The 144,179-nt window shown below is 40.5% G+C and overlaps 6 protein-coding genes across 7 annotated transcripts; 2 read left to right on the top strand and 4 right to left on the bottom strand.

Annotated features, from left to right (window-relative positions):
* Positions 1–36,808: 36,808 nt before the first annotated feature.
* LOC120478352 (E3 ubiquitin-protein ligase TRIM16) lies at positions 36,809–51,728 on the bottom strand. 2 transcript variants are annotated; one of them, XM_039670215.2, is made up of 6 exons: positions 50,865–51,728; positions 49,980–50,075; positions 49,672–49,905; positions 43,875–44,034; positions 42,408–42,455; positions 36,809–38,186 (listed from the first exon to the last, which is right to left on the bottom strand). In XM_039670215.2, the coding sequence occupies exons 1-6, from the start codon at positions 51,435–51,437 to the stop codon at positions 37,648–37,650; spliced, it is 1,650 nt and encodes a 549-aa protein (XP_039526149.2). In that variant the 5' UTR covers positions 51,438–51,728; the 3' UTR covers positions 36,809–37,647. The 2 variants fall into 2 exon arrangements, with proteins under 2 accessions (XP_039526149.2, XP_088983036.1); XM_089126910.1 differs by lacking the exon at positions 36,809–38,186 and adding an exon at positions 38,424–39,376.
* Positions 51,729–56,907: 5,179 nt separating this feature from the next.
* Positions 56,908–72,997, bottom strand: LOC120478351 (E3 ubiquitin-protein ligase TRIM16). Its single transcript, XM_039670214.2, has 6 exons — positions 72,070–72,997; positions 71,273–71,368; positions 70,953–71,186; positions 65,996–66,155; positions 65,818–65,865; positions 56,908–58,302 (listed from the first exon to the last, which is right to left on the bottom strand). The coding sequence occupies exons 1-6, from the start codon at positions 72,640–72,642 to the stop codon at positions 57,725–57,727; spliced, it is 1,689 nt and encodes a 562-aa protein (XP_039526148.2). The 5' UTR covers positions 72,643–72,997; the 3' UTR covers positions 56,908–57,724.
* An 847-nt stretch (positions 72,998–73,844) lies between these two features.
* LOC148969319 (zinc finger BED domain-containing protein 4-like) lies at positions 73,845–74,966 on the top strand. The gene is made up of 2 exons (XM_089126786.1): positions 73,845–74,313; positions 74,620–74,966. The coding sequence occupies exons 1-2, from the start codon at positions 73,845–73,847 to the stop codon at positions 74,964–74,966; spliced, it is 816 nt and encodes a 271-aa protein (XP_088982912.1).
* Positions 74,967–81,032: 6,066 nt separating this feature from the next.
* Positions 81,033–138,369, top strand: LOC148969318 (NACHT, LRR and PYD domains-containing protein 3-like). The gene is made up of 9 exons (XM_089126979.1): positions 81,033–81,340; positions 81,907–82,185; positions 86,159–86,350; positions 90,511–92,341; positions 93,797–93,970; positions 94,224–94,400; positions 106,472–106,645; positions 111,651–111,697; positions 137,003–138,369. The coding sequence occupies exons 2-9, from the start codon at positions 81,921–81,923 to the stop codon at positions 137,527–137,529; spliced, it is 3,387 nt and encodes a 1,128-aa protein (XP_088983105.1). The 5' UTR covers positions 81,033–81,340; positions 81,907–81,920; the 3' UTR covers positions 137,530–138,369.
* On the bottom strand, positions 111,749–123,778 carry LOC120485810 (uncharacterized). Its single transcript, XM_089126875.1, has 8 exons — positions 123,657–123,778; positions 122,873–122,965; positions 122,322–122,453; positions 122,069–122,158; positions 119,783–121,946; positions 115,532–115,570; positions 113,910–114,047; positions 111,749–113,761 (listed from the first exon to the last, which is right to left on the bottom strand). The coding sequence occupies exons 3-8, from the start codon at positions 122,421–122,423 to the stop codon at positions 113,547–113,549; spliced, it is 2,748 nt and encodes a 915-aa protein (XP_088983001.1). The 5' UTR covers positions 122,424–122,453; positions 122,873–122,965; positions 123,657–123,778; the 3' UTR covers positions 111,749–113,546.
* LOC120468560 (N-lysine methyltransferase KMT5A) lies at positions 125,827–128,228 on the bottom strand. The gene is made up of 5 exons (XM_089127303.1): positions 127,812–128,228; positions 127,472–127,664; positions 126,777–126,869; positions 125,992–126,084; positions 125,827–125,844 (listed from the first exon to the last, which is right to left on the bottom strand). The coding sequence occupies exons 1-5, from the start codon at positions 127,844–127,846 to the stop codon at positions 125,827–125,829; spliced, it is 432 nt and encodes a 143-aa protein (XP_088983429.1). The 5' UTR covers positions 127,847–128,228.
* Positions 138,370–144,179: the final 5,810 nt, after the last annotated feature.

Genomic DNA, 144,179 nt, shown 5'->3' with positions numbered 1-144,179 from the left:
AAAATACGGCCCGAAAAAAAAACGACAGTGGTACCCCTTACGTTTATTTTTTTTCGGGGGAAAAATCAAGTTTCTCCAATCTTCCCAAAACTCTGGATTCTGATAGAGGGCCATGAGACTTAGACCTGAGTGCAAAAATGGAGGCTCTAGCTCCTTCCAGAGCTGAGATATCGAAACTCAAAAATTCGGCCCGAAAAAAAAAACGACAGTGGTACCCCTTACGTTTTTTTTTTGGGCGAAAAATTAAGTTTCTCCAATCTTCCCAAAACTCTGGATTCTGATAGAGGGCCATGAGACTTAGACCTGAGTGCAAAAATGGAGGCTCTAGCCCCTTCCAGAGCTGAGATATCGAAACTCAAAAATTCGGCCCGAAAAAAAAACGACAGTGGTACCCCTTACGTTTTTTTTTTCGGGCAAAAAATTAAGTTTCTCCAATCTTCCCAAAACTATGGATTCTGATAGAGGGCCATGAGACTTAGACATGAGTGCAAAAATGGAGGCTCTAGCACCTTCCAGAGCTGAGATATCGAAACTCAAAAATTCGGCCCGAAAAAAAAAACGACAGTGGTATACGTTTTTTTTTTTTTGGCGAAAAATTAAGTTTCTCCAATCTTCCCAAAACTCTGGATTCTGATAGAGGGCCATGAGACTTAGATCTGGTTGCAAAAATGGAGGCTCTAGCCCCTTCCAGACCTGAGATATCGAAACTCAAAAATTCGGCCCGAAAAAAAAACGACAGTGGTACCCCTTACGTTTTTTTTTTTTGGGCGAAAAATTAAGTTTCTCCAATCTTCCCAAAACTCTGGATTCTGATAGAGGGCCATGAGACTTAGACCTGAGTGCAAAAATGGAGGCTCTAGCCCCTTCCAGAGCTGAGATATCGAAACTCAAAAATTCGGCCCGAAAAAAAAAACGACAGTGGTACCCCTTACGTTTTTTTTTTTGGGCGAAAAATTAAGTTTCTCCAATCTTCCCAAAACTCTGGATTCTGATAGAGGGCCATGAGACTTAGACCTGAGTGCAAAAATGGAGGCTCTAGCCCCTTCCAGAGCTGAGATATCGAAACTCAAAAATTCGGCCCGAAAAAAAAACCGACAGTGGTACCCCTTACGTTTTTTTTTTTTCAGGTGAAAAATTAAGTTTCTCCAATCTTCCCAAAATTCTGGATTCTGATAGAGGGCCATGAGACTTAGACCTGAGTGCAAAAATGGAGGCTCTAGCCCCTTCCAGAGCTGAGATATCGAAACTCAAAAATTCGGCCCGAAAAAAAAAACGACAGTGGTACCCCTTACTTTTTTTTTTTTGGGGCGAAAAATTAAGTTTCTCCAATCTTCCCAAAACTCTGGATTCTGATAGAGGGCCATGAGACTTAGACCTGAGTGCAAAAATGGAGGCTCTAGCCCCTTCCAGAGCTGAGATATCGAAACTCAAAAATTCGGCCCGAAAAAAAAACGACAGTGGTACCCCTTACGTTTTTTTTTTTGGGCGAAAAATTAAGTTTCTCCAATTTTCCCAAAACTCTGGATTCTGATAGAGGGCCATGAAACTTAGACCTGAGTGCAAAAATGGAGGCTCTAGCCCCTTCCAGAGCTGAGATATCGAAACTCAAAAATTCGGCCCGAAAAAAAAAACGACAGTGGTACCCCTTACGTTTTTTTTTTTTTGGGCGAAAAATTAAGTTTCTCCAATCTTCCCAAAACTCTGGATTCTGATAGAGGGCTATGAGACTTAGATCTGAGTGCAAAAATGGAGGCTCTAGCCCCTTCCAGAGCTGAGATATCGAAACTCAAAAATACGGCCCGAAAAAAAAACGACAGTGGTACCCCTTACGTTTATTTTTTTTCGGGGGAAAAATCAAGTTTCTCCAATCTTCCCAAAACTCTGGATTCTGATAGAGGGCCATGAGACTTAGACCTGAGTGCAAAAATGGAGGCTCTAGCTCCTTCCAGAGCTGAGATATCGAAACTCAAAAATTCGGCCCGAAAAAAAAAACGACAGTGGTACCCCTTACGTTTTTTTTTTGGGCGAAAAATTAAGTTTCTCCAATCTTCCCAAAACTCTGGATTCTGATAGAGGGCCATGAGACTTAGACCTGAGTGCAAAAATGGAGGCTCTAGCCCCTTCCAGAGCTGAGATATCGAAACTCAAAAATTCGGCCCGAAAAAAAAACGACAGTGGTACCCCTTACGTTTTTTTTTTCGGGCAAAAAATTAAGTTTCTCCAATCTTCCCAAAACTATGGATTCTGATAGAGGGCCATGAGACTTAGACATGAGTGCAAAAATGGAGGCTCTAGCACCTTCCAGAGCTGAGATATCGAAACTCAAAAATTCGGCCCGAAAAAAAAAACGACAGTGGTATACGTTTTTTTTTTTTTGGCGAAAAATTAAGTTTCTCCAATCTTCCCAAAACTCTGGATTCTGATAGAGGGCCATGAGACTTAGATCTGGTTGCAAAAATGGAGGCTCTAGCCCCTTCCAGACCTGAGATATCGAAACTCAAAAATTCGGCCCGAAAAAAAAACGACAGTGGTACCCCTTACGTTTTTTTTTTTGGGCGAAAAATTAAGTTTCTCCAATCTTCCCAAAACTCTGGATTCTGATAGAGGGCCATGAGACTTAGACCTGAGTGCAAAAATGGAGGCTCTAGCCCCTTCCAGAGCTGAGATATCGAAACTCAAAAATTCGGCCCGAAAAAAAAAACGACAGTGGTACCCCTTACGTTTTTTTTTTTGGGCGAAAAATTAAGTTTCTCCAATCTTCCCAAAACTCTGGATTCTGATAGAGGGCCATGAGACTTAGACCTGAGTGCAAAAATGGAGGCTCTAGCCCCTTCCAGAGCTGAGATATCGAAACTCAAAAATTCGGCCTGAAAAAAAAACGACAGTGGTACCCCTTACGTTTTTTTTTTTTGGGCGAAAAATTAAGTTTCTCCAATTTTCCCAAAACTCTGGATTCTGATAGAGGGCCATGAAACTTAGACCTGAGTGCAAAAATGGAGGCTCTAGCCCCTTCCAGAGCTGAGATATCGAAACTCAAAAATTCGGCCTGAAAAAAAAACGACAGTGGTACCCCTTACGTTTTTTTTTTTCGGGCGAAAAATTAAGTTTCTCCAATCTTCCCAAAACTATGGATTCTGATAGAGGGCCATGAGACTTAGACCTGAGTGCAAAAATGGAGGCTCTAGCCCCTTCCAGAGCTGAGATATCGAAACTCAAAAATTCGGCCCGAAAAAAAAACGACAGTGGTACCCCTTACGTTTTTTTTTTGGGCGAAAAATTAAGTTTCTCCAATCTTCCCAAAATTCTGAATTCTGATAGAGGGCCATGAGACTTAGACCTGAGTGCAAAAATGGAGGCTCTAGCCCCTTCCAGAGCTGAGATATCGAAACTCAAAAATTCGGCCCGAAAAAAAAACGACAGTGGTACCCCTTACGGTTTTTTTTTTCGGGCGAAAAATTAAGTTTCTCCAATCTTCCCAAAACTATGGATTCTGATAGAGGGCCATGAGACTTAGACCTGAGTGCAAAAATGGAGGCTCTAGCACCTTCCAGAGCTGAGATATCGAAACTCAAAAATTCGGCCCGAAAAAAAAAACGACAGTGGTACCCCTTACGTTTTTTTTTTTGGGCGAAAAATTAAGTTTCTCCAATCTTCCCAAAACTCTGGATTCTGATAGAGGGCCATGAGACTTAGACCTGAGTGCAAAAATGGAGGCTCTAGCCCCTTCCAGAGCTGAGATATCGAAACTCAAAAATTCGGCCCGAAAAAAAAACGACAGTGGTACCCCTTACGTTTTTTTTTTTGTGCGAAAAATTAAGTTTCTCCAATTTTCCCAAAACTCTGGATTCTGATAGAGGGCCATGAAACTTAGACCTGAGTGCAAAAATGGAGGCTCTAGCCCCTTCCAGAGCTGAGATATCGAAACTCCAAAATTCGGCCCGAAAAAAAAACGACAGTGGTACCCCTTACGTTTTTTTTTCCGGGCGAAAAATTAAGTTTCTCCAATCTTCCCAAAATTCTGGATTCTGATAGAGGGCTATGAGACTTAGATCTGAGTGCAAAAATGGAGGCTCTAGCCCCTTCCAGAGCTGAGATATCGAAACTCAAAAATACGGCCTGAAAAAAAAACGACAGTGGTACCCCTTACGTTTTTTTTTTTTGGGCGAAAAATTAAGTTTCTCCAATCTTCCCAAAACTCTGGATTCTGATAGAGGGCTATGAGACTTAGATCTGAGTGCAAAAATGGAGGCTCTAGCCCCTTCCAGAGCTGAGATATCGAAACTCAAAAATACGGCCCGAAAAAAAAACGACAGTGGTACCCCTTACGTTTATTTTTTTTCGGGGGAAAAATCAAGTTTCTCCAATCTTCCCAAAACTCTGGATTCTGATAGAGGGCCATGAGACTTAGACCTGAGTGCAAAAATGGAGGCTCTAGCTCCTTCCAGAGCTGAGATATCGAAACTCAAAAATTCGGCCCGAAAAAAAAAACGACAGTGGTACCCCTTACGTTTTTTTTTTTCAGGTGAAAAATTAAGTTTCTCCAATCTTCCCAAAATTCTGGATTCTGATAGAGGGCCATGAGACTTAGACCTGAGTGCAAAAATGGAGGCTCTAGCCCCTTCCAGAGCTGAGATATCGAAACTCAAAAATTCGGCCCGAAAAAAAAACGACAGTGGTACCCCTTACGTTTTTTTTTGGGGCGAAAAATTAAGTTTCTCCAATCTTCCCAAAACTATGGATTCTGATAGAGGGCCATGAGACTTAGACCTGAGTGCAAAAATGGAGGCTCTAGCACCTTCCAGAGCTGAGATATCGAAACTCAAAAATTCGGCCCGAAAAAAAAAACGACAGTGGTACCCCTTACGTTTTTTTTTTTGGGCGAAAAATTAAGTTTCTCCAATCTTCCCAAAACTCTGGATTCTGATAGAGGGCCATGAGACTTAGACCTGAGTGCAAAAATGGAGGCTCTAGCCCCTTCCAGAGCTGAGATATCGAAACTCAAAAATTCGGCCTGAAAAAAAAACGACAGTGGTACCCCTTACGTTTTTTTTTTTCGGGCGAAAAATTAAGTTTCTCCAATCTTCCCAAAACTATGGATTCTGATAGAGGGCCATGAGACTTAGACCTGAGTGCAAAAATGGAGGCTCTAGCCCCTTCCAGAGCTGAGATATCGAAACTCAAAAATTCGGCCCGAAAAAAAAACGACAGTGGTACCCCTTACGTTTTTTTTTTGGGCGAAAAATTAAGTTTCTCCAATCTTCCCAAAATTCTGAATTCTGATAGAGGGCCATGAGACTTAGACCTGAGTGCAAAAATGGAGGCTCTAGCCCCTTCCAGAGCTGAGATATCGAAACTCAAAAATTCGGCCCGAAAAAAAAACGACAGTGGTACCCCTTACGTTTTTTTTTTTCGGGCGAAAAATTAAGTTTCTCCAATCTTCCCAAAACTATGGATTCTGATAGAGGGCCATGAGACTTAGACCTGAGTGCAAAAATGGAGGCTCTAGCACCTTCCAGAGCTGAGATATCGAAACTCAAAAATTCGGCCCGAAAAAAAAAACGACAGTGGTACCCCTTACGTTTTTTTTTTTGGGCGAAAAATTAAGTTTCTCCAATCTTCCCAAAACTCTGGATTCTGATAGAGGGCCATGAGACTTAGACCTGAGTGCAAAAATGGAGGCTCTAGCCCCTTCCAGAGCTGAGATATCGAAACTCAAAAATTCGGCCCGAAAAAAAAACGACAGTGGTACCCCTTACGTTTTTTTTTTTTGGGCGAAAAATTAAGTTTCTCCAATTTTCCCAAAACTCTGGATTCTGATAGAGGGCCATGAAACTTAGATCTGAGTGCAAAAATGGAGGCTCTAGCCCCTTCCAGAGCTGAGATATCGAAACTCCAAAATTCGGCCCGAAAAAAAAACGACAGTGGTACCCCTTACGTTTTTTTTTCCGGGCGAAAAATTAAGTTTCTCCAATCTTCCCAAAATTCTGGATTCTGATAGAGGGCTATGAGACTTAGATCTGAGTGCAAAAATGGAGGCTCTAGCCCCTTCCAGAGCTGAGATATCGAAACTCAAAAATACGGCCTGAAAAAAAAACGACAGTGGTACCCCTTACGTTTTTTTTTTTTGGGCGAAAAATTAAGTTTCTCCAATCTTCCCAAAACTCTGGATTCTGATAGAGGGCTATGAGACTTAGATCTGAGTGCAAAAATGGAGGCTCTAGCCCCTTCCAGAGCTGAGATATCGAAACTCAAAAATACGGCCCGAAAAAAAAACGACAGTGGTACCCCTTACGTTTATTTTTTTTCGGGGGAAAAATCAAGTTTCTCCAATCTTCCCAAAACTCTGGATTCTGATAGAGGGCCATGAGACTTAGACCTGAGTGCAAAAATGGAGGCTCTAGCTCCTTCCAGAGCTGAGATATCGAAACTCAAAAATTCGGCCCGAAAAAAAAAACGACAGTGGTACCCCTTACGTTTTTTTTTTACAGTTGAAAAATTAAGTTTCTCCAATCTTCCCAAAATTCTGGATTCTGATAGAGGGCCATGAGACTTAGACCTGAGTGCAAAAATGGAGGCTCTAGCCCCTTCCAGAGCTGAGATATCGAAACTCAAAAATTCGGCCCGAAAAAAAAACGACAGTGGTACCCCTTACGTTTTTTTTTTGGGCGAAAAATTAAGTTTCTCCAATCTTCCCAAAATTCTGAATTCTGATAGAGGGCCATGAGACTTAGACCTGAGTGCAAAAATGGAGGCTCTAGCCCCTTCCAGAGCTGAGATATCGAAACTCAAAAATTCGGCCCGAAAAAAAAACGACAGTGGTACCCCTTACGTTTTTTTTTTTCGGGCGAAAAATTAAGTTTCTCCAATCTTCCCAAAACTATGGATTCTGATAGAGGGCCATGAGACTTAGACCTGAGTGCAAAAATGGAGGCTCTAGCACCTTCCAGAGCTGAGATATCGAAACTCAAAAATTCGGCCCGAAAAAAAAAACGACAGTGGTACCCCTTACGTTTTTTTTTTTGGGCGAAAAATTAAGTTTCTCCAATCTTCCCAAAACTCTGGATTCTGATAGAGGGCCATGAGACTTAGACCTGAGTGCAAAAATGGAGGCTCTAGCCCCTTCCAGAGCTGAGATATCGAAACTCAAAAATTCGGCCTGAAAAAAAAACGACAGTGGTACCCCTTACGTTTTTTTTTTTTGGGCGAAAAATTAAGTTTCTCCAATTTTCCCAAAACTCTGGATTCTGATAGAGGGCCATGAAACTTAGACCTGAGTGCAAAAATGGAGGCTCTAGCCCCTTCCAGAGCTGAGATATCGAAACTCCAAAATTCGGCCCGAAAAAAAAACGACAGTGGTACCCCTTACGTTTTTTTTTCCTGGCGAAAAATTAAGTTTCTCCAATCTTCCCAAAATTCTGGATTCTGATAGAGGGCTATGAGACTTAGATCTGAGTGCAAAAATGGAGGCTCTAGCCCCTTCCAGAGCTGAGATATCGAAACTCAAAAATACGGCCTGAAAAAAAAACGACAGTGGTACCCCTTACGTTTTTTTTTTTGGGCGAAAAATTAAGTTTCTCCAATTTTCCCAAAACTCTGGATTCTGATAGAGGGCCATGAAACTTAGACCTGAGTGCAAAAATGGAGGCTCTAGCCCCTTCCAGAGCTGAGATATCGAAACTCAAAAATTCGGCCCGAAAAAAAAACGACAGTGGTACCCCTTACGTTTTTTTTTTTGGGCGAAAAATTAAGTTTCTCCAATCTTCCCAAAACTCTGGATTCTGATAGAGGGCCATGAGACTTAGACCTGAGTGCAAAAATGGAGGCTCTAGCCCCTTCCAGAGCTGAGATATCGAAACTCAAAAATTCGGCCTGAAAAAAAAACGACAGTGGTACCCCTTACGTTTTTTTTTTTGGGGCGAAAAATTAAGTTTCTCCAATTTTCCCAAAACTCTGGATTCTGATAGAGGGCTATGAGACTTAGACCTGAGTGCAAAAATGGAGGCTCTAGCCCCTTCCAGAGCTGAGATATCGAAACTCAAAAATTCGGCCCGAAAAAAAAACGACAGTGGTACCCCTTACGTTTTTTTTTCCGGGCGAAAAATTAAGTTTCTCCAATCTTCCCAAAACTCTGGATTCTGATAGAGGGCTATGAGACTTAGATCTGAGTGCAAAAAAGGAGGCTCTAGCCCCTTCCAGAGCTGAGATATCGAAACTCAAAAATACGGCCTGAAAAAAAAACGACAGTGGTACCCCTTACGTTTATTTTTTTTCGGGGGAAAAATCAAGTTTCTCCAATCTTCCCAAAACTCTGGATTCTGATAGAGGGCCATGAGACTTAGACCTGAGTGCAAAAATGGAGGCTCTAGCTCCTTCCAGAGCTGAGATATCGAAACTCAAAAATTCGGCCCGAAAAAAAAAACGACAGTGGTACCCCTTACGTTTTTTTTTTTCAGGTGAAAAATTAAGTTTCTCCAATCTTCCCAAAATTCTGGATTCTGATAGAGGGCCATGAGACTTAGACCTGAGTGCAAAAATGGAGGCTCTAGCCCCTTCCAGAGCTGAGATATCGAAACTCAAAAATTCGGCCCGAAAAAAAAACGACAGTGGTACCCCTTACGTTTTTTTTTTGGGCGAAAAATTAAGTTTCTCCAATCTTCCCAAAATTCTGGATTCTGATAGAGGGCCATGAGACTTAGACCTGAGTGCAAAAATGGAGGCTCTAGCCCCTTCCAGAGCTGAGATATCGAAACTCAAAAATTCGGCCCGAAAAAAAAAACGACAGTGTTACCCCTGTCATTTTTTTTTTTTTGGGCGAAAAAATAAGTTTCTGCAATCTTCTTGAGACTCTGGATTCTGATAGAGGGCCATGGGACTTAGACCTGAGTGCAAAAATGGAGGCTCTAGCCCCTTCCAGAGCTGAGATATCGAAACTCAAAAATTCGGCCCGAAAAAAAAACGACAGTGGTACCCCTTACGTTTTTTTTTTTCGGGCGAAAAATTAAGTTTCTCCAATCTTCCCAAAACTATGGATTCTGATAGAGGGCCATGAGACTTAGACCTGAGTGCAAAAATGGAGGCTCTAGCCCCTTCCAGAGCTGAGATATCGAAACTCAAAAATTCGGCCCGAAAAAAAACCGACAGTGGTACCCCTGACGTTTTTTTTTTCGGGCGAAAAATTAAGTTTCTCCAATCTTCCCAAAACTATGGATTCTGATAGAGGGCCATGAGACTTAGACATGAGTGCAAAAATGGAGGCTCTAGCCCCTTCCAGAGCTGAGATATCGAAACTCAAAAATTCGGCCCGAAAAAAAAACGACAGTGGTACCCCTTACGGTTTTTTTTTTCGGGCGAAAAATTAAGTTTCTCCAATCTTCCCAAAACTATGGATTCTGATAGAGGGCCATGAGACTTAGACCTGAGTGCAAAAATGGAGGCTCTAGCACCTTCCAGAGCTGAGATATCGAAACTCAAAAATTCGGCCCGAAAAAAAAAACGACAGTGGTACCCCTTACGTTTTTTTTTTTGGGCGAAAAATTAAGTTTCTCCAATCTTCCCAAAACTCTGGATTCTGATAGAGGGCCATGAGACTTAGACCTGAGTGCAAAAATGGAGGCTCTAGCCCCTTCCAGAGCTGAGATATCGAAACTCAAAAATTCGGCCCGAAAAAAAAACGACAGTGGTACCCCTTACGTTTTTTTTTTTGTGCGAAAAATTAAGTTTCTCCAATTTTCCCAAAACTCTGGATTCTGATAGAGGGCCATGAAACTTAGACCTGAGTGCAAAAATGGAGGCTCTAGCCCCTTCCAGAGCTGAGATATCGAAACTCCAAAATTCGGCCCGAAAAAAAAACGACAGTGGTACCCCTTACGTTTTTTTTTCCGGGCGAAAAATTAAGTTTCTCCAATCTTCCCAAAATTCTGGATTCTGATAGAGGGCTATGAGACTTAGATCTGAGTGCAAAAATGGAGGCTCTAGCCCCTTCCAGAGCTGAGATATCGAAACTCAAAAATACGGCCTGAAAAAAAAACGACAGTGGTACCCCTTACGTTTTTTTTTTTTGGGCGAAAAATTAAGTTTCTCCAATCTTCCCAAAACTCTGGATTCTGATAGAGGGCTATGAGACTTAGATCTGAGTGCAAAAATGGAGGCTCTAGCCCCTTCCAGAGCTGAGATATCGAAACTCAAAAATACGGCCCGAAAAAAAAACGACAGTGGTACCCCTTACGTTTATTTTTTTTCGGGGGAAAAATCAAGTTTCTCCAATCTTCCCAAAACTCTGGATTCTGATAGAGGGCCATGAGACTTAGACCTGAGTGCAAAAATGGAGGCTCTAGCTCCTTCCAGAGCTGAGATATCGAAACTCAAAAATTCGGCCCGAAAAAAAAAACGACAGTGGTACCCCTTACGTTTTTTTTTTTTCAGGTGAAAAATTAAGTTTCTCCAATCTTCCCAAAATTCTGGATTCTGATAGAGGGCCATGAGACTTAGACCTGAGTGCAAAAATGGAGGCTCTAGCCCCTTCCAGAGCTGAGATATCGAAACTCAAAAATTCGGCCCGAAAAAAAAACGACAGTGGTACCCCTTACGTTTTTTTTTGGGGCGAAAAATTAAGTTTCTCCAATCTTCCCAAAATTCTGAATTCTGATAGAGGGCCATGAGACTTAGACCTGAGTGCAAAAATGGAGGCTCTAGCCCCTTCCAGAGCTGAGATATCGAAACTCAAAAATTCGGCCCGAAAAAAAAACGACAGTGGTACCCCTTACGTTTTTTTTTTTCGGGCGAAAAATTAAGTTTCTCCAATCTTCCCAAAACTATGGATTCTGATAGAGGGCCATGAGACTTAGACCTGAGTGCAAAAATGGAGGCTCTAGCACCTTCCAGAGCTGAGATATCGAAACTCAAAAATTCGGCCCGAAAAAAAAAACGACAGTGGTACCCCTTACGTTTTTTTTTTTGGGCGAAAAATTAAGTTTCTCCAATCTTCCCAAAACTCTGGATTCTGATAGAGGGCCATGAGACTTAGACCTGAGTGCAAAAATGGAGGCTCTAGCCCCTTCCAGAGCTGAGATATCGAAACTCAAAAATTCGGCCTGAAAAAAAAACGACAGTGGTACCCCTTACGTTTTTTTTTTTCGGGCGAAAAATTAAGTTTCTCCAATCTTCCCAAAACTATGGATTCTGATAGAGGGCCATGAGACTTAGACCTGAGTGCAAAAATGGAGGCTCTAGCCCCTTCCAGAGCTGAGATATCGAAACTCAAAAATTCGGCCCGAAAAAAAAACGACAGTGGTACCCCTTACGTTTTTTTTTTGGGCGAAAAATTAAGTTTCTCCAATCTTCCCAAAATTCTGAATTCTGATAGAGGGCCATGAGACTTAGACCTGAGTGCAAAAATGGAGGCTCTAGCCCCTTCCAGAGCTGAGATATCGAAACTCAAAAATTCGGCCCGAAAAAAAAACGACAGTGGTACCCCTTACGTTTTTTTTTTTCGGGCGAAAAATTAAGTTTCTCCAATCTTCCCAAAACTATGGATTCTGATAGAGGGCCATGAGACTTAGACCTGAGTGCAAAAATGGAGGCTCTAGCACCTTCCAGAGCTGAGATATCGAAACTCAAAAATTCGGCCCGAAAAAAAAAACGACAGTGGTACCCCTTACGTTTTTTTTTTTGGGCGAAAAATTAAGTTTCTCCAATCTTCCCAAAACTCTGGATTCTGATAGAGGGCCATGAGACTTAGACCTGAGTGCAAAAATGGAGGCTCTAGCCCCTTCCAGAGCTGAGATATCGAAACTCAAAAATTCGGCCCGAAAAAAAAACGACAGTGGTACCCCTTACGTTTTTTTTTTTTGGGCGAAAAATTAAGTTTCTCCAATTTTCCCAAAACTCTGGATTCTGATAGAGGGCCATGAAACTTAGACCTGAGTGCAAAAATGGAGGCTCTAGCCCCTTCCAGAGCTGAGATATCGAAACTCCAAAATTCGGCCCGAAAAAAAAACGACAGTGGTACCCCTTACGTTTTTTTTTCCGGGCGAAAAATTAAGTTTCTCCAATCTTCCCAAAATTCTGGATTCTGATAGAGGGCTATGAGACTTAGATCTGAGTGCAAAAATGGAGGCTCTAGCCCCTTCCAGAGCTGAGATATCGAAACTCAAAAATACGGCCTGAAAAAAAAACGACAGTGGTACCCCTTACGTTTTTTTTTTTTGGGCGAAAAATTAAGTTTCTCCAATCTTCCCAAAACTCTGGATTCTGATAGAGGGCTATGAGACTTAGATCTGAGTGCAAAAATGGAGGCTCTAGCCCCTTCCAGAGCTGAGATATCGAAACTCAAAAATACGGCCCGAAAAAAAAACGACAGTGGTACCCCTTACGTTTATTTTTTTTCGGGGGAAAAATCAAGTTTCTCCAATCTTCCCAAAACTCTGGATTCTGATAGAGGGCCATGAGACTTAGACCTGAGTGCAAAAATGGAGGCTCTAGCTCCTTCCAGAGCTGAGATATCGAAACTCAAAAATTCGGCCCGAAAAAAAAAACGACAGTGGTACCCCTTACGTTTTTTTTTTACAGTTGAAAAATTAAGTTTCTCCAATCTTCCCAAAATTCTGGATTCTGATAGAGGGCCATGAGACTTAGACCTGAGTGCAAAAATGGAGGCTCTAGCCCCTTCCAGAGCTGAGATATCGAAACTCAAAAATTCGGCCCGAAAAAAAAAAACGACAGTGTTACCCCTGTCATTTTTTTTTTTTTTGGGCGAAAAAATAAGTTTCTGCAATCTTCTTGAGACTCTGGATTCTGATAGAGGGCCATGGGACTTAGACCTGAGTGCAAAAATGGAGGCTCTAGCCCCTTCCAGAGCTGAGATATCGAAACTCAAAAATTCGGCCCGAAAAAAAAACGACAGTGGTACCCCTTACGTTTTTTTTTTTCGGGCGAAAAATTAAGTTTCTCCAATCTTCCCAAAACTATGGATTCTGATAGAGGGCCATGAGACTTAGACCTGAGTGCAAAAATGGAGGCTCTAGCCCCTTCCAGAGCTGAGATATCGAAACTCAAAAATTCGGCCCGAAAAAAAACCGACAGTGGTACCCCTGACGTTTTTTTTTTCGGGCGAAAAATTAAGTTTCTCCAATCTTCCCAAAACTATGGATTCTGATAGAGGGCCATGAGACTTAGACATGAGTGCAAAAATGGAGGCTCTAGCACCTTCCAGAGCTGAGATATCGAAACTCAAAAATTCGGCCCGAAAAAAAAAACGACAGTGGTACCCCTTACGTTTTTTTTTTTTGGCGAAAAATTAAGTTTCTCCAATCTTCCCAAAACTCTGGATTCTGATAGAGGGCCATGAGACTTAGACCTGAGTGCAAAAATGGAGGCTCTAGCCCCTTCCAGAGCTGAGATATCGAAACTCAAAAATTCGGCCCGAAAAAAAAACGACAGTGGTACCCCTTAGGTTTTTTTTTCCGGGCGAAAAATTAAGTTTCTCCAATCTTCCCAAAACTCTGGATTCTGATAGAGGGCTATGAGACTTAGATCTGAGTGCAAAAAAGGAGGCTCTAGCCCCTTCCAGAGCTGAGATATCGAAACTCAAAAATTCGGCCCGAAAAAAAAAACGACAGTGGTACCCCTTACGTTTATTTTTTTCAGGTGAAAAATTAAGTTTCTCCAATCTTCCCAAAATTCTGGATTCTGATAGAGGGCCATGAGACTTAGACCTGAGTGCAAAAATGGAGGCTCTAGCCCCTTCCAGAGCTGAGATATCGAAACTCAAAAATTCGGCCCGAAAAAAAAACGACAGTGGTACCCCTTACGTTTTTTTTTTGGGCGAAAAATTAAGTTTCTCCAATCTTCCCAAAATTCTGGATTCTGATAGAGGGCCATGAGACTTAGACCTGAGTGCAAAAATGGAGGCTCTAGCCCCTTCCAGAGCTGAGATATCGAAACTCAAAAATTCGGCCCGAAAAAAAAAAACGACAGTGTTACCCCTGTCATTTTTTTTTTTTTTGGGCGAAAAAATAAGTTTCTGCAATCTTCTTGAGACTCTGGATTCTGATAGAGGGCCATGGGACTTAGACCTGAGTGCAAAAATGGAGGCTCTAGCCCCTTCCAGAGCTGAGATATCGAAACTCAAAAATTCGGCCCGAAAAAAAAACGACAGTGGTACCCCTTACGTTTTTTTTTTTCGGGCGAAAAATTAAGTTTCTCCAATCTTCCCAAAACTATGGATTCTGATAGAGGGCCATGAGACTTAGACCTGAATGCAAAAATGGAGGCTCTAGCCCCTTCCAGAGCTGAGATATCGAAACTCAAAAATTCGGCCCGAAAAAAAACCGACAGTGGTACCCCTGACGTTTTTTTTTTTGGGCGAAAAATTAAGTTTCTCCAATCTTCCCAAAACTCTGGATTCTGATAGAGGGCCATGAGACTTAGACCTGAGTGCAAAAATGGAGGCTCTAGCCCCTTCCAGAGCTGAGATATCGAAACTCAAAAATTCGGCCCGAAAAAAAAACGACAGTGGTACCCCTTACGTTTTTTTTTTCGGGCGAAAAATTAAGTTTCTCCAATCTTCCCAAAACTATGGATTCTGATAGAGGGCCATGAGACTTAGACATGAGTGCAAAAATGGAGGCTCTAGCACCTTCCAGAGCTGAGATATCGAAACTCAAAAATTCGGCCCGAAAAAAAAAACGACAGTGGTACCCCTTACGTTTTTTTTTTTTTGGCGAAAAATTAAGTTTCTCCAATCTTCCCAAAACTCTGGATTCTGATAGAGGGCCATGAGACTTAGACCTGAGTGCAAAAATGGAGGCTCTAGCCCCTTCCAGAGCTGAGATATCGAAACTCAAAAATTCGGCCCGAAAAAAAAAAACGACAGTGTTACCCCTGTCATTTTTTTTTTTTTTGGGCGAAAAAATAAGTTTCTGCAATCTTCTTGAGACTCTGGATTCTGATAGAGGGCCATGGGACTTAGACCTGAGTGCAAAAATGGAGGCTCTAGCCCCTTCCAGAGCTGAGATATCGAAACTCAAAAATTCGGCCCGAAAAAAAAACGACAGTGGTACCCCTTACGTTTTTTTTTTTCGGGCGAAAAATTAAGTTTCTCCAATCTTCCCAAAACTATGGATTCTGATAGAGGGCCATGAGACTTAGACCTGAATGCAAAAATGGAGGCTCTAGCCCCTTCCAGAGCTGAGATATCGAAACTCAAAAATTCGGCCCGAAAAAAAACCGACAGTGGTACCCCTGACGTTTTTTTTTTTGGGCGAAAAATTAAGTTTCTCCAATCTTCCCAAAACTCTGGATTCTGATAGAGGGCCATGAGACTTAGACCTGAGTGCAAAAATGGAGGCTCTAGCCCCTTCCAGAGCTGAGATATCGAAACTCAAAAATTCGGCCCGAAAAAAAAACGACAGTGGTACCCCTTACGTTTTTTTTTTCGGGCGAAAAATTAAGTTTCTCCAATCTTCCCAAAACTATGGATTCTGATAGAGGGCCATGAGACTTAGACATGAGTGCAAAAATGGAGGCTCTAGCACCTTCCAGAGCTGAGATATCGAAACTCAAAAATTCGGCCCGAAAAAAAAAACGACAGTGGTACCCCTTACGTTTTTTTTTTTTGGCGAAAAATTAAGTTTCTCCAATCTTCCCAAAACTCTGGATTCTGATAGAGGGCCATGAGACTTAGACCTGAGTGCAAAAATGGAGGCTCTAGCCCCTTCCAGAGCTGAGATATCGAAACTCAAAAATTCGGCCCGAAAAAAAAACGACAGTGGTACCCCTTACGTTTTTTTTTTTCGGGCGAAAAATTAAGTTTCTCCAATCTTCCCAAAACTATGGATTCTGATAGAGGGCCATGAGACTTAGACATGAGTGCAAAAATGGAGGCTCTAGCACCTTCCAGAGCTGAGATATCGAAACTCAAAAATTCGGCCCGAAAAAAAAAACGACAGTGGTACCCCTTACGTTTTTTTTTTTTGGGCGAAAAATTAAGTTTCTCCAATCTTCCCAAAACTCTGGATTCTGATAGAGGGCCATGAGACTTAGATCTGAGTGCAAAAATTGAGGCTCTAGCCCCTTCCAGACCTGAGATATCGAAACTCAAAAATTCGGCCCGAAAAAAAAACCGACAGTGGTACCCCTTACGTTTTTTTTTTTTCAGGTGAAAAATTAAGTTTCTCCAATCTTCCCAAAATTCTGGATTCTGATAGAGGGCCATGAGACTTAGACCTGAGTGCAAAAATGGAGGCTCTAGCCCCTTCCAGAGCTGAGATATCGAAACTCAAAAATTCGGCCCGAAAAAAAAAACGACAGTGGTACCCCTTACTTTTTTTTTTTTGGGGCGAAAAATTAAGTTTCTCCAATCTTCCCAAAACTCTGGATTCTGATAGAGGGCCATGAGACTTAGACCTGAGTGCAAAAATGGAGGCTCTAGCCCCTTCCAGAGCTGAGATATCGAAACTCAAAAATTCGGCCCGAAAAAAAAACGACAGTGGTACCCCTTACGTTTTTTTTTTTGGGCGAAAAATTAAGTTTCTCCAATTTTCCCAAAACTCTGGATTCTGATAGAGGGCCATGAAACTTAGACCTGAGTGCAAAAATGGAGGCTCTAGCCCCTTCCAGAGCTGAGATATCGAAACTCAAAAATTCGGCCCGAAAAAAAAAACGACAGTGGTACCCCTTACGTTTTTTTTTTTTTGGGCGAAAAATTAAGTTTCTCCAATCTTCCCAAAACTCTGGATTCTGATAGAGGGCTATGAGACTTAGATCTGAGTGCAAAAATGGAGGCTCTAGCCCCTTCCAGAGCTGAGATATCGAAACTCAAAAATACGGCCCGAAAAAAAAACGACAGTGGTACCCCTTACGTTTATTTTTTTTCGGGGAAAAAATCAAGTTTCTCCAATCTTCCCAAAACTCTGGATTCTGATAGAGGGCCATGAGACTTAGACCTGAGTGCAAAAATGGAGGCTCTAGCTCCTTCCAGAGCTGAGATATCGAAACTCAAAAATTCGGCCCGAAAAAAAAAACGACAGTGGTACCCCTTACGTTTTTTTTTTGGGCGAAAAATTAAGTTTCTCCAATCTTCCCAAAACTCTGGATTCTGATAGAGGGCCATGAGACTTAGACCTGAGTGCAAAAATGGAGGCTCTAGCCCCTTCCAGAGCTGAGATATCGAAACTCAAAAATTCGGCCCGAAAAAAAAACGACAGTGGTACCCCTTACGTTTTTTTTTTCGGGCAAAAAATTAAGTTTCTCCAATCTTCCCAAAACTATGGATTCTGATAGAGGGCCATGAGACTTAGACATGAGTGCAAAAATGGAGGCTCTAGCACCTTCCAGAGCTGAGATATCGAAACTCAAAAATTCGGCCCGAAAAAAAAAACGACAGTGGTATACGTTTTTTTTTTTTTGGCGAAAAATTAAGTTTCTCCAATCTTCCCAAAACTCTGGATTCTGATAGAGGGCCATGAGACTTAGATCTGGTTGCAAAAATGGAGGCTCTAGCCCCTTCCAGACCTGAGATATCGAAACTCAAAAATTCGGCCCGAAAAAAAAACGACAGTGGTACCCCTTACGTTTTTTTTTTTTGGGCGAAAAATTAAGTTTCTCCAATCTTCCCAAAACTCTGGATTCTGATAGAGGGCCATGAGACTTAGACCTGAGTGCAAAAATGGAGGCTCTAGCCCCTTCCAGAGCTGAGATATCGAAACTCAAAAATTCGGCCCGAAAAAAAAAACGACAGTGGTACCCCTTACGTTTTTTTTTTTGGGCGAAAAATTAAGTTTCTCCAATCTTCCCAAAACTCTGGATTCTGATAGAGGGCCATGAGACTTAGACCTGAGTGCAAAAATGGAGGCTCTAGCCCCTTCCAAAGCTGAGATATCGAAACTCAAAAATTCGGCCTGAAAAAAAAACGACAGTGGTACCCCTTACGTTTTTTTTTTTTGGGCGAAAAATTAAGTTTCTCCAATTTTCCCAAAACTCTGGATTCTGATAGAGGGCCATGAAACTTAGACCTGAGTGCAAAAATGGAGGCTCTAGCCCCTTCCAGAGCTGAGATATCGAAACTCAAAAATTCGGCCCGAAAAAAAAACGACAGTGGTACCCCTTACGTTTTTTTTTTCCGGGCGAAAAATTAAGTTTCTCCAATCTTCCCAAAACTCTGGATTCTGATAGAGGGCTATGAGACTTAGATCTGAGTGCAAAAATGGAGGCTCTAGCCCCTTCCAGAGCTGAGATATCGAAACTCAAAAATACGGCCTGAAAAAAAAACGACAGTGGTACCCCTTACGTTTTTTTTTTTTGGGCGAAAAATTAAGTTTCTCCAATTTTCCCAAAACTCTGGATTCTGATAGAGGGCCATGAAACTTAGACCTGAGTGCAAAAATGGAGGCTCTAGCCCCTTCCAGAGCTGAGATATCGAAACTCAAAAATTCGGCCCGAAAAAAAAAACGACAGTGGTACCCCTTACGTTTTTTTTTTCCGGGCGAAAAATTAAGTTTCTCCAATCTTCCCAAAACTCTGGATTCTGATAGAGGGCCATGAGACTTAGACCTGAGTGCAAAAATGGAGGCTCTAGCCCCTTCCAGAGCTGAGATATCGAAACTCAAAAATTCGGCCCGAAAAAAAAAAACGACAGTGTTACCCTTGTCATTTTTTTTTTTTTGGGCGAAAAAATAAGTTTCTGCAATCTTCTTGAGACTCTGGATTCTGATAGAGGGCCATGGGACTTAGACCTGAGTGCAAAAATGGAGGCTCTAGCCCCTTCCAGAGCTGAGATATCGAAACTCAAAAATTCGGCCCGAAAAAAAAACGACAGTGGTACCCCTTACGTTTTTTTTTTTCGGGCGAAAAATTAAGTTTCTCCAATCTTCCCAAAACTATGGATTCTGATAGAGGGCCATGAGACTTAGACCTGAGTGCAAAAATGGAGGCTCTAGCCCCTTCCAGAGCTGAGATATCGAAACTCAAAAATTCGGCCCGAAAAAAAACCGACAGTGGTACCCCTTACGTTTTTTTTTTGGGCGAAAAATTAAGTTTCTCCAATCTTCCCAAAATTCTGGATTCTGATAGAGGGCCATGAGACTTAGACCTGAGTGCAAAAATGGAGGCTCTAGCCCCTTCCAGAGCTGAGATATCGAAACTCAAAAATTCGGCCTGAAAAAAAAAAACGACAGTGTTACCCTTGTCATTTTTTTTTTTTGGGCGAAAAAATAAGTTTCTGCAATCTTCTTGAGACTCTGGATTCTGATAGAGGGCCATGGGACTTAGACCTGAGTGCAAAAATGGAGGCTCTAGCCCCTTCCAGAGCTGAGATATCGAAACTCAAAAATACGGCCCGAAAAAAAAAACGACAGTGGTACCCCTTACGTTTATTTTTTTTCGGGGGAAAAATCAAGTTTCTCCAATCTTCCCAAAACTCTGGATTCTGATAGAGGGCCATGAGACTTAGACCTGAGTGCAAAAATGGAGGCTCTAGCTCCTTCCAGAGCTGAGATATCGAAACTCAAAAATTCGGCCCGAAAAAAAAAAACGACAGTGGTACCCCTTACGTTTTTTTTTTACAGTTGAAAAATTAAGTTTCTCCAATCTTCCCAAAATTCTGGATTCTGATAGAGGGCCATGAGACTTAGACCTGAGTGCAAAAATGGAGGCTCTAGCCCCTTCCAGAGCTGAGATATCGAAACTCAAAAATTCGGCCCGAAAAAAAAACGACAGTGGTACCCCTTACGTTTTTTTTTTGGGCGAAAAATTAACTTCTCCAATCTTCCCAAAATTCTGAATTCTGATAGAGGGCCATGAGACTTAGACCTGAGTGCAAAAATGGAGGCTCTAGCCCCTTCCAGAGCTGAGATATCGAAACTCAAAAATTCGGCCCGAAAAAAAAACGACAGTGGTACCCCTTACGTTTTTTTTTTTCGGGCGAAAAATTAAGTTTCTCCAATCTTCCCAAAACTATGGATTCTGATAGAGGGCCATGAGACTTAGACCTGAGTGCAAAAATGGAGGCTCTAGCACCTTCCAGAGCTGAGATATCGAAACTCAAAAATTCGGCCCGAAAAAAAAAACGACAGTGGTACCCCTTACGTTTTTTTTTTTGGGCGAAAAATTAAGTTTCTCCAATCTTCCCAAAACTCTGGATTCTGATAGAGGGCCATGAGACTTAGACCTGAGTGCAAAAATGGAGGCTCTAGCCCCTTCCAGAGCTGAGATATCGAAACTCAAAAATTCGGCCTGAAAAAAAAACGACAGTGGTACCCCTTACGTTTTTTTTTTTTGGGCGAAAAATTAAGTTTCTCCAATTTTCCCAAAACTCTGGATTCTGATAGAGGGCCATGAAACTTAGACCTGAGTGCAAAAATGGAGGCTCTAGCCCCTTCCAGAGCTGAGATATCGAAACTCCAAAATTCGGCCCGAAAAAAAAACGACAGTGGTACCCCTTACGTTTTTTTTTCCTGGCGAAAAATTAAGTTTCTCCAATCTTCCCAAAATTCTGGATTCTGATAGAGGGCTATGAGACTTAGATCTGAGTGCAAAAATGGAGGCTCTAGCCCCTTCCAGAGCTGAGATATCGAAACTCAAAAATACGGCCTGAAAAAAAAACGACAGTGGTACCCCTTACGTTTTTTTTTTTTGGGCGAAAAATTAAGTTTCTCCAATTTTCCCAAAACTCTGGATTCTGATAGAGGGCCATGAAACTTAGACCTGAGTGCAAAAATGGAGGCTCTAGCCCCTTCCAGAGCTGAGATATCGAAACTCAAAAATTCGGCCCGAAAAAAAAACGACAGTGGTACCCCTTACGTTTTTTTTTTTGGGCGAAAAATTAAGTTTCTCCAATCTTCCCAAAACTCTGGATTCTGATAGAGGGCCATGAGACTTAGACCTGAGTGCAAAAATGGAGGCTCTAGCCCCTTCCAGAGCTGAGATATCGAAACTCAAAAATTCGGCCTGAAAAAAAAACGACAGTGGTACCCCTTACGTTTTTTTTTTTGGGGCGAAAAATTAAGTTTCTCCAATTTTCCCAAAACTCTGGATTCTGATAGAGGGCTATGAGACTTAGACCTGAGTGCAAAAATGGAGGCTCTAGCCCCTTCCAGAGCTGAGATATCGAAACTCAAAAATTCGGCCCGAAAAAAAAACGACAGTGGTACCCCTTACGTTTTTTTTTCCGGGCGAAAAATTAAGTTTCTCCAATCTTCCCAAAACTCTGGATTCTGATAGAGGGCTATGAGACTTAGATCTGAGTGCAAAAAAGGAGGCTCTAGCCCCTTCCAGAGCTGAGATATCGAAACTCAAAAATACGGCCTGAAAAAAAAACGACAGTGGTACCCCTTACGTTTATTTTTTTTCGGGGGAAAAATCAAGTTTCTCCAATCTTCCCAAAACTCTGGATTCTGATAGAGGGCCATGAGACTTAGACCTGAGTGCAAAAATGGAGGCTCTAGCTCCTTCCAGAGCTGAGATATCGAAACTCAAAAATTCGGCCCGAAAAAAAAAACGACAGTGGTACCCCTTACGTTTTTTTTTTTCAGGTGAAAAATTAAGTTTCTCCAATCTTCCCAAAATTCTGGATTCTGATAGAGGGCCATGAGACTTAGACCTGAGTGCAAAAATGGAGGCTCTAGCCCCTTCCAGAGCTGAGATATCGAAACTCAAAAATTCGGCCCGAAAAAAAAACGACAGTGGTACCCCTTACGTTTTTTTTTTGGGCGAAAAATTAAGTTTCTCCAATCTTCCCAAAATTCTGGATTCTGATAGAGGGCCATGAGACTTAGACCTGAGTGCAAAAATGGAGGCTCTAGCCCCTTCCAGAGCTGAGATATCGAAACTCAAAAATTCGGCCCGAAAAAAAAAACGACAGTGTTACCCCTGTCATTTTTTTTTTTTTGGGCGAAAAAATAAGTTTCTGCAATCTTCTTGAGACTCTGGATTCTGATAGAGGGCCATGGGACTTAGACCTGAGTGCAAAAATGGAGGCTCTAGCCCCTTCCAGAGCTGAGATATCGAAACTCAAAAATTCGGCCCGAAAAAAAAACGACAGTGGTACCCCTTACGTTTTTTTTTTTCGGGCGAAAAATTAAGTTTCTCCAATCTTCCCAAAACTATGGATTCTGATAGAGGGCCATGAGACTTAGACCTGAGTGCAAAAATGGAGGCTCTAGCCCCTTCCAGAGCTGAGATATCGAAACTCAAAAATTCGGCCCGAAAAAAAACCGACAGTGGTACCCCTGACGTTTTTTTTTTCGGGCGAAAAATTAAGTTTCTCCAATCTTCCCAAAACTATGGATTCTGATAGAGGGCCATGAGACTTAGACATGAGTGCAAAAATGGAGGCTCTAGCACCTTCCAGAGCTGAGATATCGAAACTCAAAAATTCGGCCCGAAAAAAAAAACGACAGTGGTACCCCTTACGTTTTTTTTTTTTGGCGAAAAATTAAGTTTCTCCAATCTTCCCAAAACTCTGGATTCTGATAGAGGGCCATGAGACTTAGACCTGAGTGCAAAAATGGAGGCTCTAGCCCCTTCCAGAGCTGAGATATCGAAACTCAAAAATTCGGCCCGAAAAAAAAACGACAGTGGTACCCCTTAGGTTTTTTTTTCCGGGCGAAAAATTAAGTTTCTCCAATCTTCCCAAAACTCTGGATTCTGATAGAGGGCTATGAGACTTAGATCTGAGTGCAAAAAAGGAGGCTCTAGCCCCTTCCAGAGCTGAGATATCGAAACTCAAAAATTCGGCCCGAAAAAAAAAACGACAGTGGTACCCCTTACGTTTATTTTTTTCAGGTGAAAAATTAAGTTTCTCCAATCTTCCCAAAATTCTGGATTCTGATAGAGGGCCATGAGACTTAGACCTGAGTGCAAAAATGGAGGCTCTAGCCCCTTCCAGAGCTGAGATATCGAAACTCAAAAATTCGGCCCGAAAAAAAAACGACAGTGGTACCCCTTACGTTTTTTTTTTGGGCGAAAAATTAAGTTTCTCCAATCTTCCCAAAATTCTGGATTCTGATAGAGGGCCATGAGACTTAGACCTGAGTGCAAAAATGGAGGCTCTAGCCCCTTCCAGAGCTGAGATATCGAAACTCAAAAATTCGGCCCGAAAAAAAAAAACGACAGTGTTACCCCTGTCATTTTTTTTTTTTTTGGGCGAAAAAATAAGTTTCTGCAATCTTCTTGAGACTCTGGATTCTGATAGAGGGCCATGGGACTTAGACCTGAGTGCAAAAATGGAGGCTCTAGCCCCTTCCAGAGCTGAGATATCGAAACTCAAAAATTCGGCCCGAAAAAAAAACGACAGTGGTACCCCTTACGTTTTTTTTTTTCGGGCGAAAAATTAAGTTTCTCCAATCTTCCCAAAACTATGGATTCTGATAGAGGGCCATGAGACTTAGACCTGAGTGCAAAAATGGAGGCTCTAGCCCCTTCCAGAGCTGAGATATCGAAACTCAAAAATTCGGCCCGAAAAAAAACCGACAGTGGTACCCCTGACGTTTTTTTTTTTTGGGCGAAAAATTAAGTTTCTCCAATCTTCCCAAAACTCTGGATTCTGATAGAGGGCCATGAGACTTAGACCTGAGTGCAAAAATGGAGGCTCTAGCCCCTTCCAGAGCTGAGATATCGAAACTCAAAAATTCGGCCCGAAAAAAAAACGACAGTGGTACCCCTTACGTTTTTTTTTTCGGGCGAAAAATTAAGTTTCTCCAATCTTCCCAAAACTATGGATTCTGATAGAGGGCCATGAGACTTAGACATGAGTGCAAAAATGGAGGCTCTAGCACCTTCCAGAGCTGAGATATCGAAACTCAAAAATTCGGCCCGAAAAAAAAAACGACAGTGGTACCCCTTACGTTTTTTTTTTTTTGGCGAAAAATTAAGTTTCTCCAATCTTCCCAAAACTCTGGATTCTGATAGAGGGCCATGAGACTTAGACCTGAGTGCAAAAATGGAGGCTCTAGCCCCTTCCAGAGCTGAGATATCGAAACTCAAAAATTCGGCCCGAAAAAAAAACGACAGTGGTACCCCTTACGTTTTTTTTTTTCGGGCGAAAAATTAAGTTTCTCCAATCTTCCCAAAACTATGGATTCTGATAGAGGGCCATGAGACTTAGACATGAGTGCAAAAATGGAGGCTCTAGCACCTTCCAGAGCTGAGATATCGAAACTCAAAAATTCGGCCCGAAAAAAAAAACGACAGTGGTACCCCTTACGTTTTTTTTTTTTGGGCGAAAAATTAAGTTTCTCCAATCTTCCCAAAACTCTGGATTCTGATAGAGGGCCATGAGACTTAGATCTGAGTGCAAAAATTGAGGCTCTAGCCCCTTCCAGACCTGAGATATCGAAACTCAAAAATTCGGCCCGAAAAAAAAACCGACAGTGGTACCCCTTACGTTTTTTTTTTTTCAGGTGAAAAATTAAGTTTCTCCAATCTTCCCAAAATTCTGGATTCTGATAGAGGGCCATGAGACTTAGACCTGAGTGCAAAAATGGAGGCTCTAGCCCCTTCCAGAGCTGAGATATCGAAACTCAAAAATTCGGCCCGAAAAAAAAAACGACAGTGGTACCCCTTACTTTTTTTTTTTTGGGGCGAAAAATTAAGTTTCTCCAATCTTCCCAAAACTCTGGATTCTGATAGAGGGCCATGAGACTTAGACCTGAGTGCAAAAATGGAGGCTCTAGCCCCTTCCAGAGCTGAGATATCGAAACTCAAAAATTCGGCCCGAAAAAAAAACGACAGTGGTACCCCTTACGTTTTTTTTTTTGGGCGAAAAATTAAGTTTCTCCAATTTTCCCAAAACTCTGGATTCTGATAGAGGGCCATGAAACTTAGACCTGAGTGCAAAAATGGAGGCTCTAGCCCCTTCCAGAGCTGAGATATCGAAACTCAAAAATTCGGCCCGAAAAAAAAAACGACAGTGGTACCCCTTACGTTTTTTTTTTTTTGGGCGAAAAATTAAGTTTCTCCAATCTTCCCAAAACTCTGGATTCTGATAGAGGGCTATGAGACTTAGATCTGAGTGCAAAAATGGAGGCTCTAGCCCCTTCCAGAGCTGAGATATCGAAACTCAAAAATACGGCCCGAAAAAAAAACGACAGTGGTACCCCTTACGTTTATTTTTTTTCGGGGAAAAAATCAAGTTTCTCCAATCTTCCCAAAACTCTGGATTCTGATAGAGGGCCATGAGACTTAGACCTGAGTGCAAAAATGGAGGCTCTAGCTCCTTCCAGAGCTGAGATATCGAAACTCAAAAATTCGGCCCGAAAAAAAAAACGACAGTGGTACCCCTTACGTTTTTTTTTTGGGCGAAAAATTAAGTTTCTCCAATCTTCCCAAAACTCTGGATTCTGATAGAGGGCCATGAGACTTAGACCTGAGTGCAAAAATGGAGGCTCTAGCCCCTTCCAGAGCTGAGATATCGAAACTCAAAAATTCGGCCCGAAAAAAAAACGACAGTGGTACCCCTTACGTTTTTTTTTTCGGGCAAAAAATTACGTTTCTCCAATCTTCCCAAAACTATGGATTCTGATAGAGGGCCATGAGACTTAGACATGAGTGCAAAAATGGAGGCTCTAGCACCTTCCAGAGCTGAGATATCGAAACTCAAAAATTCGGCCCGAAAAAAAAAACGACAGTGGTATACGTTTTTTTTTTTTTGGCGAAAAATTAAGTTTCTCCAATCTTCCCAAAACTCTGGATTCTGATAGAGGGCCATGAGACTTAGATCTGGTTGCAAAAATGGAGGCTCTAGCCCCTTCCAGACCTGAGATATCGAAACTCAAAAATTCGGCCCGAAAAAAAAACGACAGTGGTACCCCTTACGTTTTTTTTTTTTGGGCGAAAAATTAAGTTTCTCCAATCTTCCCAAAACTCTGGATTCTGATAGAGGGCCATGAGACTTAGACCTGAGTGCAAAAATGGAGGCTCTAGCCCCTTCCAGAGCTGAGATATCGAAACTCAAAAATTCGGCCCGAAAAAAAAAACGACAGTGGTACCCCTTACGTTTTTTTTTTTGGGCGAAAAATTAAGTTTCTCCAATCTTCCCAAAACTCTGGATTCTGATAGAGGGCCATGAGACTTAGACCTGAGTGCAAAAATGGAGGCTCTAGCCCCTTCCAAAGCTGAGATATCGAAACTCAAAAATTCGGCCTGAAAAAAAAACGACAGTGGTACCCCTTACGTTTTTTTTTTTTGGGCGAAAAATTAAGTTTCTCCAATTTTCCCAAAACTCTGGATTCTGATAGAGGGCCATGAAACTTAGACCTGAGTGCAAAAATGGAGGCTCTAGCCCCTTCCAGAGCTGAGATATCGAAACTCAAAAATTCGGCCCGAAAAAAAAACGACAGTGGTACCCCTTACGTTTTTTTTTTCCGGGCGAAAAATTAAGTTTCTCCAATCTTCCCAAAACTCTGGATTCTGATAGAGGGCTATGAGACTTAGATCTGAGTGCAAAAATGGAGGCTCTAGCCCCTTCCAGAGCTGAGATATCGAAACTCAAAAATACGGCCTGAAAAAAAAACGACAGTGGTACCCCTTACGTTTTTTTTTTTTGGGCGAAAAATTAAGTTTCTCCAATTTTCCCAAAACTCTGGATTCTGATAGAGGGCCATGAAACTTAGACCTGAGTGCAAAAATGGAGGCTCTAGCCCCTTCCAGAGCTGAGATATCGAAACTCAAAAATTCGGCCCGAAAAAAAAAACGACAGTGGTACCCCTTACGTTTTTTTTTTCCGGGCGAAAAATTAAGTTTCTCCAATCTTCCCAAAACTCTGGATTCTGATAGAGGGCCATGAGACTTAGACCTGAGTGCAAAAATGGAGGCTCTAGCCCCTTCCAGAGCTGAGATATCGAAACTCAAAAATTCGGCCCGAAAAAAAAAAACGACAGTGTTACCCTTGTCATTTTTTTTTTTTTGGGCGAAAAAATAAGTTTCTGCAATCTTCTTGAGACTCTGGATTCTGATAGAGGGCCATGGGACTTAGACCTGAGTGCAAAAATGGAGGCTCTAGCCCCTTCCAGAGCTGAGATATCGAAACTCAAAAATTCGGCCCGAAAAAAAAACGACAGTGGTACCCCTTACGTTTTTTTTTTTCGGGCGAAAAATTAAGTTTCTCCAATCTTCCCAAAACTATGGATTCTGATAGAGGGCCATGAGACTTAGACCTGAGTGCAAAAATGGAGGCTCTAGCCCCTTCCAGAGCTGAGATATCGAAACTCAAAAATTCGGCCCGAAAAAAAACCGACAGTGGTACCCCTTACGTTTTTTTTTTGGGCGAAAAATTAAGTTTCTCCAATCTTCCCAAAATTCTGGATTCTGATAGAGGGCCATGAGACTTAGACCTGAGTGCAAAAATGGAGGCTCTAGCCCCTTCCAGAGCTGAGATATCGAAACTCAAAAATTCGGCCCGAAAAAAAAAACGACAGTGTTACCCTTGTCATTTTTTTTTTTTTGGGCGAAAAAATAAGTTTCTGCAATCTTCTTGAGACTCTGGATTCTGATAGAGGGCCATGGGACTTAGACCTGAGTGCAAAAATGGAGGCTCTAGCCCCTTCCAGAGCTGAGATATCGAAACTCAAAAATTCGGCCCGAAAAAAAAACGACAGTGGTACCCCTTACGTTTTTTTTTTTCGGGCGAAAAATTAAGTTTCTCCAATCTTCCCAAAACTATGGATTCTGATAGAGGGCCATGAGACTTAGACCTGAGTGCAAAAATGGAGGCTCTAGCCCCTTCCAGAGCTGAGATATCGAAACTCAAAAATTCGGCCCGAAAAAAAACCGACAGTGGTACCCCTGACGTTTTTTTTTTTTGGGCGAAAAATTAAGTTTCTCCAATCTTCCCAAAACTCTGGATTCTGATAGAGGGCCATGAGACTTAGACCTGAGTGCAAAAATGGAGGCTCTAGCCCCTTCCAGAGCTGAGATATCGAAACTCAAAAATTCGGCCCGAAAAAAAAACGACAGTGGTACCCCTTACGTTTTTTTTTTTCGGGCGAAAAATTAAGTTTCTCCAATCTTCCCAAAACTATGGATTCTGATAGAGGGCCATGAGACTTAGACCTGAGTGCAAAAATGGAGGCTCTAGCACCTTCCAGAGCTGAGATATCGAAACTCAAAAATTCGGCCCGAAAAAAAAAACGACAGTGGTACCCCTTACGTTTTTTTTTTTTGGGCGAAAAATTAAGTTTCTCCAATCTTCCCAAAACTCTGGATTCTGATAGAGGGCCATGAGACTTAGAACTGAGTGCAAAAATTGAGGCTCTAGCCCCTTCCAGACCTGAGATATCGAAACTCAAAAATTCGGCCCGAAAAAAAACCCGACAGTGGTACCCCTTACGTTTTTTTTTTTTCAGGTGAAAAATTAAGTTTCTCCAATCTTCCCAAAATTCTGGATTCTGATAGAGGGCCATGAGACTTAGACCTGAGTGCAAAAATGGAGGCTCTAGCCCCTTCCAGAGCTGAGATATCGAAACTCAAAAATTCGGCCCGAAAAAAAAACGACAGTGGTACCCCTTACGTTTTTTTTTTTGGGCGAAAAATTAAGTTTCTCCAATCTTCCCAAAACTCTGGATTCTGATAGAGGGCCATGAGACTTAGACCTGAGTGCAAAAATGGAGGCTCTAGCCCCTTCCAGAGCTGAGATATCGAAACTCAAAAATTCGGCCTGAAAAAAAAACGACAGTGGTACCCCTTACGTTTTTTTTTTTGGGGCGAAAAATTAAGTTTCTCCAATTTTCCCAAAACTCTGGATTCTGATAGAGGGCCATGAAACTTAGACCTGAGTGCAAAAATGGAGGCTCTAGCCCCTTCCAGAGCTGAGATATCGAAACTCAAAAATTCGGCCTGAAAAAAAAAACGACAGTGGTACCCCTTACGTTTTTTTTTTTTTGGGCGAAAAATTAAGTTTCTCCAATCTTCCCAAAACTCTGGATTCTGATAGAGGGCTATGAGACTTAGACCTGAGTGCAAAAATGGAGGCTCTAGCCCCTTCCAGAGCTGAGATATCGAAACTCAAAAATACGGCCCGAAAAAAAAACGACAGTGGTACCCCTTACGTTTATTTTTTTTCGGGGGAAAAATCAAGTTTCTCCAATCTTCCCAAAACTCTGGATTCTGATAGAGGGCCATGAGACTTAGACCTGAGTGCAAAAATGGAGGCTCTAGCTCCTTCCAGAGCTGAGATATCGAAACTCAAAAATTCGGCCCGAAAAAAAAAACGACAGTGGTACCCCTTACGTTTTTTTTTTTCAGGTGAAAAATTAAGTTTCTCCAATCTTCCCAAAATTCTGGATTCTGATAGAGGGCCATGAGACTTAGACCTGAGTGCAAAACTGGAGGCTCTAGCCCCTTCCAGAGCTGAGATATCGAAACTCAAAAATTCGGCCCGAAAAAAAAACGACAGTGGTACCCCTTACGTTTTTTTTTTGGGCGAAAAATTAAGTTTCTCCAATCTTCCCAAAATTCTGAATTCTGATAGAGGGCCATGAGACTTAGACCTGAGTGCAAAAATGGAGGCTCTAGCCCCTTCCAGAGCTGAGATATCGAAACTCAAAAATTCGGCCCGAAAAAAAAAACGACAGTGTTACCCCTGTCATTTTTTTTTTTTTGGGCGAAAAAATACGTTTCTGCAATCTTCTTGAGACTCTGGATTCTGGATTCTGATAGAGGGCCATGGGACTTAGACCTGAGTGCAAAAATGGAGGCTCTAGCCCCTTCCAGAGCTGAGATATCGAAACTCAAAAATTCGGCCCGAAAAAAAAAACGACAGTGTTACCCCTGTCTTTTTTTTTTTTTGGGCGAAAAAATAAGTTTCTGAAATCTTCTTGAGACTCTGGATTCTGATAGAGGGCCATGGGACTTAGACCTGAGTGCAAAAATGGAGGCTCTAGACCCTTCCAGAGCTGAGATATTGAGATCCCACGTAGCATTTATGCCATTATAAATATCTCAATATCTCAGCTCTGGAAGGGTCTAGAGCCTCCATTTTTGCACTAAGGTCTAAGTCCCATGGCCCTCTATCAGAATCCAGAGTTTCAAGAAGATTGGAGAAACTTATTTTTTCGCCCAAAAAAAAAAAAACGACAGGGGTAACACTCGTTTTTTTGGGAGGTCGAAATTTTGAGTTTCTCTGATCTTCTTGAAACTCTGGATTCTGATAGAGGGCCATGAGACTTAGACCTGAGTGCAAAAATGGAGGCTCTAGACCCTTCCAGAGCTGAGATATTGATATCCCACGTAGCATTTATGCCATTATAAATATCTCAATATCTCAGCTCTGGAAGGGTCTAGATGTATGAAAGTAAGTTTGTGTAGACATACAATTTATTAGCACTTAAAGGAACACTCCGACTTTTTGGGACTTTAGCCTATTCACCTTACCCCCCAGAGTTAAGTCCATACATTGCAGCTTTCATACTAATCCAAATGAGTGACAAAATAACGCAAACGTTTTCCTATTTACATGTTGTGGTTTGTATAGCCACAGACTGTACAAATATCAAGGCTTTATGAGACACAGACATCTTTTAACCGTATAAATACTATATTTTCTGAAGGCGAAGCACTGCTACTTGGGCAGAGCGAACCATCACCTGGGACGCACCGTGACGAGGAGCAGAGAGTTCGCTCAGTGTTGGAGTAAAGAGTAAAGAGTCAGCAATTACTAACGTTAGATAGAAAAGCACAGTTTATCATGGGTGTTTGCTTTATTGTATGAGCTGTGACAATAAACAGGGGAGACCAGGTAATACAGTACCATGTTTCATTGAATTCCAACCAAAAACGCATCCAGATTTATAAATATCACAGAACATGAATAAATAATTATTATTACAGGAATCAATATATTTTAAATGCAATTTATTAGCTGAACCAAATGTATTCAACAGCATATAATATACAGTAAAATTGCATTACTATAGGATAGAATAAGGGGAAAGTAATAGCACAAATTGTTTTTGCACAATGAACTCATAGCCTATCGTACCCTTTTGCACGCTCAAGATCGTTATTTCCATGGTTATTTCAAATTTAGGCTACTAGACGCGCCGCGCGCAAGTTCAACGCGCTTGTTTTTTTCCAAGCGCGTCCGCGCTTATATTATAATCAATTATTTATTATAATCATATAATAGTGTCACTAACGTTACATTAGATCTGGCTAAAGGCACTGTTACATAAACATAACGGAACACTTACCTCAGCCGCAGGTGATCCACTTGTCCTGTCTGTGCTATCGATGGGATGGCCGTATCCTTCAGCACATTATGGTCCGTGTGGCAAATTCCATTTTTTCAAAATAGTCGTCCTCATTGAAATGTACCGAGCAAACATAATGTCCCTTGATAATCTATTTAGGTTTGTTTGGATCAATATCCAGAGTAAGTAAGTTAGCCATTTCTTCATCCAGTCAGCGTTTTTAGTTGGAATTCTGTGAAACATGGTATTACCTCCCCTGTTTACTGTCGCAGCTATTTACAATAGAGCGAAAACCCATGACTCTAAACTACGCTTTTACTATTTATAAATTGCTGACTCTGTTACCCAAACACTGAGCGAACTCTCCGCTCCTCACCACGGCGTGTCTCCGGTGATGCGGTTATTACTCCGTCAACGTAGCAGTGCTTCGCCTTCAGAGAATAGTTCCCAGGTTTTATACGGTTAAAAGATGTCTGTGTCTCATTTGACTTTGTTATTTGTACATTCTGTGACTATACAAATCACAATATGTAAATAGGAAAACGTTTGCGTTATTTTACCACTCATTTGGATTACTATGAAAGCTGCAACCATTCACATCCAGTCTTTGTGCTAAGCTAGGCTAGCGGTGGGTGCGTCAAACAGACTTATAGCACGCACGGAGATGAAAAAGGTATGTATGGACTTATCTAACTCTGGGGGATAAGGTGAATAGGCTAAAGTCCCAAAAAGTCAGAGTGTTCCTTTAACATAACATGCCTAGACGTCTTTAAGCTATTTTTCTTGTGTTGTCAAATAAGCAAGACCTCAATATACTCAGATTTTGTCGTAATGTATTACTTTATTTTACTAGTTGTATTATTAGTAAGAGTGTACTTATAGTAAATAATAACAAGCACATTTTTCCAAATAGGGACAGCAGAATGAAGAGAAAAAGCGACATCTCCAAATTCTTTCTAAAGAAGCAAAAGTCAGGTGCAGATCAGGGCCAAACAGATCCCAGTCCCAGTGTCAGCTGCTGTAGTGAACCATGTGTTGGTGGACAGGGAAGTCAAGAAGAGAAAGATGATGTCACACAAGAACCCAGTGTGTCACCAGCAGGTCAGAGCAGTGAGCAGAGGCAGTAAATTGTGTCTTAAATTCAGATTGTGTGATGATTTTTGTGCAAAGTATTATGGAATAATATTCAATGATAATTTTTAGAATTAATTCAGTTTCAGAAGAAGACCAGAGTGAGACGGTTATTACTACGAGTGATGAGGAAGACGGAAAGTCAGTCCTAATAGAAAAAGAAGAACAATGCACTGAACTCCCCACACCCAGCTCAAGCATCACATGTGCACCAAAAGGAACAAAGTGGTAGGTGCATTAGCCATGTACAAAAACATTAACAGTATAATAGCCATGATGTAGACTAGTGTTGTTCACTTCTTGATCTAGTATAATAAAAAGTGTCTGTGGTATTTACATTTAATCATTTATCCAAAGCGATTTACAACTTACAATTTATTCTGTTTACTTTTTCCTTACATCTCAAGATCGAAGGATGAAGAACCTGTTCAGCCATGTCTTGCCAGGTTTCCACGAACCCCGTTTGGAAAATTTACAAGGTCATTCAACAGCTGTTGGTATAAGGACAATCCATGGCTAGAGTACTCTGTAAGTCAAAATGCGAGTTACTGCTTTGTGTGCCGCCACTTTTGCTTCCCAGGTTCTACAGAATCTACCTTTACATCTGAATTTGGGTTTTCCAACTGGAAAAAAGCATTGTTTAAAGATTCTGGTTTTAAACTTCACTCCAGATCAGACCAACATGCAAATGAAATGTATGCTTGGGCAGAATTCAAAAGAAGCAGGGAAAGTGAGAAATCAATATTTGATGCCTTAAATGAGAATGGAAAACAGCAAGCTGAGAAAAATAAAAATTACATCAAGACAATTTGGGAGGTCTTACTCTTAACTGCTACTCAAAACATTGCACAGAGGGGTCACAGGGAGGGTGGTGAATCTGAGAATGAAGGCAATTTCTTAGCCATTTTCTATCTTGTTGCAAAGCATGACCCCTTTATTGAAGAAAGACTTGCTTCAGGTTTTAGCAGATATGGTGCAGAAGCAAATTGTAGCAGAGGTAAAAGAAAGCGAAGTGTACAGTGTGTTGGCAGATGAAACAAAAGACTTGCAAAAAAAGAACACATTTCTTTAGTACTGCGGTACTATTACAGCGGTGCTGTACACGAAAGCTTCTTGCAGAAAGCTTAGATGCAGAAGGTCTAACCAAAATGATTTTTGGATGTTTGGAGAGGCATGGGCTTGACTACAGAAACAACCTTGTTGGCCAAGGCTATGACGGTGCATCAGTAATGAGCGGGAAACATTCTGCACGAATCAAAAGCAATGGCAGGTTTGCATTTGATGTGCATTGTAGTGCTCATTGTCTGAACCTTGTACTTGTTGATGCAGTGAAGTCAGTGCCTGAAGCTGAGGAGTTTTTTGCTCTTTTGCAGAGTATTTATAGGTTTGTGTCTGGCTCTGTTGTCCATATGAAGTGGCTTGATGTTCAAAAAGAAATGTACCCAGATGAAAAGCCTAGGGAACTTCAGCGACTTTCAGATGTAAGGTGGGCTTGCCGGTACATGGCATGTAGGACTATGAGAGAGAGGCTTCCAGCAGTTTTGAGGCTCTTGCAAGACAATTCACTTGAGAAGAATAGCGGAGATCCGAAAATAGAAGCAAAGGGTCTTTTGGCTCAAATTGACATACAGTTAATAGGACTTTTGGTAACTTTTTGTAAAGTGTTTGGGGATGTGAAAATCCTGTCTGACATGCTCCAAAAGTCTTGATCTGGTTAGAGCAATAGATCTAGTTGGCTCCCTTACAGACACATTAAAAAGCTACAGAAGTGACGGTACATTTGGTGAATTATGGAAGGAGATTGAAGAACTTGTGCACCACTGCAACATTAGCACAGAAGCACAAAACAAGAGACGACCAAAGACCAATTTGAAATTTCTGAATTCACTTGTAATGAGCACTGTTGGACAGAGGCACTCTGAGTTTGCAAACAATGCAGAGTTCAATAAAAGTATTTTCTATCAGGTACTTGACTGTCTTACAGCAGAAATAGATAGGCGTTTTTCCCCAAAAAAACTGAGATAATGGAAGGAGTGCAGTCTCTTGACCCCAAAAGCCCATCATTCTTAAAAGAGGAACCCCTGCTTGCTTTGGGCAAAACATTCGAGTCAGATTTAGAAGACCTTAAGCATGAGCTTCATCAAACGAGACGGCTTCTTTTAAGAAGGTAGAAAAGTGGAGAGAAAACAGCTTCTCCACTTGAGTTTGTGGGGTTTTTGAACCTTACAAAGAGGTTTTCCATGAACTTTTTAGGCTTGGTAAAATTTCGGTTGTGATTCCAGTTAGCACTGCATCATGCGAAAGAAGTTTCTCTGCCCTTAAATTAATAAAAACCCACCTCAGGACAACAATGGCAGATGATAGATTAAGTCACCTGGCCATACTCAGTGTTGAGTCAAGGAGGGCATATTCCATTAATATGGAGGACTTCGTAAAACATGTTATTTCATCTCACCAGAACCGAAGAATTATGCTGTTCTGAATGTTTGTTTTTGTGAACTTGATGGTGCCATACCACTGGGTAGATGCAGGTCATACCTGGTACAACTGTTGGAGTTTATATTTAGAGTCAGTGTTAAAGACCTCTGTTTTTTGTATTGTTGTTCTATTATTAGTACATATTTGAATTTATACAACTGCCTTGTCACTTTGTATATTGATGCCTTGTTATGACAGGTCCAAATTTACCTCAGTTTTTGTTTACTACTGGACTTGATTAGTCCAGAGATCACTTTGAATTCCATTTTTGCTGTATACTTAATACATATGTAATTGTGTACATGGCTATGTCCCTATGTCTGGCAGGTTTGTGTAGCTATTCGCCGCCGTTCTCCGTATAAGAGAAGACAACTCGAGCGACACAACTCTAGTCAACTTTCCACAAAAGTAGACGATGGATTCAAAGGGGCTGTTTACACCTGGTCACTTCATGCGTTTTCTGTGATCGGATAGCTATTCGATCGTGAAAAGACCAGGTTGCCCTCCGAAACGCATTCGAGACGGATTTGAATCTGATCTCTCAAACCACTTGAGGACGTGGTCTGGGCCGTATTCCAGACGAAACTGGACAAGTGTAAATGCATCTGGTTGTTGAAACCAGGCTATATGTCATGTTATTTTAGTCATATATGACGACGCGCATCACCTCAGATGAGCAGCTGAGCCCCTAGCTATTCATCAAGCCAGCGCGCCGCAATCTATCGCAAATCAAAGTGAAAGTAAATCTTCATTAAAAGTTAAGAAACGAAATGATCTTACCAGGCCTGTTGCCGATCTCTCTTATTGCTGTCTTTGCTGATTTTGAAATTAGCCGATGGTTAATAAAATGCAGTCCATATCTGTTGCTTTCGGTGACGTGCACTTTATTTAATCTGTATATGGCGCGGAAAGAGACTGGCTTGTGGTTCGTTCCAAACCCCAACGCAAACTCCACGTGAGACAAAGAAAATAAAACTTCTGTCTGTCCAGTGCCAGGCGTCGGGATAAGACGAGAGTCAAGTTCGGGAAGGCTGTCAACAAACGGAGAGATCTCCGGTCTGCTCTAGGGCTCAAACGGGTCCTATACAAAGTGATAACTTAACGTGTTTCCATAATAATTCAATCATAAGTGGATACAGTAAGCACTGGCTAACAATGTAGTTGGGATGCATGCCATCATGCCTGAAGAGAAGCTCAAGGACAGTCTCAAAAAGCTCATTATTGAGGCTAACAAGGTCATGGAAGCCAACGATGACGTAGAGGCCCAGTACCTTGTAGAGGCAAAGCTGGATACTGATTCTGAAGAAGTTCCCTGGTTGAATGACCAGCAAAAGGCAGAGATTGGGAAAACTACAAGTGAGTGTGAGATAAGACTGAACGAGCTCAAGGAGCTTATCCAGAAGACACTCTGGGCTGACTTTGGAGAAGAGGAACTGACCATGGCAGTGAAGGTTGCAGAGGAGAAAGCAGAGAGAGTGGCGTCCTTTGGACATGGTGGAAATAAAGAGGGGTTTGACTTCATGTTTGATTACTTGGAAAAACTGGTTAAGAGGGCAAAAGAGCTGCACACATAGTGGAAGTGTTGGGTTCCTCCTGCTGAACGGAAAGATTTTCAGCTGTACATGAACATGGTAAAGAGAAAAATCAAACACCTTGGAAATAACAGGTATGTTATGTTTCAGGAATGGCACAAAGTGTGACTGTTCAAGCCCATGTGTTTATATTTGTCCTTTGTTGTGTATCTTTGAATTATGTTGTGTTGTAAATAAATCCAAACGATCTAAAATAATGATGTAGGGCCCCAGAGCACCTGAGAGGGCCATTAGGGGAGGGTCTTTGTCTTCTCAGGTGTGAAAAGCAGTAATATTAATGGGTGCTTCACGCCTCCCTGCATAAAGCTATCTTCCCAAAAATACGTCATAGAAATTTTAAAAGACAAATTTATTGTCTTATCTGAAAGAGATACAATTTTCAAAAGTCTTGTGAAGAAATAATCAGTGTGGGTTTCATGACCTTATTTCAGTGACTTTTTATTTCACAAACCATGCATAAACATCATTATCTTAAAACTACAAACCTTTACATACATGCTGCTGACATATTATTGAAGCAGAGTTTTTGCTGAATACAGTATAATAATACTTTAGCCATGAAAATGTCACAAGTATCAGAAAAAAGCACAAATGAGAGATCAGAGCATGTCAGAACACCTCCAGGACCCACGGGATGGGTCCATGCGCAGGTCCACCATAGAGGGTCCCTCGGGATAAACAGAGAAACTGATATTAGCGTAGACGCCATCCTTCTTATGATGTACCAAGTACATCAGGATTTACGGGACGTGTTCCCGGTTCCGGCTGATCTAATCTATGCAGCCTAATTTTGAATTAAGGAAGTCTATAGTGTGTTATGTGTATGCTAGGCCAAAGAGATGTGTTTTTAATCTAGTTTTGAGCTTCCCGGACAATGTTAGGAAGATTGTTCCAGAGTTTTGGAGCTAAATATGAAAAGGATGGGGAGCTGAACCATTTAGTGCTTTGAAAGTAATCAACAATATTTTAAAATTTATACAATGTTTAATAGGCAAGCAATGCAGGGTTGACAGAACCGGACTAATATGGTCATACTTCCTGGTTCTGGTAAGAACTCGAGCGGCTGCGTTTTGGACTAGCTGAAGTTTGTTTATTAAGCGTGCAGGGCAACCACCCAGTAGAGCATTACAGTAATCTAGCCTTGATGTCATGAACGCATGAACTAACTGTTCCGCATTTGTCAATGAGAGCATATGGCGTAATTTAGATATCCTTTTAAGATGGAAAAATGCGGTTTTACAGATACTAGACAATCTCTCTACAGTCTATTTTGATTCATCAACAAGTTTCACTGATGTTCTAGAATAAACCCTAAACCCAGGATAGAGTGGTTGAGTGAATGTGGTCTGGACTGTGTGTATGAGGTTCATTGTATCAGAGACGCTGTAGAAGGACAGAGTTCCTGCACTGTGATCCACAAACACTCCTATTCTACTGCTGATGAACTTTCCAGGGAGATCAGTCCATATCTCATTGTGTCTGAATGAGTAATTGGAGAAAGAGCAGAACAAACTCCAGGACTGATCATTATATCCAAACCGACACTTATTACCCCGTCCCTTCCTGCTGATGCTCTTATATGACACTGATATAAACACACCTCTCCCACTCCACTCAATCTCCCAGTAACAGCGTCCACACACACTCTCTCTACACAACACCTGCTGACACACATCAAATCTGTCTGGATGATCAGGATACGGCTGGACTGTGAGAGTGTCAGTGAATTGAATCACTCTGTTCTTCCCAGATAGATGAAGGTTTTTATGTGCTGTGTTCTGATCCAGACTGAGCTGAAGGGAATCTGATGGAGAGATAACATACCAGAATCAGAATCAATTATGAATCTGATCTTTTAATTTACACTTTTAAACAATTTTTAGTGCTTGTCAAACAATTAAAATGAGTTAAAACCACACAATAACTGAACATTTTGTCTTCACTTAATTTTTTTGTGTAAAATCCACTTTAATGTGTAAAAGATTTTCTTAATCCATTTGAACTATCTAAATAATATGTGTTGAATTAACTTAAACTGGTCAGTGGATTTTTAGTTCCCAGACAATGGTAGGAAGATTGTTCCAGAGTTTTGGGGCTAAATAGGAAAAGGATGGGGAGCTAAACCATTTAGTGCTTTGTAAGTAATCAGCAATATTTTAAAATGTATACGATGTTTAATAGGCAGCCAATGCAGGGTTGACAGAACCGGACTAATAAGGTCAATCTTCCTGGTTCTGGTAAGAACTCGAGCGGCTGCGTTTTGGACTAGCTGAAGTTTGTTTATTAAGCGTGCAGGGCAACCACCCAGTAGAGCATTACAGTAATCTAGCCTTGATGTCATGAACGCATGAACTAACTGTTCCGCATTTGTCAATGAGAGCATATGGCGTAATTTAGATATCCTTTTAAGATGGAAAAATGCGGTTTTACAGATACTAGACAATCTCTCTACAGTCTATTATGATTCATCAACAAGTTTCACTGATGTTCTAGAATAAACCCTAAACCCAGGATAGAGTGGTTGAGTGAATGTGGTCTGGACTGTGTGTATGAGGTTCATTGTATCAGAGACGCTGTAGAAGGACAGAGTTCCTGCACTGTGATCCACATACACTCCTATTCTACTGCTGATGAACTTTCCAGGGAGATCAGTCCATATCTCATTGTGTCTGAATGAGTAATTGGAGAAAGAGCAGAACAAACTCCAGGACTGATCATTATATCCAAACCGACACTTATTACCCCGTCCCTTCCTGCTGATGCTCTTATATGACACTGATATAAACACACCTCTCCCACTCCACTCGATCTCCCAGTAACAGCGTCCACACACACTCTCTCTACACAACACCTGCTGACACACATCAAATCTGTCTGGATGATCAGGATACGGCTGGACTGTGAGAGTGTCAGTGAATTGAATCACTCTGTTCTTCCCAGATAGATGAAGGTTTTTATGTGCTGTGTTCTGATCCAGACTGAGCTGAAGGGAATCTGATGGAGAGAAAACATACCAGAATCAGAATCAATTATGAATCTGATCTTTTAATTTACACTTTTAAAAAATGTTTAGTGCTTGTCAAACAATTAAAATGAGTTAAAACCACACAATAACTGAACATTTTGTCTTCACTTAATTTTTTTGTGTAAAATCCACTTTAATGTGTAAAAGATTTTCTTAATCCATTTGAACTATCTAAATAATATGTGTTGAATTAACTTAAACTGGTCAGTGGATTTTTAGTTCCCAGACAATGGTAGGAAGATTGTTCCAGAGTTTTGGGGCTAAATAGGAAAAGGATGGGGAGCTAAACCATTTAGTGCTTTGTAAGTAATCAGCAATATTTTAAAATGTATACGATGTTTAATAGGCAGCCAATGCAGGGTTGACAGAACCGGACTAATAAGGTCAATCTTCCTGGTTCTGGTAAGAACTCGAGCGGCTGCGTTTTGGACTAGCTGGAGTTTGTTTATTAAGCGTGCAGGGCAACCACCCAGTAGAGCATTACAATAATCTAGCCTTGATGTCATGAACGCATGAACTAACTGTTCCGCATGCGTCAGCATGCTTTACATGTCTTGACCAGGAGAGGAAATGTTAGAACTAATTTATGTGTTTCTGAGGGAAATGCCAGTTATGCTGTGAGAAGCAACATCACAAACATCATTTGTAGCTTCTGTCACAAATCTGGTCCATGCACTTCCGGTTGGTCTGAGGTCACATCTGGGGGCATTTTTACTATTTATTACCAGATGGTGCCATTTTCTCAGGTTTGGCCAACTAAGCAAATACTTGCTTTGTTCCTGTTTTCTGCTTTGGCATATTATAGAGCCAATTGAACACTGTAACTCGTTGCCACACCTCCGGACTGCCTGCACAGCCCCCTCAGACAATAAGGCTACATTTACACTGCAGGTCTTGATGCCCAAATCCGATTTTTGCATTCACACTATACACTGCTGAAACTACCAAATGCAGACGTTCTGACCCGGGAAATTAAGCAAAACAGCACGAAATTCAATGGATGCAGATGCGAATAAAATTATCCAGTGTTTTCTTTCCACAATATTTCAATAAGTCATCAAAACATTGGTCTCGTACGGCGGAGAAAAAAAGAGGAGAGGCTCTAGCCACGAGCACTTAAAACAATGCCTCATATCTCGTGAAATATCTTCAAATACGGATTTATTTCTGTACAACCCTGCATTTTAGCATTTTAACACTCAAAAGACATGAAACCTCCGCATTGCTCCACTGTGTGTATCCTTTCTTCCATCGCGCCTATAATCGCGCACTTTTTAATGACGTACGTCTCGCATTACTGGGGAATATCCGATTTGTCTGCTTACATGGCACACGCAAATGCACATATCCGATTCATATCCGATTTATTACCACATATGAATGAGGCCTGAATCTGATCTGAGAAAATCAGAATCCATACGTTTTTTCCTGCTTACACGTTCATCACAGATCCATCCAACACGCTGTCAATGTGGAGACCCACCTTAAAAAAAGGTTAGCAAGCATGTAAGAAGCCTAGCTAATAATTATAAGGAGAGCTATGTTAATCTTCTCAAACCCCGCTGTCGCGCTCGCCACAGTTTTTTTAACACTGCGGTAAATCAGACACATCGGTAGAAAAACATCTTGTCTCCAATTTTTGTTCAACGGGTCTGGTAGTGTCACATTTCAGTTTGGCCAGGTAACATTTATTTTCTTTCACTGGCAAGAAATACCAGTTACTAGGTTATTTACTTGTTATGGATTGTCTCCGCAAGTCTGCCGGAAGTTAAGTTTGGGCCAGATTAATGCACATGCGCAGTACCGTTTGTTTATGTTGTCACTGCTGAAAGCGTCACACTGAACACTTACAAACGCAACACTTTTGTTTTTGCCCCCATTTTTCATGACCTGAACTCAAAGATCTAAGACTTTTTCTATGTACACAAAAGGCCTTTTTCTCTCAAATGGTGTTCACAAATCGGTGTAAATCTGTGTTAGTGAGCACTTCTCCTTTGCCGAGATAAATCATCCACCTCACAGTTGTGGCATATCAAGATGCTGATTAGCAGTGATGCCGGTAACGCGTTACTAAGTAACGCGTTATTCTAATTTGACCCCTTTTTTCAGTAACGAGTAATATAACACGTTACTATTTCGAAACCAGTAATCAGATTAAAGTTACTTATCCAGGCGACTGTGCGTTACTATTTTTGTAATTTTCCTTAGTAAATACATATATTTATTTCTTCTTGCATCTCGGGGAGTGTGCGCGACAAGTCACGTTTTCAGCATGAGGTTCACGTCACGTGTACCACGCACGCAGCGACACAAATGTAAACAACGTTGGAGGGAGGAGAGAGATGCGCTTTTTCTAACTGGAAACACAGTCACTTATGATTTTTAAATTCTCAAAACAGATTTTTTGTAGTCTGAAATTATTGGCGTGTATGTGTATAAAAGTGTGTTTGTGTGTGTGTGTGTGTGTGTAAATTTTTTGCACTCTTGATGTTGTAGAGTGTCACCCCTTTACTGTGGTATACTTCTTTTAAGAATCGTGGCCGATTTGTAGATTGTACAAACAAAAAATCTGAGAATTTTAGTTTTTTTGTAAATTTCCCATTCATTTCCTATGGGTCGGTCATTTCTGACCGAAGACCACGAGTGTGACTAATTTTTTTTTACGACCACTTAGCATGCTCGGATCATGACCTCAATTTTTTTTGTATTCACACACCAAATGCAAAAAAAGTCACCAAGTATCATAACCTTCGAATGAAGCTGTGATTTTTAATAATTCAAAAAATCAGAGGGTTAAATATATGATAAATGAACGGTTTCTTCATTGTTCCATTTCCATTTCAAATTTATGGGTTTGTTAATGCTTCACTACCGCATAATAGACCCTTAAAATAAAGTGTTACTCAGTGTTATTTTGTTTTTTCATGTTTTCTTTCACCTTCTACAGGAAGAACGTGAACAAACTCAGTGAGTTTTCTGCTTGTTTTCTTATTGACTTACATTGTAGGAAGTCGTTCCTGGTCTTGGGCACAATGTTGTTGAGAGTGACTGTGGAAATCAACAGACATGAAGAGCGTGATTATCATGTCTAGAGAAAATGATCCCTGCATCTGTTCTAAGACATTTCTAATATGATCTTCTACATGATATGAGATGATGGAGGATCATTTCTGAGAGCAGAATCTCCAGGGGCCTCATGTATAAACGTTGCGTACGCACAAAATGGGCATAGAAATATGCGTACGCATTTTAAGGATGCTCTTGACCGTGCGTACGCACTCTTTTAGAAGAGTATGGGTTTTGGCGACACCGATGGTGAGCTGGAGTCAAATGTCTTTTTGCTTACTATTAGACAGAGAATCTAAAGAAAATTATACATCTACAGAAAGATAATACAAATATAATTTCACAAACCTATCATCACTTGAAGCAAACATCCATCCCTTCTTAAATGACCGCGACAGCACGCGCGTTGGGCCGTTTGGTGAAACTGACGCACATATAGCCTATAATCTAACGGCAGATGAAGTAAAACCGTAAATCTTCATTATGAGTCCAAATCATAAATACAGTCCATATTCACAATAACAGTTTAAATAAATAAGAGAATGGTTTAAACTATGTTTTACTTTTGATATAAACATTTAGATTAAATATGCCATTAAAATATGAAAAATATATATTTTTTCATAAGATAAAATATTTTAAATATGAGTTAAACTCTTAAACTACATGAAATCATTACTGAGAAGTTACAATATATATATATATATATATATATATATAGGCCTATATATATATATATATATATATATATATATATATATATTCAATAAAAAGAAATAGACCTATTTGTTGTGGATGCAATGCTTTTGAACAGTTTTCTTCTGGCATGCTGTGTTTTAATGTTTTAACTAGAGATTGTCTGAGAAAACTGTTTCGTGCAAATAATGCACAACCATGTCTATCTCTTTCCATTAAAATATAAATCATTTAAAAATACTATTTGGCCAGTGGAAAAGATTGAGAAAAACTTTCTCTGAAATGTATTTAACACTATTTGATTTAATCATTCAAAAACAAGGCAAGGATATAGGCCATTAAAACAAAATGTTTGTAATAATGTGACGGCACATCCGCATTTCATATTTTTCCAACGTCTTGTACCGTTAAACTTGGTATCACGTGGATGAATAATCATATGCAAATGATATGCAGATGAGGATATGCATATTTAAACTAGGCGTTGTAATCTCCATATATGGTTATTTCGGGGAGGAGACGCACATGCGCATAATCTTCCGCTGACTGGAATTTATAAAGTGAATTCTGCGCAGGTTCTGGCGTACGAACGGTTTTAAAAATATGAAAACTTTTGTGCGTACGCAAATTCTGCCTTATGTGCGTACGCACACTTTAAGGATGAAATCTACGCAAAGTTTTATACATGAATCTCCAGGACTTTACCTCTGTCAGAGATCTTCTTCAGCTCCTCTTTGCAGAAATCCTCCAGTTTGACTCTCAGCTGACGGACAGATTCTCTCACACCATCAAAAGAGGAGAAAGAACTGAAGGGGTTGTCATTTACATCTGTAGATTCAGGAGGAGCTGAGAGAGACTGGAAACTCTACAGAAAACAGAAATCAAAGCTCATCACCTCTACACTTTATCAATAACCGGCTCTACTGTCAGATTTGTGCGGCTCTACTTCTTTAATATCTCTCCTCAATCCAGCCCTTCTCATATTCATTGAATGACATTAGAGCTACATTCTAGTGTTTGCCATTTACACAATTAGATGATAAAGGTATCTACCAATAACATAAATGTAAAAGATCAAGCGCATCAGTGGTGTCATTGAGGGCTGTTTCTAGACATAGGTGAAATAGTTAACAATGTTACATAACTGCATTGCATTTTAGCAGAAAATGTGCTAAGAACATTTAAGCACAAGACACATTAGCATAAGAAAGATATCATTTTTAAATGTTATGAGAAAGACTGTGATCATGAATCCAAATGTTTAGTGTATATTGAAATTCTATATTTAAAAAAAATTAATGACAGCAACAGCAAACTACCATGTTAGGTTGGTTATAACCACATTAAAAAAAAAAAAAAACGTTTGTCCATAAAAACCATAAGTGATCCATTCCCAAATCTAAAGGTCAGTAATATTTCAACATCTATCTTAAATGAAATATTTAAAACAATCTTAACCCTGTCTGCTAACACATTACAATAATGTTCAGTTCTAAGTTTTTAGTTAATGAGAGAGACATTCACCAAGGGACTGTACCTTTAAGGGAGAGGTTAAAGGGTTAGTTCACCCAAAAATGAAAATTAAGTCATTAATTACTCACCCCCATGCTGTACCAAACCCGTAAGACCTTCGTTCATCTTCGGAACACAAATAAAGATATTTTTGATTGAATCTGAGAGCTGGATCAGTCCTACATAGACTGCCTAAGGGACTGGCTCTTGACGGCCCATAAAGTCATTAAAGAAAAGGTTTAAATATTCCATGTGCCTACAGCGGCTCAATTATAAGTTTATCAAGCGACGAGAATACTTTTTGTGCGAAAAAAACATAAATAACGACTTTATTCCACTATTCCATTACTTCCTTATGGGCGCATGCGCGAGAACTGAGACGAGGATGTTCTCATTCGTCTACTTCTTGTTACCGGCTGCTCACCGCTTAGGAGTTTTACCGTATAAGATGATGATCCATATATAAGGCGCTCCGGATTATAAGGAACACTGTCGTTTTTTGAGAAGATTAAAGGCTTTTAAGTGCACCTTATAGTGCGGAAAATACGCTAATTGAAAAGCGTATGTACAGCGCGCATATTCCTCTGCTTGTAAACAGAAAGTTTTGCGCTTCCAGCTATATCAGCACATCATCTTATACGGTAGGTGGCGGTAAAACTCCTAAGCGGTGAGCAGCCGTAACAAGAAGTAGACGAATGAGAACGTCCTCGTCTCAGTTCTCGCGCATGCGCCAATAAGGAAGTAATGGAATAGTGGAATAAAGTCGTTATTTATGTTTTTTTTCGCACAAAAAGTAGTCTCGTCGCTTGATAAACTTATAATTGAGCCTCTGTAGGCATATGGAATATTTAAACATTTTCTTTAATGACTTCATGGGCCGTCAAGAGCCAGTCCCTTAGGCAGTCTATCTAGGACTGATCTAGCTCTCAGATTCAATCAAAAATATCTTTATTTGTGTTCCGAAGATGAACGAAGGTCTTACGGGGTTGGAACAGCATGGGGGTGAGTAATTAATGACTTAATTTTCATTTTTGGGTGCACTAACCCTTTAAGATACAGCAGTTTTGGGTTAACATTGTGTGTGTTTGTTTTGATCTCACTCCCGGTACAGTGATTTCCCAGATAGCAAACTGACATTGAATCAACGTGGAAATATGACATTGAAACAACGTTGATCTGACATTGTTTTGCTCATCGAATTAACGTTGAACCAACGTCAGACGCGTCATTCTTTCAAAACTAACGGAAAATCAACTTGAAATCAACGCGTTGTTTCAACGTTATGAAAGCAAACCAATTTTCGATTTTCATTTAGCTTTGAAGAATGCCGCATCTGACGTTGGTTCAACGTTAATTCGACGAGCAAAATCAACGTCGTTTCCACGTTGATTCGATGTCAGTTTGCTGTCTGGGATAGAGTTATTGAAGTGGAGAGTAAAGCTGACTCGACGCATCTCTTTCTCTTGTCTCCTCATTTATTGCACTCCACAAACGAATCATTTACAAAACATGACAATACATTCGTATATTATTAAAGTGGTAGGCAGGGGCGTTGCTAGACATAAAGCTCTACTGGGGCACAGGTACCCCATTGTTTGTCTGGGATAGCAACAGTAACTAAGGAAGGTGGGGCTTACCGATAGGTTAATTGTTATTAATGATACATTGTTATCACACACAATGAAACATATGCTGCGTTCATGTGCTATGGTAATTATGGTAAATACCAAAAGCCGACGTGGAAAATGCACATGAACACCCCCTCATGTGGTATTTACCACTGGGCAACTCGAAGAATATTTTGATGAACGAGTTGCCGAGATTACATGACCTTTGACCATTTCAAAATGGCGGAGAGCACCGCGAGAGTCGTGAATGGTAAAAAAAATATATACTATTCATGATCTAGAAAATATACAGCATAATATTTACCTTTTGAGTTTTGATAAATCATTTTCTTGCTGTTGCAGATGACTTGAGCAATCTAAAACTGTTTTAACTAAATAACAGGTCTGGATCTCCATCTTTTTACCACATTACGACAACAAAAGCACACTGGTAAATACCAGTTCACAAGTGGAAAATATCCTATTTTCCATTGCACGTGAACACAGCATTAGTAGTACAGAACACAACAATGTGTTTATTTTATGTGCTACAGTGCTGAAGGCTGGGGCGATTGTTTTAAAAACCCCAGGCTGTTAGTTCTGAAAGTTAGGGGGGTTTCAGGGGAATTTTCCCCCGAGAAAATTTTGATTTCTCCGACCTTCATATGAGCATTTAAAGGTGTTTCAAGGCCAAAAAATTGGAATACAATTAAAAGCATGTTAGTGGACAGCAGTAGCATAAATGATTTGTCAAGCAGATAACAGATTGTTAAACATGTGAATAAGGATAAATGTAGCAATGAATGATCCACACTACAAAGTGTGATTGTCATCATTCAATTTGTTTTTGCGTAGTATCTCTGCATACAAACATAAAATGATTAGCCCACATACACACCAAACTATACACAGATATGAATTATGTAAAACACGTGTGACTTTTGCTTGTTCAGAGTGCAGCGGAGTGTATAGGAGTTTGACGCACAAATACACTATATATACAGTATGTTTGATGAATGTTAGTTATTGAACTGAACTGAACTGAACTGAATCAACATTGAAGTGACTGTTTACTGAATATTGACGCTATTGGCTTGTTGGCCAAGCTGCCTCTCATGCGATTTGTCCCTGTCCCTGCTTCTTTGAAAAAAATTCTGATGTCCATGTATGGAAGCCAGCAATGAATAAAAATTAGATTATTTGTATTATTTACAAACTTTTGTTTCGTCATGTTTTCATAGCCTACCTCAATTCACCTTGGCTAAGCCACGCCCTAGAATGTAGACTGACCAATCACAGCGCAGCCAAGAACGAGCTCCCACAGAGGTCCGACACTTTTTCACAGCGCTCCATTGACTTTCAACACAGGCGTCTCATATTTTTGGTCTCGGCGGGCTATTACCGTCGTAGTTTTATCCAAAATATGGTTAAACGTTGTGCCTGGGCCACACTTTTCAGCAGATGGAAGCATGAAGTGCTCCAAAATCTCCTGATAGCTAGCTGCATTAACGACCCTGCCCTTGATAAAACACAGTGGACCAACACCAGCACCCCAGACCATCACTGACTGTGGGTACTTGACATTGGACTTCAGGTATTTTGGTATTTCCTTCTCCCCAGTCTTCCTCCAGACTCTGGCACCTTGATTTCCGAATGACATGCAACCACTGAGCAACAGTCCAGTGCTGCTTCTCTGTAGCCCAGGTCAGGCGCTTCTGCTGTGGTTTCAGGTTCAAAAGTGGCTTGACCTGGGGAATGCGGCACCTGTAGCCCATGTCTGCGCAAGGTGGCTCTGGATGTTTCTACTCCAGACTCAGTCCATTGCTTCCGCAGGTCCCCCAAGGTCTGGAATCGGTCCTTCTCCACAATCTTCCTCAGGGTCCGGTCACCTCTTCTTGTTGGGCAGCGTTTTTTGCCACACTTTTTCCTTCCCACTGAGGTGCCTTGATACAGCACTCTGGGAACAGCCTATTTGTTCAGAAATGTCTTTCTGTGTCTTACCCTCTTGCTTGAGGGTGTCAATGATGGACTTCTGGACAGCAGTCAGGTCGGCAGTCTTACCCATGATTGCGGTTTTGAGTAATGAAACAGGCTGGGAGTTTTTAAAAGCCTCAGTAATCTTTTGCAGGTGTTTAGAGTAAACTAGTTGATTCAGATGATTAGGTTCTGAATAGCTCGTTTAGAGAACCTTTTCATGATATGCTAATTTTTTGAGATAGGAATTTTGGGTTTTCATGAGCTGTATGCCAAAATCATCAGTATTAAAATAATAAAAGACCTGAAATATTTCAGTTGGTGTGCAATGAATCTAAAATAAATGAAAGTTTAATTTTTATCATTACATTATGGAAAATAATGAACTTTATCACAATTTAAGCTAATTTTTTGAGAAGGACCTGTGGAGTGGGGCACGTACCCCAGTAAAAGGGGTCTAGCAACGCCCCTGGTGGTAGGGTAATGATTTACAAATGTGATTTGTAAAAAATTTATAACGGAATCCTTTGGGGTTTTTTCGATACCGGTGCCAAAATTATACTTTTAAAACGGTATCGGTGCCCAAATGGTGCATGAACTGACACTTTAAAAAAAAAAGAGAGAGCCTCAAACGATGGTGAATGACATTAAAGGGCCCCTATTATGGATTTTTGAAAATGACCTTTCATGTAGTGTGTAACATAGCTCTAAGTGAATGAAAACATCCTGCAAAGTTTTAAATCCGAAAGTGCACCGTTTTTTAAACGAGTCATAAACCGTTTCGTTGTGACATCAAGACGAAACATTATCATATTGCCCGCCCACGAATTGCACGCACAGACACTTGAACCTCAAACCGGCAGCTGATTCCTGTGGATCATCATGTCGAGACGATGATGTCCTCTACAATGTGAAAGTAAAGCCAGTTTTAAAGCCAGAATGTAAAGAATCAGTGGTTAAAATTCATCTTTACCACAATACCACAGCTCTATAATCCTAAACTTTTGCTGTGTTCCCTTAATTTTACTCAAATCTCGGACTTAAATGCAGGATTCGCAAACCGCTTGCTCTTAAAAGATGGATTTGAAGTAACATAGTTTTGATTTTTATATTGTGTAGGTCTCTTGCTAACTGGCTTACTTCAGCTAGTCCATAACTTTAGAAAACGGACCATAGGGCGTGGGTTCGCGGACGGACCAAGGACACATGCTCAGGGACACATTGGTGTCTCACAGAGGATTCGAACCCGGGTCTCTCACACCAAAGGCATGTGTCTTATCCACTGCGCTATCACCACCCCATTCCACCACCCCATTGCAGTCAACGTCTCATTCTGCTCTCATTAAGTGTTTCTCTCTGAATCTCTTGCTCAAGTTCACTATGACCCTGTTTTTCTAGATCTGTGTTACCTGCAGGAACTGGATGTGATCCTGTGTGTGTGAAAGCTGCTCCAGCTCAGCGTCTCTCCTCCTCAGATCATTTATCTCCTGCTCCAGTCGCTCCAGTCGTTCTTCAGCTCCACTCACTGCAGTCTTTTCCTGATCTCTGATCAGCTTAGTCGCCTCAGAGCGGCTTCTCTCAATGGAGCGGATGAGCTCAGTGAAGATCCTCTCACTGTCCTCCACTGCTGTCTGTGCAGAGCGCTGTTACACACACATCACAATCACACAGGGAGCTTCAGTGAGTCCTGACTAAAACTTCTCTTCTCCAGACTCACCTTATGAGACGCCACAGCCTCTCTCAGCTGCTGAAGATCTTTCTCTCCCTGCTGGATCCTCTGCTGGAACAACATCTGCGTCTCCTTCAGCTGCTTCTGCACCCCAAATCAATAACAGAGACATTATAAATGTCAGTTTATAATGTGGTCACATATCTGTCAGGGTTCTGTCACTTTGGTCTAGTTTATTCTTGGTGTTGTGCCATAGCCTTGACACACCTGTATTGCCTTGTCTTTGTGTAAGTGTACATTCTCTTGTCTGTGTGCCCTGTTTCATGTTCGAAGTGTGGTGTTCAGATTCCAGCACTCATGTCTAGTTTGGTTTCGGTTCTGTGCCGGGATTCGGACATTCATGCTCTATGTGTTTGTATTCTGTTGTGAGTGCACAAGATAACATAGCATTCACTCGGTCTTGTTGTGTAAGCATGTGGTTACGAGTTTGCTTTGACCGTACGGTCTTCTGCCCGCGTGAAATGATCCCCTTGTGTTCTGCCCTGACGGATCCTATAGTCGTTCCTAGCCAAGTTGTACCTTTTCTAGTTGCTGGTCTGAAAAGTGTTTTTGTCTTTTGCTGCATTTTACTTGTGTTATTCTTTGACAGATATATTTTGTCAAACAATCTGTGAATATTTTCTATTATTTTATGTTGCTTCATCAAACCCTGTTTTACAAAAGTTTGTGGTTGGAAATATATTTACATTTCATTTTACTATATTTTCTGCTAAATTCAGTGCTGTGCACAAATACGCTTAGTAGTGAAAAAACCCACTCCCTGCTTCTGTTCCCTTCTGCTGAAGTCTGCAGTGTGAATGATGTTTCCTGATTGTATGGATGCCAATATAAATGTAATTTTTTTTAAATCAGGGTCTACTTTATAGTTCATACCTGTTTCTCCGTCCTCTGCGCTGCAGCTGATACAGTGTCGTGGTTTTTATGTTCATCCATCACACACAGCACACATATACACTTCTGATCAGTGCGGCAGAAAACCTCGAGGAGTTTATCATGTGTTTGGCAGATCATCTCCTGCAGTCGTCCAGTGGCGTCAGTCAGATTGTGTCTCTTTCTTTTAAAGAAACTCTCATGTTGTTCAAGGTGACTCTGACAGTAAGACTCCAGACACTCTAGACAAGAGTTGACAGCTTTGCGTTTTCTCCCATCACAGACGTCACACTGCACGTCTCCAGCTCCAGCATTACAGTCATCAGGAGGTTTAGTCATCTTTAGTTTCTCCACCACTTTAGCCAGCATGATGTTTTTAGCTAAAGCAGGTCTTGAACTGAAGGTCTGTCTGCACTGAGGGCAGCTGTAGACTCTCTTCTCATCCTCCTGATCCCAGCGTCCTGTAATACAGATCTTACAGTAACTGTGTCCACAGGAAGTGGTCACTGGATCCTTCAGGAGATCCAGACACACTAAACACATGAACTCATCCTGAGAAATTCTGGCTTCTGCCATTTTACTGCATGAGACACACAAACACACAACAGCTCAACTGCACTTCAGTTTCAGTTTCTCTGAACTGAAGAGTTTCCTGTTTCCTGGTTCTGTGTTTTAGTGATGTGTGAAAAACATGTGTCTGCAAATCTCTAAAGCAGGTTCCTCACTTCAAGTGTTTGCGTCTGTGTTGTGTTTTCTTCTTAATAAAATAGATCCCACACGATGATAAAGTTGTAATGTGATTTACTCTCGGCATCAGACACTTATAACAAGGAGAATCTCTGGTCCGTGCCTGTCATCGTCACGACTTCCCGCGAAAGAGAGCGGGCGCCAGGAAATTACATCAGCTTTACACTCACCCTAACACAACATAACTTATGTAATGGTGCTTCCCTAACATTTTATATGGATTATAAAAAGGGTAAAACAAAGACAATAACACGGAAATACATTTATATACACTCACCTAAAGAATTATTAGGAACACCAAATTAATACTGTGTTTGACCCCCTTTTGCCTTCAGAACTGCTTTAATTTTATGTGGCATTGATTCAACAAGGTGCTGAAAGCATTCTTTAGAAATGTTGGCCCATATTGATAGGATAGCATCTTGCAGTTGATGGAGATTTGTGGGATGCACATCCAGGGCACGAAGCTCCCGTTCCACCACATCCCAAAGATGCTCTATTGGGTTGAGATCTGGTGACTGTGGGGGCCATTTTAGTGCAGTCAACTCATTGTCATGTGCAAGAAACAAATTTGAAATGATTCCAGCTTTGTGACATGGTACATTATCCTGCTGGAAGTAGCCATCAGAGGATGGGGACATGGTGGCCATAAAGGGATGGACATGGTCAGAATCAATGCTCAGGTAGGCCGTGGCATTTAAACGATGCCCAATTGGCACTAAGGGGCCTAAAGTGTGACAAGAAAACATCCCTCACACCATTACACCACCACCACCAGCCTGCACAGTGGGAACAAGGCATGATGGATCCATGTTCTCATTCTGTTTACGCCAAATTCTGACTCTACCATCTGAATATCTCAACAGAAATCGAGACTCATCAGACCAGGCAACATTTTTCCAGTCTTCAACTGTCCAATTTTGGTGAGCTCTTGCAAATTGTAGCCTTTTTTTCCTATTTGTAGTGGAGATGAGTTGAGATGGGTGGTGTATTCTGCTGTTGTAGCTCATCCGCCTCAAGGTTGTGCGTGTTGTGGCTTCTTCACAAATGCTTTGCTGCATACCTCGGTTGTAACGAGTGGTTATTTCAGTCAAAGTTGCTCTTCAATCAGCTTGAATCAGTCGGCTCATTCTCCTCTGACCTCTAGCATCAACAAGGCATTTTGGCCCACAGGACTGCCACATACTGGTTGTTGTTTTTTTCCTTTTTTACATCATTTTTTGTAAACCCTATAAATGGTTTTGCGTGAAAATCCCAGTAACTGAGATTAGTAACACACACACAATAAACAAAACAAAAAAAAAGTAAATACATAAACAATAGTTGAAATGGCTGAGGCTCAGGGTTGGCTAGCTAGGTATTTTAATCCAAAAGCCACACGCACGCCCCGTGAGGTGTAAACGGCAGACCACACTCCGTGCTCGAAAAACCACCACCAAAAGGCCAGAAAAGCTAGCCTCCCAACCCCAGGGTCCATCAGCCTAAAATAAACACAAAAGAAAAATTAATGAATACACTACCAACATACAGTTCTGAATGGTTAGTGATTCCAAAACATTTGCCACAAAAGGCACACTAACTTGTAGACAAAACAACAAATTACAGGGCGACAAAATGGCAACTTAATAAATTGCACAATAATCAACATGAAGACAAACCAAAAACAAAGTACAACTTAGCACACAGGCAGCCAATGATGACTGAAGGGTGAGTCCACGTTAACAACTCGGCACATTCAGCAGTAACTGGATGGATGGTTGAAGCATTAAAAACATACAACAACACAGCAGCAAAACAGCAGCGCAGTCTAAATGGATTTTATGCAGAAAACGATCAGCCCAACGTCCACATTAAGATGGAGCATCTTAGGAATCAATATCCTGCTAAAAACATCAGTTAGTCGGCTAACTTAAGTTGAATCTTTAGTAAAAAAAAAAAGTAACTTTATGTACCAGGTGATCATCGTGGAATTATATAGGTGTACGGTTGCTCACAGCAGATTACATAAACAAACCAGCTAAAAGGAAGAGCACGTAGGTTATGATTATCACAAGCTGCACAAGTCCACATTACAAACATTTACCTATAGCCTACCTTGGGGAACAGAACAGCATGCACATCTCCACTGCGCTGCCACCCAAACATGACCAGCATTGAATGGAGGCACGCCTGCAACAAAGGGGTGGAGGTAGCAATGACACATGACCAGGTGGCAAAAACAGGCTTTAAATAGGCCAAGGACAGCAGCCGATTGGCTGCCACATCTATCACTCATGTGACAGCCACAAATAACAGGGCGGGATCCATAGGCAGAGTTTGACATTCGAGCCAGGGGGGGCAAAAAAAAACAAAAAAAAAACATGCTAAATAAACACATATTTATTTTTATCCCAAGAAAAAACAGTAAAAAAATACACTGATATTTTATTGCCTTTATGTCATTGTAAACAGCTAGAACTTCGCATTAACAGCCACTTCGCATCGCATCTTCGTTATAGGATCATGAAATGTGGACCACTTTTGCACTGTTAAAATATTATCTTCAACCTTAAAGTTTTCTTTCCTTTTTTCAAAACACATTCTGGCAATGATAATGATTAAAAAACTAGTTAAATTTTGCATTTATACTTCATGAATCATTGAAAAAATTTTAAGACACGGGATTAGGCTACCTATTGGTTTTGATGAGGGGAAAAAAAAACTTTACGAGTGCGGATTAGAACCTCGAACCTCCCGAGTCCTGGATCTGGACCATCACTGTATACACGAAAAAGGGAGTATATACTTTATATACTCACTATACACATGAAAAAAGTGCTATACTCTGACATTGTGCTCATTTTTATTTATGCAATAAAGGGCGTATATACTTTATACTCACTATTCTCGGACATTGTGCTCATTTTTATTTATGTACATCAGGAGCTACAGAACATCGTCTTTCAAAACATGACCTACTCGAAAGAGAGAAAAAGAATGAATGCGTACCCAGCACTTGTGAAAATGCCCTTTCGAGTACGTCTCTGTCCCCAGCACATTTCAAATTGACGCCCATTTATCGCAGAAAAGCTTCTCTCAGAGTTAGATGACACAATCGACCGAGTGAGCGATAACTTAAAGAGATTGGGGTTGGTAGTTTTTTTACAGCTTTTTTAAGAAAATGCGATTACCCGTTTCAGCCACCGGGGGGGCAACGCTCCCCCTGCCCCCCCGCAAACTCCGCGCCTGGCGGGATCTAACCTGCTCTCCCACACAAGCACTAACTGAAGGGATCATATTTGTATCTTTCTTTGAATTTTGATATTTCCTGTTTTCTATGTATAATTTCTGTTCTGTTTCTTTAATGGTTACGCCCTCTATTGGGGGGTATATTGTACAGGAAGTTAGGTCCTGGAAGTTAGGAAATACCCACTGCGCCACACGGACTAGTGGCTGTCCTTGTTTGAAGCAATTATGGCACAACTTAAGACATGATCCAGGCTGTAATATCTAAAAATCTTGTGTGGTAAGGCCCAGCTTAGGAGTATTGCAGAACTCTGGAAGGGAACTCCTGGAACTCCTCCAGCCCAAGGACCTATGTACATAGGCTTTCAAGGCTCGGACAGGGCACAGTAAATGTAGCTTCTCTTGATCAGCCGACACTTGGTTGAGGATGGGTTCGAAGGGTGCCAGGAATAACCCTTTAGGAACCACTGCCAGGACCAAAACAGGGAACCTGGCTTGAACGACAGGCCTCAATCTCCGAGCACCACAAAGGAAACGAACGATTAGTTGGTGCTTTCCCATAGGACCCTCACTTAAAGGCATGTGCTATGACGTCTGACAACCAAACTCGGTCCGGCCAGTACGGGGCTACTAGAAGCAGACTGACCCTGTGCCGATGGACCCTTTTTAGAACTCAAGGGGAGCAGAGCGATGAAGGGAAATTTATACAGACGTTGCCTCAGCCATGTCTGTACCATGGCATCCAGCCCTAGAAAAGCTGAGGGAAAACCAAAGCGAACACTTCCACCTGGCCGAACTCCCTCCAGATCAGCTCCACCTGCCTCGACAGGATGTCTGCCCCCATTTTTTCATCCCTGGGAATGAACATTGCTTTGAGTGAAAGCAACTTGCCCTTTCCACACAAGAACCTGATGCGCCAGTCTGCACAAAGGGTGCAATCCCAGGCCTCCCTGCCAATTTATATAGGAGATCACCGACATTTTGTCTGTTCGCACTAGAACATGATGGCCTCTGAGGTACAAAACAAAATGTCTAAGAGCTAGAAACACTGCCAACATCTCCCTGTCAGCAGCCCCTCAAGATCTGGAATGACGGCGGAGAATTAACTGTTTGAGTCGTTTCGCCTCCTGCAACAGAATCAACGGCGTTGCCGAAGAGGCCAGAAGACGAGAGTGAGGCATTGAGGAGAAAGGCTCTGTTCTTCTCCCCAAAACCCTATTGATTCAGCCACAAATGTCTCTCCGTGGCTACTAATGCTGGCATGGGGCAGCCCCAGAGACTTAAGGGATGGCGCAGCATCTCTTTAACCCGCAGCATCACCCCATAGCTGTTCTTATTTGAGCCCAAGATGGAGTAATAGACTTGTACATTCTGGCTCGAAAGTCTTGACAAGAACGGCTTTTTCCGAAATCTCTACATCTCAGTTTATATAGGAGTGGAGCTGGCTGTTGAATGCCGAGAAAGGGCCAAAGAGGTCTAAACATCCTCAGCCAGCTCTATTTCTGATCCCCATGATTCCCAAACCATGGCCTGTTTTATTGGGAGTGGAGCATGCTGAGAGGAAAAAAATCACAGTTTACAAAGAGCATCCCCAAAGTGCTGCCGGTGCATGCTCCACTCCCAAACACATCACACCAATCGATTTTGTGTCACCCTCGATCATGTAGCGCGGACATGGAAAAATGTGACATACAACACCAAATGAGACACACAGGATACATAGAACACTTGCTGAAGGCCAGAAGCTGACACTGTTATGAGCCGGCATCCTGTAATATTCCTCTGATCTCTTATTCATGAAGACAGTCAAGTAAAGTCAAAATTTATTTCTATAAGATGTTTTTTTCCTGTAATATTCCTCTGATCTCTTATTCATGAAGACAAAGTCAAGTAAAGTAAAAATGTATTTCTTTAAGATGTTTAAAAGCGACAAAGTTGCAACAAAGTGCTGTACAATAAAACATTCTGCATATAAAAATCATAAAAAAGCATAAATGGTTAAACTTGACTTAAATCAAAGAAAATAAAGCATAACACAAATGTATGGTTGAATTCACACACACGCACACACAGGTTTCTATTGAGAATCATTAGATCTTTATTTACATGTGAATTGATCAACAATCTGTGTGATTGATTCATTCTCTTGAATATGTGTCTTGATTCTCTTGAATTTAATATGCTGTTCCTGTTTTTCTTTCATTGTTACTTCTAACTTCCGCATCTTTGTCTTTTAATATTAACTTTGAATGTCTAAAATCCAGTTTTAGTTGAAGGTCTTGAATTGGCTCGTATCATCCAGACATGTTTGCAGTGAGTCTCATTATGTCTCATATTTCCTCTCTCTTCTCTGCAGGGGTGCAACTTCCCAGTGTCTGAGGGGTATGCAGCAACAGTTGCCAGCCCAGTGTCAACCAAGAAAAGAACCAATGGGCCGCTGATCTACGTGTTTAGTGAAAATATCACCCAAAAAAAACCTGACTTTTTGAGCAATGCATTGCACCGGCACTAACCCAGTGCTGCTAATTCACCAAAACAAAACAAAATGAATGGGCAGCCAATGTACAAGTTTTATGGACCGTTAAGACAAATACAAAAAAATATCCTATTAGATGTATCGGCTGGAATCTCCTAGCCTAGATGCGTGGGAGTCACACTTTGAATCCTTCTTACCATCCACTTATTTAGCTGCTGGCGCATCAATTGACATGCCATCTCCTTTTACCTCTTTCATTTTCTATTTTTAGCCCCGACAGCTTTTTTGCTTTATCCATCTTTTCGCTCGTACCTGCTTGCTCAGCGCTATTATCAATAGCGATATTACAGTATTTGATTAATCATAAAGCTTAAAGCATTATGGGTTGAATCTCTCTAGAGTTTGTTCTGATCAATCAACACAGTTTCACTGATGATCCAGAATAAACCCTAAACCCAGGATAGAGTGTGTGTGTGAATGTGGTCTGGACTGTGTGTATGAGGCTCGTTGTGTCAGAGACAATGTAGAAGGACAGAGTTCCTGCACTGTGATCCACATACACTCCTATTTTCCTGTCACACACACACTCTCCTGTTCTCCTGTTACATACACACTCTGCTGTTCTCCTGCTGATGGGTTTTACAGGGAGTTTAGTCTCTATGTTATTGTGTCTGAATGAGTAATCAGAGGGGGTGCAGATCAAACTCCAGGACTGATCATTACCTCCAAACACACACTTATTACCCTCTCCCTTCCTTCTGATGCTCTTATATGACACTGATATACACACATACCCACTCCACTCAATCTCCCAGTAACAGCGTCCCCACACACTCTCTCTACACAACACCTGAGAATACATATCAAATCTGTCTGGATGATCAGGATACGGCTGGACCGTAAGAGTGTCAGTAAATTTAATCACTCTGTTCTTCACAGACAGACGGAGGTTTTTATGTGCTGTGTTCTGATCCGGATTGAGATGAAGGGAATCTGATGGAGAGAAAACACAACAGATTTAGGAGTTATGAATCTGATCTTTTAACCCTCTTGGCTTCTTTGGTCAAAAATGACCGAAAACTGTTATCATACACAGATAAACTGGCTAGACTGTAACAGCAAATTTGTAGAATATGCGAAATAAAATCAACAAATGAAAAAATCTTGCTCAAATGCACACACATACACACACGCATGCACACACAGAGAGAGAGAAAGAGAGAAAATTAACTTAATTAGCATTATTTTATGTTTATTTCTGTTCGATCATAATTGCTGTTCCCTTATGAAGTTTTATTACTTATTGAATAAAAAAATAATAAAAAATATCAATTTATTGCAAAATGTCTGTAAAGTGTTCCCTTTCATAGTCACTCCGAGTTACGTCGGAATGACGGAGAATGGGGGTTTCGCATAGAAAGCCAATCCTCTTCGAGTATTTAATAACGAGCCAATGGCATGAAAATGCCTTGTGTTGGTGTGACGGCGGTACCCAGCGAGATTCTGCATTGCCTGCGATCTGTGCAGTGGTCTGCCAGACTTTGCGCTTCTCCCTGGTCGCCTCAGCGCTGAAAGAGTGAATTTCCTCCTCTCTCTGCTGCACGTGGCACGTCTTTTTAAAGATGGTTCGCCCGTGTTCTTCTGGGTGCAGTCGATTCCTGTCGTCCTCTGATGGATCGCTGCTTTGTGTGTCTGGGCATGCAGCATGCAGCAGCAGCGTTCGTGGATGAGTCATGTTCCTTCTGTGGGAATATGACCATCGCAACACTTAGATCTAGACTCAATGATCTGACAAAAGTGAGAGTCCCCGTGTCCACTACTCGTTCTGCTTCTTCTTCTAGAGGAAGCTCTTCGACTCGCGGACAGGGTGAGCTGACGGTGACAGTGTGGAATAAACCCCCGACGCTGGTTCCTGGTTCCCCGACAGTGGAACCCTCCGCCCTGCCCCGATCACTCACGGATGGATAATTGGTTTTTGGACAAGGCTGCCGCCTCACGGCCACAGCCGACCCCAATTCCTTTTTTCCCCAAGCTGCATGGGGAAATGACGAGGACTTGGAAGGCTCCTTTGACCTCCCGAGAGCGTTCGTCAGTTTCCCCCGCCTTTCCTCCCCTCGACGGCGTGGCTGCCCGTGGGTACGCTGGGATTCCCCCGGTGGAGCGAACTGTTGCGATGCAACTGTGTCCACAGAGCGCATCCTCTCGGGGTACTCTCGGGTACTCCAAAGCACCCTTCCAAAGCCTGTAGATTCTCGTCGTCTATGGCGGCGCGATCCTATAGAGTGGCGGGACAGGCGGCCTCCGCCCTGCATGCTATGAGCACCTTGCAGGTTTTTCAAGCAAAGCTGCTCAGGGATAAGCACGAGGGGGGGACTGACAAAGAGGCTTTTAATGAACTGCGAGCTTCCACCGACCTCGCTCTCCGGACTTTCGTCGCCGCTCGCTCCCTTGGTCAGGTGATGGCCACCAGTGTGATCCAGGAGCGTCATCTGTGGCTCAACCTGGCAGATGTGTGGGACACCGAGCGGACTCGTCTGCTCAAAGCCCCCCTCTCCCAGGTTGCCCTCTTGGCGGCGTGGTTGAAGATTTTGCCCAGCAGTTTTCGACTGCTCAGAATCAGACGGAGGCGATAAAACACATCCTGCCCCGACGGGGCTGCCTCCATCCAGCCGTCGGTTCAGCCGCCCCCGCCTGCTCGCCGCCTGCGGCTCCCCTCCCTCCCGCACGGCCCCAGCAGCAACCTCCATCCGGGTCGCGTCGTGGAGGAGGCCGCAGGAGAGCGTCACAGCCCCCTCAGGCCCCGCTAAACGCCATGCGAAGCGGCGTTCCTGAGACGGGCTGCTCAGTGATGGAGTCAAGTTTTTGGTAGCAGGGCCCCTCCTTTCCCCCGGTGGAGGGCCGGGGGAGAATCTTTTGTTCTCAGCTCCCCGCTGCTCACCCACGGGTGGGCAGCACCCTGAGTTGGTTAAAGAAAGACTTGACACTGTCACTGAGCACACAGACTGGAGTGAGTGTGCTTGACGCCCCCGTGCGTCGCCCCACTCATTCCCCTCTGTCTGTCTCTGAGGGTGCGGAGGGGAGCTTGTGTCGTCCCTCGACTACGCCACTCCCCTCCCCCTCTATCGCCAGACCCCCGTGGAACGCTGGTCGTTCCCTGGTCTCTTCTGTCGAGGAATGGGGCTCGACTGTGCACCCGCACGGGGTAACTCCCGTGCGCATGCCGGTCTCCCCGCCTCGCTTGCCGGTCTCCCCGGCCGGATGCATTTTCGAATGCGTCCGGCCTCAGGATTGGTTTGCAGCGATAGACCTGAATGACGCGTACTTTCATGTCTCCATCTTGCCTCGACACAGACCGTTTCTTCGGTTTGCTTTCGAGGGCCAGGCATATCAGTACACGGTTCTCCCATTCGGGTTAGCTCTGTCACCTTGCGTCTTTACGAAGATCGTCGAGGCAGCCCTTGTTCCCCTTATGTTGCAGCTCGCACGCCACCTCCTGTTATGGAGTCAGAAGCACCTGAGGTCCCTTCGTGCCGTTTACATTCTAGGAGACCGGAACCTGGCAGCCGACGAGCTGTCACGGGTCCGTCCAATCTCCGGCGAATGGCGACTCCATCCCCAGACGGTCCAGCTGATCTGGGACCAGTTCGGGGAGGCACAGATAGACCTGTTCGCCTCCCGGGACTCATCCCACTGCGCCCTGTTTTATTCCCTGTCCGAGGGCACGCTCGGCACAGATGCACTGGCGCACAGCTGGCCGCGGGGCCCACGCAAGTATGCGTTTCCCCCAGTGAGCCTTCTTGCACGGACTTTGTGCAAGATCAAGGAGGACGAGGAGTAGGTCTTGTTGGTAGCCCCTTATTGGCCCACCAAGATGTGGTTCTCCGAACTGATGCTCCTCGCGACAGCACCTCCTTGGCCTATTCCTCTGAGGAAAGACCTACTCTCTCAGAGACGGGGCACCCTGTGGCACCCTCGTCCCGAGCTCTGGAGGCTACACGTGTGGCTCCTGGACGGGACGAAGCAGGTTTGAGTTCGGTGCCACCTGCGGTGGTAGCAACCATCACTTCCGCCAGAGCGTCGTCCACTAGACACCTCTACGCGTTGAAGTGGAACCTCTTCGTCAACTGGTGCTCTTCCCGTGGAGAAGACCCCTGGAGATGTCCGATCGGTGTCGTGCTTTCCTTCTTGCAAGAAGGGTTGGAGCATAGGCTGTCGCCCTCCACCCTTAAGGTTTACGTCGCGGCCATTGCCGCGTCTCATGAAGCAGTGGAAGGTAAGTCTTTGGGAAAGCACAACCTGATCATCAGTTTCCTGAGGGGAGCGAGGAGACTAAATCCTCCTCGCCCTCCCCTCGTGCCCTCTTGGGACCTCTCAGTAGTTTTAAGTGCTCTGCAGAGGCCTCCCTTTGAGCCTTTGCAATCGGTAGAGATAAAGTTTCTGTCCATGAAGACAGCACTCCTGGTTGCATTGGCCTCCATCAAGAGGGTAGGGGACCTGCACGCATTCTCCGTTGACGAGGCGTGCCTGGAATTCGGGCCGGCTTACTCTCACGTGATCTTGAGACCCCGGCCTGGATATGTGCCCAAGGTTCCTACCACTCCCTTCCGGGACCAGGTGGTGAACCTGCAAGCGCTGCCCCTGGAGGAGGCAGACCCAGCCTTGGCACTGCTCTGTCCGGTACGTGCGCTCCGCGCCTACGTTGACAGAACGCAGTGTTTCAGGACCTCAGACCAGCTCGTGTCTGTTATGGGGGGAGCCAGAAGGGAAGGGCTCTCTCAAAGCAACGGCTGTCTCACTGGATAGTGGACGCCATCGCTTTGGCTTACCAACAGCAAGGTCGACCGTGCCCCCTTGGTGTGATGGCCCACTCCACTCGGAGTGTGGCTTCCTCTTGGGCTTTAGCGCATGGCGCCTCGCTAACAGACATTTGCAGAGCTGCAGGCTGGGCGACACCGAACACGTTCGCAAGATTCTATAATCTTCGCTTGCTCGCCATTCCACTCCTCGGACTGGATAAGTGCGATATTCCTCAGTTGAGTCTTCCGTTGAAGCCCTGAGTCCTCCAGCACTTCTGATGCTGGCACCACTGCATTGCTCTGGATGCCGGCTAGGTGCCTCCGTGTGTACGGTTCCCTCTGGTAACTATCACATGTGTATTCTCCATTGTAAGCCTCTCTGAGCATGTCTCTCCCTTGGCAAGCCATCTGCCATTCCTGGAGTTAAGCTTCTAGCCACCCTTAGGTTGGTACTCCAGTGTTTTCCCATATGAAGTCCCCATATGTGTATTCTTAAGTCCTCCCTATGGTAGGCATACTGCGGCATATTACTCCCGGGATATGCTTCCCAGTGTACCTTGGTATTCCTATGTTAAAGTAGGACTCCTGGTTATAAGCTAAGTTGTTAGGAGTCCAGACTTTCGCAGGGCACTGGAAGACAGCTGTGAAGGTGGCGTGATGGCATGGACCCCCATTCTCCGTCATTCCGACGTAACTCGGAGTGACTACGAAAGGGAACGTCTCGGTTACGGATGTAACTCTCGTTTCCTGAGTAGGGAACGGAGACGTTATGTCTCCCTGCCACTTCCGCTGTACCGCTGGGTAGACGCCTGAGTTCAGTCTCGCCTCCTCAGCGAAGACATACTGCGGTTGCGTTCACTTCCTCCTTTTATACCCACGGGGTGGGGCGGAGTTACGCTATGCAAATTCCGCAGACCCAAGACATTTTCATGCCATTGGCTCGTTTTTAAATACTCGAAGAGGATTGGCTTTCTATGCGAAACCCCCCATTCTCCGTCATTCCGACGTAACGTCTCCGTTCCCTATTCAGGGAACGAGGGTTACACCCGTAACTGAGACGTTTTGAATTATCACTAACCATAACTTATTTTGTTCAATTATTTGAATGATCAAATACTGAGTAACAAAAATGTTTGCATTGCGTTCCATTTCTAACCAAATGCTATAGTTTGATTGTAATCATAATGCAAAACCTGATACTTATCTAAAATTTTTTGTTAAAAAAATTAATTAGCTGTCTTTTAGAATATCGAAATTTATATCTAAATTTAAAAAAGACGAATAAGATAGAGAAATCATGTCTAAAAAACAACAACAGGAATCAAAAAGCCTTCCTATGTATTTATATAGGAAGCTATAGGCTATGGAATGCCAAAGCTGACTTAATTAAAAATAAATTAATACATAAATAAATGTACGGAGAAATGTAAAAAAGTGCAAATAAATGATTATTTATACTTTTATTTCCATATTTTTGTATAATTGTATTTTTTCACAAACACGACTCAATACGCGGTTTACATCCGCGTTTCCTAATTTCGTATGCATAACAGATGACAATTTAAATGTTTAAAACGCAACCCATATTTAGATGAAGATTAATCACTTAGATACTGATTAATCACAAGACATACATTTTGAATTATTCTAAAATCAAACGCAGCCAGCCACGCTTCTCGCGCCATGCATTCTGTATTAAGATTTTGACTTTTAATGACTTTTGTTAATTTGATTTTACTGATAACAGCCATAGTGCCTTATTATTATTATAACTGAGTTTATCGATTAATATTAAGAACTTGACATATATGATGATGTACGGCCTAGCCTACCTATTTAATAAGGTTTGGGTAGATATAAAATCAATTTACAGGGTGAAATATCACCACGACCGCGGGCACGACCGGTGCTGTTTGAATGGATGATGCTTCTGTGCTCCAATGCATGGCGTGAGATGCGTGGCTCACTGCGTTTAAACGAGCCACTTTTTTAAGAATAATTCAAAATTGATGACTTGTGATTAATCAATATATATCTAAGAGCAGCATCTAATATGGGTTGCGTTTTAAGCATTTGAATTGTCACCTGTTATGCATACGAAATTAGGAAACGCGAATGTAACCGCGGACGATCAACTCATTGATCAATATGCTTGCGTGGGAGTCAGTGAAATGTGCGCTGGTTTCTCTCCATGTTTTGCGCTGGTGTGCGAGTCTCATCGTCAATAATCACAAGCCAAAAGCAAGCTATCAGCTATCATATTTATGTGCGCTATGTGTGTTAACCCTATATAGCCCAGTTATACAGTTAGGGTGATATACACAACTTAAAATGTGAAATTGCCCACACAGCTCTTGCGTTTCGTTTGGTCACATTCCACAAGGTGTTACTGTGGCCTCAAAGCTTCAGCACTGCCACTCTGAGATCGATTGCTCATGTCTGAGTTAAAACACGCCCCCCTCATTAGTATATGGACAAAGAAATGTTGGAATAAATAAATGTGGAAATAAAGAAATAAAGAAATAAATTAATGTGGAAATAAATAAATGTGAAAATAAATAAATGTAGACATAAAAACATAAATACATAAATTAATGTAGAAATAAATAAAAGTGGAAAAAAATAAATGTATAAATAAATAAATAAATGTGTAAAAAAAATACAATTATACATAAATAAGGAAATAAAAGTATAACTACTCATTTATTTGTACTTTTTTACATTTTTTTATATATTTATTTCTGTATTTATTTATGTATTTTTGCTTTTTTACATTTCTTCGTATATTTATTTATGCATTTATTTATTTTTAACTTAGTCAGCTTTGGCATTCCATAATAGGCAGCCTACAGGCTGTACAGGACATTGCACACATGTAACTATTTTTTAAAGCCACAAGGTGGCGCTCTTCTACTTGAACATTTTTTTAAAGCTGGCATTCTATTTTTATGTGAATTGTTGCATTTATTGAAAAAAAATTAATTAAAAAAATATAAATTAAATATATATATATATTAATTCTAATGGAGAAATAGCTCTTAAAAATTATATAATTAATGCAAAGTATCATAAACATTTCTGAAAATTCTAAATAATAATCAGAAAATATTATAGAACAAAAATATATTTGAACGGTTATCCTGGGAAAAAGTAAAGTTAAATTTTAAGGCTTCGTCCGTTTTTGACCGGGAGGAAGCTACGTGTAATCCATTTACAAAGAAGCCCAGAGGGATGTACACATCAATGGATAGAGCTCATCGAGACCTTTATTTTGATATAAAGAACTCATATTCGCCACTTACGCCCCTCTGGCTCCAAGCCCTCGACATTATTTGTGTAATGTAAAAATTATTTGTTGTGCTTGTTTAACAATTAAAATTAGTTAAAAACCACACAATAACCTAATATTTTGTCTTTATCTAATTTTATTGTGTTAAATAAACACAATAATTTTATTGTCCACTTAAATATGTAAACCTGAATAATTAGTGTTAAATTAAGTTAAACTGGGCAGTATATTTTTAGTTCCCAGCATGCTTTGCATAGATCTTGATCAGGAGGGTAAATGTTGAAACCATTTTATGTGTTTTTGAGGGGAAGTGCCTGTTAGTGTTTAATGTTCAGTTATGTTTGACATACAGTAGTTTCACTTTCTACCGGAAGAACATGGACACATTCAGTGAGTTTTCTGCTTGTTTTCTTAGTAACTTACATTGTAGGAAGTCGTTCCTGGTCTTGGGCACAATGTTGGTGAGAGTGACTGTGGAAATCATGAAAAGTGTGATTTCTCATTTTCTTGCATCTGTTCCTAAGACATTTCTAATATGATCTTCTATATGATATGAGATGATGGAGGATGATTTCTGAGAGCAGAATCTCCAGGACTTTACCTCTATTAGAGATCTTCTTGATGTCCTCTTTGCAGAAATACTTCAGTGTGTTTGTCAGCTTACAAATAGATTGTCTAATTCCATCAAAAGAGGAGAGAGGACTGAAGGGATTGTCATTGACGTCTGTAGATTCAGGAGGAGCTGAGAGAGACTGGAAACTCTACAGAAAACAGAAATCAAAGCTCATCACCTCCACACTTTATCAATAACCTGCTCTACTGTCAGATGTGTGCCGCTCTTGTTGATCTTTAGTAACTCCTCAATCCAGCCCTTCTCATATTCATTGTATGACATTAGAGCTACAAATTATATCGTTTGCCATTTACACTATATGTATACTTTCTAGTAAATCATTTGGATGATGAACCATCTACGGAAGCCCTGAACCGCAAAGTGAAAAAAAGGAAAAGGAAAAGGGAAAGAAAAAGAAAACATCTCGTTATAACGACATATTATGTAGTTTTAACGACTAAGTAAGTCGTTAATACGACATAAATATCTTGTTATTTCGACATAAATATCTTGTTATTTCGACATAATAAGGGCTGCATTCTAATATGCATTAAGTTATATTTAGCGTTCTTATAATGACTTTCTATGGGAGGACATTGCTTAATGTCAAATGAAACGCTTTGCGTTCAAATTCTGGACTTATCTGGTTTTGTAGTATACTTTATTATGAGTTTTAGAATCACAATAATAATAAGAAATGCACGTACAATTATCCGTGAGCTTGATAAATGTTGCAGATGTTTTAGGCCAGGTATCCTACTAGTATCCACAAACAAATTGCGTTCAATTATGTGTGCAAAATTCAGAATTCAACAAATGCACTGCAACAACAAAAATAGACAACAAAAACAAAAATCATAAAAATAATAATTATTATTTTTTAAATAATTATTATTTATTATTATTATTAAATAATATTCAGTTTTAATATTATTATTAAATAATGATATAACAATAATATAATATATGTGGCAATAATGCACCTTTGCCAAATGCAAGCAAACCACTTGTATACAGACGACCTATGCGCGCGACTGCATAAGACTACAGAAAGAATACAAAAAGCCCCATTTCCGTTTCCAGGCGGCGGAGTAATAACGGACATCACAGAACATACAATACAAGTCAATGGAGTTGGACAAAAACTACGATAAAACCTGTTGGAAGGCATCTTTTGCAGCGATTTTTGTGAGAGCTAACACAGAATCCAAAAATTCTCGTGACAGCAGCCTTAGTCAAAAATACAATCCTAACCAATCTATTTCATCAGAAACGATCTTAAAACAGGGCTTTAATTGTAAAATACCGAACTTGTCCTCAGTAGCGGTTCTAGGCACGGGCGAACCGGGCAGTCGCCCGGGGCGGCATCTCTTCATGTCACATGGGGGGCGGCACGAGCAGTTAAAAAATTCCTCTGTGCCGCGAAGGTTTTCTATTTTTTATCATTTCGATTCAATAATTGGCATTGGCGCCCTGCTTGCTGAGAAGGAGCCGTGCACAGAAGCGATGTCAAGGGGGTCTCTTGATTAGTTCACGTATCGCGTTGCGTGCTCGAGGTCGTTATTTTTAAATAGGTGATTAGGCGCACGGGAAGCGCGCTAATTATGCGCTCGTGGGAGGCGCGCTCAGAAAGTTTTCAGTATGGGAGTGCACCCAAACACTTGGGTGTTTTTTTCTCTTCTCTGTAAATAAATCTTTTAGCAGAGCTTCAGCAAGCGTTTTTCTGTGGTGGAAATACATTGGCTACTAAAACTTCTTTGTCGTTGTGGAGAGCGCAGTGCATGGTTGTATAGCAACGACAGCCATGGGCAAATCGGTCCGAATTTTACTATTAATAATAAAAGATAAGCTACTGTGCATTATAAATGTCAGGAATTGACTCATTCTTTTTATAGAGATGATTGAATGCTGAAATAAAAGGTTTATATTTTTATAAAATCGTTTTTTGTGTTAACCTTTTTTAAGTTTGGTAGGTAAGATAAAAGACACTCCTTTAAAACAAATATTTAATGTTATTAACTTGGTGAATTCATTTCATTGTGTATTAGGCTTTTTGAACAAGATTCTGTGTATGTGATCATTTTGGTCACTATATTCATGACATGAAAATAATTTACATAATGATCAACTTTATGTGTTTTTACAGTAGCCTATAATATGCAAAGTACAATTTTCTATTTTCTAAATAATCTCTGATTCTGACATAGGGCTACAAAAGCTATTTTAGGTCTATAACAGTTTGGATAGTTGTTAATATGAGAGCTGTTCAAAATTATTTAAGAGATAAGTATTGTGTTACTAAATAAGTATCTCTCTGACCCTTTTACTTAAAAACTCCATTTCGTGACAAAGTATAGTTTAACAAGTCATAACTAAAAGTGTGCCATGCATATAATTCAAGGCAATTACCAATGCGCTAATGGTTACATCCTCCCTTTAAAGTTAGATTAATCTAGCAAAATAACTGGATGGAACTTGCAAGGATGATGGGGCTTTGGATGACCCCCACGGTTGAAACACAAGACCTCAAGTGAATGGTCAAACAACTATGAAACTGCACATCCATCAGATTTGAAGATCACCTGAAGCAACTTTGGTGAACATTATTTAAAATTGGTACCATCAATTCCACCATGATGTTGTCACAGTCTCCGTCTGCACCTTCCTGTCTGCGTCTTCTTCACTACACTTCCCAGGATCATCTTGTCTCCTCACCTGAACTCACTCCCTCATCAACCACCTGTACATCGTCTTCATCATCTGTGTCACCTCATTATGTTTGATTCCTCCTTGTATTAAGTTCCCTCTGTTTCATTCAGTTATTGTCGGTCGTTGTAGATGTTACCCTGAGTGTTCCTGCCTGTCTTTTGTACCTGTACCTGTTTTTGAGTGATTAAGTGAAGTAATTGAATTGGAGCTTTTGCCTCTTTTCGGTCTTCTTCTTCTGCCTACACTCCTCTACAAACCGTGACAGAACGAATGACCATATCAAAATGGACTCTTTTCAGCGGTCCAACTACTCTGTTTAGAGCAAGGGGACCGTTCCTTAGAGGAACATTTGGCGAATTTCCTCCACCTAGCTCCAGCTACAACCTTCCTGGACGACAGCCTCTGCAGCTTCCTGTATGCTGGCCTCAACACCGCCACCAGAGTGCAGTTGTCCGGGGAGGGCCCTCAGTGGAGCTTCGTGGCCTATGTGGAGTGGGTGCTGGTGTCCTGTGGATCTTCCTTCACCGTGGATGACATCACCAGCCCCACTCCAACGCCCGAGCCCTCATCACCGCTGGTTCCGTCCAGCCCTGTCGTGCCATAGACCGTCCTGCCAGCGCCAGAGACCGTCCAGCCAGCGCCAGAGTCTCATCCCGCCGAGACAGCCCAGCCAGAGTCTCGTCCAGCCGGAGACCACCGTCCAGCCCGAGCCACCGTCCAGCCCGAGACCGAGACCAGGATCCCACCCAGCCTCCCTCTCCCACCTCCTCTCATCTGTCGCCTGTCAGTCCTTCTGCCTTCCAACCATTCTGATTCAGCCTGGTCGGTGGATCCCCGGTCTTTGCCTCCCACCTCCTCTACTTGGACACTTCTTCGGCCCCTCGTCCCATCTGCTCCCCCTTGGCTCCTACCTCTCTCAGCTCCACCATGGCCCCTCAGGTCCACCAGTTCCGCCAGGCTCCCTCGTCCCCCCGGATTCACTTTGGTCCCTCGTCGTCCTTCCCTCACCTCTGGACTTCCATCCTCCGGCTTCGCCTCGTCCTTCCACCCCCCCGGTTCCGTTGGACTCCTCACTCCCTTCAGTGCCCCATCGGTTCTCACTCCCTCTGTCCTCACCGTGTCCCTGTCGTCACTTCTGTCACCTGAGCCTGCGGTATCACCATGTTCCCTCAGTCCCTCATCATCACCCCGTCTCGTCGGCCCTACGGCTTCACCCCGGTCTCCTTTCCCATCTCCTCCGCCCCTGTCAGTCGGCACCCTGGTGTCGTCAGCCCCGCCTCCGTCTCGTCTCCTCCCTCCATTGGCTCCACCATGGGTCCTCCCTCCATCTGCTCCGCCCTGATCTCGCCCTCAGCCTGCTCCGCCATGGCCACGCCCTCAGCCTGCTCCGCCCTGGTCTCGCCCTCAGCCTGCTCCGCCCTGGTCTCGCCCTCAGCCTGCTCCGCAAGGGCCACGCCCTCAGCCTGCTCCGCCCTGGCCACGCCCCGCTCAGCCTTCAGCTCGCCCTCCCTCCTCTGTTCTACGACGTGAGGCCACGCCTTCCGGGAGGGGGGAGTTCTGTCACAGTCTCCGTCTGCACCTTCCTGTCTGCGTCTTCTTCACTACACTTCCCAGGATCCTCTTGTCTCCACACCTGAACTCACTCCCTCATCAACCACCTGTACATCGTCTTCATCATCTGTGTCACCTGTTTTCATCTCATTATGTTTGATTCCTCCTTGTATTTAGTTCCTCTGTTTCATTCAGTTATTGTCGGTCGTTGTAGATGTTACCCTGAGTGTTCCTGCCTGTCTTTTGTACCTGTACCTGTTTTTGAGTGATCAAGTAAAGTAATTAAATTGGAGCTTTTGCCTCTTCGGTCTTCTTCTTCTGCCTACACTCCTCTACAAACCGTGACAGATGTAAGAAATCAGAAGGGAAAAATTTGGTTTTAAAAATATGTTCTGGAAATTTGAACTGTTCTTTGCACAAGTGGATTTTGGCAGATATCTCCCAGAAGAAAGAGCTCCAGACATGTTTCCTAAAAGATTTCCAGATCTGAAATGCATTCATAAGTCTAGTCTATTTTTAAAGCAATATACGATCAGATTAGAATCTACCTTTATTATTATACAACACACACACACACACAAAACTGAATTCATGGCATCATTGCAGTTAACGCCTCATTCTGCTTTCATGAAATGTTTCTCTTGCTCAAGTTCACTATGACCCTGTTCTTCTAGATCTCTGTTACCTGCAGGAACTGGATGTGATCCTGTGTGTGTGAAAGCTGCTCCAGCTCAGCCTCTCTCCTCTTTAGATCATTGATCTCCTGCTCCAGTCGCTTCAGTCGTCCTTCAGCTCCACTCACTGCAGGCTTTTCCTGATCTCTGATCAGCTTAGTCGCCTCAGAGCGGCTTCTCTCAATGGAGCGGATGAGCTCAGTGAAGATCCTCTCGCTGTCCTCCACTGCTGTCTGTGCAGAGCGCTGTTACACACACATCACAATCACACAGTGAGCTTCAGTGAGTCCTGACTGAGACTTCTCAAACTTCTCTTGTTCTCCAGACTCACCTTATGAGACGCCACAGCCTCTCTCAGCTGCTGAAGATCTTTCTCTCTCTGCTGGATCCTCTGCTGGAACAACCTCTGCGTCTCCTTCAGCTGCTTCTGCACCACAAATCAATAACAGAGACATTATAAATGTCAGTTTATAATGTGGTCACATATCTGTCAGGGTTCTGTCACTTTGGTCTAGTTTATTCTTGGTTTTGTGCCATAGCCTTGACACACCTGTATTGCCTTGTCTTTGTGTAAGTGTATGTTCACTTGTCTGTGTGCCTTGTTTCATGTTCGAAGTGTGGTGTTCAGATTCCAGCACTCATGTCTAGTTTGGTTTCGGTTCTGTGCCGGGATTCGGACATTCATGCTCTATGTGTTTGTATTCTGTTGTGAGTGCACAAGATAAGCATTCACTCGTTCTCGTGCACTCTGACTTGTTGTCTAAGCATGTGGTTACGAGTTTGAAAAGTGTTTTTTAAACTCTGAAAAGTTTTTTTTGTCTGTTGCTACATTTACCTTTTATTAAAAAACCTGCATTAAATAATCTGTGAACATTTTCTATTATTTTATTTTGCTTCATCAAATCCTGTTTTACAAGTTTGTGGTGGTAAATATATTTACATTTAATTTCACTGTATTTTCTGTTAATTTTAGTATGGAGCACAAATACACTCCGCAGTGAAAACCCACTCCCTGCTTCTGTTCCCTTCTCCTGAAGTCTGCAGTGTGAATGATGTTACCCGATCATATGGGTGCCAATATAAATAGTGTCAACATGGTTTCATCAGTGTCTAGTTTAAAGTTCATACCTCTTTCTCCGTCCTCTGCGCTGCAGCTGTTACAGTGTCATGGTTTTTATGTTCATCCATCATACACAGCAGACATATACACTTCTGATCAGTGCAGCAGAAAACCTCCAGGAGTTTATCATGTGTTTGGCAGATCATCTCCTGCAGTCGTCCAGTGGCGTCAGTCAGATTGTGTCTCTTTCTTTTAAAGAAACTCTCATGTTGTTCAAGGTGACTCTGACAGTAAGAGTTCAGACACACCAGACAGGAGTTGACAGCTTTGCGTTTTCTCCCATCACAGACGTCACACTGCACATCTCCAGCTCCAGCATTACAGTCATCAGGAGGTTTAGTCATCTTTAGTTTCTCCACCACTTTAGCCAGCATGATGTTTTTAGCTAAAGCAGGTCTTGGACTGAAGGTCTGTCTGCAATGAGGGCAGCTGTAGACTCTCATATGATTATTCTGATCCCAGAAGCTTGTAATACAGATCTTACAGAAACTGTGTCCACAGGAAGTGGTCACTGGATCCTTCAGGAGATCCAGACACACTAAACACTGGAACTCATCCTGAGAAATTATGGCTTCTGTCATTTTTACTGCTTGAATACAGAGACACAAACACACAACAGCTCAACTACACTTCAGTTTCAGTTTCTCTGAACTGAAGAGTTTCCTGTTTCCTGGTTCTGTGTTTGAGTGATGTGTGAAAAACATGTGTCTGCAAATCTGTAAAGCGGGTTCCTCACTCCAAGTGTAGTTTCTATCTGTGTTGTGTTTTCTTCTTAATAAAATAGATCCCACACGATGATGAAGTTGTGATGTGATTTACTCTTGGCTTCTCTCAGTTTCTGTATCAAAATATAACAACCCCATCAGACACTTATAACAAGGAGAATCTCTGGTCCGTGCCTCTCATTGCCATGGCATCCCGCGAAAGAGAGCGGGCGCCCGGAAATTACATCAGCTTTACCCTCACGCCAACACAACGTAACTTACGTAACATTTGGTACTTCCTTAACATTTTATTCAGATTAACACATTTATAAAAAGGGTAAAACAAAGACAATAACACAGAAATACAATATATATGTATATATGTATATAAAGAAAATAACAACATATTTTGCTTATGGTCACATGACCATAAATTACTTGATTGTACTTAAACAAATTATTTCTAAATAAAATGCCCTTAAATTAATACCATTAGTTAACAATTCTTCCAATAATCTAGTGTAACAACATACACTCATAACATCCACCCCTATTGTTTTGAATTAGATTGTTGGACAGACCAACTTCTTGACATATCAGTGATGCCATTTCATATAGGTTGTACAGCTTTAAAGCCATCTTGTTAAATTTAACAAACAGCAATTGCGGTCACAAACATGAGTAAAGTTAATTAGAAAACTTTGGGAACAATAGAAAAAGTTCAAATTAGTTGCTTCTCTGTGTGGTGGTTCACGTGCGCTCCGCACACACACTAGTGGACACACAGAAGATTGTGCACACAGTGCTACAAGACAGCGCTGATTGCTCAAATCATAAGCTGCAGAAAATGACAGGACCATAACAAAAAGAGAAGAACTGGTGACACACCCAGACCCATGAAACAATCTACCATTTGAAAAACCATGCAATATACAGTCCCACATACACTAACAATCACTCTCTGATTTAGCTCTGCGCACCACCAGAGAATCGGCCAAGCTAGTGGGTCGATCTATGGCAGCCCTGGTGGCCATAGAGACATTACAAAGGCTGTTACAAACTTCTTGGCTAAGGACATGATGTCGTTTAGTACGGTGGAAAACGTAGGATTCATGAAAATGATTTCAGTCATAGACCCCAGGTACGAGCTCCCTGGGCGAAAATATTTTTCACGCACGGCTATCCCTGCACTTTATGGTGAAGTAAGGGAAAGGGTGGAGGAACAACTGAAGTCAGCGTCATATTTTGCGACCACAGCTGACCTGTGGTCAAGCCGAACCTCAGAACCATACTTGAGCCTGACAGTCCACTTTATTGACCAAGACTGGAAGCTCGTCAGCTTATGCCTGCAGACGGTCTATTTTCCTGAGGACCACACGGGCGAAGCAATTGCAGACAGACTTGCAGATGCGCTCGCCTCCTGGGGACTCCGCGAGGACCGACAGGTCTGTATCACCACAGATAGCGGGACCAATATCATCAAAGCCGCTGAGTTGAACAGATGGACAAGACTGCAATGCTTCGGGCATCGACTGAACTCTGCTATTGGTAACTTATACACAGCTAATATAAATGGTAGTGTTACGTTAAAGCTTTTTAGTTAAAATTAGCTAAATTTATATAATGAGCCAGTACATCATGAATCCAATATCCAACCCGTGTTTTCGTCTTATCCTGGATCACTACGGTACACCTATAATAAGCGTTTATATTCGGACTATTTTACTTCGGCTCGGCTCCGCTGCAGAGTAGCCCAGTTACAGTACCTGCGTGATTCGTCATAGACATAAACGGAGAGAAGTAGTTCCAATATACATATTGCAATTTTCAATTTTTCTCTTTATCTGTCTACAGGGAAAATTAACCAAGACAAGCGGGTGGACAGAGCAATTGGGATCTGTAAAAAGGTGGTGGCTGCCTTCTCCTACTCTCGGAAGAAGAAACGGGACCTCGCAGCTGCTCAGGAGGAGTATCACTTGCCAAAGCACAAGCTCATCAGTGAAACACCAACAAGATGGGGCTCCCGTCAACAAATGGTGAAGAGGGTTCTGGAGCAGAAAAGGGCCATCACTGAAGTCCTTTTAAAGGACAAGAAGACCAGACCACTGGTTCCTACCTGGCAAGATGTGGATGTTTTAGAGTCTAAAGAGTCCAGACATCTGCCATTCCTCAAAATTCTCAACCTCTGTCATGGATGTTAATGGAAACACAACTGGGTTTGGAAATTTGGAAAATATTGTGCTCAGGGTTTGATAAAAATGCGGACAGCAAACGTTAAACCACATTAAAGGAACACTCCGACTTTTTGGGACTTTAGCCTATTCACCTTACCCCCCAGAGTTAGATAAGTCCATACATACCTTTTTCATCTCCGTGCGTGCTATAAGTCTGTTTGACGCACCCACCGCTAGCCTAGCTTAGCACAAAGACTCGATGTGACTGCTTGCAGATTTCATACTGATCCAAATGAGTGGCAAAATAACGCAAACGTTTTCCTATTTACATGTTGTGATTTGTATAGTCACATAATGTACAAATAACAAAGTCAAATGAGACACAGACATCTTTTAACCGTATAAAACCTGGGAACTATTCTCTGAAGGCGAAGCACTGCTACTTTGACGGCGTAATAACCGCATCACCGGAGACACGCCGTGGTGAGGAGCGGAGAGTTCGCTCGGTGTTTGGGTAATAGAGTCAGCAATTTATAAATAGTAAAAGCGTAGTTTAGAGTCATGGGTTTTCGCTCTATTGTAAACAGCTGCGACTGTAAACAGGGGAGGTAATACCATGTTTCACAGAATTCCAACTAAAAACGCTGACTGGATGAAGAAATGGCTAACTTACTCTGGATATTTATCCAAACACACCTAAGATTATCAAGGGACATTATGTTTGCTCGGTACATTTCAATGAGGACGACTATTTTGAAAAAATGGAATTTGCCACACGGACCATAATGTGCTGAAGGATACGGCCATCCCATCGATAGCACAGACAGGAAAAGTGGATCACCTGCGGCTGAGGTAAGTGTTCCGTTATGTTTTTAGATGACCTACTGTAACAGTGCCTTTAGCCAGAGCTAATGTAACGTTAGTGACACTATTATATGATTAGGGTATGAATATGTTTTTATCTTGATGCGGTGCGGACGCGCTTGGGGAAAAAAAAACGAGCACGTTGAACTTGCACCCTGCGCGCGGCGCGCCTAATAGCCTAAATTTGAAATAACCATGGAAATAACGAACTTGAGCGTGCAAAAGGGTAGGATAGGCTGTGAGTTCATTGTGCAAAAACAATTTGTGCTATTACTTTCCCCTTATTCTATCCTATAGTAATGCAATACTGTATATTATATAGGCTACTGTTGAATACATTTGGTTCAGCTAATAAATTGCATTTAAAATATATTGATTCCTGTAATAATAATTATTTATTCATGATATTTATAAATCTGGGTGCGTTTTTGGTTGGAAATCAATGAAACATGGTACTGTATTACCTGGTCTCCCCTGTTTATTGTTACAGCTCATACAATAAAGCAAACACCCATGATAAACTATGCTTTTCTATCTAACGTTAGTAATTGCTGACTCTTTATTCCAACGCTGAGCGAAGCGAACTCTCTGCTCCTCGTCACGGTGCGTCTCAGGTGATTGTTATCACTCTGCCCAAGTAGCAGTGCTTCCCCTTCAGAAAATATAGTATTTATACGGTTAAAAGATGTCTGTGTCTCATATGGCCTTGATATTTGCACACTCTGTGACTATACAAACCACAACATGTAAATAGGAAAACGTTTGCGTTATTTTACCACTCATTTGGATTACTATGAAAGCTGCAACCATTCACATCCAGTCTTTGTGCTAAGCTAGGCTAGCGGTGGGTGCGTCAAACAGACTTATAGCACGCACGGAGATGAAAAAGGTATGTATGGACTTATCTAACTCTGGGGGGTAAGGTGAATAGGCTAAAGTCCCAAAGTCGGAGTGTTCCTTTAAATCACCTCACCTCCCACAGAGAAATAATTCCATCCAAAAAAAGCTTTTTACCCAGTTATTAATTACCAAAAACATTTTTACTCAAATCTCCGCTAAATCTAATGACCATTTGCTAACGAAGTTATGGTTTTACACAATCATTTCAGAAATAAAATCATGCTGTACATGTAAATTACAGTATGAACAGTAATGTTACATTTTAAGTAACGTTTACTGTACAAATAAAGCATATTTGAACTATTCTTACCGTGTTCTGTGTTTTCCGACTCGACTTGCCGTTGTAGGTTTTTCACAGTGCGGCGACAGTTAAAATAGGCATGTTTGGTCAGCGGGTCTGCCCAGCGTCTGTAGCGAGCCTGAATTCAACATTCATCAGTCTACAGTTAGCCAAATTATTACAACCTGGGCCAATTTTTTGTACACCGCTCTTGGCTCTGTCCACATATGGATGTCTGAGGATGAAGTCAAGATGACTCTACCCGATGAGTTCCAGGACCTAGACACACAAATGGTGATGGACTGCACTGGACTGAAGGGTTTAGGGGCTGTCCGACAAGCTGACATAAACAACAGTGAACGTGAAACCAAGAGTTTTGTGTATGAAAACATGAAATTGCTGGACTATAATAACTCACCAGTTATAATCTTATTCTCTGACAAATTTGACATTAATAATTCATGCTGTTTTACTTGAGTTTAAAGTCCTAAACCACATATAGGGACAAAAGCACGACAGACTCGATCAATAAGTGAGCACACTTTCGACGTGCGATTTCAGAACACTATAGGGAACAAGCACGTTCTTTTTGCCCGTTTGGACACTTCACACACATTTGCACTGCCTGTTTGGTTTACCTGTTAACACATTCATAACGTGCGTTTTGTCCTACTCAAAACACACATTTTCGATGGCCATTTTTGTTACGATAAATGCGCGTCAAAAACAAACGCGCGCTTATTTGGTAAATGGTTTGCCTGTTGAAACGCTTTTGACGTGTCAGTGTGCACTCAGACGCCTGACCAGGCGTTTATGAATACTTTAGCTTGCCATAATTTCATTGTTAAGTCAATGTAAAGACGCATTTACGCGAATTCGCCTCATTCACATGTCCATGGAGAAAGTCTTTTCTATCATCTCACAGTATCGCAATACAGTATCGCAATGTAATGTTAACATTATTACTTTAAGCAGTACAACTGTTTCTACTATGATGGTTTAACTTTGCAATCAATCCGTGGTTCAGCAGATGCTGATATAAATTAGCCTACCCTATTAATCTATTGATTTAATTCTTGCATGTGTTTCCATTGTGCATGATCACAGTTCATATGTGTGGGAAGCTAGAGTAAAAATATTGTGTTAGGCTACTTCATGAGTTAATAAGATATATATATAAAACTGATTATGGAAAAATATGTGTTAGACAGACTATTTCCTCTATAGTGTTTTCTAAAATATAATAAATATCTCAAATCTGCAATGCTAAAGGAAAAATAATATGAGAAAAGTCAAGGGTAGAGAGCCCCACTAAAGAAAACAAACAAATGAAACATTTTCAACCTAACATGAACATCTAAAACTCTGTTAATCTCAATAAGATCTTCTGAGCGATTCACTGTGCCAGTTAATGTCCACATACTTTTGGCCATGTAGTGTAGGCCTAGGTACAGTGAAATATAATGTGTCATTATAACATTTTCATCAAGTTCAATATTTTTGATTTAGAATGGATTTGAAATCCAAGAGGCAACGCTACACAAGGCAGTGGAAAAATGCACGTAGATCATTGGATGAAAGGTTTATTGGAGAGGAATCGTCAGATCATCCAATAACACCTCAACACATCAATTCCATTGATGAAGACATCTCAAGTGTTATTGAAAGTGTAGAAATTGGTGTCAGTGGGCAGAGCTGCAGTTCGGGACCTGACCGTGTGGACGATGGTCTCAGTAAGTGAAAGTGCATTTCAGAAACAGAAGGAAAACAAAATGGCCTCAACTTCACTCACAACTTTCCTACAAGTATGGGCAACAAAACACTTAATCAAACATAATGCCATTGATGATCTCCTTAAAGGACTTAAAGGACTTGAACAAAATGGACATTGCTGAAAACTCCAAGAATCGTTAAATCAGTGGTAAAGTCTGTAATGGAGTGTGTCCACTTTAATTTAAGAGAGAGTCTTAAAGCTGAGAGCAGCTGCAGTGCTATCCAAGGGAGATAGCGGAAGGAGTTAGCACATTGGAGCTGTCATTTAATATAGATGGCCTGCCTATTTTTAAAAGCAGCAGGACACATCTTTGGCCCATCCTCTGTGCCATTCACCTGCCACCCATCAGTGTCTTTCCTGTAACACGTGACACTTGGTCCCACCAAACCAACGATTCTGGATTTTACTGAGGAAGCAATAAAGGACATACTCGACATATTTGGAAAAGAAATAAAAATGATGTGTTCTGTGTGATACACCCGCTAGAGCCATGGTAAAAAAGATCAAACAGTATTCCAGGTATTATGGGTGCGACAAGTGCACAACAGAAGGGCACATGAGTTTCTGGGTGAGTGACTTACTAAGAGGTGGACAACCTCACTCTACGCACTGTAATGAAGTTTTATTCTTCCCCGCAAAAGACCAGGAGACTTTTGAGGTATCTTTCACGCAAAAGTTCTTTATTGCGTCGCTGTAGTCATCTCAAAATAAGTCTGATTTAAAAGAACCTTACATTCTGATTTATACATTTCAAAGAGGGTGGGATTACATGAAGCTGGAGACACTGAGACAAAGCAAATGGTAATGCATGCGACCCTGGAGCTCCAAGACAAATGGTAACCTAGCAGATGTTCAAACCTCAAACAGGCATTTTCACACGGTGAGACGAGAAACAGGAACGGCCTAGCTTTCCCGTGTGGTCACAGGACAATCAGGAGGGTCACACTGGGAATTCCTACTGTTTTCAGACTTTCTCCATTTAAAACATTAAATTAAACATATTAATAAAATTTGTAATCTCACAGCACCAATGACACACACCGTTGTAAGGCCTGCTAAATCGATCCAATGGCGGTACTCGATCAGAGGCGAAGGTCTCACACGTGTTCCGTCTCTGACTGACAATGACTGACAATCAACGCGGCTGCTCTTAACTTTGAGGAAACATGACAATTATATCATTATTTCCTCGAAATGTATGTCGGAAAGGTAATTTATTATACCATTTCTTAATTTAAATGACTATAGTATTATTATAAGAGTAAATAAAGTGCATGGTGGTGTCATCTGGCAATAAATTTAAATGTTTAACCGTTTGCAAAGCTGCCTTGACGCTCTTACGTCGTCATATTATATTAGCGCACATTATCTGATTTCATTGTGCGAAATGATTTCCAGGCGGTAGCTCTAGTCGAAAGTGATGGGCGGAGTAGTGGGAGTGGCCTGCGGAGCTTGGCATTGCAATGCACTATGGGGATCGTCTACAATCCACAAGCATTAAAATGTTATTTTCTGCCTTTTATCGGCCAAGAAGAACCCAAATTAGAAATTTATGATACTATTCTACTACATATATGACCCACTTTCAATACATATTCATGTCTCCAGCGGTGGAATTACCCTTTAATGATAAGTGCACAGGCAATGCAATCCTCTCATACATGAGAGAGCTACTCTTTCTTAGCATCACAAAACTTAGTTAACAAATAAAATATACAGGAAAAGGGTAGAGCACGTCTAGCATCTACAATGGTCTCATCTCATCTCCAACTACATCATCACACATGGTACATGTCATGAGTGACGTAACCATCTCTTTAAAACTGCACTATAATGTGATGAACATAAATACACAGTAACAATCGTTATGTTCAACACTTTAACCTACACAGTTTAAATTCTCGTTGCACTCAAACAACAGATCTCACAGATAAGGTTTACAACAGTTAACACCAAAACTTCTGGGATAGCTGATCTCCCTTAACACTGTCTCTTTGCTGCTTTATACCTGCTCCTGTTAATCAGGGGATCAGGGATCAGGCAGGGATGTGCATTATCAGGGATGCTGTATGGCTTGGCTATTAAACCTCTGCTTGTGAAAATAAGAAACTGTATAGTGTTTTGAATAACCTGTTGTATAGTGTTGCACTTCAACCTCACTGCTGTTTCCTGTTATGTTCATTTGGTTAAAGATCTTTATGGTGAGAAAAACCTCTCTCACACCTTTGCCCTAGAGAGGAAACGCTTCAGTGAAGTAGCTGATTATCAGGGCACATCCTGTCACACAAACATATGCATTTATATTGAAGAAAAAGCAGAAAAACTAAGAACCACTAAGAAGAAAACATTTTACTACAGTCTTTTCTTTTGATGGCAGACTCTCCACATAGTTTCACAAATCCTTTTGAACAATTAAATGTCTATGAATTAAATCACTACTAGTTTTCTGCAAAATGTCTTGGTTTAAGTTTTCACAGTCCTTTATGAAACCACAGAACTGAAAGCGGGTTTCAAAGCAACTTCTGCTCAAGACAGTTCAAGTTCAGTGGAGGAACAAGAAACATCTTCTCATCATTATTCATGGTTAGTAAATACTACTTCATACAATTCTGACATATAAACATAAAAAGTTACATTTATCCATTCAAATTGATCTAGACTTATCAAACAGCACTGACACATTGTGTATACCTTTTTAGATTGATTGCAAACAAAACTCAAAGGAATATTTGATATTTTACAATGATTTTAGCAGATTTAATCAACAGCTTTCTGAAGCCTTATCCTGTATGTCTCTCAGCTCAGACTGTATCAAATTTCTGTCTTCATTAATACACACATTCATCTCAAACTTTACATTAAATTATTCATTTAGATCATGTGAGAGTATATTAATCATAGTTAGTCTGTACACAGTAACATTCTGTGTCAAACTATATTATAATCTGAGACTCGTATTAACTTGCATGATTATATTGTCTTGTAAAAAGAGAATTATAGGACTTCTTTAACAGAAGAGTTTGGATGTGTTGATTTTGAGAGTCCTGGTCCAATTACAGCTTAATTTCCTCATCTAAATATCATTTCAGTGCTTATGTCCATATGTTAGGAGTGAAACTACTTCAGATATTTTTCTTTTTGTCCTGCAGCTGTGAATCTGAGAATGGCGATGGCATCTGTTAAAAAGCTGCTTCTGAACTCACTGGAGAACCTGACAGAAGATCCTCTTAAGAAGTTTCAGTGGAACTTAGAGAATGATCATGAGTGCATAACAAAGTCTGATATGGAGAATGCAGATAGGATGAATACTGTGGATAAGATGGTGGATTGTTTCGGACCAGAAGAAGCTGTGAAGATTACGGTGGAGATCCTGAGGAAGATCAACCAGAATTATCTGGCTGAGCAGCTGGAGAACAAACACAATCAAGGCAATTTTTAATTTACTGTGACTAATGTAATTGGGTTGCAATATGAAGACATCTGTCACTGTTGAAGCACATTTAAATTAAATGGTGTAAATTCCTTAGTGAATTTATTCGTATGTACTTTAGTATACCTAAATTTATTTGTGCTATACATTGGTATACTGTAAGTGTGCTAAATTGGAACAGCTAATTTTATACTAAATGCATTTTAGTTGTACAAAAGCAGTACTGAAGTGCAACTAAATTTGCATTTGATATACTTGCTTGTGCTAAAGATATAGATTCAGATTCCTTTTATTGTCATTGTAAAAGATTACAACGAAATTCCATTTGCACCGAGTGAGGACGGATCTCAAGCAATAAATAAAAGAGTAAAAAGAGAATAAAAAGCATATCTAAAAACAATAAAACTATATCAATTACATTTGTAAATCTCCAGCACACTTCCTCAACCATCAGCTTGTATACGGCCAACATATTTGTAAACATAAATAGATACAATTTATCACGCAATCCCAATTAGCTTGTTGATTTCATAATAGTGTTCAGTGTAGTGTAGTATTCAGTGTATTGATGGCCCTTGGAAAAATACGTTCAACAATCTAGTCTAGTGGTGCTTGTTTTAAATGATCTGTATCGTCTGCCTGAGCCCTGTTACACTGTACGAGAATTGAACATACATTAATATTATACTGATAAAACTTTTAGTCATTTTAAACACATTGCAATGTGCATTCCAAGTAAACTTTAAGTGTGCTAATGGAATCCATATATTGTGCTTCAAATACAATAAAGTAATCTTTATAAATAATGCCACAGCTTCAGAATTAGATCAGATTTTCTGAGGCATTAGACTTCGTATCCATCCAACTTCGTATCCATAGAATGACGAGAGAATCTGCAAAGGGATGGATTGCCTGAGGAAACATTGTGTCGTTATAGGAGAGGAATGTGGACAAACGTTGACACAACCTATCAAAGGTTGGCTTGCTCAACCAAAAATTCTGAACTCACTGCTCCGCGTTAAAGCCCGCCACGATCTCACGAAAGTGCGTATATCTATAGCACAAATTTTATTTCTCGTGCCATTTACGATACAAATAGTATCACAATGCGTCCATATGATACGCAGTTTTTGCGTGCAAATGATATGCACTTGTATGGAGTTAGTGTGTAATACGAACAAACTCCACACCCCATATCCTACCCAAGGGGTTTAAGCGTTTATCACAGGTTTGCGTTTAAAGTCTGTAGAGAGAACAGTGTCGTGTTAGCGGCCCTTAATTTAATAGCTAACGATCGTTGCGACGGAAGTGAATCAATCAACACTAACTTCATCCAAGAACTGCTATAACGCCAAATCTCTATTACCTTAAATCATCCATCTATCTCTGTAAAGCTGCTTTGAAACAATGTACACTGTTAAAAGCTCTACATAACTGAAGATGACTTGACTTTACAGTGCATATCATGCATGCAAAAACTATTTTTGGAGCTTTCATGAGATTGTGCTGTATGTTCCCACCAGTCCTGAGATCAATAATGGAAGCGTAAGCGCAGGCTCTGCAATTATGGCTCTTTTCGTCTATACTATACTACAAACCCATATATATATTGATTGAGACTTAAAGGGACTATGTGTAACTTTTCATGTAATTTATTATTTAAAATCAATATATTTTTTCATAAATATGTCCTCAATGGTGTACAAATACCTCTGCCAATTATTTGACTTATCCTCGTAAGCGAAGAATTTATTATCTTTATATACATGAGACGGGTAGGTCCACGGAGGCTTTCATGTTGTTCCGCCATCTTTAAAAACAATAATAGCAGGGAGGGACATAAAGTACTAGGCCAACGCGTTTCCACAGCGAGGTTTCGTTCAGAGCCGGCATGACGTGACTGAGCGTAGCAGAGGCGGAGGAGCGGAGCGGCAGAAGGCACTTCACGGCCCCGGCAAGTTTAAAAGCTGCATTGCAAATCCTCGTCGCCAGAAAAGTGAAAAAAAAAAAAAGATCGTAAAAGGAAACAATTACAAAAAACACGAGTTAATGTCGGGATAGCTTTTTCCAGGTGGATAGAATTAATGCAGGAGAAAGTGTTCAAGAGACACTGAATTCCTGCTTTCTTCTCTGCAGGTAAATCAAAGTTACAGTCTAGATTACAAGCTTTTTTTAATTGTTTAGTTGTGTACTTTATCATGTAGACAGATGAACATTTATAGTAAAAAGTTGATGTTGATATCTAATGCACGTACTTCAGAAAATATCAAGAATAAAGAAGGTATAAATACTAATTACAATAGATCATGTTTTTTACAGTCAGTAATTCATACTGTAAAATTCGTTTGTTCGCTGTGTCAAGTTGCTGTTTGTTTGAAATAACAAACCTGTTCACCCGAAGGAACACTCGACGAAGTGCTATTAGAAGACATCCTGTCATAGCTTTTCGGTACATAATGGCTACCGTAGATGCAACACGCATTTGAAAAAGCGAGGTGCTGGAGAGCACAAATTGTTTGAATGCAAAATACATTTTCACTGCTAGAGGGCAGCAATTCCTACACAATGTCCCTTTAATGATATACATACACTCACCTAAATGATTATTAGGAACACCATACTAAAACTGTGTTTGACCCCCTTTCGCCTTCAAAACTGCCTTAATTGTACGTGGCATTGATTCAACAAGGTGCTGAAAGCATTCTTTAGAAATGTTGGCCCATATTGATAGGATCGCATCTTGCAGTTGATGGAGATTTGTGGGATGCACATCCAGGGCACGAAGCTCCCGTTCCACCACATCCCAAAGATGCTCTATTGGGTTGAGATCTGGTGACTGTGGCGGCCATTTTAGTACAGTGAACTCATTGACATGTTCAAGAAACCAATTTGAAATGATTCGAGATTTGTGACATGGTGCATTATCCTGCTGGGAGTAGCCATCAGAGGATGGGGACATGGTGGCCATAAAGGGATGGACATGGTCAGAAACAATGCTCAGGTAGGCCGTGGCATTTAAACGATGCCCAATTGGCACTAAGGGGCCTAAACTGTGCCAAGAAAACATCCCCCACACCATTACACCACCACCACCAGCCTGCACAGTGGTAACAAGGCATGATGGATCCATGTTCTCATTTTGTTTACGCCAAATTCTGACACTACCATCTGAATGTCTCAATAGAAATCGAGAATCATCAGACCTGGCAACATTTTTCCAGTCTTCAACTGTCCAATTTTGGTGAGCTCATGGTTGCCTCTTTTTCCTATTTGTAGCCTCGATGAGTGGTACCCGGTGGGGTCTTCTGCTATTGTAGCCCATCCGCCTCAAGGTTGTGTGTGTTGTGGCTTCACAAATCGTTTTCTGCATACCTCGGTTGTAACAAATGCTTATTTCAGTCAAAGTTGCTCTTCTATCAGCTTGAATCAGTCGTCCCATTCTCCTCTGACCACAGGACTGCCGCATACTGGATGTTTTTCCCTTTTCACACCATTCTTTGTAAACCCTAGAAATGGTTGTTTGTGTAAATCCCAGGAACTGAGCAGTTTGTGAAATACTCAGACTGGCTCGTCTGGCACCAACAACCATGCCACGCTCAAAATAAAAAATCACCTTTAAGTCACCTTTGTTAAATCACCTTTCTTTCCCATTCTGACATTCAGTTTGTAGTTCAGGAGATTGTCTTGACCAGGACCACACCCCTAAATGCATTGAAGCAACTGCCATGTGATTGGTTGATTAGATAATGGCATGAATGAGAAATTGAGCAGGTGTTCCTAATAATCATTTAGGTGAGTGTATATATTTCAATATTTAGCTCAAGTCAGTTTAGTATTGATTCGGCTCAGTTCCATTACTGTAATTACGTGTATTTTTGGCGTACGTGTGATAAACTCCTGTACACTCACTCCACACTGAACAAGCAAAAGACATGATAGTAGTGTTTTACATTTTTCTCATCTGTGTTTAGTTGCGACCCCAACATCTGAGGAAGAATTCCATTCAAGGCAAAGAATGAGGAAGCGTTCCTCCTGCTGCATCAGCCCCCCACATAGCGGATCTTCTGTCGGCAAGCAATCTCGGTTGTCAGCTCATATGCCTTCGCCCCCGGACCCCTCTCCAACCGTTGCCGTTGCTGTGCTACAGGGATCTCCATCAGTTGGTGAGTGTCTAGCAGTGGCTAGGTTTGCGCGTCTGGCCTCCTCCACTGCCTCTATCGCTGCTTCAGCACTGGGTTTCTCCAGCGACAATGCCAAGCCCGCAGCAACTACCTCTATTACTATTGCTAATTTGCAAATGCTCCTCTCACATTACTCCCCGATAATAAAGAATTATGGCGGTAGAAGCCCCAGAAATCCTGTGTATTGGGAACTCTATTATTAGGTTTGTTAACCTTCCTAATGGCATAGTTTACCATTTTTTCGGGCAGCAAAGTAAATTTTTTTATTGATTTTCTCCCACTGCCATGTGAGCGTAATCCCTCTGTGCATACCGTGATTGTCCACTTGGGTACGTGTGACATAATGACTAGACAGTCGATGAAACTACAACAGGAGTTTGAGTGTCTGATCTCTACTGTTCAAAACCTGGGCAGAATTAGCATTTTGTCGGGTCCTCTACCAACGATTAGGCGTGGAAACGAATGTTTCAGCAGGCTACATCAATGGCTTTACAATATTTGCACAGCGACAGGCCTGGCCTATATTAATAACCTTGACACCAGCATGGGAATTATACCGTGGCCATGGCTGCTGTTGCCCTACATTTTGGCCTTCATGCCCTGAGAAAAAAAATCATCCTATGGCCATAGTAGCCTGTGTGCCCTGGCCCTGTCCAAGTTCCATGTATAAAGCGCCAGTGCAGCATAGCGCTTGGTGCCCCTAAAAAAAGAGTGGAAAATGTGGAGGCCAAATGTGACCCGCTCTGGTGAAATGAGTCGGAAGTCGCAACGTTCTATTTTAAGATATGGGCCGATTATGTGGAAAAACAATGAAATAACAAAAAAATTTTTTTTTTGCTAATTTCAAAGAACAGACATTCAAAAATAATCTCCCAAAGTTTCGTAGTCCAGATAATTGAGTAAAGGTATTTAAATAACGATTAAAGTTGTCAAAGCTTTAAATTCGCTGAAATAAACATTGCTCTTCTCAACTCCCCTCATCACCTCTGAGCATTTCCCGGCTATCCCCTGAAACTCACTGGAGGCTTCTAACCTAAGCTGTGTGAGTATATTTATCTGCAAGAAGAATATAAGGCTGTAACGATCGCGACACTCAGATCCACGAACCTGTGTCGCGGTGTGAGAAGACAGAATCACGACACCGACACGTCCCTTCAACTCCCGAAGTTATCCTTCACGTCCAGACCCAATGCTAGCTACCACATCTTTAAATTACTATTAGTATTATTTTAAGTTAACATTATAAAATACGTAGACTTACACCACAAAACTAGTTAAATTATTTCTAAATAATTGTTTAAAATTGGGCAATTTCAGCGTTATGGAGGAGATCCATAATTTCCAGATAATTAAATCTTTTAATCAATTGGCCTATGTGAACCACACTGCACAAACCAAAAGTAATACTCACCGGATGAAGAAGGGTTGACTCTCTCCAGAACATAAAATCTTTATTTTATTTTCCGTGTTGGGATTTATGAGGAAAAAACAATCCGAACGTGACCGTTCTCTGGAAGCATGCAGCACTAAAACTTTCACAGAGCTTAAACAGAAAGCAAGCACAAAGTCTTTCTTTAAAGTGAATTTCGTTTTAAAATAATTATCTTAATTTAAATCAATGTTTCATCAACCAATTACTAGTATTTAATAATAAGAAATAAATTGCAGACAATGGATCTATTCACGACGCGGAGACGCGCGGCACGTGAACTGAAGCTTGAACCGAAGTCTCATGAACCGAAAGTAAACTATCCTAGCCTCACAGACCGGTCTACTTTTAAACACAACCATTCAAAACGAAAGAAAACAGACTGCTCTCTGCTTATTTGGGCTAATCCGTATGAAAACTGAATTTCTCTTTGACTCCTCTTAATCTTTCTGATTTTAGAACATTTTTGTAAAAGTGACTTTTTAATTATTTATTCCAAAAAAAATTAAAAATAAGTTGAGCTTCAGCCTTGTTAAATTGCATTTATATATGTTAATCTATTTGGTCAAATTAAGCTATATAAAATAAATAGTTTATCCCTTAAAATTCTATGGATTTTGAAAGCTATATCAAAAAAAGGGCAAAAAAAACTTTAAAAGCGATTTTCTCAGGTTTTCAGTTGGAAAAAAAGGGCAGACAACCAGAATTCAAATGTGTATATCTTTACAACCATTCAAGGTATGACTTTGACCAAGGTATCATTTGAAAGCTTACAGTGTCCTCTTTCCATTAATATCAAAATCTCAATTTTTAAATTTGGGTCAATGTGACTCATTTTGCTGGATCAGGTCACAAATGACCTTGCCCCTAAAATTACAAAATTCCCACCCTGCTTGACACATTTTGGCATGTGCCCAGTGGCCCTTGCACAGAGATAGGCCCTCTGTGATTGGAGGTTGTTGTTTTTTGCGCTACATAAAAATAGTTTACGCAAGAATTGGCATTGCTCTTGATAATTATCCAAACGGAATTGAAAAAAAAAATTGTTTACAAAAGATTAAGTTGTGAGGCTTTGCGCTGTGAGGAATGGCTGCACGCGAAGTCGGAGCTGAATAAGCGTCTATCAAGGAACAAGAGAAATTGAACATGACTGAGTCAATCTCCAAGAGTAGGAGGATTAGGGCGAGGGAATGCCATTGCTATGCATCTGATGTACCTTTTAGAGACGCTGCTTTGCTTTGGAGAACGTGCTTCCTTCTTCCGCTGCTCACTATGGTTATTATTGTTTGCACATACTGGATGTGGACACTGGAGACGATAGGGAGAGTTGGTTAATCTCTCACTAATCATTCTTGGTTGTATGAGTGGCTTGTTTTCAAAGCGCTGGTCTGTGTTTAAGAATGTGTCCTAATCCATACCCTTTCTCAGTTGTGAGAACCTGAGTTCCCCTCCAGAGGAACTAATGGACAAATATAGACAGATATCAAACCTTACATTTTGTAGTAAAATAATTGAAAAAGTTGATTTTCAACAAATAAACCTCTTTTTTTGTCCAAAACAATATTTTTGATGCCTTCCAGTTGGGTTTCCGACCACATTACAGCACTGAGATGGCTCTTGTTAAGTTATTTAATGACATCCATCTAAACAGATAATGGCAAATGAACATTTCTAATATTATTAGGATCTTTGTGCCTCTTTTGCCCCGGTCAACCACAACATACTTCTAAATTGATTGGAAAACTGGACAGGCCTTTCTGGCTCAGTATTAAAGTGGTTTGAATCCTACTTAAAGAATAGAAACAACTATGTGTCCATAGTTAATTTTGCATCTGTGCATACAAGTATGACGTGTGGAGTTCCCCAAGGCTCTCTACTGTTAATACAGGCTTCCTCTAGCTAAAATTATGGAAGGCAACATAATTAGCTATCACAGTTATGCAGATGATACGCAAGTCTACAAAAACCTTGTCCCCCGGAGACTACAGGCCAATACAGGAACTAGCTAGGTGCAGTTGGTAACCGGGGAGGAATGTCATTTAGTTACTACCAGCCACTTGTTGTTGTCCTTAAAAAAACTATTTCTTGAAAAGCAAATATCTTCCTTAGCTTTGAACTTTATGAATTAGTAACTTTGCAGATATTGTTTATGCTCAAACAGCAACATTACACATTAACTAAAGTTAGAAAAGTGAAATCATACTCAACCACCCCTTTAATTAAAACCCTTCATTTAAACTTCACTAAGCAACTTGTACATGCAAATGCTCTTTTCAATAACCCTGACCTAACCCTAATAAAGTCTCATGTTAGATGACAATGTTAAATCAAAAAGCTTTTAATGATATTGGTCATTATGGCCTTAAGTTGATCTGGGTCTAGTGGTACCAATCCAAAAATGCTCAGGTAGGAATTAGAAAAAAAAAAAAGTTATTTAGACATTTTAAAACTGAAAGTCAGCATTTGTAAAGGTGCTTCCATCACCATTTATATTGTCAGCTTCAGCATGATCAGTGTAAGATGTGCATGTAAACACTATTGCAGTACAAGTGTGGTTCATTTGAATACAGCAGAAGTGCAGTTTTATCAAACTGTAGTTATTTTTGTAATGGGAACTGCAGACCAGGTCACAAATTACATATTGTTTTTTTTTTAGGAAAGAATTAAAGACATGATCAGTTAGTCTCTGCTGTCTTTTCTCCTCTTTTTAAAGGTTCAACTGCAAACAGCAGTCCAGCTACTCTTCACGATTACACAGATATCAGCTGCAGACTGAAGGACACATTTAAACGGGACTACAGGCGGATATTGGTTGGTAATTCACAGACGGGTCATCGGAAAAACCTGAACGATATTTACACTGATTTATATGTGGTGGAGAATGAGACTGGAGGAAGAATGAACGAGCACGAGGTGATACAGATCGACTCTCACAACCGACCGACTGCCAAGGAGACTCAAGTCAAGTGTAATGACATGTTTAAACAAAACTCAAAGGTACTGACGTTGGGGATCGCAGGAGTAGGAAAAACTGTCTCAGTCAATAAATTCATCCTTGACTGGGCTGAAGGAAAAGAAAATTGGGATATAACCTTTGTTTTTCCTCTTCCATTCCGTGAGCTAAACCTGATTACAGAGGACTGCAGTCTCATGGAATTGCTTCACAAACACTTCTTTAGTGATCCTAAAGAACTGCCCTCTCTTCCTGAAGGTGACCATAAGGTCTTGTTCATTTTTGATGGACTGGATGAATGTCGCTTCCCTTTGAGTTTTGAAGATGGTGTCAGATTTACAGATGTTCACAAAAAAACAACAGTGAGTAAGATAATAACAAGCCTCTTTAAGAGACACCTGGTTCCCTCTGCTCTCATCTGGATCACTTCCAGACCAGCAGCAGCCAGTCTGATTCCCCGTGACTACATTGATCAGCTGACAGAGGTGCGAGGATTTAACGATGAGCAGAAAGAGCAATACTTCATCAAAAACAGCAGTCCTGAGGTTGCTCGAAAACTCGTCAGTCACATCAAGAAATCCAGGAGCCTGTACATCATGTGCCATATTCCTGTCTTCTGCTGGATCTCTCTCACTGTTCTTCAGACTCAAAAGACCAATGACAAAACTCCCACAACTCTCACAGGGATGTACACAAGCTTTGTAATTTCTCAGATGCAGCAGATGAAAAAGAAGTACCCTAAAGGTCCTGAACTTAACGACATTGACAGTTTTTTTTATGAGCTTATTTTAAAGCTTGGGAAACTGGCCTTTCGACAGTTGGAGAAAGGAAATCTGATTTTCAACAAAAAAGATCTTGTGGAATGTGGACTTAATGTTAGTCACCTGATTTTCGACAAAAAAGATCTTGAGAAGTGTGGACTAGATGACAGAGAAGGGCCAGTGCAATCTGGGTTATGCACTCAGATCTTTCAGAAGGAAACTGTTTCAGCCAGAAGTGTTTACAGCTTCGTACATCTCAGTGTACAGGAATTTCTTGCTGCTCTTTATGTATTTTTGATGAACAAAGACAAGAAAGCAAACCCATTTGTTCCATGGTGGAAAGAAATGATACTGAAATTCTCCATAAAGCCACAGTTTCAGCTTCATAAGGCTGCAGTCAATAAAGCTTTAGAAAGCAAGAACGGACACCTGGACCTTTTCCTTCGGTTCCTCCTGGGTCTCTCACTGGAGTCCAATCAGAGTGACCTGAAGGAACTACTGCCAGGAGTGGAACTCAGAACAGAGAGCATTAAAGACACTGTTGACTTAATCAAACAGACAATAGAGAAGGAGGAATCAGTAGAGAGGACCATCAATCTCTTCTACTGTCTCAGTGAACTGAGAGATGACTTTGAGGAGGAAATCCAGAAGAATCTGAGCTCAGGAAATCTTTCAGAACAGAATCTCTCCTCTGCTCAGTGGTCTGGTCTGGTGTACATGCTCCTGATGTCAGAAGAGGCTCAAGAGAAGTTTGAACTGCAGAAATACAGAAGATCTGATGAAGCAGTAATGAGATTACAGCCAGTGATCAAAAACACCAGAAGAGCACTGTAAGAGTCTACTTTACATTCATTTATAAACACTGTTAGTCATTTTAATTGATCTTAATCTTACACAGGTGATTTGCTGGCCAAGACTCTTCAGAAAAGAATCAGGAGCCGGTTGCACCAACAGGGCTTTACTAAGCCTGGTCCTAACTGCTAAGTAGGTCTTAGTTAAGACCAGTCTTTAGAGTTGACCTAACGTCGGTTGCACCAACCAGGCTTAAGCCAAGGCTTAACTACGCCTGGTCTTACCGATGCGTGTTCATGTGAATGGCCATGGAACTCTAGCGGTTGCCTAGCAGCGTGCGTTGCTGGGTTACGCTGTAAACGATCTTCCGCTGTTTTGTTAACTTGTAGCCGTATTAATGGAGGATCAAAGAAAAAGGAAAAGAAATTTCACTGACATTGAGATATTAAAGTTAATAGAGCTGTACAGTCAGCACGTGACAATTCGCTTCATTCGCGGAAGCATTACGTCTGTCTCCTGCACGCGAGAGGAGAGGTAGAAGAACGTTGGTAATAAATGTCAGTTCAATTGTAAGTTCATTTTTTATGTGCTTAGGAGTGTACGCTATGTTTTGTCTATGATGATATTGTAATCATTGTTTTAACTATGGACGAGGCACTGCGAGCTGACATCACATTTGTTTCGCGTGCTTGTTTTCACTGCTTGATGCGTAACTGCAGTTATAGGTATGTCCCCAAATAAGTTTTTGTCTTATATTTATATCATATTATGTTATTAAAATGTTATTATTTTATACAACAGTTAAATTAACAATAAGTTAACATTATGAGTTACTTTTTAGACACAATATTGTGAATATTGTTTGTTTCCCCTTTATTTCGCTGACGAGAATTTCAAAATGAAACCGTAGCAGAGTCTCCATGCAATAGACAGTGAAGATTTGACCGTTATTAACAAATCATTTTAACGATTCATTATCTGTCGGAAAACGGATAGGCCTATTAAAGCTATTATATGCCTAGAATTTGACTTTACGCCTGCTACTGACTAGGCGTAAGATTTACGCTCGGTCTTAGTGAGAAGAGGGCTTAAGCCTGGATGGTGCAACAGTCGTCACTATTAGGTCGGACTTAGAATGCTGAGTTAAGACCTACTTACCTTAAGACCAGGCGTAAGCCCTGTTGGTGCAACTGGGCCCAGGTGTCAGGCATCAGGCAAAACTCAGGAACCTGAGTTTTAACCCATTTATTATAGGAACTGAAAATACTGGGTTTTTTTTTTAGCTTTGCTTACATCACTTCAGTCAGAGGCTTTTCTAAATTATCTGTGCTCTGGATTAACTATTTATATTTACATTTAGTCAGTTAGCAGACGCTTATCCAAAGCGACTTACATCTGGACTAAATCAAACAAGTCATCGACTTGTTTGATTCGACTACACCTAATAAACATTACTATTGCATTACTGTTGTGTTGTGTTGTTCTCTTCACAGACTACATAGCTGTAATCTCACTGCTCAGTGTTGTGAGAGTTTGTCTTCAGCTCTACAATCGTCAAACTCCTATTTGAGAGAGCTGGACCTGAGTAACAATGACCTGCAGGATTCTGGAGTGAAGCTTCTTTCTGATCGACTGAAGAGCCAAAACTGTCAGCTACAGATACTGAGGTCTGAATTTAATATATATATATATATATATATATATATATATATATGTATATGACATCTAGTGGACAAAATTTTATGTTTAATGTTTCCGGAAATCCATAGGGAAAAAAGATAAATAAATAACTTTTGAGAATTGATATATGGTACAGACTACATAAAAAGGGGGGGAAAATCATAACAATAAGTTAATTATTAAAAATCACACTGCTTAGATTTATTCTGCATGGAATTACATTGTGATTTTGTTCTTCAGAGTTCCCACATGTAATCTCACTGATCAGTGCTGTGAGAGTTTATCTTCAGTTCTTCAATCCTCGTCCAAAAACGTCCTGAGAGAGCTGGATCTGAGTAACAATGACCTGCAGGATTCTGGAGTGAAGCTGCTTTATGATGGACTGAAGAGCCCAAACTGTCGGCTACAGATACTAAGGTAAATGTTTGCAATTAAAAAAAATAAAAATAAAAAATAGATAGATAGATAGATAGATAGATAGATAGATAGATAGATAGATAGAGAATAATAAACTATCACAATAAATTATTCTGTTGTCAGTGTACGTACTGTCATTTTTATTAATTTGATATATATCTTCAGTGTATATGTGTGCACAGATCACAAGCTGATTTTCCTCACCTGTCACCTGTAAATTCTTTTTCGTTATATACACTGCTGTGTCTGTCCCTTGTTGTCAAGAGATCATTTTGTGTGTATTGTGTTGTGTGCTGCTGGACATTTGCTGTGCCTTTGTGTCTCACCCTTGTGTGCTGCTGTGCCTAGGACGCCTAGGCTACGAATTATAGCTTGCTGTCATCTGTTTTCTCACTTCCTTCCTGTCCTGTTAGATGTGCTCCTGGTTTGGTTTATCTATTCACTTTAACCCCCTGGGGACCAAGGCGTATTTGGGGTCCTTGAGACGTTTTGACATGCCCTGACATCTGTGTTTTTTTCAGCTGCTTATAAACATATTAATGGCACAGGTGAAATTACACTATATTTAGCAGAAACAGGGCAACCATGATAAATGGACAACATGTTTGTACATGTTTGTATTTTTGAGAGAATATTGTTTATGCGTGGTTATTGTAAAAACTAAAAATGAAAGTTTCTGAAATAAGGCCACAAAACACATAATAAATATGCATCCACAAGACTTTTGACTAATTGATGTTGTGGCCTAGGGTTTTTTCTTCACAATGATCTGAAAATCATCCTCCTAATCGTCACATAGAACTGTGAATTGGGTTATATTGTAAAAAACATGTTTTGTTTGCCAAGGTTATATGCGAATAAGCGTGAACAGGCCAGCCCCCTCATGAATAATTAGGTGATTCTCACCTGAGAGAATAAGACACGCAGAATAATGAGCCTTTCATTCAGGTGAGTCAGACAAGAAAAAATTGAAAGGACAACACACACACACATATATATATATATTAGAAGTTTAGATGCAAAAGCCTCTAAGTGCCATTTGAAATTCTTCTAGAATGATCATTTTTATCAAGCTTGTATATTTAAGTTCAGTAATTAACCCCCTGAGCCCGACGGGATCATCGACGACGCCACAGGCCACCTCCGATAAATGTTTACATAACTCGATGACAGATTTATCGATTTTTTTACCGTTTTTTCCAGCAGAAAGCTAACGAGCTAGCCATCACGGGGGTGTCTTTCGTGTCTTTCTAGCCTTTACAGAAGGTTTTCTATCCAGCCTGCAACTTGTGCTTCCTTTCAGAGGTTTTCAGCAATAAATCCAATCACTTTATGTCAAACTTTGATAATCTTGAAGTCCATAATTCATAAATATTCCGTCATTTTTGCCGCTAGCTCGATGCTAGCGGCCATTCTGGATATCACGTGATGTTTTCACGTGATGTTTTTTGACCAATTACAGGCTGATCCGTCGTAAACATTGGTGTGCGTCATGACGCATGAACCAAGCGCTGATATAGTGTAGAGAGATAGAGAGACGCACGGAGACGCGCGATTCACAGAGAAACACAGCGAAATGGACGTAAATAAAGCGCTGGTCTATTTTGGTGCATTGCAGGATGAAGGATTTTCAGGAGAACAGAGCTTTTTGACAGATGAGGAACTAGATTACCAGGATAGACCCAGCTGAAGTGCCATTTATTTATTTACTGTAAAAAATTATTATAGTAGTATAAATGTTATAAAAGAATAAAAAGAACATAATAAATAAAAGAATAAATAAAATAGAAATGCAAAACCTGTGATGTGGCCCTCTGTGTGATTGCTGATAGGAACTGTTTTGAGGCTTGGCACCAGTGAATATCATGAGGCCCCAAACGCCTGGACTTCTTTTGGAAAAATGTCAATAGTTTTGGTTCTGTACAAGTTATAACGTTTATTCCTGTTCTCCAGGACTCTAAAGACATGAACAAACTATTTTCCAGAGGAAAATTGCTTAGCTTTTATTTATTTGTGTGTGATTTCAATAAATATTTGAGTGATTTCATTTCCGATTTATTTTTTCATTTGTCTTTATGGTCCCATAACTTATTTTACATTCAGGTGACATCAATGTAACACAAATATGCTGAAAGTTCAATTTGTCCTGAAAAAAAAGAGCTGTGTCAATTGTCTGTGCACCAAAGGGTTGATGTTTTACAAGCTTTTTTAGTAAATGACACCAGACGGAAAATTTATTGTAAAAATACCCTTAGGTCTCAGAGAAAAAACAAAACATGGAACATATAGCATAAACATAAAACATAGAAGCAAGGATCATCCAACTAATTATTCATAGCATACTGTTTGTAATTGCTATGAATAATTAGTTGGATGATCCTTGCTTCTATGTCTGCAACTTTGTTATTTTTGCTGCTGCCTGTCTTGGCCAGGACACTCTTGGAAAAGAGATTTTTTAATCTCAACGAGTTTTCTTCTGGTTAAATAAAGGTATAATAATAAAAAAAGTAATTTCACTTAAATGACAATTAATAGGTAGTCTTCATTGCAATTTTAGTGAAATTACTGAACTTAATTATACAAGCTTGATAAAAAATTATCATTCTAGAAGAATTTCAAATGGAACTTAGAGGCTTTTACATATGAACTCTTCATATATATACATGTATGTATAAAATCAAAGTATTAATGAAAGTCAAAAACCCATTTTTAGTCATACCTGGAAACAAATCCTGGTCAAATAGGTTATATGGGCCATTTTGTAGAATTGGTTCAAAGTTAGAGTTTAAAACATCTTGAAAAGAAAATAATATGAGCAGAAACTCTAACAGTCTAACTAAATGAACGTTCGTTCGTACGTCCGTTTACACACCCGAATCATATTTAAACACTCTATTTGTTTATATAGATAACTAATGTTATCTTACTAATGTAAGGATGTCACATGAGATTCTTGTTCCAATGTAAGCGAAAGTAGTGAATTGATGCACAGCTGTGAATTCGTCTATTCCTTCACACACAGACATGCATTTGATATTTAAACAGTCTTTGTGCAGTTTACAGACACTATTCAATAACGCGATTAGAACAAAGCACTTGTAATAAATGACTTACTGCATCAGCTGAATCCGTGCTCCTCAAAATGAAACTGTATCTGAGGTAACTTTTTTCCAGGATCTCCTCACTGTGCAGCAAGACGAAAGGTTAGGACGAGGTTAGATCCGTAATAAACTGTATGTTTTTATCGATGTGGGCGTTTTCATGGCTTGCCTCAAGATTAGTGTTTGAATAGCACACGCTCTCAGAGGGCGGGGTCACATTAGCACGTCGCTATAATAAGGTGAAAGGGAAAATACTGACATCTCTCTCTTTTCATACAGATTACATCAACTGAGAATAGTTGCTTTTTATATAAATGACTTCATTTAAAAGAAGAGAATTTCAGCTTCTTAAACAGAGATCTTTCGTGTCTCTGTGACAAGTATTTAACGAGTTACAGCTCTTTTTTCGGACGCGTTTCAAAAAGATTTTTGCGGAGACAGAGTGAGCTGAAAGCGCACCCTGTTTATTTTATTTTACAAAAACACAAGTTTTTGATAATAATAAGAGTGTACGCACAAAAAAGAAGACCCTCTATAGTGTATAATCATGTATTGATTTTATTTATATGACCATCAATGACGGAGTATTTTAAGTCTATGTTGCAGCTATGTGAAAAAAAAAAAAACGATCAAAACGCAGGGACGCGTTATTGGTCCCCAAGGGGTTAATATATTTAAAAAAAATTGCATCAACCCTCTACTTTTGTGTTCTCTCTTCACTCCAGTTCATGACAACAAAATAACATTTGCAGAAATGTGAGTAGATAGGAGTGGACTGTATGAAGATTGAAACTGTAAAAAAATAATTTGTTTTCAAATACATGCCAAATGACAATTGACAAATAAAATTGCAGAGTTAAGTGCAGCACAGTATTCATTGAGGGCGTTTTCACACTGGCAGTTTAGTTCGGAAAGGGGTATGGTTTGCATGATGAATTGGCAATGTGAAAGCCCAGGGTACTGAACCTGAGACTACCCAGAGGAGGTGTTCTGAGTTTGGTTGCACTCACGATAATCTCTACATGTGTGGGAATAAAAACGCCTCTTTCTGCTGATCTTTCTGCTGGAACGAAAGATCCAGTCGTCCTTTCACCAATTCTTACTCGGGTCCGCGCAACAGAATAATAGTCAACTAAAACACTTAGAAAACGCTGAGAGAATGCACAAGCTATTTGGTTTGTCTATCGAAAGACGTCCACGCCTTAAACAGTGAGATCTTTGATGGCTGAACAGTCCTATCCACAAGCTCTATTGCAGGTGGGGCATTTGTATGTGATGGTTGTGGTGGTGGTAACAGTGGCAGCTATGGCTGTATTTATCCTGGCTCGCTTCTGCTGTCTTCTGGTTGTCCTCTCCATCTCTAGCGTACAAGCCCCATCTCTACACAGTATTTGCCAGATAATACAGTCAGCAGCAACATCCTCCAGATCCTAAGGTCTGATCTTACAATTCCCTCAAAGCGTCCTTCATCGGATCCTTATAGCGCTTCTTCGGCCCCCATCTGAGTGTCTACCATGATGTAACTGGCCCTATAGTACTCTGCGGGGCAGCCGGACATGGGGGCATCCTGATCACATGCCCACTGCAGTTGGCACTGGGTAATGATGGCCTCAATACGTCTGCAGTTGGACTTTTTTAAGTATTTCAGTGTGAGGCACACGATTATGCCACGAACTTCCCATAATACACTGAGGGCAGCTTATGTGGAAGGGCTCTAAGGACTTAATGTGACGGCTGTAGTTTTCCCACGCTTCACAACTGTAGAGAAATGGAAGCTTTAGCGTTAAGTTCTGTCTGGAAGACTCAATCGTTGCATCACTAATTACCTTCTCATCTATCCCATCGTGTCTAATACTTGCGGTATAAAAGACCAGTACTTACACATGTTTGAGTTCGCAGATGCTGATGCGTTCATTGACCTCCAACCTCCCTACCACCTCCAAGATGGTTCCTTCCCTTCCATCCTCCCCACCACCACCAGGATGGTCCCTTCCTATACCTCCCAGGGGGTCAGCTGTGCCCCTGCTTTCGTCTTCAGGCAGGAAATGCAGAGTACGGACCCTCGGATTGCGAGCTATGGACGGGGCCTTGCCTATGCTTGCTATTTATATCAATAAATGTGTTTATTGTTACTTATTGTCTTTCTGGTAGAAGTGTAGTAACACAGACCGCTTGGTATACGGTGACCTTTGTGGAGGGATGAAGGTTCTTATTATGAAAGACTCTACATCGAAGTCTCCCATAGGCAGCTGATGCCTGTTTAATTTGGCTCTGGATTTCTTTGCCGATGCTGCTATTCTCAGACAGAATTCTTCCCAGATATTGGAAAGATGACACTACTAACAGCTGTTCATCTCTGACAGTGAAGGCAGATAATGTGGGTGGGACATTGGTACTCCATTGGCAGACCACTTGTCTTGGTGGTGTTGACAGTCAGCCGCATCCTGCTGTACGCCCTTACCACCACAGCAAAGACAGTTTGAAGATCCTCCGGAGTATGGCCAAAAACGCACAATCATCTGCATACAGCAGCACCAGGACCTGCTCTCTACATCTAATTGCATGTAGTCTCCTAATAGTAAAGAGGTTGCCATCTAAAGCCCCGTTCACACTACATGCGACCAAGTGACGCGATACCATTCATTATCAATTGCGAGCGGGCGACTTCCGGCAACAGCGACCGTTGGCGACTGGTGGGGCGTGTCCAGCGACGCGACAAAGTTGAGAAAAGTTAAACTTTATGCAAATGAAGGGCGATTTTCGCGAGCGACAACCAATAGGAGTGAAGTCAGTGGAGCGCATCACTCTTCAGTGCTCAGTCTGACCGAGGCAAGTTGAACGAGAAGCTCATTTTAGCAGTCAGAAACTGTCCTACAATGTATGATATATCTCCGTGTACAGACAGTGGTGTTCACCATACTGACTCCGTGACTGAATGGTTTCGGGAACCCAGCTAGACCGGTAATTGCCTGTTTGCTGCAGTTAAAAAGCCGCGATGGCAAAGAGCACTCACTGTTTCTCGTTCATCTTTAATATTATGCATTTTATGTACTGATTCCATTTATATTTAGACTTTTCCTTCCAAAATATTTGTTTGTTGCGGCAATAAAACGTATTTTTTGTCTAACATAGAGTAACTTCCGTGAATGTCACTCACAAACATTACTAGGCAACCAGTATTGGGGAACGCCCTCCAGCGCAGCCACTGGCGACCTGCATCGACAAAGTCGCGTGTAGTGTGAATGGGGCTTAATATGAAGTCCACTGCCACACCACTGCGGTTTTCAATCTCATTGTGGAGAAGCTTGGTGGCACACAGGAGGAAGATGTTAAAGAGCACTGGCACTAGCACACACCTGGTGCGTACAGGGAAGGGCTCAGACTCTTGTCTGCCTATGGTCACCCAAGCAGTCATCCCATTATGGAATTGGCGGAGGATGTTGGCAAACTTATTGGGGCACCTAAACCTGGGGAGGACACCCCATAAGAGCTCTCTTTGCAAAGTGTTGAATGCTTTCGAGAGATCGACAAAGGCCATAAACTTGTCCCGATGTTGCTCCTAGCACTTTTCTTGAACTCTGGGGGATACTGTGAATAAGCTAAATGCCCAAAAAGTTGTCGTGTTCCTTTAAGGGAGCAGACAGATGATAGAACCTCCTGGAAGGTTGGTGGAAGACTGAGATCGTGGATGGGAAGAAGTTCAAGCAGTTCGTCCAGGATGGTGGGGTCTGCATCAGAGTTCTTATTAAGCGGGTGTCAAAATGGTTAGACCACCTCAATAGGATCCTATACAGGTCCTTCAGAACTGTTTGACCATCAGCCGTTTTAGCGAATTGACAGCAATTTGTTGGACCGTAGATGGTTATGACAGCATTATAAAAATTATGCATGTCATTTTTATCGGTAAAGGATTGGATTTCATGTGCCTTTTCAGCCCACTACTCATTCTGTATGGTATTATTCTTTTGCACTTTCCTCCGAGCTAGCTGTCTAGTCTTAATTAATGAAGGGTTGTCTAAAGTTGCCCGTTGTGCTTTTAGCCTATCCTTAAGCAGGTTGTGGATTGTGTCCGAGTTATCGTCAAACCAGTCTTGGTGGTTCTTGCTCTTATAGCAGATGGATTTGGCTGCTGCATCGTAGAGCACAGAGCTAATATAATTCCACTTTTGTTCCAAGTTTCACACTCCCTAAGTTTCTCAGCTAGGACACGTCGAAACTCACTTTATGCTGCTATGTTTCCAAAGCAGTTATAATTTAGCCTTTTTTTTTTGTTGGACTTTTGCCACCGCAAAGGGGAACGTGGGAGGGGAACAATCATATGATGGTTGGTCCAGCACTCTGCACCTCTCATGGCACGAGTGATGAAAAGATCCTTGATGTCACTATTCAGTTCAATTCAATTTACATTTCTGTCATCATTTACTGACCCTCAAGTTGTTCCATAAATTAGTTTCTTTCTCCTGCTGAACACAAAAGAAGATATTTTGAAGAATGTCAGTAACCAAACAGCTGAAGGACCCCATTGATTTCCATATGTTTTTTAAAAAAATTACCAGAATCCGTTTGAGTCCCCACATCCTTCAAATTATCTTCTTTTGTGTTCAGCAGAAAATATATAAATAAATAATATAAAAAATAATATTTAAACTATGTAATGTTACTTTATCGACTTTAAAATAATGAACTCATTGCTTCTTATATAAATGGCAGAACAATCAACAAATCATAACAGAATTAACACTGTTGCAGAACATATCCTAGTAATTAGTCTGCATCTTATAGGGCTCTATCTTGCGCCCAGCGCAAATGACTTTATACACTAACGCATGTCTCATTCCTATTTTGCACACGCACAAAGCGGGGTTTTTTCCTCCACAGACTCACGTCGGTAAACTAGGAAATAAATTTGCGCTCCCTGGGTGGATCGCCGCAAAAAGGAGGCGTGTTTCGGCGCAAACATTCCCTGGTGCTACTTTACACTTCCAGAAAACAATTGCGCCACTGATCAGAAAAAACCTGGTCTAAAGTCAGTGGCGTGTTGCGCGTTGTTCATAATGCTATTTTAAGCACGCATGCTTGGCCATAATGTAGCGGGTGCACAACGCGCATACACTTTGATTCTCTTATCAACAAAAAAAAGCAGTTTTTATTTTTGCAAATCATACATTATAACAAGGAAAAATATGAACACATGAGGGAAACCATTGTGGTTTACATGAAGTTGAAAAAAACCTAATTACCCATTTTTTAAGGCTAATTGTAGTACTGAAGGATCAGACCTGTTTGCCCAATAGTGGTAAGAAACATAATAATGTAATTATAATAATGTTTAACCGACGCTGATTTGGGTGGTTTCTCCCATTCCCATACAAAGTCACTTCTCTATCTTTCACTGCCCTGACAAAAGCGTCGGTCTCATCGGCTGTGAACACTCCTGGGTCGCGCTTGGTAAACCCGCCGTTATAATAACAATCCGTCATGCAACATGCAAACCTGCTCTTGAAGGGTATGTTAGATGGCGCTCTGATTGGTTTATTTCAGGTTACACCCAAACCACACATACGAATAATGAGGCTACTTCAGACCAACCCCTTTTAAACTTGTGCCCGGCGCAATAGTCATTTATCCTGCCGGGAAAGTTAATTGCACTTTGCGCTTTGACACTTGCCTTTCAAATCGTTAAAATAGGGCCCATAGTCTCACATTTTTACAGTAACTAGTTAGATGAGCTAACATGAACTAATGAGATGAGTGTGCCTCTCTCAGAGCAAATTTTGTTTATTCTTGAGTGATGGATGACAGGCAGACTCTAAGGGCATTCTCCACATTCAAAGGAGCCCTGTACTTAGTTTTCATTACAACCAAAGTTGAGAGTGATGACTCGCATAGGTACAGTAAGTGGTAGGAAAGGTAAGCAATATTCCCATGGCCTTGGCAGTGAGATACTCATGTGAGAGGTTGGGCCAAAAGTCTGCATGAGGCATCTACTGAAATTGGTGTTTCAGTGTCCTTTCACAGGATAAGTCCACCAGCTCCTCTTCTGCCTTACCAGTAAGGTCACTTGTTGCATCTGGTGCAAAAGGATCTCGCACCCAGTCCCAGGCATCTGTGTTCACATCTGGGAAGAATGAGCTGAAATGCTTACTCAGTGCAGTGAGGTGAAATGTAACTACCCCTTCTCACTATAGCAACATACAGATTGTTTGTATGGAAAAAGTCGGTAAGTTGGGGGAACATGTTTGTAACTACATCTTGTATTCTATTTCTCCACAGCCGTTTTCTTCATGAAGGCAGTGATTTTATGCTTCCTTGTATAGAAAGGTTTAGACTGTTGAGCAAGTTAAACACATCAGCAAGATATGCCAGTTTGGCAACACACTCCGGGTCAAAACACCTCACTGCGTATATCAAACACGCACTGCAAAACTTTACCACGTGACAGCCATCACATTTCTGTGTGATACAGTAGTGTGTCATGCCCTGCGTCCATCTTCCTACAAAGTTGTCCGAACAAGCATGACTGCAATGCTCTTGACTGGACAAAATTAACTGCAGTGATAGCTGTGTTCAAAACAGAGAGAAGGTCAGGTCCCATGCTTTTGGATGCAAATTTTTCCAGATTCATTTAGAATACTGGATGCTTACAAGACAGAAGCGGGACTTTCTGTCATGAAAGCATCCAATCCAAAACTGCTCACAGGAACACAATCTATCCAGTAGCTGTGACAGAATATCAGCTGAGAGATTTTGAATTCTTCTCACGGAGCCATCAGAGAGCTTGCCATTATTAGCTGGTGTTGTGCCGAGCTAGCCTGACTTCGTCATACTCATATTCTAGTCAGAATATGAGTCTGAAACCGCTCCATAGGGCTTTGATTATGAGGCGTGTCTTAACCGAACCAAGAAAAAAAAATCTGCACTCAATTGGATAGTCGGTAGACCTACAACCAATCAGAGCAACGCAGTAAGTCAGCTACTTTGCATAGCACAGTTGTCAACTAAAGAACTTACTTATTTTAGAAATTAAATAATGAGTGTTGCTTCTTTCACTTGGTCCTCCATGAGTGCGACCAAAGGAGAAACCACAACGACCACAGGCTTTTCATTACGTCCCATCTTCTTAGCGACCGTCAGAACCAGCTGATAAGTTACACTTTTGCCGAATCATGTAGGAAGGACGGCAAAAATATCTTTCCAATCGACAAATGCCTTGATTGCAGTTTTCTGTTCGACTATTAAAATGAATGCACTGTCGATTTATTTTACAACAGATGCAATAGCGGAATCTATACATCTCAAGGATCTCCCAGTTAAGCGCTCTTTGATAACGTGATGATTACGTTCTTGCAGATCAACTGTCCATCATAATATAAAGCCCGCCCTGGCAATCTGATTGGCCCGTTCATTTTTTGACTGAGCGGTTTCTTACTTTTAGCAATCCTTTTAGCTTTAAGAAAACACAGAACTTTCCCCTAACGTTCCCGAATGGTCCCATGAGGTTATTTTTTGGGAACCAAACAAGAACGTTATAGGAATATTCCATGTAGGTTATTTTTAGGTTCCATTTTTATAATGTAAGTAGAACGTTCAAGGAACATTCCCCTAACCTTAAGGGAAAGTTCTAGGAACATTCTGGGAACTAAAAACGAACATTCCCAGAACCTAAATTTGTTTGCTGGGAAATAAGAAGACTTTTGTGCTTCTTTGAAACTGTGGCCAGGTTTACCATCTGTGTTTTCTGTTGGATGTATTCCTGGCTTTTTCAAAGAAAAAAATCTTTAATTTTGTCCTTATATCGTTCAAATTGTAATAAGATGCCAATTCAATTTGGCAGGCTTCTTAGCTTCATTTGCTTGCACGCTTAAGATATTAAACGCATTTTTGTCTCCCATCGCTGTTCTCAATAAAACCTAATTGAATATAACTCTCACAGTATTTTCTCAATTCAGACACCAGTAATTTGAAATTAGCTTCAGTCGTGGACTTCTGCATTTTTATCAGTTAGCAGCAGGAAGAGAGTGAAGTGATAGACTCATTGTAGGCTATATATCAAAATCACATCAGAGTTTCTTTTCAGATATTTCTGGATTTATGATTTAATACAAATTTATTATCAGAAACGGGGGTAATCAAATGAAGGCATGAAACATTACCAATGTAATATTTTAAAATGTAATCAAATGAAAATATAATTGGCTAATTTATTAGATTTTTAGCAAACAATGGTGCACAAAAAAGGTTTAGGCTACTGTTAAAATTAAAACATTATAAATGAAATAAATTGAAATATTATATTAAGTTTAGCTATATAATTAAAATTATATAATTATTTAAAATTATTAAAATTATTTTCACAAATCACACAAAATGTTGTGTTATTGTGTAATTAGTTTTAATATTTTTTATTATTATTACTTTGAGAAAGTAGGCTAAATGCTATGGTGCAATATTACTTTATTTATATAACAATTTCTTAAAGTTAAACCTAACTTTTTAATTTGGTGGGTTGTAGAGAATAAAAGTTTAGTATTGTTATTATTTATTTATAAATTGCCTATTTCTGTATCAAATTAAATGCTGAAACGTTCTCAAAATGACTCATAGCAGCTCTGGAGATGATGCTCTTGTGTAAATGCTCATTCATTTTAACACATGTAGGCCCGTGTCCGCTATATAAAACTATAAAAAGATAGGCCAACTCACAATTCTGACTTTAAAGTCACAATTACCTTTTCTTTTCTGTATTCATTGGCAGAAATGGGCTTCAATTACAAATGACATAGGCAAGCTACTAAATGTCTTAATATTAATTTAAAACATTTTAAATAAACTGAAAATTTTAATCTTTTAACTTTGATTTTACAATTAGGCTAGGTGTTTTTTACAGCTACAAATAAGTTATACCTAATGAATTGCTGAAATAGGTATAAATGTTTATGTCATATGGACTATTGCTGTGTGTGTGTTTAGGTTGTCTGGCTGTATGGTGACAGAAGAAGGCTGTGGTTATGTGTCTTCAGCTCTGAGTTCAAACCCCTCACACCTGAGAGAGCTGGATCTGAGCTACAACCACCCAGGAGATTCAGGAGTCAAGCTGCTCTCTGATAAACTCAAGGATCCAAACTGCACACTGGACAAACTCAAGTATGTAGAGCATGAACAGTTTTTTTTTTAATTACTTCAAAAACAGCATTCCCATCTTCACTTATTAAAAACTAGTTTGACTTTATTTCTTTCATACGTTTACAAAAGTTCTAATTGATATTCAACAGAGGTTTAGCTCTAGTTATACTTTAATGCCTAATTAGTTGATGCCCTTATGGAACAAAATATATGGGAATATACTACAAAATAGATTGCGAAATTTGCAATGTTGATAAATGTGAGCAATGCAGCAGTTTTGGGCGACCTCGGTAGATTTGCATTGTCCACTACCTAAATGAAAAAGTGCATCATGTATTGGATAAAGAAGGTGTTCATGTCTAATTATCGGTATCCAAGAAAATGTTATAAAATGCTTTTTTTAGTTAGATGAAGTAGGCAGAAAAACATGTGTTTTTCAATGCGGGAAGCGCAGAGTCAGTGAAGGTAGCTCGTCGGTAGCTTATCCCGGGGCTCAATTGTTTTAATAATGTGGCGAAACCCCGCATTTCCTACCACAGAATAGGGTCGTAGATCCTTCACTATGAAAAATGCCACCGATCGTGTGATCCTCTTTGCTCTCTCGGAGTTGTGTGGCAACGTTGACACTAGCGACTTGTTAATTCTTGGCTGGGATGTGTCAACTTTTGTGTTGTTGTTGAAGCCAACTCAGGATGCCAATGATTATGGTTTGTGAAGTTAGTTGTATTGCCAACGTGCTTGATATTAGTGTGGCAGGTTTTACACACTCTTAAGTCTTATATAGTTTCCAATTAAGTTCATAGAATCTGAAATGTGCCCAGATGTCCATTTTCCTAGCTTTGGGTGCATTTTTGATGACCCGTTTATCGCGGTCATCTCCCTACGCCTCAGCTATCTTTATTGTTGTTATTATGGCCCCGGAAGTAATTGAAACTTACCTAATTACACCCATTAGGTCATTATATAAACAGGCACTAAAAATAATGGACCAGAAATCTGTAGATGGCATCGCTGCATCATTCTAAGGAAGCATAATATATTGAGTTGTGACAGCTTTGTAAGTTTTTCATTTTTAAAAATAATTTTAAGTGTGTGGACAACCTTGCACCAGAAATAATCTGTCACTAGTAGAGAAACAAAAGAGCGGAATAAGAACTAGAGGCACAATAAATGGAAACTGTATAACCACAAAACGTAGAAGAACATTTGGTCAGACATCATTTTCAGTAAGAGGCATACATCTGTGGAACGCTTTACTAACTGAAATTAAAACATTGACAGATCTCAAGCTTTTTAACACACATTTAAAGCAATGGCTGAAAAAGAAACAACTTTGTGAGCAGTGACTGTCAGGACATAGGCAGCCTTTTGTGTCCTTGTATTATTAAATCTGTCTAGACTTTGTTTTATAGTGACTCTCACAGCTATTTTAACCCATATCTTATTTCATGTATGGAATGTATTTGTTGTTTGTTTTTTAATGGTTATATCTTAGATTCAATACTCAGTAATTTCTGTTTTGAATTTTAAAAGCCTAATCAGGGACAGGGGTTGCAAATTAGTCATGGCTAGAAACCTGTATGCGTGGCATCTACTTTGTATTTATTATAAAGCAATGTTTTATGCATTTGTCCCTGTCAAATAAAATATCCAAAAAAATAAAATAAAAAAAAATTCAAAACTTTATTGTTCAAGGCCAGAAAATAATTAGTGACATAATCGATTATGGCCTTATGGTCTTTTCCATCTCTCAGACTATTTTGAGATTTTGAGTAAATTTTGACTGCACACTAGCTCAAAGCCCAAACGGGGAGGTGTGCACGGTGTCAATCAAGAAAAGAACCAATGGCTCACTGATCTACAGGTTTCATGAGCTGGTCTTAAAAAAAAAAAGAAAAAGTAACGCTAACTTTTTTTGACCAATGCATTACATCGGCACTAACCCAGTGCTGCCAATTAAGCAAAGCAAAACGAATGGGCCGCTGATGTACAAGTTTTATGGGGACGAGTTTATTATATACATTTAAGAAAAGTATGATATCGTCCCAAAAAGCAAGTCTGCCCATCGGGAATCTCCGGTGGAATGCCTACATGAAAATACATAAAGCAGGTGAAAGTGTGTTTCCATCCAACGGCTTTAAAGCAAATAAAACCCTGTGCGTAATGACGTCACAAGCTGTTTTGCGATCAAAATTTGTATACTGAATTGATTTGAGACATTTTAAGGTGTTTCCATTAATTTTCGCACTGAATCGCAGAACATTCAAGCAAACATTTGCAAACAAAGTTTTGCTAGATAAAATGGTATTCGGCAAATACCGTTTCCATCAGTGTTTATCGCATAAGCCGTAGATCGATCAGGGTAAAATCTGATGAGACCAAATGTATTTCAATTGAGTTGATATTCATGAAATTCAAATTAAATTTTACTGTTTCCATGAGGCATTTTCTTTTAATATCACTATTGAAAGCGTGCATCTCTAACAAACCATTAAACCGACCACTGCCCATCAGTGCACACAAGTTACCGACTGAAAGCTTAAAGCTTGTTCCGCTGTAAATAATTGTAACACAGTTACAGTTTGTTGTTATGGGAAGGAGGAGGAATCAGTAAACATTTAAAGACTTTAATGACAATGTAAAACAAATACAAAATGAAAGTTAAGACGGCAGCAAGCCCCTCACGGACGACTGCCCCCACACATGATAAAACAAAACATCAAATAAAACATCACCTCTCCCATCCTTCACAATTGTCGCTCCTCCTTTTATGCTTTCTCCCCTCCATGAGAGATACGAGACCGTTGCGCAGGTGTCACTCATCAGAAATCACACCACCGGTCCCACGCCGTTCTCTCATGGCCCTCGGCCTCGACGTGCTCGCCACAATAGTTAATGCTATGAATTTCAACCAAGTATATAGAGTCCTTACTAAATATTCCTCACATATTAAAATGACTGTGATGCATGTGGAAACTTCGTTTACATGTAGGCTACCTGGTCACTTCATGTGTTTTCTCCGATCAGAAAGCTGTTCAATCGTCAAGTCAAGTCAAGTCACCTTTATTTATATAGCGCTTTTTACAATACAGATTGTATCAAAGCAGCTTTACAGTGATAACATGAAAATAATACAACACAGATCAATAATATTGTTGAATATTAAATGTCCCCACCTAAGCAAGCCAAAAGCAAGGCAACAGTGGCAAGGAACCAAAACTCCATCAGGTGATTGGATGAATTTATGCAATATTTATGCAATATTTATGGTTTATTTTTGCCATGGAAAAAAATTATATATATATATTATTTAAAAAAAATATATATTAATGCAGTATTTTAGTTTAATATAGAGTCTAGGCCTTAAGAAAAAAATATTTTTTGAAGAAAATTAGCACCATCTGGTTACAGTATAGAGAAAAAGCGTAGAATCATGGTGTAACCACTAGATGGCATGTACAGCTCTTTGTGAATTCCCCAGCTGTTTATGAACACATTTTTTGTTGTTGTTGTTTTATTTGAATATATAGTTGAAACAATCTCAAACCTATTTCTTATAAAAAAAATTGACAAACTAAAATTCACAAAAAACAATTTTTTTTTTTTTTTTTTTTACAATTTCCCATTCATTTCCTATAGGGGTCATTTTTGACCAAAGACCACAAGTGTGACTATTTTTTTAAAGACCACTTAGCATGCTCAGATCATGACCTCAATTTTTTTGTGTGTTCACATACATAATGCCATAAAAGTCACAAAGTTTCGTAACATTGCGATGAAGCTGTGATTTTTAAAAATTCAAAACATACTTTTTGTAATCAAAATTTATTGGTGTGTATGTGTATAAAAGTGTGTTTGTATGTGTGTGTGTGTGTGTTGGTGGGTGTGTCTGTTTTGCACTCTAGATATTGTAGAGTGTCACCCCTTTCCTGCGGTGTACTTTTTTTTAGAATTGTGGCCGATTTGTCGATTGTACATACAAAAATTCAGAGAATTTTTTTTTGTCAGTTTCCCATTCATTTCCTATGGGTCGTCATTTTTGACAGAAGAGCAAAAGTGTGACTAATTTTTTACAACCACTTAAATTGCTCGAATCATGACCTAAATTTTTTGTGAGTGTTCACATACCCAATGCCATAGAAGTCACCAAGTTTCGTAATTTTCTGAAGAAGCTGTGATTTTTAAAATTTCAAAACAGAAAATTTTTCGGTCAGAAGTGACCGAAGAGCACCTGAGGGATATATATATATATATATATAATAAAGTTAGAGTTGGAAACATCTTGAAAATTTTTTTTTCCATATAAAGAATTATTTTTAAAGTAGTACATTTTATTTACATATTTCAAAGTTAAGGATGAATTATTTTTTATTAGCTTGAACTGGATAACAGTTGATACTATACAGTATATTTAACATATGAGCAGAAACTGTCTAACTAAAGCTTAATTGATGTACTTTTTATAGTAAAATCTATTTTGTCTGTAACAGTAGGCTATGCATCTGTGCGTTCGTTCGTTCGTTCACACACCCACACTCCAGATTCATATTTAAACAGTCTTTTTGGTTTTACAGATCTGTATAGAACAAATCTCAGTAGTCTATAGCAATATAGTTTGGATGTGTTCATGTAAAATAATGTAGGGAGAGTGAATGAACTCTGAACACAGAACACAATGAACACAGACGTGCCTGTGCACGTCTATTTCGTCTAAAGTTCCAGGAACGTTCTAGGAACCAAAAACTAACGTTCCCAGAACCTAAATTTGTTTGCTGGTAAAAGGGAGACATTTATATGAAATTCAACAACATGGCATCATGACTTTTGCGTAAACATAAAAGAGTGTGGAGGGTAAGAAATGGTTATTTGGTTTTTGAGGGGGACTGGATTAGATAGGTGGATTTAGTATGAATGAAAGTAAAGGGTAGGTAAAGCCTGAAGATGGCAGTAATGAAACTCAATGGATGCCAGCTGCCGTAAAAATCCCTACTATAATTGACTGTGTCACTGTGTGTGTTTTTTATAGTGTGGATCATGGAGGAGAGATCAGGATTACATCAGGACCACGAAAATGTATGTCTAAACACACACACACACAGACTCGTACACACACACACACACACACACACACACACACACACACACACACACACACACACAGCCTTGTCTTTGAGGCATTGTGTGGCCACCTGACAGGATCATGCATTCTGGGAACCACCCTTTCTGAAGGTTGTGCAGCAGTAAAAAAATTCAGGAAGCATACTGGAGTAGTCATAAACACAGATGTCACATTAAATGATGAATCAGACCAAGTAGAGTTCCGTGACCTGACTAGGAGCCGCTTCCTGGGGACTTATCAGGTATTTAGTCATTAATGGGGTCCACATATACACACCATCAGGTTTTTCAGTCTTCTGGGTACCACTTGACACACATTCAGGTTAAACTTACTTTGAGAGCCAATTACAACTGTCATGTGCCAAAATATTTACTGGAGCAAAATTTCTTGCAAAATTGGTGTTATGTAATTGTACAACCTAATTATATTATATACTGGTAAGGTTGAAAAGGTTGGCCAGTAGAATATTATTATATTATTAGTCAACATGCTGTTGTATAGTTTTCTAACTGCAACAGAAGTAAAATAAGTCCCTTTAATCAGGTGGTTGTCCGTGTTTCAAGGCTTCATATTGAACCATTGCTAATCACAAACAAGCGCAAAGTTCACAATTAACCCCTTAACGTCTGAATTTATATAGCTGTATATAAAAAAATGTTTTATGTGTGTTTTTGCCTTTAAGTAGATGGTAAATAATGTTGAGATTATCAATTTCACATTTGCACAACAAATAAATCGAAATTTTGGTATGTTGCAAATCTGCAACAACGGGCATAATGGTCAATTTGGTATGTTGAAAATCTGCAACAGCGGGCATAATGGTCAATTTGGTATGTTGCAAATGTTCCTGACCGGAGTAATCCTCCTGTGTAAACAGGAAATAAGTCCGTCACTTTGAAACAAGTGCATTGGGGGAATGCAGACGTTATCTCAGCTGGTTGACTGAGTCAAACGGTTTGTAGCATATTTGCAACAGTGGGCGTTAAGGGGTTAAGGCAGAGACTATTTATAAAGAGACATGGTACTTCCTCAATCCTTAATACAACGGTATAGGGAAAACCCGTAACACCAAAGATGGCGGTTGTATGCACATGCCCCGCCCCTCCCGCTGGACAGCCAATCATCTCCTTTTAACAGTCAAGCCGGGAAACATTTAAACCTATCGCCTGGTTCCACCGACGCATGCGTACTTGAGGTTTGCGATAGCGGCAAATTTGATGTGTTAGTTGTGTAAATATCATAAATATCAGACATCCCAAGTCTTTCAGAAGTAGCGGCTAGCGAGCATGCAGTAACACATGAACGTCAGAGAGCGAGAGAACCCTTGCATGCGCAGTAAAGTATAACCTGTGGGGAAAAAGGCGTTTTAAACCTTATTTTGGGGCAAAGTATATTTTACTGCTGTTTCTATACATGCAGTTTTTATGTCCTGGGGACCAATGAAAGTGCAGTTCTGACTCTGTGCCCATTCATTTAGATAGAGCCTGGTCTTGTAAAATCCGAAATAGCTGCCCGGGGCAAGTGGTATGACTTGCCTAAAAAGACTTTGATTAAGGTCAGCATTTTACACGATACAAATCCCAACAATAGACTGACTGTAAAATTTTTATTTCAGCTCCTGGAACATTGTGCCATCTTAACTGCATTAAATGCTTAAAGGCTTTTTTTTCTTTTCTGTTCTTAACATTTCTTAGTGCTGAATACCACCAATCAAATTCCAACATTCCTTTGTAATTCCAACATTCCTCATTCTTTAATGAGCAACACATTTAAACTTAAACGTGACATAGCCATGACACTGTTTTAAACTTTGTTCTTGAGAGCTGTGATTCTATTCTTAATATAGAACTTAATGGCCAGCCAATTTCTGTTTTTAAGTGCTGCTTTCTCCAGGTTAAGGCACTTATCACAGTCACTTTTTCCTGGTACACGGCATGAAGTGATGAAGGACATCATGTGCTTCTCGACCGCATGGATCTCCTCTTTCTCCCACACCCTTCTCTTGAACGGCTGACGACCTGTACAGGTTGGTTATAACAAACAAAGAATGTGAAAGATAAACATTTCAGTTTTTAGCAATCTTTACAGTAACAAAGTTTGACATTAAACAGACAAAGGGCATATTGATCACAATGTAAATAATTTTGAGATATCTAAAAAGTTAACCTGCATCCCTCTTTTTAGGCTTGTGATGCAAGGCTTGTGTAGTTGTTACGGTGTCCTGCTGTGGTGCAGCATCGCTATGACTGACATCTGGAACTGCTGTTTCATTCTCTTCCCACTGAGTCGTTGTAACCTGACTCTCTGAAACCCAGAAAAAAAATGCAGAAAATAACAATTAAGACGTATTAGTCATACAACAGTATATTAGAGAAGGTTGATCCTGAATATATCGGTATCAAGGCCAATCTGGGCATTTTTTTAATTGAGCATTCAAACTCTGACACTTTAATAACTGTACAGCGTTTCTTGACTGAACTCTGTTTTGTCCACCACAGTCTGCTATTGATGCAAAAGTGAAAAAATGTATGTGAAAAAAATTAAATAAAAATCACTTTCACAATTTGGGCAGAAGATCCACTCTGAGACAACTGTACCATCTGAGTGTTTCTGTAGTCTCAACAAGGTGTGAGATGTCTTCATTGTAACTGAACATGTATATTTCAATAATAGCTTTCCCCAAGTTAATCATTCATATTACATTAGTAATTGCAGTTTATCAAAATAAGAGTTTTGAACAGGGACCTTAAAGGGCACCTATAGTGGCAATTAAAATGTTCCTAATATTGTTTTGGGCGTCCCAAACAACAGTTTTACAAGCATGCAATGACAAACACTTATTGTTTTATAATATGCATTTATTTATTTTTTATAAATAAAAAAATAAGACTCCCATAAGAATCATTCAGAGATTAATTTTTACCAAACCCCGCCTTTGCATGACGCTAATCTGCGGTGATTGGTCAGATGACCCATTCAGTTGTGAGTTAAGGAATTTAAGTTGAGTTATGTTAGCAACCATAGCCCAAAGTTCAGTGGCAAAAGCACATTCAGTCTATGCATTAGCCCAACGCAAAAACAAATTGATAATGCAGTACTACGAGATATTGTTCTATTCTTTATGACAACTCCAATAACAACTAAAAACACTTCATATTTCGATACAATTAACATTGATGACCTAGAAGCTGTGCTGTGTACACAACACATAAAATAATGAAAAAAGTGAAAAAAGGCAAATGAAAAAAAAAGTTGCTTTTGCGTCACACTTCAGAACACAGCGTCTCGTCACCATGATGTTTTCAAGTTTTTCCTGGCGTCTAAGAGCGCAATAAGTGGGCGTATCTTATTCAAATAACTTGTCAAGTTGATGTCATCTAGATCGAGAAAAAGCATTCTTCGTCTATCGATTCATATCAGCAACTGAGTCAACTCTTGCTTTGAGACAATAACTTTGTATACGTTGAACTTTCATATTTAAAACTTTGCAGGATGTTTTCGTTCACTTAGATCTCTGTTACACACAACAAGAAATGTAATTTTGAAAATTCCATAACAGGTGCCCTTTAAGTATTTGGATCAAGTGCGTCCGAGTATAGCTGTTATTTTATTGTTTCAAATATTTAATCAATATTTAGGTAAAAGTATCAGGTTGGACTCAGATTGGACACATTAGCATTTAATATTTAAGAGAAAAAAAGCCTGGTTTGGGACATCCATGAAGTAAATCGACATTTGTAGTTACCCTTGAACATGGTCAGATTTAGGATCATATGTAAAATACGTACCTGACTCTGACTCATGTTCGCTGTCCAAGAGCACATTTTCTGTGGAGGGTTTGGGGGAGAGGGAAAAGAATGACTGTTAGTGAAAGTACATGTAATTCATTCGATCCTGACGCCCCCAATTACGCCAAAGACAAACATGTATGAGACATTACGTGTTCATGTTAAAATCTGTGAAGAAAAATTAAATAAGTAGGGCTTTCAAAGATTTCAAACTTTTTTGTATAAATGTACGTTTATTAGGGCCCAAGCCCTGAAAGGGCGAAGGCCCTATTGTTTTCCTAACGATTATTATTATTATTATTATTATTTATACGACTATTTGGGCACTTTTGGGGCCCTTAACATGCTCAAAAACTCTTGAAACTTTGCACACGGGTCAGAATCCGCGGCCATCAGGGCTGGGCTGAAGATGGTACCCGGGCGTGGCAGGGGGGCTAGACAGCGCCCCCTGGAACGGGGTCCGAAAACTTGGTCCATAACTCAAACACGCTTGCATGTAATAATATGAAACTCGGTACACATGTTGATCTCATCGTTCATATATACCTCAAACTATTACTTTTTACCCCAGCCCAACAGGAAGTCGGTTATTTAGGGTTGTTCATAAAACACTCGCAATGGAATTTGAAGTACTCCTCCTAGAGAATTCAAACACACGGCACGAAACTCGGTCAGCATGAAGTCAAGGCATTGAGGATGAAAGTTTGCGAGGGGATTTTTGATATCTCGAACGGTTTGGCCGTGGCGAGGAAACGAACTTATGGCGATAATCGTGAAACAGGAAGTGTGTCAGAACTTCAGCATACATTAACTGATCTTGATGAAACTTCAGCAGTTTGTTTGCTGTAAGAGGACGATCACATGGATGTGAATATTGTGAGTCAAAGTTATAGCGCCACCAACTGGCAGCAGGAAGTGTGTCACTTTCAAAATGCTTTGAAATCACCCTCTTATTTTTACCCGATTTGCTTCAAACTTAATCTGTATAATGTAAATACATAGCAGATGAAGACCTGTGAATGGATTCTTGATATCTTTGATACTGTTGCCGTGGCAACGCATCAAACTTTAAAATTCTTTTTTTTTGATGATTTTGAGACTCTTAGCGGCTTTTGGGGCCCTTAACGGGTTTGAAAACTCTTGAAACTTTGCACACAGGTCAGATCCCACAGCCATCAGAGCCGGGCTGAAGATGGTACCTGGGTGTGGCAGGGGGGCTAGACAGCGCCCCCTGGAACGGGGTCCGAACACTTGGTCCATAACTCAAACACGCTTGCATGTAATAATATGAAACTCGGTACACATGTTGATCTCGTCGTTCATATATACCTCACACTCTTACTTTTTACCCCAGCCCAACAGGAAGTCGGCTATTGAGGTTTGTTTGTAAAACGCTCGCAATGGAATGTGCAATACTCCTCCTAGAGAATTCAAACACACGGCACGAAACTCGGTCAGCATGAAGTCAAGGCATTGAGGATGAAAGTTTGCGAGGGGATTTTTGATATCTCGAACGGTTTGGCCGTGGCGAGGAAACGAAATTATGGCGAGAAACGTGAAACAGGAAGTGTGTTATAACTTCAGCATACATTAACTGATCTTGATGAAACTTCAGCAGTGTGTTCGCTGTAAGAGGACGATCACATGGATGTGACTATTGTGAGTCAAAGTTATAGCGCCACCAACTGGCAGCAGGAAGTGTGTCACTTTCAAAATGCTTTGAAATCACCCTTTTATTTTTACCCGATTTGCTTCAAACTTAATCTGTATAATGTAAATATACGGCAGATGTAGACCTGTGAATGGATTCTTGATATCTTTTAAACTGTTGCCGTGGCAACGCATCAAACTTTACCATTCTTTTAGGATGCTTTTGAGACCCTTAGCATGCTTCAAATCGCATGAAACTCGACAGACACATCACATTTATTAGCCAGTAGACATGTGCAAAGTTTCAGAAACGGGTGTGGTGAGGGCTCAGTAGCACCACCTTTTGACAAAAGTGGGGTTGTTAGTTTTAACTAGAGTTACAAAAATCGGTATGTATATTGTACTCCTCGAGCCGGACAACTTTCTAATTGACACTCATTAGCTAGGACCCACAGAAAGTCAGATATCTTTGTTTGAATGTAGAGAAAATCTTAGAATTTTGCCAGTCTCTCAGTGTCTCTCTGTGTGAGTGAGAGGAGGGGCACCTGTCAGGTTAATTTTAACCCTTTATTTGCTGTGTGCGACTTCTCTGGCATTTTCGGGGCCCTTAACATCCTCTAAAACTCTTGAAACTTTGCACACGGGTCAGAACCCATGGCCATCAGGGCCGGGCTGAAGCTGGTCATCGGGTGTGGCAGGGCGGCTCGACAGCGCCCCCTGGACTGGGATTCGAACATTTGTCCATAAATCAAACACACTTGCGTGAATTAATATGAAACTCGGTACAATTATATATCACATCAGGCCAAACAACTTTCGTGCTCTAAGTTTTACGACAATTAAAATGGAAGTTGAGAATTATGGGTTGTTTGAATAGTTGTCCTAGGAGAAATACATCAAATTACAACGCATGTGTTTACCAATAACAACCAAACTCGGTGTGCAAGAAGTCAAGACATTGAGGATGAAAGTTTGTGAGGGGATTTTTGATATCTCAAACGGTTTGGCCGTGGCGAGGAAACGAAATTATGGCGAGAAACGTGAAACAGGAAGTGTGTTATAACTTCAGCATACATTAACATATCTTGATGAAACTTCATCAGTGTGTTCGCTGTAAGAGGACGATCACATGGATGTGACTATTTCGAGTCAAAGTTATAGCGCCACCAACTGGCAGCAGGAAGTGTGTCACTTTCAAAATGCTTTGAAATCAACCTCCTATTTTTACCCGATTTGCTTCAAACTTCATCTGTATAATGTAAATACATGGCAGATGAAGACCTGTGAATGGATTCTTGATATCTTTGATACTGTTGCCGTGGCAACGCATCAAACTTTAAAATTCTTTTTTTTTGATGATTTTGAGACTCTTAATGGCTTTTGAGGCCCTTATCGGGTTTGAAAACTCTTGAAACTTTGCACACAGGTCATATCCCACAGCCATCAGGCCCGGGCTGAAGATGGTACCTAGGCGTGGCAGGGGGGCTAGACAGCGCCCCATGGAACGGGGTCCGAAAACTTGGTCCATAAATCAAACACGCTTGCATGTAATAATATGAATGAAAAACTTCATCTGTATAATGATGAAAAACAGATGAAAAACTTCATCTGTATAATGTAAACATACGGTAGATGTAGACCTGGGAATGGATTCTTGATATCTTTTAAACTGTTGCCGTGGCAAAGCTTCAAACTTTGAAATTATTTTAGGATGCTTTTGAGACTCTTAGCATGCTTGAAATTGCATGAAACTCAACAGACACATCACATTTATTAGCCAGTAGACATGTGCAAAGTTTCAGAAACGGGCATGGTGCAGGGACTAAATAGCGCCACCTTTTGACAAAAGTGGGGTTGTTATTTTTATCTACAGTTACAAAAATCGTTATATACATTGTACTCCTCAAGCCAGACAACTTTCTAATTCATAGTCATTAGCTCAGACCAAGAGGAAGTCAGATATTTTGGTTTGAATATGGTGAGACTCTCTCTGAGCCTACGTCCGTGTATGGCAAGCCCTTTTAACATTTAAAAGCTAAGTTTGCCTATCCGGAAATTAACATTGTAGATATCAACAATGTCTTTCTGTCTATTCGTAATTACATTTTGGATAGTTTGTATTATCATTTAAGATATCTGTAACATAATTGTGACTAGTCAAAATGACAGACTATGGCAAGCCGTCTTAACATTTAATCATGAAAGGGCCAAAGCCTTCGGCACCGCCACCCCGGTGCCTTTAGGTAACTAAAGGAGCCAGGGGTTGCGGTGCCACCGGCTTGGGCCCGCCATCGCTGCTCGCAGCTATATTTGTTATTGTTTTTCCACCTGGTTGGGCCGTGAGTTTGTGTTGCCGCCAAGCAAAAGTGTATCTTATATGATTACTCGACAAATCAATGTAATAATCTATAGAATACTCGATTACTAAAAATTATTTTAGCTGCAGCCCTACACATAATTAATGCATGGGGGTTCAGTAAATATGATCATCGAAGAGGTGTAGCAGTACCGCTGTGCATGGTGAGCATAAACAAACCTTCTTGAGCAGAAATGGGCCAGTTCAAACCAAAGATTTGTGACTTGCAACTCCCGGCAACGTACCTTCGGGATCAATGTTGATGTCATCCAGTGTCTTGCCCTTGAATTCTGCCAGGCGTCCCTGATCCAGAGCCATGAGGACTTTGCTAATTTTTGCAAGTTGGAGGGTACCTTCAGGAAGTCTGTAGAACTGCCGGTGCACTCTAATATCATGCCCAAGAAAATTTGCTAACTGATCCAGCTCTGTATTACTGAGGTTGAGGACTTGAGACAGTGTTCCAGTTTGTTTTCGAAGTTTCGTAGAAGTGAGACTTTCCGGACTTTTTGCACCACAGACCTTGGCAAAGTGTCGAAGGCAATCAGACCCACGGTAACCGGTCAAAGCGTTTGGTCTTGCAAAAAGGTAAATGTTCTCCTGAGGAACCTCACAAACCTCCCGTGAGCCGACGAGCAGATCCAACCCTTGCTTCATCATTGGGGTCAAAAGCACAGGAACTTTTCTTCCCCTTTTTCCTCTTATCTCAATCCTGCTGAAATGCTGACAGAGTTTCTTCTCTAGATCTGAGAGGGCTTCATTCACATCTTCATGTGGGTCTGATGGATTTTGACATACATATGAAGAAAGGGTCATTTTTGACACCTCCCCAGCTCTTCGTCGATTAAACAAAATGACTTGTGCCAAAATGACCTTTGCCAGTTTTGCCCACGTGTGGGGGGATGCCTCTATAGACAGTTTACCGTGAAGATCTTGTTGTTGCACATCCAAATACGAATGGAGAGTCTGGACATCTTTTGTGAATGGAAGCAACAGAGGAGTATTCCACTTAGACTCCTGAAGTGTTCTCAGTGATGCAGCTGATATCATTTCATTCCATCTGGTTTCATACACTCTGCGGAATGTACGAGCATCTTTTGCAGCACTGTAGTCATTCTGAACATTTGCACGGCTTTCAAGCAGCATTGAAATCTTTGTCAAGTTATGTCCAGTTTTGAGAGCTAGACTTGGGCACTTGTATGCATGGGTTTTACTGTCAAAGCCTGCTAAGTGTTTCACTGATTCCACAACTTGCATAAAATTGGCAGGTTTAATGTGATCTTTAATGGTCTTCAAGGAAGTGGTTTTTCTTGAGCATATCAGAAGCCTTCCTAGCTCTCTCATTTTCTGTCGGATGTATTCATGCTTACCAACATCATATCCAAGCCTGTTAAACAAATGCTCACCATACTCCATGATACAGGCATCCGATTTCAGTACAGAATAAACTTCATCTTGAACCATGTTGTTTAGCAGCTTCCAAAATTCCACCTTGACACCAGGTGGTGGAGGTGCTGCAAATGCGCAGAGGGCCTGGACACGGGTTTTGCCAGGTTTTTGTGGAACATTCGGCTTGAACTTGCATTTCATCATGTGCCGCCAAAGAATTTTCTTTGTGAAGAAACCATGACAATGTACACAATGCAGGAAATTCTGTGCTTGACAATCCTTCCTTGGTTGCTTGCGAGGAACAAGATTTCCAACACCAGCATTTAATACATCCACATTGTGTGCAAAGTTGCCCCTGTTTCTCAAATGTTCCATATGCATTCGTCTTTGTTTGGAGCCTTTTGGAAAGGACAGAGCCTGTGCAACCTCTGGTTTATCTTTATGAGCGCGCTCCAAATGCCTTGCCATTTTTACGAATCCCACCCTACAGTACAAACAGTATTGCTTTTTGTTGTACATTCTTGCCCCGTTCTCCTTTTTACAGACAGCAGGTATGGAAAGCGAACCATCAGCTACTTCTTCTGTATGGAGGGAAGAGGCATTGTCAGGAAGATCTTTCTCCAGATCAGGTGTTGTATTCTGTATTACAGATTCAGGGTCTCCCCCTCCACTCCATTTTGTTGAGTGACCACTACTTGCTTGTGTTGTAGGGTAGGATGTACGTCTTGAACTGCTTGAACATCGCCTTTTACGTGTCATACCAGAGTTGCCCTCTCTTCTTGAAGGTGAGCGTCCTCTGCTAAGGATTTGCGTCGAAGACACATCGTTCAGTTCTCGGATGTCAGCGTACTTCCCTTGGATTGGAAATCTAAGCATGCTTTCTTTCTGATTGACTGGTTCAATGACTTCGCTTGTGTCTGTATCTTCAGATGAATCCTCACTACTCTTAGGAATATATTCCTCTCCACTGCTGGCTGAGCTGTCAAAAAGCTCATTTGAATCAAACTCAACATTTCTTTTCATCTTCAGAAAAGAAAAAGTGAAGTCAAAGTCAGTGCATGGATTAAATATTACTTTTGTGTTGCGTACAAGACGCCAAGTATGTTAAGTATGTACATCCATCTTCTACATTGTGAGTTGCTTACCTGTATGCTTTTGGTCCTCCTCAGCCTTGGAACAGAATCTCCGTCCTGGTGGGTGAGGCTTAGTTCAAACTCAGAAGTCGGACACCATGTCTAGAGTATTGAAAAAATACACAATTACCATTTAAACCCAAGGACAAGGGAGAAATAGGTACTGAAAGCAGAACCAATAGTGTTTGAGTTTATTGATACTATATTTCAGTACCCATTCCTGTAAAAATACATGCAAATGGCAAAAAAAAAAAAAAAAAATTACCTGGCAGCTTGAATTAAACTGGTCATGATTTGGGCTTGGACTCTGAGATTCATCAGAATCTGTGTAGTCCACCAGGGAAGGATTCATTCCAACTTTGTTCATTGAAGGTAAGGGTTCTGGATTATGTAAGCACTATAGAACATCAAAGACATGATATGAATGACAACACGCATTCATAAATGTATACCTATGTACATCAAATGGTATTTCAGAAACATTGGAAATCCTCACTTAATCTTAATATTTTTGAAAAAAAGAAAAGAAAATTGGCATACAAATGGCTTAAATATATGGCAAAGACTGCAACTGCCTATATTTTTTTGGCCCTATAAAGCCAAAAAAAAAAAAAATCTCTGTAAGCTGCTTTGAAACAATCAACATTTCTAAAAGGTCTGTATAAATGAAGATGACTTGACATTAGCCAGATTGTAGAGGAAGAGCATTTAATAATAAAAGCTACAATAAAAGTTTAAAGTGAGTTATGCATAATGCATTATTTAGTGAAGTGTTAAAGTAAAAGTTAAGTGACAGTAAAAGAGACAGACTAGTACCTGTGTCTTGAAGCTGGATGATCTCGGAGGAGTCTGCTCTGTTGTTCTGAAGAGGTCAGCCTCAGAAGACTCAGTGGCATCCAATGGTTTGTCCTGAAGAATGAGTTAACATTATTATTGAATAGATGGTCAGCAGTAGCATTACTTCAGTGGAAACAACATTAACACATGTGAGACACAGGAGACATGCATGTGGTGGCAATGTTTACATGTTTCCTGTATCTGAGGCTAAATCCAAGTTACTTTTGATGGGTTTAAGTTGGCTATGATTTCTGTCATATCTATGTTGCCTGCTATGAGACAGCTCTAACCGTCACAGTCGAGGAAGTAGTATAAATGAAGTGTGGCATGACTGAATTCAGCTGTAGCCAAGAGCTAGTATGACTTGGAGAAAGCAAACTCATCTAAAGTTCAATGACACATGATGTAGAATGTATACGTTTAGACTTCTAGACAGAAAAGAGTCAATAAAGTGTTCCAATGTCTACATTAATTTTTAGTTAGCGTGGACCCCACAATGGCAAGAGACCTGACAAGTGTGTGTATCACAAGGAGTGATCGCCACTAAACACTGGTCCTACTGACTGGTCCCCATGAAACCACAAAAACCAGAATGTCCGCAGAAGTTTATATTGGACTAAGGATATACATTGATGTATACACATCTAAAAATGTACTTCCATGAAGAAGTTAACAATTAAGAAGACGCCTCGAAACTAAAAAGTAGAAGGTTCGAACCTAAAGGAGGAACCAGTGAAAGACAGTAAAAGAGACCGACTAGTACCTGTGTCTTGAAGCTGGATGATCTCGGAGGAGTCTGCTCTGTTGTTCTGAAGAGGTCAGCCTCAGAAGACTCAGTGGCATCCAATGGTTTGTCCTGAAGAATGAGTTAACATTATTATTGAATAGATGGTCAGCAGTAGCATTACTTCAGTGGAAACAACATTAACACATGTGAGACATGAATGTGGTGGCAATGTTTACATGTTTCCTGTATCTGAGGCTAAATCCAAGTTACTTTTGATGGGTTTAAGTTGGCTGTGATTTCTGTCATATCTATGTTGCCTGCTATGAGACAGCTCTAACAATCACAGTCGAGGAAGTAGTAAAAATGAAGTGTGGCATGACTGAATTCAGCTGTAGCCAAGAGCTAGTATGACTTGGAGAAAGCAAACTCATCTAAAGTTCAATGACACATGATGTAGAATGTATACGTTTAGACTTCTAGACAGAAAAGAGTCAATAAAGTGTTCCAATGTCTACATTAATTTTTAGTTAGCGTGGACCCCACAATGGCAAGAGACCTGACAAGTGTGTGTATCACAAGGAGTGATCGCCACTAAACACTGGTCCTACTGACTGGTCCCCATGAAACCACAAAAACCAGAATGTCCGCAGAAGTTTATATTGGACTAAGGATATACATTGATGTATACACATCTAAAAATGTACTTCCATGAAGAAGTTAACAATTAAGAAGACGCCTCGAAACTAAAAAGTAGAAGGTTCGAACCTAATGGAGGAACCAGTGAAAGACAGTAAAAGAGACCGACTAGTACCTGTGTCTTGAAGCTGGATGATCTCGGAGGAGTCTGCTCTGTTGTTCTGAAGAGGTCAGCCTCAGAAGACTCAGTGGCATCCAATGGTTTGTCCTGAAGAATGAGTTAACATTATTATTGAATAGATGGTCAGCAGTAGCATTACTTCAGTGGAAACAACATTAACACATGTGAGACATGAATGTGGTGGCAATGTTTACATGTTTCCTGTATCTGAGGCTAAATCCAAGTTACTTTTGATGGGTTTAAGTTGGCTGTGATTTCTGTCATATCTATGTTGCCTGCTATGAGACAGCTCTAACCGTCACAGTCGAGGAAGTAGTAAAAATGAAGTGTGGCATGACTGAATTCAGCTGTAGCCAAGAGCTAGTATGACTTGGAGAAAGCAAACTCATCTAAAGTTCAATGACACATGATGTAGAATGTATACGTTTAGACTTCTAGACAGAAAAGAGTCAATAAAGTGTTCCAATGTCTACATTAATTTTTAGTTAGCGTGGACCCCACAATGGCAAGAGACCTGACAAGTGTGTGTATCACAAGGAGTGATCGCCACTAAACACTGGTCCTACTGACTGGTCCCCATGAAACCACAAAAACCAGAATGTCCGCAGAAGTTTATATTGGACTAAGGATATACATTGATGTATACACATCTAAAAATGTACTTCCATGAAGAAGTTAACAATTAAGAAGACACCTCGAAACTAAAAAAGTAGAAGGTTCGAACCTAAAGGAGGAACCAGTGAAAGACAGTAAAAGAGACCGACTAGTACCTGTGTCTTGAAGCTGGATGATCTCGGAGGAGTCTGCTCTGTTGTTCTGAAGAGGTCAGCCTCAGAAGACTCAGTGGCATCCAATGGTTTGTCCTGAAGAATGAGTTAACATTATTATTGAATAGATGGTCAGCAGTAGCATTACTTCAGTGGAAACAACATTAACACAAGTGAGACACAGGAGACATGCATGTGGTGGCAATGTTTACATGTTTCCTGTATCTGAGGCTAAATCCAAGTTACTTTTGATGGGTTTAAGTTGGCTGTGATTTCTGTCATATCTATGTTGCCTGCTATGAGACAGCTCTAACCGTCACAGTCGAGGAAGTAGTAAAAATGAAGTGTGGCATGACTGAATTCAGCTGTAGCCAAGAGCTAGTATGACTTGGAGAAAGCAAACTCATCTAAAGTTCAATGACACATGATGTAGAATGTATACGTTTAGACTTCTAGACAGAAAAGAGTCAATAAAGTGTTCCAATGTCTACATTAATTTTTAGTTAGCGTGGACCCCACAATGGCAAGAGACCTGACAAGTGTGTGTATCACAAGGAGTGATCGCCACTAAACACTGGTCCTACTGACGGGTCCCCATGAAACCACAAAAACCAGAATGTGCTCAGAAGTTTATATTGGACTAAGGATATACATTGATGTATACACATCTAAAAATGTACTTCCATGAAGAAGTTAACAATTAAGAAGACGCCTCGAAACTAAAAAGTAGAAGGTTCGAACCTAATGGAGGAACCAGTGAAAGACAGTAAAAGAGACCGACTAGTACCTGTGTCTTGAAGCTGGATGATCTCGGAGGAGTCTGCTCTGTTGTTCTGAAGAGGTCAGCCTCAGAAGACTCAGTGGCATCCAATGGTTTGTCCTGAAGAATGAGTTAACATTATTATTGAATAGATGGTCAGCAGTAGCATTACTTCAGTGGAAACAACATTAACACAAGTGAGACACAGGAGACATGCATGTGGTGGCAATGTTTACATGTTTCCTGTATCTGAGGCTAAATCCAAGTTACTTTTGATGGGTTTAAGTTGGCTGTGATTTCTGTCATATCTATGTTGCCTGCTATGAGACAGCTCTAACCGTCACAGTCGAGGAAGTAGTAAAAATGAAGTGTGGCATGACTGAATTCAGCTGTAGCCAAGAGCTAGTATGACTTGGAGAAAGCAAACTCATCTAAAGTTCAATGACACATGATGTAGAATGTATACGTTTAGACTTCTAGACAGAAAAGAGTCAATAAAGTGTTCCAATGTCTACATTAATTTTTAGTTAGCGTGGACCCCACAATGGCAAGAGACCTGACAAGTGTGTGTATCACAAGGAGTGATCGCCACTAAACACTGGTCCTACTGACTGGTCCCCATGAAACCACAAAAACCAGAATGTGCTCAGAAGTTTATATTGGACTAAGGATATACATTGATGTATACACATCTAAAAATGTACTTCCATGAAGAAGTTAACAATTAAGAAGACGCCTCGAAACTAAAAAAGTAGAAGGTTCGAACCTAAAGGAGGAACCAGTGAAAGACAGTAAAAGAGACCGACTAGTACCTGTGTCTTGAAGCTGGATGATCTCGGAGGAGTCTGCTCTGTTGTTCTGAAGAGGTCAGCCTCAGAAGACTCAGTGGCATCCAATGGTTTGTCCTGAAGAATGAGTTAACATTATTATTGAATAGATGGTCAGCAGTAGCATTACTTCAGTGGAAACAACATTAACACAAGTGAGACACAGGAGACATGCATGTGGTGGCAATGTTTACATGTTTCCTGTATCTGAGGCTAAATCCAAGTTACTTTTGATGGGTTTAAGTTGGCTGTGATTTCTGTCATATCTATGTTGCCTGCTATGAGACAGCTCTAACAATCACAGTCGAGGAAGTAGTAAAAATGAAGTGTGGCATGACTGAATTCAGCTGTAGCCAAGAGCTAGTATGACTTGGAGAAAGCAAACTCATCTAAAGTTCAATGACACATGATGTAGAATGTATATGTTTAGACTTTAGAAGTTTCAATAATAGGTACAAAGAAACTGTGGTTGTTTTAGGACACATGAGGTAAGAGTAATATACACAATGTATATCTGTAAAAAAGTTGTTAAATTGATTTGGTCTTTTAGATGATGATTCCATGATTCCAAAACTAATCTGAGGCAGAAACATCAGCATTGGTTTAAATCTGGGTAAAATAAAACTATCATTCTGACTTTTTTTTACAACAAAGCCAATATTCAACATTTTTTGACAAACCTGTTTCCTCCAAGGCCAATCAATTCCACCATAGTCATAAGTTATCTCTTCTCCTTCAGTAATGTCCTTTAAAGCAAATAGGCAGAGGTGTGGTTTTCCCTCTGTTATGACCCTCTTCATTTTGCAGTTCGGATTCTTGTGGCAATCATTAACCAGACGCCCAAAACTGGAATCCTCTCTAGCTGCATCAATACTTTTGAAAGGTGACAAACCAAAAAGGTACAGATTAGGCTCAGTATAATTACATTATAATTACATGATGGCTAAAGTTGCAAAAAACAAGACAATTTTTATCACACATCTGTTTGCGATATGAACTCGACTGATGGGCAAGCCTTACCACCATGTTTTTTCTTTCCAGTAGAAGTCAAACATGAAAACACCACATCTATTGTGATATGTTCTCCTCCTCCTCTGAGATTCTTCAGAATTGATCAATTCTCCTCTGTATTCCACCACAAAGTCTCCTTTTCTGAAATGGGACTTGGCAAACACCCCTCGACCTAGTGCACACACATAATTACACTTTTGCAGCCTAAGGTTGGGTGATATGGCCTAAAAATAAAATATCATATTGTATTTTTTTTTTAATTCGATTTACGATTTTTTTTAAGGAAAGCAATAAGTACAAACGGAGCAGGAGCGTCGCTTGAGCATGTTAATCAATGAGTGCATTCACACCGGGAACCGGAGCGTCGAGCAGGAGCGTCGCTTGAGCATGTTAATCAATGAGTGCATTCACACCGGGAACCGGAGCGTCGAGCAGGAGCGTCGCTTGAGCATGTTAATCATTGAGTGCATTCACACCGGCAGCCGGAGTGTCGAGCAGGAGCGTCGCTTGAGCATGTTAATCAATGAGTGCATTCACACCGGGAACCGGAGCGTCGAACAGGAGCGTCGCTTGAGCATGTTAATCAATGAGTGCATTCACACCGGCAGCCGGAGCGTCGAGCAGGAGCGTCGCTTGAGCATGTTAATCATTGAGTGCATTCACACCGGCAGCCGGAGCGTCGAGCAGGAGCGTCGCGTGAGCATGTTAATCATTGAGTGCATTCACACCGGGAACCGGAGCGTCGAGCAGGAGCGTCGCTTGAGCATGTTAATCAATGAGTGCATTCACACCGGCAGCCGGAGCGTCGAGCAGGAGCGTCGCTTGAGCATGTTAATCAATGAGTGCATTCACACCGGCAGCCGGAGCGTCGAGCAGGAGCGTCGCTTGAGCATGTTAATCATTGAGTGCATTCACACCGGCAGCCGGAGCGTCGAGCAGGAGCGTCGCGTGAGCATGTTAATCATTGAGTGCATTCACACCGGGAACCGGAGCGTCGAGCAGGAGCGTCGCTTGAGCATGTTAATCAATGAGTGCATTCACACCGGCAGCCGGAGCGTCGAGCAGGAGCGTCGCTTGAGCATGTTAATCATTGAGTGCATTCACACCGGCAGCCGGAGCGTCGAGCAGGAGCGTCGCGTGAGCATGTTAATCATTGAGTGCATTCACACCGGGAACCGGAGCGTCGAACAGGAGCGTCGCTTGAGCATGTTAATCAATGAGTGCATTCACACCGGGAACCGGAGCGTCGAGCAGGAGCGTCGCTTGAGCATGTTAATCAATGAGTGCATTCACACCGGCAGCCGGAGCGGCACTTGAGCAGCAGTGAAGCGCGGTTTCGGCGCCCAGTCTATTTTTGCTGTACTCAGTTAAAGTGCTTTCAATAAAGTGAACAGCAATTTATCAAAACTAATACAAATCATAAAAAAGGCACATACCTTTAAAAGAGTTAATGTATCGCACTTCTAACTCTGTTGTCTTGTCAAGGGCCTTCACAGCATGTTCTATGGCATCCTGTGTTGGTGGTTTTCTTCTTCGTGTGGCCATTGGAAATCCTACAATAAAAAAACAGTGCAGTTTTAGACCAATAGCCCCATAAATCTTACACTTAAAATTATTTATGTTATCTTAACATTAGACACTGGAGTATAACAGGACACTGCTTCTGGTCAAAGTTTAGCACTTTACATGCACAGGACGCTTACTATTATTGGAGTGATATGTGACAATTTACCTGCTGGTATCAACCCTAGACATTGCCTTTATGTACTGGCATTCACTGTCATGCCGAAAACTGATCATCCACCAAAAACTGACATCTGTCTGCTGGAGCTATATTGCCAAGTCTCTTCAACCACTTTCTGCTTTGTGAAATAGGCTACTGCATTTTATGTGTTGTATTGGCCATTTAAAGGTATTTTAAGAGGTAAAAATTACTAGGTGAGCTAATAACTGTATATAAATATAGCTCTTCTAAATGAAATCAACTAATTTCTGGGCAGAAATAACCTTTCAGTCAATAAGAAAAGGCTTCAATCATTTTCTGGTAAGTGAAATACTTACTTTCATTTGTTTTATTGGCCATTTAGAAGTATTTTAACAGAAAAAGGACTGATTTGGTTGACAGGCCTATCAGTACAGCAAGTAAAACAATGCAGTCATGAGGATAATTGTAAAATTCTCTTCATTTTATATCTAAGTCGGTAGTGAGTCATGTTAACCAGCCTATAGAGCCCTTTTCCAAATATAAACAAAGATATTAGTCATAATTAAGCCTTACAAACATCAGTTTTCAGCAGACGATCACTTTTCGGAAAGTGCATGATTAAGTTAGCACGTGCATGCATGTGAACGGCCAGGTGATTTGTGTTTGTCAATTAGAAAATTGATAGAGAACAATTCTGAAACACAGTTAAAACGACTGGTAACTGAATAAATTTAGTGACTGCTGCTGCTAAAACGTTTCTTAGTCAATTGGCATAATGTTGGTGTTAACTAATTAGCTACTTAATTGTTAGCTAACGTCACCGTTAGCCAAGAGTAAAACATGTAACTTAACGTTAAGTATGCTTTTCTAGTATGCTTTTAAACGTTTTCATTCTGCACTTAAATCGTATAAAATTGGAATAAATCTTTAAGTCACATAGGCATAACTTACCTTTTTATATTTAAACCAGTCTTGTCACCTCACGCTGACTCCGAAATGGCGTCCTTTTCTCTCCTCGTGTGTGGAGTACGGATGGGCGTATGGATATGAAGTGGGGGAAAAAGCCGGACCTATGTTGCCCTCTAAAACTTAACTTCGTTTAATTAATATAACCAATCGAATCATCTAAAAATCAATCGTATCTTTGCTTTGACGTGCCAAGCAGAAAAAAAAAAAAAATATATATATATATATATATATATATATATATATATATATATATATATATATATACATATATACATATATATATATGTATTCAAATGTTTAGGGTTGCAAAAATCCTTTATTTAATGTAACTATTTTGGAAATGTCTACATTTTGAAAATTCATGTTTCAGTGAAATATACAATGTTATCATTATTCAGCACTTAATAAAAAAATAGCCTGTTTAGCAATTAATTTGTTAAGTTTCCTTAACATGAGCATAGCTTTAGCAATTAATTAAGTCATCGTTAACGGTTGACGTCAATGACGTGGCACATGCGCATTTTAGCCAGGTGTGTGTTCTGAAATTGAAAAGTGTGTTGAGGCTATACCATCATGTGCCACTAGTGGCCAGTACCGAGTTCCCCATCCTAAGCACACCTAAGCACAAACCGTTGGTTTTTATGCATTGTGAGGTTACCCCTGAAAACTTTACAGGGCATGTCATTGACCTTCTTTTCACTGAAAATGAGGTTCTTTTTGTGGGGACCAGGTTTTTGGTCCCCACAAAACTTGTGGTCCCCACGCTGTGACTGGGCTTACAGGTTGAGGTCCCCACTATGTGATAAAGACAAACACACACACACTGAGTCTGTGTATGTGCTCAGGTGCTTATACTTTCTTTACAAAGTGACATTGCCCACTACTTTTCGGGCATGCATAATACAGAGTTTTTTAGTCTTTTTTATCCATGTGGATGTGGTTAATTCTTTTACAACATCATCTGTAAAGAGGTAAAACGTAAACCATAAATGAATGTTACCCGCCCCTCCCATCCGTGCACATGCACTAAGGTTACACTCATGGTGGGGCTGTTATTAGCATATCAAAGATTAAGCATGTCAGCAGTAAGGAAGTATTTTGAAGTTTCAGATGAGGATACCAAAGTTGCAATATGTAACATTTGTTCTGCAAAAATCTCAAGAGGGGGTGCGGTTTCAAATAACTTCGACAAAAGGTTTGATCCACCACCGGAAATCACGACATCCAATTGAACATGAGGAGTGCTGCAAAACAACAACGGTTAAAAAGCAGAGCTGCCAGCTCTCATGCACGATTTTTTCGTACAATGCCACTTTTGCCAACTCCGTGCTCCACTCCTGAAAATCACAGCAATCATAACCTTCACCAAGGTCTAAGCTACATCATGGCTCCAGGTTGAATTATTCTGATTGGCTAAGAAATAGATAAAAATAGGACCTTCTCCACACATGGACTGGTAGGCAGTAACACAACAGAAACAAAACACATCATAAAATCAGGCCGGTTTCTCTCGATCTGCCGTCGTCGCTCCTCATTTTATGTTTTCCCTCCTCCGTGAGAGACGCGAGACTGGTGCGCGGCTCACAGGCCTTCATTATCACTCACGCCACCGGCCTCGTGCCGTCCTCTTACGTCCCTCGCCCTCGATCGTCCTGCTCGCCACAGCCAACTAACTAGAAATTTTGTGTGAAATGAATTTCAAACTCTGGTGACAGCTAATGTTAGCCTTGTAGACGGAAGAGTGATTTCTCTGCCTGCACTGTTCTGGATTAGTGGGTGTGGCTTACAGAGCTGTGCAATGTGGTGCATTGTGGGAGTTGTTGTCTTTCATACATTGTCTTTTCTCGGTCAAGGGGACACCAATTTCAAAACTTATTTTACATTTCGACTACATATACAGTATGATCCACTTTCAATAAAGATTAATGTTGAAATGGGTGAAATGCTCATTTAATGTTATGATTGTTTTCACATTGTTTTTATTTTGATTTTGGATATTATTTGTGATTGTGTTATCTGTTTATATGCCTATGTAAGAGCACTGATATTGAATGTGTTTCCATAGTCATGAGAGTTAACTGACCCCTACTGTTGGTATGATCCGCTAGGGTTTGGTGGGTAGTTAGCAGATATAAATTTGTGAGAATAGTTGAGCCGGGAGGGGAGATGGGTCCAGTGCCAGAGCTAGTACAGTCTAATGCTGCAAGAAGTGAATCTTCATTGTGAGAGGCTGCCCACTGAGCAAAGTGATGTCCAAAAGACGTCTTTTAAACGTCTTTGTCACAAAAGTCGGACGTTGAAAGGACGTCCACTGAGGGGCCGGAATGAAAGTTTTTATGACGTCTTTTTGTGACGTGTTCTGGACGTCCGGTATAGACGTTAATGGGTCCTTCGGACAAGATTAAAAACTAGTTCAAATGTGGCCATTGTGGACATGTTTTCAACATAACTTATGGCCTCATTTAGACAATTTATACTGTTTTTGGACCAAATAAACACTCTCGGGATGCATTAAATTAAAACTCATGGTTATTTACATTGTTTAGATGTGGTTTAGATGGTGATATTTGTTTCATTTTAAGTCACCATTGTGGTGATGAGTGTTTGCTTTAGTTGGGCTCTTGGTCCCAATTCTTCTTACTTTAGCTTTTCTTTGGCTCTTGTAACTGTTTGCATAACACCATTAATTGTGCAGAGAAAGCCAAGAAAATAAAAGATCATCTGTCTTCAGCTGCTTGTTGATGATGACAAAATCAACGCAATGCAAGCATTAAACAACATCTAAACTTCTGTTTTTATATCTGAAATAATTATTCACCTTTTAGAACTGCATTATTTGGACCAGTAACTTTATAATGACCACTGTGTATAATATGTTTTAAGAAAGTGAATCAGATAGTCACACACAAGATATCAAGATTTTGTACTAGCGATTTTGTTTTGTACTATGAAAGCTACCCATCATGCATTGCAGCATGAAGCATTTTTTTATTTATTGTCACCATTTTTGTGAATCATATGCAAAATCTTGATGTCTGTGTGTGACTCTATGGTAGATTTTCTCAAAACATTGTGTACATTTGCTTTTTGTCCAACTTCCATGCTACTAATGCAGTTCCACAACACTGGTGGTTAGAGTTGAGCCGGATACTCGGCTGAAACGAGTATCCGGTACGGATAAAGCACTTTTGTCGAGTACAAATATTATACGAGTAATACGAGTCAATATCTGTGCTCGGATAAAAAAAAGAAAAAAAAAAGAAAAAAAAAAGTAATGTTGAAATTAGGGCTGAGCGATATATCAATATAAAGAATATATATTTTAAATGTGATATGTAATTAGAGTTTGCGCTGCACGCCTTGCTCCAAGCAAGCTGCTTAGTGCTGACCCAGAGCTCTCTGCACTGCTCCCCGCGCCCCAGTCACTCCTTTTCCACTTTGCGTGCTTGATTAAAGCATGTTACGTTATAACATGAAACAAATTCTTTCACCTCAGCAAAACGGACTTTGTCCTGTCAGCCGTTATACTGTAACGTTAGTCGTAGCGCACACTCAATTGCACGCGCAAATGCGGCGGCGCGCGCTGGATCGCCTCACTGTATATAAAGTGCAAAAGAAACAACGAGCATGCAACACTGTTGCGTTGTAAATAACACGAAATAAAAACAAAGCAGGTATGATTTTAATTCTATTCACCAGGAGCAGTTTCAATGTTTCATTAACAGTATTGTCTATTCACCAAGGTAACTGTCATGTCTATATTAACCCCTTAATGCCCCTATTTTTCTTTGTGTTATTTTTTATATTTTTTAAATGAATGTAATGGCTCATACCAACGTTGTATTAACAAAATAAATAAACCAATTAATAAATCACAATTACAATTACAATTAATAATCTGCAATTAAGATTTTTGTCATAATCATGCAGCCCTAAGGTGAAGAAACCTGTTAATTATTTATTCATTTGATTTTGCAAATGTTCATGTTTCAATAAAACTACTTGTGACATGTCATATTTGGCTTTGACTGAACATTTGCTCTCACTTTGCAGAAAAAATATCGGGATATATTTTGTATATTGAAATTCAGCCTAAATATATTGGGATATGACTATTGGTCCATATCACCCAGCCCTAGTTGAGATGAAAACTCTTGTTCGTTACATTTTACTTCATATTTGCAACCACATGTGTTGTATTCATTGTTGCAAAACTTGTTCTGTAGTTCGTTGTTATCGTGATCAAAACCATTGATCTGAAGCTCAATGCTGATGCTGTCATGTAAATAGTTTTCTTATCAGCAATAAATATAACAATTTCTGGTCAACCCATATCAATTGCATGCTTAAAATAACATACCGGTTAAAGCCCCGCCCATTTCAAGACTACCCGACCCACTTCCGGGTTTAGGCCCCGCCCAGTCCGAGTACAGATACTATACAGATACAGATAATGCTGTACTCGCTCATCCCTACTGGTGGTTATAAACTCCAGATACAAACACAAAAGTCTAAACACAACGTTAAATGCCCACTTTATGTTGATTGATTTCATCATCATCATCACCATCATCATCAACAACAACAACAACAACAAGGAGCTGATGAGAGTCAATTTTCTTGGCTTTCTCTGTCACAACAATGGTGTTATTCAAACACACAGTTACAACAGCCAAAGAAAAGCTAGAATACTAATTATTGGGACCAAGAGCCCAACTAAAGCAAACACTGATCACCACAATGGTGACTCAAAATAAAATAAATATCACCATCTAAAAAATGTAAGGAAATTACATTGAAATAAACTTGAGTTTTAATTTAATGCATCCTGAGAGTGTTTATTTGGTCAAGAAACAGTATAAATTGTCTAAATGAGACCATAAATAATGTTGAAAATGGCCACATTTGAACTAGTTTTTAACCTTGTACGAAGGATCCATTAACATCTTTTTCAGACATCCAGAACACGTCAAAAAAATACGTTATAAAAACTTTCATTCCGGCCCCTCAGTGGACGTCTTTTCAACGTCCGACTTTTGTGACAAAGACGTTGAAAAGACGTCTTTTGGACATCATTTTGCTCAGTGGGTGGTCCCTCGAGGTTAGACCTGATGCCGTGTTTTGCTGCTCTCAGCATGTTTTATTTAAGTTTTGTACAGTTTATTCTTTTGATGATTTGTTTTGTTTATTTTGAACTTGATGTGGAACATGGGTGGGGAGACAGCTGTCAAATAAATTCACTTGGATGTTAAGGATCTTCTGTGTGGTACTCAAGTCTTTCCATCTCTTCCTGGGTCTTTTGGCAAACAAACCCATTTTGATTCCACCCAATATTTCACATTCACCTGAACCGCCTCACAGTTCGGGAGCAACCAAACTCAGACCACCTCCTCCAGGTGGTCTCGGGGTCGGTACCCCCTTGCGCACCCGGGTCCCATGACAGAGTTCACATTCGCGATTTTTCATCTGAACCGTGCCCTGTTCCTAACTAAACTCCAAGTATGAAAGACCCCTTAGAAATGGTCACTTTAAATGTTGTTTCCAATTACCCTTGTGACCTATAGTTGCCATGGTGAGCTGGAAGAACAGACATATGTTGTGACGGTTCGTCTGCCTCTCCCTTGTAATCAGCGCCGACCTGTCCCTTAATTCGCCGGCCTTCGCCAGGTTCCTGACTGGAGTGGGTGTAATTGGAGAGCAGGGGCGCTGATTAGGAGATTTAGCGGCGTGTGATGAGGCACACCTGACGAGAATGAAGTCTCATCACCACCACTGTTACATGCTGAGCGTGCCTCTCCTTGGGAGACGGGTCTCTTCGTGGGTCCAGGATGGGAGCGCGGAGGGATTCCCACACTGCCAGAGCTGTGATTCGCCGGACTTGCAGTCTGAGCGGAGAAGACGCGTGATGCCGCTGACAGAGCAGGATGCCGAAGCCATCACTTCCCTCCGTTGTAGGGGCCGGGAGACATCAGTTTGTGACACCAAAGCCACCGCCCACTCGCGCCAGTTAAAAATTAACTGCAACACAATAAGAGGTTCAGGAAGTGCTGTAATGTTTGTGTGATCACTTTACTTACAGAAGGTTGTGATAGTATAGTGATTTCTTTCATTTCTGGTGCTATGGCATTTCTGTGCTGTGTCGGAGCGTGTCTCAAACATGATCCCTGCACAATCCCAGATCTGTCACAACCATAATCCCTGCACAATATAATCTATAGCGTTTTATTAACTCATTGTCATCCAATGTCTGCAAAAAAATTTCTTCTCCCTCTTCATCTTTCTGCCATTTTCTCCACCAAGTCCTTGTCCGTACGCCTAACAATTTTGACCTTAAGACCTCTTTTTAGGGTGAAGATGCTTTCTGAATTACTTTTTTCTTTACTAGAATTTTTTTGTTTAATTTTAAAAGTAAACGCCTACATTTCTTAGAGTTTTGTCACTAGGAGCTACCCTTTGCATTAAGATTTTTTATGAATATGGGCCCGGATTCATAATTCCTGATTCTGTTGTGTTTTCTCTCCATCAGATTCTCTTCCGCTCACTCTGGATCTGAACACTGTGAATAAACTCCATCTGTCTGAGAACAACAGCGTGATTACTTACACTGACACAGAGCTTCAGCCGTATCCTGATCATCCAGACAGATTTGATCATTATGAGCAGGTGTTGTGTAGAGAGAGTGTGTGTGGACGCTGTTACTGGGAGATTGAGTGGAGTGGGTATGTGTTTATATCAGTGTCATATAAGAGCATCAGCAGGAAGGGAAAGGGTCCAGAGTGTGTTTTTGGATATAATGATCAGTCCTGGAGTTTGTCCTGCTGTTCCTCCAGTTACTCATTCAGACACAATAACTTAGAGACTAAACTCACTGTAGAGTCCATCAGCAGTAAAATAGGAGTGTATGTGGATCCCAGTGCAGGAACTCTGTCCTTCTATGGCATCTCTGACACAACGAGCCTCATACACACAGTCCAGACCACATTCACTCAACCGCTCTATCCTGGGTTTAGGGTTTATTATAATGAATCATCAGTGAAACTGACTGTAGAGTAGAGAGAGATTCTACCCATAATGCTTTAAGCTGCATGACGAATCATTAACAGCAAGATGTTCTAGAGTCTCTTATTGTCTCTTCATTATATGAATAACACAGCTGAATTTCTGTCAGTGAAATAAAAAGAAACCCAGAAGAAAAGGCAGTGATACACAGAGAAGAGAGAGGGAATAAGAGACACAATGAGACTCACTGCAAACACAATAGCTGGGTTTCAGTCACGTGATTATGATGATGTGCAAAGGCAGGGCGATTTTTAGTTTTTTGGTTACATTTACATTTATTCATTTAGCTGACGCTTTTATCCATATCCTATATATGTCAGAGGTCGCAGGCTTCTGGAGCAACTAGGGGTAAAGTGTCTTGCTCAGGGACACATTGGTGTCTCACAGTGGTTTCGAACCCGGGTCTCTCACACCAAAGGCATGTGTCGTATCCACTGCGCCATCACCACCCCTGATCCAAACCAGGTTAGGTTCACAGAGTTAGTTGCCATGGTAACTTACACTGAATATAAGTTACCTCTCTTTCAGATACGGGCTTGACTTACTCTGCTTTCTCGGGTTTGACACACCTCCCATTCTTAAACAGCAAACCCAGAGTTTCATCATTTCAGGGTTAACATACTCAGAGTTTTCACTTAACCTCCTAACTGAAACAGGCCCCTGGTTGTTTGGTTTTGGCTTCTAATTTGTTAATATTGACCTAGTTATTAGTTTTGAGTATTGTTCTATCTGATACTTTTACATTATATGTCTGACAGAAATTGAATTTCATTGCATTGTTTTTTTGTATTTAGATTTTTCTACTTGTGTTAATAAATAATTTTGGTTCCGACATTACTCTGTCCTTCTTTCATTTGTCACGAGCGTACAAATAAATTTACAAGGGTTTTATTTAAAAGTTCAACATCTGACATTAAGTGAGACTGCGTCTCAATTCACCTACTTATACTACAATTTAAAAAGTATGTACACTTTTTGTGAAGAAAAAGTACATACTTTTGAGTGTGTAGTAAAAATGTAGGCAAGCTTTGGGACATACTACTTCGTCATCTTTAACGGACAGCTCAGTCGCGGATAGCCTGTCACCGTAAACTGCCCTGTCAATCATCTCGTCACAATTAAAATCCTCCATTCAATCTAATTTAATTTCTTACCGTTTCGGAGAGAACTGTAATAGCACGTTCATCTGCCAGTCGAGGGTCTTTCATGCGGAGACTCTCTTTGTGTGTTTGCAATTTGAATGTAATGATGCATTTAAAAGGCTAAACGTGTCTTTACTAGTTAAAAATTCTTCTACAGAAGCAAAATATTGTAGCCAACATTGAATAAATACATATTCGTCAAGTTAAATAATACTGATAATGAATCACTCATACCCCTTTAGCTAAACCTCTCTACATATCCGCCGGACTCGCGCATCCTCCATGTCTGTAGTTTTTTAACTCTGTAGTTTGTAGTTCTAATCGAATCCTCGTCCAACACGCAATGGCTTGTGTGCAATATTAGCCATTAGAGTCAAGGGGGTAATACCTCAGCTTCCTGGGGGGCCGCCATCAAGCCTTCTTCTGCTGTTAGCATTTCATTGACTCTTATTAATTTTGGAAACTCTTTGACAGCGAATAACTTTACATCTGACACGTTTAAAGACTCCATTTGTCCATTATTTATTTCTAAAGAAACACGACAATGAATAAAAGGCTCCATTACCTTGTAACTTACGTTACGGCCCCGTTGAAGCCGTTTTTGTAAAAATAAGCTAATGATTGCGGCATAACAACGCGACTCTCCGTCGCACAGTAGAAAAATTACCGTATAGACAAGAGGAGAAGCTCGCAGGCAATCAGGGGGGACGTGGAGGCATAAAGTCCGGTAAACTTGAAGCCCATAGAGAGTCATTAAGTTGATCCTGCTACTCATGGACAGTTAATACTCACTCTCTCCGTCTCTGAGAGATTTAGACGGGAATTATTCAGATTTCTCCAGGCAGTGATTAAGAGAGATTAGTTTTACAGCGTTAATTACCATGAACAGACACTAACAGTCAAAACCAGCAGAAAGTGATTTAAGGACCCTTGTGTGTCCTTATGGACATTTTTGTCTTTTTTTTTTATGTTGCTTATTAATGGGACCTGCATACATTTTGGCACAGGTGTGTAAAATTATTTGAATTTTACACCATTCACCACCATCTCTCAGGATCTTTTGGACAAACAATGTGCGCATTGAAACCCATTTTTAATCCCATTTAACTCTAAAATGATGCAATCTTTGTTAAGATTTGTTTGGCCCGTAATGCAAAAACTCTATAGTTCTGTTTTTTGATAAATAATGCCACTATAAGTGTGTGTCAGAGTGTGGTTTGTATGTGTGTAATAAAATAAACGCTTAGCTCGGTATAGTGGCGCCGCCTCTACTGCCGTGACATCATCGTAAACGTGCCACACTTCAAACGTACAACACAGGAACACGGGAGCCTATCCAGAGCTTTCCTGATTCCATAAGCTAATCTGTTAAAAGGATTCACATATGGTCCCAAGAATAAGCATGAATGAGCAGTTCTCCTTGCCAGACATTAGTCAATGACAGTAAATGGGTGTTTACAGGGCAATACTCTATTAGATAAGCATCTCTTAAAAAACTCCACAGCATGGATCATGTTAGAGATATCATATTTGAAATGAAGATTTGAAAATGAAGACCACACTTGTGGCTACAGTTTAGTTGTGGTTATAAGTTCTTACACTACATTCACATAATATTTTTATACATTTAATATAAATATTCTTAATATGTTTTGCTTTTATGTTTGAGTTTATATATGTCAATATTAATAACAGTCTGATTAAAACACAGAAATGCACAATAAGAACTTAGTCCTTCTTGAGGAAGGCACTAATTCAGATAAAGTCTCTGCTTGAAGAATTAACGCAAATAGTATCTGTCTACACTGTTAGACCTTACCAGGTTTTTTACAGTAAAATACTGGCAACAGGCCAAATTCTGACACTATCATACCATTTTCCATTAAAACAGTAATATACCGTAGAAAACAAAACTAGCCTACGGGAATATACTGTGAATTAACAGCTCTCAAAGTCAACACTCAGAGACTGTGTTCCTAATCACACCCTATACCCTCATTCACTACTCCCTACATTAGTTCACTAATATAGTCCACTTGAATGAAAAGAAGTGAGTGAATTGAGACACTGATGAACACCTGATAAGCAGAATCATTGAAGGACAGAGAAACAAGAACTGAAAAAGAGAAACACAAGATCTACAACTGACTTCCAGCAACACAGAGTGTGAAAACAGTTTACAAACCAGTTTAACATTATTTATTTCATACATGTACAAAAGTTCTTGTTGAGAATTAACAGAGATTTAATTAATAATAAAGTTTTTTGTCACCATAATGGAGATCAGTATTTGCTTTAGTAGGCCTCTTATCCCTGGACCTCTTACATTTATCTTTCTCTGACTGCTGTAACAGTGAGTTTTAAAACACATTTGTTATAGCTAGAAAAAGTCAAGAAGAAGTTGATCTGGTGTTATTGGTTTTTGTGATGATGTCATGATGTCATGATCATTCTGGACATGTCTGATTTTCAGATCTTTCCTGTTTATACTATGTGAATATATGGGTATTTAATATGAAACTTATGTTAAGTTAATATTATAAAACAAATATGTGAATCTACAGCATGAAATCAATATGTTGGTTAATCATGTCTTCTAAATAATATTGTAATCATATAAAACATTTAAATAATATCCTGCTTAAGTCAGACACACACAGACATCAACAATTATAATATTCATCTCAACAACGGTAACATTCAAAAGTTTCGTGCAGCAGTGCATGCTGGGTTCCAGGATTTTATAAAACTCCCAACATGCACTGCTGCATGAATAAAAAAAATTGCCACCATTGTTGAGATTAATGTGCTAAATTTTGATATCTTGGTGTTTCTACAAGACTGTAACGCTGCTTTGGATTATGTATGATATGTTCAAAAAAAATAAGTCGTAATTAATTGCTGTGGTTTCACGGTGGTGGTAATGTAACACTTTTGGTTGAGGATTAAACTCTGAATGCGTAAGAATTAGGGCTGACCTCAAGATTCAGTCAATGCTTCTCAACAACGGTGATGAGTAGAATATTCAAGTAGGAAAAGTAAATTACATAGACAATTCAGATCGTAATTTATTCAAACCGCAATGCATGATGGGAGCCATTAATGAGTTGTGATTGGTGGCAACAAGGATTAATTTTGTCACCACAATTGAGATACACAGGCCGATTATTTATATGTGTGTTTCTAAATAAAGATGACAGTGATTTGATCAGAATGTATATAAAAAAAATTAAGTTATAAGAAAAATACAGATATGCAATACAACCACAAAACCGTTGCTAACAAACTGAAGCAAATCACCTGAATAGAATTTATTTTTTAGATCAAGCATGATTATGTCATAACATAATCAACACTATCAGACCACAGATGTCTTTGACTGCTATAAATCAATAGCAGCAGACACACAAAATTTAAAGTGAAAGTAAAAGTGTCAAGAGCCCAACTAAAGCAAACACTGATCTCCATAACGGTGACTCCATAATTTGTGATTTTGTCCTTCAGCGATTCTGCTTGTGATCATCAGGTGTCTTCAATAATGCTCAATCATCACTAAATTAATCACTTAATTATCTCATTAACTTTAACACTCTTGAGGGTTAATTTAACACTCATATCGTCCATTTGAAAGCAGGTGAAGGTGATTTACTACTAATCAAGGAACCGGCTTTACTGATTAGATGGGCATAACAATATCGTGCGATATATCGCCCAGCCCTAGTAAGAATGAATTATTTTGTAAATGAACAGACAGTATAAATCCTTACTAAACTGTGTGTCTGCACAAGTGTGACTTGCAAAAAAACAGCTCACAGCGTCAAAAGAAAATCTCGTGTTACAGCGTCAGCATACCAACTAAAGCAAACACTGATCTCTATAATGGTAACTTCAAACCAAACATATTCAATTAAACATCTCAACAACATCTTCTATAGATGTATGACAGAAATAAAGCCATACTGGTTAATAATAAGTGTAATAATGTGTAATGGCTGAAGTCAGTTGTAGTTCTTGTGTTTCTCTATTTTCTGTTCTTGTTGTTCCTCTTTCCTTCAGTGATTCTGCTTGTTAACAGCAGGTGTTCATGCTCAACAATCACTTACATATTCCCTTAATTATCTCACTGCAACACTGCATCAATGTTACTTTTACTCTTTGTAGTGTGGATTTTCCTGTGGAGTTGAAATGGTTAACAGTGTAAGATAAAAAGACACTCCCACAAAATGTATTCTACCAGTAATAAACTGTAAGTTATAAAACAGGTTTATACTGGCAACACTGTTGCCAGTAGTTTACTGTAAAATCTTGTTTTTTGGGTCACCGTTGTGCTGAAGAGTAGAGCCTGAGCTTCAGTCCAGGAGAAGATCTACAAACATTGATGATATGCTGCATGTTGCTTTATTTAAAAGGCACGGTCTGTGTTAGTCGCAGAATCCGGTGGAAATATCTTTATTTACAAAAGTTAATTTTTGTTGTTTCTAATTAAATAAGTTCACAATAATACCTTGCTCACATTATTAATGCATTATACAATTATATTAATACCTTGCTCACATTATATAATGCATTATTTAGTTGATTCTTTTAAGTTGGATTCTGCAAGTGAAGTTAGTTAACTCGAGTTTTAGTCCATTCCAAAAATGCACTAAAACTAATAAGTTGTATTTTTTTAGTTAACTCGAGTTTTAGTGCATTTCTACAGTAAATAACTGGCAACAGTGTTGCCAGTATTTTAGTGTAAAAAAACCTGGTAAGGTCTAACAGTGTAGTAGACGTAAAATAGATGAGATCTCTGTATAGAGAAGAGAAGAGAACGTAATGAGAGAGAAAGAGACAACATAATGAGAGAGAAAGAACCAGGATTATGACAGAATAGTACTTACTTTCTGAAACTCCAATTCCATTTCCAGAACCTGTGACACGGTCACCTTCTGTTGGGAGCTGAAGATGGTGGGGTTGTAGGAATAATCAGCTGAAGGCAAACAAGAGATTTTTGATTTATGGACATAAAAAATGGCTATAACCGTGCCTTGCTGGCTGCAAGACCACGTCGGTAAGCTGTACAGGACATCTGAAATATGGGAGTTATATAAGATTGAATGAGACAATTCTTGTTTTTGATTATGGTTCAAAAGCTAAAATGTTGAATAAATGAGTTATTGATAAAGAAAGTACTTTACCTATCTTTTTCCATCTGAAAATAATTGTGGAGGTCAGACTTGAATACCATAAGCTTTGAGATTTCTACTGCAGTATTCCTTCATAGTAAGGTTGCTTCATCCCTTGACGTAATGGAGGGATGCTATGGATGTAGCCAGTCACGCATTGATTGAGGGCTGTCTTTGAACTGGCCATTTCTACAAAAAAAGAAAGAAAAAGAAATAAGTTGATATTAATACATTGCCACTCTATGATGATCCATGATGATTCCACTAGTCAAAATCTTGCTCATTGCACAAAAGAACAAGTTGCATGTGGTCTATGTTCGATCTGTTGTGAGGT

Source organism: Pimephales promelas, chromosome 24 (genome assembly GCF_988280905.1).
Source record: "Pimephales promelas chromosome 24, fPimPro1.hap1.1, whole genome shotgun sequence".
Classification (NCBI taxonomy): Eukaryota; Metazoa; Chordata; class Actinopteri; order Cypriniformes; family Leuciscidae; genus Pimephales; species Pimephales promelas.
The sequence above is the reverse complement of the archived record's forward strand: the minus strand, read 5'-3'. Positions and strand labels throughout refer to the sequence as shown.

What these genes read in the sequence shown, in the direction of transcription:
- LOC120478352 (XM_039670215.2), bottom strand. Translation starts at nt 51,437, where the DNA reads ATGGCAGAAGCCAGAATTTCTCAGGATGAGTTCATGTGTTTAGTGTGT. An exon ending in GAAGAAGATCTCTGACAGAG is followed by an intron (nt 42,456 to 43,874) that starts GTAAAGTCCTGG and finishes TGATTTCCACAG; the next exon opens with TCACTCTCAACAACATTGTG. An exon ending in CAGGAACGACTTCCTACAAT is followed by an intron (nt 38,187 to 42,407) that starts GTAAGTCAATAA and finishes TCTCTCCATCAG; the next exon opens with ATTCCCTTCAGCTCAGTCTG.
- LOC120478351 (XM_039670214.2), bottom strand. Translation starts at nt 72,642, where the DNA reads ATGACAGAAGCCATAATTTCTCAGGATGAGTTCCAGTGTTTAGTGTGT. An exon ending in AGGCTGTGGCGTCTCATAAG is followed by an intron (nt 71,187 to 71,272) that starts GTGAGTCTGGAG and finishes TGTGTGTAACAG; the next exon opens with CGCTCTGCACAGACAGCAGT. An exon ending in CAGGAACGACTTCCTACAAT is followed by an intron (nt 58,303 to 65,817) that starts GTAAGTTACTAA and finishes TCTCTCCATCAG; the next exon opens with ATTCCCTTCATCTCAATCCG.
- LOC148969319 (XM_089126786.1), top strand. Translation starts at nt 73,845, where the DNA reads ATGTCGTTTAGTACGGTGGAAAACGTAGGATTCATGAAAATGATTTCA. An exon ending in TCGACTGAACTCTGCTATTG is followed by an intron (nt 74,314 to 74,619) that starts GTAACTTATACA and finishes ATCTGTCTACAG; the next exon opens with GGAAAATTAACCAAGACAAG.
- LOC148969318 (XM_089126979.1), top strand. Translation starts at nt 81,921, where the DNA reads ATGGCGATGGCATCTGTTAAAAAGCTGCTTCTGAACTCACTGGAGAAC. An exon ending in GGAGAACAAACACAATCAAG is followed by an intron (nt 82,186 to 86,158) that starts GCAATTTTTAAT and finishes ATCTGTGTTTAG; the next exon opens with TTGCGACCCCAACATCTGAG. An exon ending in ACAGGGATCTCCATCAGTTG is followed by an intron (nt 86,351 to 90,510) that starts GTGAGTGTCTAG and finishes CTCTTTTTAAAG; the next exon opens with GTTCAACTGCAAACAGCAGT.
- LOC120485810 (XM_089126875.1), bottom strand. Translation starts at nt 122,423, where the DNA reads ATGAACAAAGTTGGAATGAATCCTTCCCTGGTGGACTACACAGATTCT. An exon ending in GGAGGACCAAAAGCATACAG is followed by an intron (nt 121,947 to 122,068) that starts GTAAGCAACTCA and finishes TCTTTTCTGAAG; the next exon opens with ATGAAAAGAAATGTTGAGTT. An exon ending in CATCAACATTGATCCCGAAG is followed by an intron (nt 115,571 to 119,782) that starts GTACGTTGCCGG and finishes AACCCTCCACAG; the next exon opens with AAAATGTGCTCTTGGACAGC.
- LOC120468560 (XM_089127303.1), bottom strand. Translation starts at nt 127,846, where the DNA reads ATGTTTGACTTCTACTGGAAAGAAAAAACATGGTG. An exon ending in ATTGGCCTTGGAGGAAACAG is followed by an intron (nt 126,870 to 127,471) that starts GTTTGTCAAAAA and finishes CTCATTCTTCAG; the next exon opens with GACAAACCATTGGATGCCAC. An exon ending in CATCCAGCTTCAAGACACAG is followed by an intron (nt 126,085 to 126,776) that starts GTACTAGTCGGT and finishes CTCATTCTTCAG; the next exon opens with GACAAACCATTGGATGCCAC.